This window comes from Lepus europaeus, chromosome 3 (assembly GCF_033115175.1).
Source record: "Lepus europaeus isolate LE1 chromosome 3, mLepTim1.pri, whole genome shotgun sequence".
NCBI classification, from domain to species: domain Eukaryota; kingdom Metazoa; phylum Chordata; class Mammalia; order Lagomorpha; family Leporidae; genus Lepus; species Lepus europaeus.
In genome coordinates this window covers 16610599-16747652 of record NC_084829.1, presented here as the reverse complement: position 1 = coordinate 16747652, position 137054 = coordinate 16610599, and the positions used below count along the sequence as shown (strand labels likewise).

Sequence of the window (137054 nt, the reverse complement as noted above, 5' to 3'; positions counted from 1 at the left end):
AATTATTCTAAATTATCGACAATCCATCAGAGTCCAGAGGAAAGTCCCGGTGTGCATCTAGGAAGGTTAAGGAGACTTGGTCAAGCACAGGTCTGTGTCACCTAAGTCAATGGAGAAACAGGCAATTGCAAAGGGTAAGTTTATCACTCAGCCAGCCCCGGATGTGAGGATGAAGCTCCAGAGGCAGGCCATTGGACCTGAGAGCACCTGGACAATCTTTTCAAGGTTGCCACCCCAGGAGACCCAACAGAGGGCGAGGAGAGATAAGAAAAGCTGGCTGTCTTGGTAGCTGCCCCAAGACCTCCTGGGGAACTCCACAGTGCTCTGACACTATAAGGCTTGTCTCCCTTCTCAGTAACTCTCCACAAGAGTTTCCACATGTTAATCTCACCACCTGTGTTGAGTGACCTAAAGGTAAAGGTGAGTCCTTTGCATTAAATGGCACCTGTTACTACTCCCTTGTACTCTGTGGACACACTGCAATTGGTACCGCACAAAATGACACTGCTGGGCAACCATCCATCCAGTGCCCAAGAAACGTTCTTCTCAAACTCTTTAGGAGTCCTATCTCTTCCTGTCACCCCAATCGTTATGCCTAAAGAATCCTGAAATTCAATGGAACAGTTCCTTGGAAAATGAACACTGACACCAGTAAGGCCTGCCCTGGGTCCTCCCTGACAAGAGAATGAATCTGCCTGGCCGGGGCACTAGGATACCCCTCTTCAGGAGCAATGGGATATTTGCTTCTCCACAGCACACAGCTACATCTAGTGCTGCCCTTTAAGTGGGCAGGGAGATGTACAATGAACACCCATGGCTCATGTTCTTCCCCTACCAAATGGCATCCTCTGGACAAGTTTTAAATGTAGGCTCTGAGCACTCTTCTTAAGATTTTGAGCTAAATGAGATGTACTCAGTGTGCCAGGCCCTGAGAACTGGGAAGTATAAATCACAACAACACCTTCTCCAATCACCAGGCCGGGATGAGGCATCTATGGAGGGCTCTTCTGGTTTGTTGATAATCTCTTCTTTAAAAAAAAAAAAAAAAAAAAAGACATTCTGAAATCTCACCATTGAGATCCACCATGGATCAGAAGCCCCAGTAAGAGCCATCGAAGCTCCACAAACTTCTCTTACATCTTTAACCCCAGTGGTCTTACGAAATAGTCGGGCTCTAGACATTCTCACAGCCCTGACAAGAAGGAACCTGTGCTTTATTTAACAAGATTTGCTGCTTTTTGATAATCACATCAGATAGAAGAAAATGTACAGGTCCTTTAAAAAAATAAAATAAAATATAAAAAGCATAGCTGACCTTGAGGCTCGCATTGGCTACTTCCAATGACTATTGTTTAGTCAAATCATTTAAAATCTTCATTTATTTATTTTATTTGAAAAGCAGAGAGATAGAGACAGAGAGACAGGAAAATGATCCATCCACTGGTTCACTTCAAATGCCCACTGCAGCCGGGGCTGGACCAGGAGCTCCATCCAGGTCTTCCACATGGGTGGCAGGAATCCACCCACTGAGCCATCATCTGCTGCCTCCCAGAGTGCATGTTAGCTAGAAGCTGGAATCAGGAGGCAGGACTCAAACCCAGGCACTCTAGTATGGGATGTAGGTGTCCCAAGCACATTTACCCACTTCCCCAAATTTTGGTGAAATTCTTAAATGCATATGCACACATCACCAGCCTTCATGCAGCAGATTGTGGTAAAACTTAAATTTGACAGTAGTTGGTTTCTTCCATAGATTTAGAGTTTGATGTTATTAAACAAAAGTAAATGAATTTGTTCTTTAGATATTTTCAAATTACTCTGTCTTTAATAAGGAAAAAAATTGGTAAAATTGGCCATAAACACAGGTTGCAGCTAAAACCAAACAAGACATTGACAACCTAGGGCCACAGAAGAACCTGGAAATCAGTATCAATTCAAGTTGGCAACTGGAATTACAACCCAGAGAAACACTAACTCATAGAATATTCTTTATTAGGTTCTTTCATCTGGTATTTAATGGCAATTCATAGGAAGCTGGTTTCTTTCTTATTATTTATAAGTAATTATATCTAATATAGAAGCAAATCTGGATAAAATTTTTAAAATGAAGTCATTCAATCCTGGACACATTCAAGTTAAGGGTGCTTCTTTCATTCCTTGCCTTGTTTGGCAGCCTATGGAGGCTTTTCCTCTCCAAAACTGGAGACCCATGATCCTGAGACTTAGGAAGAGAATTTTCAGAACTCCACCCCTGCACCCCAAGCCCTGGGTCTCAGCACCTAGTCACCCTTATTGTTAATTCTGACTGCGAGCACCAGTTCTGAGAGCTGGATTTGTCTTTGTATCCATATTCTTGTCACTACATAGTGCCAATTCCAGAAACTCAGATCTGGTCCTGAAGAGCTAAGGAATAGGACTCCAGAAATAAACTGGCTCTGCTCAGCCCCTCACCCACCATCACCACCCAGCACCACCTGCGGACAGATTCCCACGCGATCAGTGGCCTATCTGGGTCTCCAGATGTCTTTGGTGCTGTCATTCAGCTCATCACAGATCTCTCCTGATGCCTGCAGTGAGCTGGCCTCTCTGCCTACCTCTGAGACTCATCGAGAGTGTAGACCCCAAATCTTATATTCATTCATAAGCCTAAGAAGGTGGAAACAGAATCCAGTATTTAGAGGTGAGGCCTCAGGGAAATGACTGATCGGGCAGAGTTGTCAGGGTGGAGCCCTAGGAGCAAACCTGGTGGCTCTGCCAGGACACTCCCTCCAGACCGCCAGAGTCAGGACTATCCCCAGAGGCCAAATCAACCGGAACGTTTCATCCTGGACCGTGAACTCTCAGAGCCGTGAACCCTAATCGATCTCAATTAAGTCGCCTGTCTCAGGAATTTCATTATAGGAATGAAAACCTGGCTGACCCCTGTTAGGGAATGCTTGGAATGTGTGAGCCTTCTAGAGAATGATTATTTCCCATCCTTAGATGGAGTTCCTCTTAATAGCAATGTCAGCGATAACAATGCAGATCCCTACGGCAGGTGACAGTGCCTGCACGTAGCAGAGGTCTTCTCTTCCGAGCAACCTGAGAGGCCATCCCGAAGAAGAGGGGAGGCCCCAAGTTAAAGTCCTGAGCTGACCAAATCAGAGCCCATTGATCGGAGTGGCTGGTTTGACTTCGGAGGATTTGCCCAGGCAGGAGAGGACTTCGCGAAAGAAAACTCAGCTTGCGCACGAAGCTGCAGAACTTCGCTCCTCAGTTGGCGGCGGACGGGGCCCTCACCCTGCTGGAACCCCCAGGTGGTTCTTTGCTCCCCGGGACCCGCCCGCGCCCCTCGCCACCTCTAGGTCCCTCAGCGGCCTCCGCTCAGGACCCGGCGTTTGCGGCCATCGCCGTGGCCAGCAGAGGGCGGAGAAGCTCCAAATTATTGCTGAGACACGGGGGGGGGGGGGGGGGGAAGAGGGGGGAGAAAGGGACTAAGGAGCGAAGAAGAAAGAGGAGGAGCCAAGGGACGAACCCGGAGAGGGAAGGAAGGGAAAGGAGTGGAGTGGGAGAGCTGGAGAGCAGGCAGGAGAAGCGGGGGCGGGGAGAGTCAATGCCGGCAAGGGAGAAGTAACTCTGGACAGCAGTGGGGTGGGAGGCACTTGGCATTTTTTCGTGTGTCCACCTTACACTCCAGTTAGGTGGTGATTGCTGTCCGCCTTTTATTTCCAAGCTGAAATATTGCATTTCATAAAACACACTTTCTGCATGCCAAAATAAAGAGAAACATTGGGACAAGTGTCAGGAGCCATGGACTGTTTCTACACTGTACAGTTTTTTCAGATGTGTCAATTCTGAGACCTGTGAGGAACCTGTCCCCAAAGGGTGCAGTCCTTAGAGCAGAGGGGTAGAGTAGTAAGCAAAAGTCCAGTGGGAGCAAGAGAGAAAATGACTAAGGGTGCATGTCAGGTGGTGACCGTGTCGGAGAAAAACTAAGAAGGAGGAGAGAATGTGGGAGAGAAAGGAGTGGCGTGGGCAGTTGGAAGGTTTTTTGTTTTTTTTTTTTTAATCTGTTTATTCTTCAAGTTGGCAGAAACTGTATAAATTTCTGATGTACATACAACATGATATTTTGAAATATTCTATATATTGTGGCATGTCCAAATCAAGCTTATTAACATATACATTATCACACATATTTTTTTGGTGTGGAATGAGAACATTTAAAGTCTACTGTCTCCAGGATTTGTCAAAGACACAGTACACTGTGGATAATTATACTCACAGGAGGGCTTGGCAGTCTCTTCATCTGTAAAATGGGGGCAAGAACCCCCTCATAAAATTCTGGTGGGCAACAAATGCGTTTTTACGTGGCTAATTCTAGCATCAATGCAGACAACATTGACAAAGGTAATTTATTACTGTTATCATTCATTTGGAGCTGTAACATTTGAGGGATTGGATTAAGGTGTTTTTTGTTCTTAGCCTCACAGTACAAGCAAAAGTTGAAGGCTTCAAAGAGGTAGATTTTGTTTCATAGGAGCAAGAAGTTTCTCACAATTAGCTCTATCTTGTGAGGTAATGAGCTCCTCATTTGGGGAGTTTTTAATAAAATGTGTAGGAGCCATTGGTTTGGACTGGGCTCTTGTGCTGTGCCCCAGGTAGCTTGACCAAAATAGAGTCCCTCATGCTAAAGTTCCATGTCACCTCTGGAGAAATCAGGAGAGTGAACAATAATAGTCAATTGTGAACCAAGCCAAACAGGGTGACAAGGGAGTTCTGTCTGCGTTAAGCTTTATGAAGAAAGTGACTGAACAACCTATCTGCTTTTTGTTCTTTGTTCTGATTTCTTCAGCCTTCTCTGTAAATCCAAGCTCTTCAGCTCAGCTCATTGGAACAGTGATTTCTCTTTTCTAGAATGAGACGCTACCTGACTCCAGGTTTGTAAACAAAAGCCAAGCACCATCTTGTAGTTCAAGTTCCAATAATTTGGTCTTTTCGCAGGAGTGACTCTGCGGACGCCTGATCGCTCCGCGGGAATGGTGTTGAGGGGGTTCTTCCTGCTCTGCATGGACACCTGTGTTAACCAAGCTTGGAGAGTCCTTCCAAACCTCAGGCTTTATGAGCCAAGTCAAACTGAACAGTAGGTCCTTCTGATATGTATAGAATGGTGCACCTCCACTCAACAAATCCTTTTTGTTGGTCATTTTGAGCGACGAGGCATGGAATTTATAGCCCAGTGAAATACAACTGTTTCATCACACTGGCAAATAGCAGGTGGCATAGCATCTTTCTACTTTCCTCTCATAAAGTGGAAATGTTGTCCTTCATGCTGTGTTTGGTTTGTAGAATCCATACTGTAAATAACAGTGCAGTGTTTTCTCCATCACCCCACAGATGCAGCACAGCATTGTGGTAGTGAACAGAAAGTTTCCAATGAGACAGATGCGGCTTTAGGTCCCAGCAATCTGTTCATCTCCCAGTTATGTAACTCCTCAGCACCTCAGTTCCCCGGTGTGGGTGTGCAGAGGCAGCTCCGTACCACCTGTCAGAGGGTTCAGAGAGCTTGCAGAGCCCCTGCATCCAACGATTGCTTTTTTTCACCCACAAATAGGACTTTTTAATTGTCACTATGAAAGTCTAAATTTTAAACAGATTCTTGGACTAGTGGTTCATATCCATCAGCTCGTTCAACTGGGGCAGACACCTTTTAATCCCACTTTGGTTTCTCTCATAGACCCTATCTGGGGCCGATTTGTGGAATTTCAGAAGTTTAAGTTCATGCATGGTGTCCAGTCTAAAAGTAATGCTCTTTGAATTAAGTGAAGTGATACATGCACAAGGCACTGGAAAAGAGGCCCATAAAAGAGTAAGCCAGTAATTAGCAGTTAACTAAACTAGGCTCCATTCCCTTCCCCCAGACACCCCTGACTGTGACACACATTAAATAATTTTTTCAATTTTATTTTTTGGAGAATAGCAAAGTGTATTTTTTAATGAATACAAACTTTATGCATTTCATAAGTACAACTTGAGGAATATAGTGATTCTTCCCACCATACCCACTCTCCCCTCTACTCTCCCATCCCCAGTCCCATTCTCCACTGTGATCCATTTTCAATTAACACATTATATAATGATCTGATTTGTTTGGACCTTAATTTGAACAAACCTAATGTAAACAATATATTGAGACAATTGGAGGAACTTGTATATGACTAGGTTTGGATGATTCAAAGCAACTACAGTGTGATCAGTTTTACTAGGCATGATAAAGACACTATGGTTTTTCAATTTAAAAAAAAAATGTATCTATTAGAGACTCATCCTACCATGCTTGTGGGTGAAAGTGTGTGGTGTGTGGGGAGAAAAGCCAGGATGGGGAGGGGGAAGCCTTTTCATCTGGCAAAATGCTACAGTGGCTGATGCTGTGACCCCGCCCCTGAAGAGCTCTCTCCACTTCCGGGCTGATTGAAAATTTCCATAATAACATGTTTTAAAAGGAACTGAAAAAATGGTGAGAAAAGCTTCCTGGTATATTATTGAATCATAAAAAAAGCAAGCTACAAAGCATTAAGAATCATTTAGGAAGAATGCATGATTCCTTGATCCATTCCACAAATATTGCCCAAGCACCGGTGATGTGGTGGGCACTGCTCAAAGCAGAGGAGCTGGCCAGAAATGTCAGTCCCCGCGTGCCAGGGAGGCTCCCTTCCAGCTGCCAGCAGCGTCAGAGCCTTTGTAAATTCTCCTGCATCTATGGAATGTGGCATACTTGTTTTAACCTGGTCTCTGTTTGCCTCATTGTCTCCACCTGGGGCCAGTCTGTGGCATTTGAGAAGTGAGGCTGTGTGAGATCCTGTTTCCTCCTGGGCTCCGGTTTCAGTTGCCCTGGCTTGCTGACATGTTGACCCTCTTCCTTATCAGCCAAGCTCTGAAAAGCAAGACCCTTATTTATTTTCACATTCTCATACTTGAAAGGACCGGATTACTGCCTGACAGGGTACAGATGCCAAAATCATGGGTGGAAGGGGGAGAGAGTGAGCACGCAGCCAATTATCATGACTTACCTTTGACTTAAAAACTCATTTGCTCTACTCCTTTCACAATGCATCTTTTATTGCCAGTGGTGGAATAAAGGTCATGTCCCTCAATTAACAGACTTCCAAACGGGGCACCATCAAGCAAGAGTAAGCAGGCTGGGAAGGTATTTTCATCTGGGAGTCATCTCACCGCTAAGATTATCCAAACCACGCCTTGGAGTTAATCCTGGCTGTAATAATTTCCCTGGGGTGGGGAGAGCAAGAGCTCCTTCTCCCTCATGTTCCTTCCCAGCTTTACCCTCTTGGATGATAGAACACTCGGAGCTACAAAATGGGGAACTTCAGACCTCACCAAAAGAAACTCCCCTTGGGGAGACCAGGAGAAGCACCTGGCTCCTGGCTTCGGATCAGCGAGATGAGCTGGCCACAGCGGCCATTGGAGGGTGAACCAACGGCAAAAAGGAAGACCTTTCTGTCTGTCTCTCTGTCTCTCACTATCCACTCTGCCTGTCCAAAAAAAAAAAGAAAGAAAGAAAGAGAAACTCCCCTTGGAGCAGTGACAAAGAACCATCATCAAAAAAGAAACAGCGATAGTAGCAGTCATTTTGCACTGTGTGTATGTGTGTGTAAGGAGCAGCATTTAAAGGGATGTATCTGGCAGCTGCCCCAGGCTGAGCAGCTGGTGCCCCACAATGCTGATTCCTGTTGCCACAGACTCTGGTATGCAAGGTGGGCAGAGTAGGGTGGGCAGTTGTGGACACCTGAAATTCCATCAGGTGGAATACTCTGAAGGTTTTAAAGGCACTGCCTGTTCAGGGCTTGGAGAATGGCTTCAAAGCCCTGCTGTTTCCAAGGGCTTCTTCCAAAGTTGGCGGCTTTGCTGGTCACCTTGACCAGGAGGCCAAAAGAACACCCAGGTGGGTACATGGTCCTTCCAGTGCCCAGAGAGGCTTGCCAGTGGTTGGACCTGCTGCTCACCAGTGGGTGCCTCCAAGGTTTGGTTTTTTTATACTTGACTCTGTCTGCAGCACTTCTTTGGCTTCCAACCTAAGTAGCCTTGGCATTTAGCCTGTTAGTCTGCATTGTCAGTCTCCGTGCCTCTCAAGGCCTTTTGGACCTGCTGTCATATTGGGACCACAGAGTTGGTAGCATTTTGATCTATAGCAAGTGCTGTGTTAACCCAATAATGTTCTCTTGTCCACGTGGTATATAGGGCTGCTTCTGCTGGATAAGTCATGGTGGTCCGGGTGGCCTCCTGGAAGTGCCCAGTGCTGTGCTTGGATTCTTGGCTGTAAGGGATGTACTCCTGCAAAACAGTGATGTTCTGTGCCACGGGCACCCGGATGCCAACAGGTGCAATGCACTCAGAGGTGGACCCTCGGTCAGCAGCATCCAGAATGGATCCAGAAGGGCCCTACGCAGGAGCAGATAAGCACCAAATATCACCACCCACTTGTTCCCAAACCCACTGATGTTACTGTTAGGCAGGAAGTCAGGAATCAGCCTATGTGTGTGTGAGACAGGCCTGAAGACCAGCACCCACAGCAGAAGCTCCAGAAGTCCAGCATCTGGCACTTCAAAGTCCTGCTCAGACTCTGATAACCTCCCGGGTGGTCTCAGCACCCCACCCCATACCCCCACCCCCACCCCCCACTCCCTACACCCCCCACACCCCGGCCAAGGAAAGCTCCCAAGAGAATTCTCTCCTCAGGACCAAATGGGTTACCTGACCTGAGAACATCGGGCAATAAAACCTTCTCAGACGCCCTACCTAAGGGAAGCTCCTCTACTCTGTCCAGAACCAGCAAATCTGGGGAGGAATTTGCTAATTTTCACCCAGGGCACCCCATCCTTTGTCCTGGAGGGGGCAGGTAAAGAGACTCCCTTAAAAAGCAGGAGTCTAAAAAGACCGTGCACGCAGCCCTCTGCTCTATTGAGCCGCCCTTCTGGCCACCCAGGTGTGTTCTCTCCACTCAACCCTGTAACCTCGCTCTCCCCAAGGCCAAGCAAATGGGCACTCACTCTCTGTCCCTTCCATTCTGACAGATGCCCTGTCCCCAAAAAAAGCCTTATCACTTCGCTCTCTGTCTCATGCCTGAATTCTTTCTTGGGTAAAGACAAGAACCCCATGGCTTCCACGGCCTTTTCTCCAGTGACATTACCAGTTTAATTTTCCCTCTGGGATCCTAGGAATATTGTCATGTAGGCTCTAATATCTGAGAAGTCCAGAAAAGTCAGATTTCCTTTTTGTTTCTTTTTATTATTGTTGCTGTTTTGATAGTTTAGTGGCCTTGCCTCCAGTGGAGACCAGAACACCTGGACCCCACCCCTCACTGTGTCACTCGGACATTGGGGCCTTCAGTGTCCCTTTGTCAAATAGCCAGGCCATATGGCTTTCCTGACCCTCTGTATTTCTGTTCTCACCATCTGGGATAACCCTACGGTCTGTTCCACTTCCTTCTCAGATGCCTCCATGACCATCCCAGGACATCCACCTCCCTCCCTCCCAGGGACTTCAGGCTCTGTCTGGGCACCCATTTCCTTGGCTCTCCAGGGAATAAGCAATCACATAAGTGCCCAATAATAGGGGATCCAGCACTGTGCTCCCTTGTGTCTGTATTCCTTTCTCTGTGCCTCAATCCTTGAAGCCAGTGTGCATCTGTGTGTGTGGCCCATGTCCATGGATCATGCTGCCTTCTCCATAAGCCACCCAGCAACAAGTCTAGGCCTTGTGCCCCCCCAACTCCTGGGCCGAGGACTGGGGGTCCCTTGCCTGCTTCACCAACAAGCCATGGTTCTACCAGACAGGATCCTGCTCACTGCTGCCATTTTCCAGAGGAGGGTCCCCTTTGCTGGTTACCAGCCCGAGTCCGGGGAAAATCCTCACTGCAAGTTGAGCGAAGGGGTTTATGACTCCCAGACAGCAGCAAGAATAACAGAAACTGGTCCCTCGAGGCTCAGAAAGCTGCCCTGGGTGGATGGCACCTCAACTGCATATGTGCCATTTGCTGAGAGTCCCGAAAGAGGTGGGGGAGAGGATCTTCCATCTGCTGATTTGTTCCCCAAGTGCCTGCAACAGCTAGGGCTGGGCCAGGTTGAAGCCAGGAGCCAGGAACTCCATGCAGGTCTTCCACATGGGCGGCAGGGGCCCAAGTACATGGGGAGCCGTGGCCTGCTAGCTCGCAGGGTGCACATTAGCCTGATGTCACATTCTCTAGCTGGGACAGCCACATAACTTCTCCTTTAAGGTGGGAATGATGAGGACAGCGGCCATGAGGATCCGAGTGCCCGACTCCAGGGTGTCCTGAGGACCCAGGAGCTCACACACATAACCCACTTAGAGTGACACAGGTACCTGGTGTCCATGGCTCCCTGTCAGGCTAATCTGCCGGTGCCTTCCCGGCCAGCAGGAACTGTTCTGTGTTTTGCACCCTTGGCTCCTGATACCATAGCTGCCACAGCTCCGAGGCATGCTTATCAAGTGAACTTACCCACCTTGTCTCCAGCTTAAAGCCTTAAAGAGGAAGAACACCTGGGCTTGGCCTGATCTGAGGGGCAAGGTAGAAAAGGCTGCTGGTGGCAGAGTCTGCTTGCCCCTGGCCTTGCTGAGAGCCCCGGGGGGCTTCTCTGCACCCTGACTGCTGCTCCCTGCAGCACCTGCTGTTTCTGGCCTCTCCACCTCCCAGGCCTTTCCCTTCTCCCGGCTCAGAGGCACCGGTGCTGGCCCTGCACTTTGCACTTATTTCTGCCAGCAGCCTGGCCCGCCCCTGCCTGGCTGTCCCCGAGCCCTGACCCCCGGCACAGGCTCTTCTGCTCTTGTGATGACCCACCCAGCTCTGACAAGTCCAGAGAGTGACCATCGCATGTGGCTCAGCCCAAGGTGCTCGAAGAAGGGGTGGGGGTGTGCTTAGAGGAACAAAGGGCGCGCAGTTGCAGGAAAACCGGTGAGATGAGCCCGGGTTCGTGTCCTGGTGCCGAGGACTGTTTAAGAGACCGGACACGACGGTGGGAGTGGAAGAAATGAAGTTTTGTTTAAGTAAGGAAAGGAGAAGCTCCCCACAGAGGGGAGGGACTGTTGGAAGAGAGGCCGAGCTGCTGAGGTCTCACAGCCTAGGGTGTTTGCATGTCTTGAACGTGTCATCTCCAAAGAGCACACCCAGTGGTTACACATTAGCCTCTGTGAAGGCGGGGGCGGTCTCAATGGAGCCTTTTTCAACTTGTTTCTGTCGAAACCTAGATCTTGTTGTCCATGGGCAAATATTTGCTACAAGGGGCTCCCATGCTGTTCTGTGTGTGTGTCTGTGCCAGGAGGTGCTGCAGCGTGTGTGTGTGCTGGCAGGGTGCTGTGGGATGGCAGGGGTCTGGCCGGCTTCTAGAAAGTCCCGGGGGATCCCTGGGTGCCACGATGCGGCTGAGCTGGTTAAGCCACTGCCCGCACCCCATGCGAGTGCCGCTGGCTCCAGTCCCATCTGCTTCTGACCCAGCTCCCCTGCTAATGTGACTGGGAAAGCAGCTGAAATGTCCAAGTGCTTGGGTCCCTGCCATCCCCATGGGAGACCCAGATAGAATTCTGTGGAATTCCAGGTGACAGTTTGGGGACTGAACTAACAGATGAAAGCTTTCGCTCTCTCTCCCCCCTCCCAACCCTTTGTAACTCTGTTTTTCAAATAAATAAATCAGTTTTGTAAAAGAAAAATATTTGTATTTGGAAGAGCAAAGGGGAGGTGAGCCAGGAGCCCTGTGTGGGAAGCAGGTGTGGGTGAGAACCTGTGACAGCCAACAAGAAATCCACGTCCCCCTCTCATGCCACTCTCTTTGGCGCACGTGAACTCTGGAGGGGCAGGAAAAAAAACCTCCCTGTGTTTTGGCCAAGAGACTTTGCACCACTGTGTGCCATTTCTCTGCTGGCTGGCTGCACTGGACCCAAGCTGGCTGGCCCGCTGACCGGTTTCAGTCACTAAGCTGCTAAGGTCCTTCTTTCCAGGGCCATTGCAGGTGACCAAGGTAGGCCAAGTCATTAGGCAGAGCTCATGCCAGAAGAGAGGCCTCCGAGGCGGGGCTTGGCACACCAAATAGCTCCTACGAGGGCATTTCTGCACGCAAGGGTAGTGAGTCAGTCCACCCGTTCAGCTTCTCTGAGCCTCAATTTCCTGCAGAACAGAGGGCCGTCCTCCCTGGCTGGGAGTGTTGCAATGAGGAGAAACAAAAACTAGCATCCCTGGAGCTTGCTGAAAGGATGCACCAGCCCCTAGGGCAAAGGAGCAAGCCCTGGGAACTACTGGAAGGGTGTGTACTTAGAATGGACTCTCCCCCCTCTCCTGTGGGCTTCCTCCCTTGGGAGGACTCTCCAGTGTCCTGGGGGAGGTTATAGAAGTTCTAGCAGTCTGGGGGGTGGGGCCCTGGGGGGCCTGAGGCTGCAGGAGCACAGCTCCTTTGCAAGGACTGGAAAAATACCAGCAGTGTAAAGAAGGGAGCTGATGCAGTTCAGGGAGGCACCTACAGCTCCCATGGTCCCCTGCTTTGTTCTGCGTGGTCCACAACACACTTGGTGGGGGAGGTATTAAACTAAACTTAGCAGTTTAGGTTACATAGACCAAGAGCCTTCAAAGCTCTAAGCAAGTAAATTGTTGGTGTGTGAAGGGTTGGGTGTGAACAGTTGGAGTAAAACTCACCATGTTCGGTCCAGAGGCCAGAGCGCTCACAACAGTGCAGTGATGCACGTTTTTGTTCTGTAGCTCCTCTAGCTCAGGGAGCAAGCAGGAGGGAAGAGGGAAGGGTGGGGGAGGAGCTGAGACTGGATGCTGCTTTGGTGGGGATCAGCAGTGATGCTGAAAGGGTGAGTGCTGCCCGAGCGCCACCTCCACTCTGTCCTCCACCCACCATCACCTCCTCTCCTCAGCCCCTCCCTTTCTCATGTCCAAGGGTCCCTTGCTCTGTTGTAGGTCTCTGCCTTTACAAGGTCGGCCTTATCTTCCATGCATGGAATGATTCCTTGGGCAGGAAACCTCTCAGCCTGAACACAGAAGCAAATCCATCAATCCCAGTCTCCAAATGCCTGGGAACAGACTGCTGCCCCCAGGAAGCCTCTGGAACTGGCACTCAGCCAGGCAGGAGCAGCTCAGGGCAGGGGAGGATCGCTGGGCTGAAAATCCAAGAACCAACTGTGGGCTTGGACAGATCAGTTAAAGTATAGTGGCCTCGAACATCAGCGAAATAATAAGGAGAAAGGGGGGAACTAGACAGGATTGGGGAGACTTGAGTTCCAAGAAGGGAGAGTTCATAGGGTGGTAAATTTGTAACTCCTCTCTCCTGCCCTGTGTAATGGTATGGATGTTCATCTGGCTAAGAGAAATCAAGGATGGCTTCCTGGAGGAAGTGATATTTAAAGACACAAACAAAAGAGTAAGCTAAGCACCCAATTAGTCACATTCCTGGCAGGAAATAGGGCTCAGTATAGAAAACTGGTTGAAGAGTTTAATGGAGGGACTATTTTTGAAAACCAAGGAAGGGTTTGAGGGACATCAACAGGGGTGTTATATGATATTGTGACTACATTGAGGCCACAGCAGGGCCACTACTGGTGTCCGAAGGAGCAAGAGGAAAGCATTTCCCGTCTTGTAGCCACAGGCGGAGGTCCCAGCAGCAGCTGTGGCTTCCACGGCAGGAAGGCGGCCCTTTCAACACCTCCTGGTTAGGGAGGGAAACTGCAGGTGCACATGTACCAGAATTCTTGTACAGACATCAAGACCTCTAACAGGAAGTAGTCTTATTATGCTGGCATAAGGCCCAGGTGGAATTTCTTATCCAAAATCCTGAACCCCAAACAAAGAAGGGTTTTAGCCTCTTTGTCTCCCTTATATGGCTACCTGCAAACATTTGATTACATATTCTAATGTTACATGGGGGCACAGGATTGATACAGTACTGTGTATGTGAAGGTAGTTACTGAAGATATATATTTCTCACACACGTACTGAGCCGTCCGATGTCTGGCGGAGGTTAACACCATGCTCTGTACTCACAAACAGAACCTGAAGTGGTTCCATCCATTGGAGAAAGAGTAGAGCCGTAGGTGGTACCTCCTGGGCACTCTGGGCCAGCACCGCCCCTGTTCCGACTTCACAGCCGTCCTGGGAAGCCCTCGCTACTGCTCAGCCCATTTGGTAGGGAGGGCGCCCCACATGCCCAGGAGCAGCCAGGCTGCCTGCGGCCAGTGCGATCCCGATGCTGGAACCCTGGCGCTCACACGTCTGCCCAGGAGTGAGAGCCCTGGGCCCCAGAACCCGGAGTGGTTTCACGTGCAGCTAGTCGGTCGCTCTCAAATGCTGATACCGCTGGAGGAGGCTCAGATTTGGAAAGGAGCGTTTATTCCACCCAAGTTCCCTGAGCATATGAATAGATTGTGACCCACGTGGTCTGGGTCTTTTCCTGGGTCCCGGCTGACCCAAGAAGTGAAAAGTGTTCGGCAGATGCATTTTTGGCACTGCGCTTTTTTGGTGTCTGCTTTCATAAAAAATTGCTCTCCTTGAACTTGTTCTCCATTCCCAAGGCCGCCATCCCTGTCCCCTGCTCTCTCCCAGCAATCCTTGAAGCACCAAGGCCCTCACACGGGGTGGCCTGAGCGCCCGCGTGGCCAGTGAGGCTGTGTGTGGTCTGACCGACAGGTGAAGTCTTTTCCCCTGAAATCATCGCTCTTACATCATGAATGCAGGGATAAGGGGTCCAGAGTCCACGCTACCGTGACCTATTTCAGGGCTGGAGGGCAGGGGCGTGGCGACTCGCGTCTCAGCCACTCACCCATCTGCACGGTCTCCAGCGGCACAGCCCAGCTCGGTCTCCTGCTCTGGCTTCGGACTGTGCTGCGGCTTGAGACACAGGAGGCGGGGCGAGTCCTGACAGCAGAGCGGCATCCGGGTCATCAGGTGATCCAGAGACTGTGTCCATCAGAGGCGCACAGAGAGGCTGGCGTCCGGGGCTGCGCTGGGGGGAGCTGCCTGCTGGGCGAGCGTGGGGGTGGGAAACAGGAGGCGTTCAGAGGGCTCCCGGAAGCCCAGGGCGCTGCCTGTCTCCACTCTACCCAGCCCGCGTTTGGCCCATAGCACAGACACAGACGCTCTGCTCCTAAACTGCCCTAGGCTCCTTTTGCCTACCAGAACCGGCATGAAGGGAGGGCGAAGAACCAAAAAAATCCGAATTGTCATGCACCATAGAGGTAATCCCGTGACTTTCGGCTGTGCCGTCCTAAGCACTTTTCCTGGGTCAAGGCTGCGCTCGCCCACCTGTCTCCCACGTCCACAGCAACATCTTGGATCTGCCCACTGCTCTGCCTGGCTTGTCTGTTTCCCCATCTACTGCCCCAAGCAGGTATTTTCCACAGATATTTATTGAGCGGCTCCTATGTTTAGGGTTGCTCACTTGGGCAATAAAATCACAATACCTTTTATCTGACAATCTGACCTCCCTTCTGTTTTTGGTGCTGGGGATTGAGCAGAGGGCAAAACAGAAAAATCTCTTACATTCTAGAGCAGGCAGACAGAAATGCACAAAGAAGCTCTGAAGTTGGGGGAGGGAGGGTCCGGTGTCCTACCTTACTCATGCCTGTCTCCACCTCCTAGCGCCTCTGGCAGGGAGTGACCCTTGAAGTCACTGGTTTTCTGGCCAGTGTCTAGAGGACAGCCAGTTCCCCACACCACACTCCCCAAGGTGAAGAACCAAGCATCTGGAGGTAGAGCAGCCACTGTTGCCGCCAGCTCTGCTCATGTCTCTGGACCAGGATGGGACCAGTGTGCACCACAGAGGGGAGTTCTGTGTGGTGGACAGCGCTTCTGCCACGACGTGCCCAGTCGGAGCCCCGGGATACTCGGCATTTGTACAATCACCCGTCTTCCCCGAAACCACCGCTGCCGGACAGGAGGAGGCAGGTGAGGATGCTGTTAAAAGAAATGGAGAATTTGCATGTGTGTTGTTCTGCCTGCTCATCTTAGGCCCTTTGCAAATGAGCTAGATAATGCTTGGGAAATCCCCTTTTCTGGATTTTTTTTTTTTTTAAAGCACTACTTAGCATTTCTTGAGGAAAGAGTCTGTTTATCTGTTTAATATTTTAAACAGATTAAAATATTTTAAATTATTTTATCTAATAATTTGCTACCTTGTATGAAGTACTGCTGCCTGCTATGTGCTCAGGAAAAATTGTGAAAGACTAAAACTGTTTAAAATAAAAAGCACTGGGTGGGCAGTCTTGTAGCACAGTGGGTTAAGCAGCAGCTTGGAACGCCTGCATCCCGTAGGCAGAGTGCCTGGGATGAAGTCCTGTCTTCAATTCTGAGCCAGCGTCTTGCTGATGCGCACCCTGGGAGGCAGCAGGTGATGGCTCCAGTGGTTGGGTTCCTGCCACCCACCTGGGAGACTCTGATGGAGTTTCTGGCTCTTGGCCCAGCCCCAGTTATTGTGGACATTTTGGGAGTGAACTTACTGGGTGCCCACCATGGGCTGGACGCTAAGTAGAATTTAGAACATGCACACACATAAAAGTTCATTTCGATAGCCCAGCTCTCGTCTCACATTTCCTGTTGATCTGGAAGGGTCAGGGCTCAGGTTAATAGTGAATTCTCCATTTTCTAAGTGGAAAACTACACAGAGAGACACTGCATGGCTTAGCCGAAGCCGTTAGAATAAAGGGGGAGGGGGGCTCGACCTCAGAGTGCTTCTTTACTTATTTTTTAAAGACTGTTGGATTTTTTTTTTTCTTTTCTTTTTTGAGGCAGACAGAGAGCTCCCATCTGCCAGTTCACTCCTCAGATGCCTGCCATGGGAACCCAGGACTTCATGCAGGTCTCCCGTGTGGGTGTCAGGAACCCAGTTCCTTGGGCCCTCACCATGACCTCCCAGGAACGGCACTGGCAGGAAGCAGAAAGCAGGACTGGAGCTGGGACTTGGGCGTTTGGATGTAGGGTGCGGGTGCAGCTGAGACGCCCGCCGTAGGACTAGGGGCTCCCGCCCAGACTGCATTCAGTGCTGGCATGCTTCTTCAGGCCCTCAGGGGCAAGGCGGTTCTCAGCAAAAACCCCTTCTTCTGAGTAGAGGAAGAGGCAAAATTCCCACCCATCCTCCGTATCCCAGCTTCTGTCCTGTTTCCCAACAGTGACCTTGTCTGTCCCTTTTCCTCCTGTCCATTTCGGCCCTGGACCCCGGAGGCTTTTTTTTCTTTTTTTCTGTTAGTGATACACAAGGTTTCCTAGATGCTTAACTACCCATGGGGGAGCATGGGGTGAAGTTGGAAGCACTGTCCTTGTTGGGCAATGGACTGCCCTGCCACTGGACCAGACCAGTGATGCTGGGGGTCCCCGAGGCACCCCCAGCTCGCGACCCTCGCCTGTCTCCTCCCACAGGAAGCAGGCACAGCCCCTGTGACGCAGGTGCTCCTCTCCCGAAGGAACTCCCTGGGGCGGCAGCTCTGAGCTCACTCTCGCTGCTGCTGGCCTTTCTCCTGGTGGCCGCGGTTGGCTTCATCTGGAAACTGCACCGAGAGAAAGAGCAGGAACGTGGGGGCAGAGGTAAAGTCCTCGGAAGACCAAGGCTGTGAGGGCCAGAGAGCATGGAAATGGGACTGGACGAGGGGAAAGAGAGAGGCTCAGTAAGGTCTTCTTCCCCAGGTGCTTCGTGTGGTCTTTCCACTCAGCCCCACCAGCCCCCCTGTTGACTCTGTCCCAGCTACAGCCCTGCCCGGGCCCCAGAGCTCCGTCCGGGGGCTCCTGCAGGAAGGGGGTCCCATGTAGGAGACCACACCTGAGACAGCCTTGGGGTCCCACGCAGGGCCTTTCCCGAGGAGCCTCACTGCTCTGTGGGGAACACTGCCGATTTGTCTCCTGTCCTTTTGCAGAGAAACTCCAGAGAGAGCTACGTAAGTTCCGCGCCTCCCTCTCTTCTGAGTAAGACCCGAGGCCTGGCGCCACGCCAGCCTTCTCACGCGCTTTCTTTGTTCTACTTCAGGCTGGAGAAAAGCCCAGAAAGTGGACGGTAAGTAGCCGTGGCTTTTCCCCTGCGATTTCGCCTGCCTCAGTGACTAGACGCCTTTATCTTGACTCTTTCCCTGGGGGCCTTCCTCTTACCCAATGCAGACTTAATCCATAGTCCAATCTCGCCTGACTATCACCCCACACACGCACCAAATGTTTTCAGGCCCAAACCCAGCTCCATACCCTTCCTGTCAGCCTGCTCTTCTTCCTGTCGCTTGACCGTCTACCCAAGCGGGCTCCTTTCTCTCCTCCTGCCCAGGACAGGCCTTTTCTCAGGCAGGCACCACTCCTCCAACTTCCTCTTCTTCTACCACAAATTCCCATGGCGCGTCTCTCAACAGCAGTCACTCACAAACTACGCACCCCTTTCCTGGGCGCCCGCTTCCTTCCGCCGCCGAGAGCTTCTGCTGCTGCTCCGTTCATTTCAAGAGGTTCAGCTTAACTGAACATCAGGACGCAGACAGGAAGTCCGAAAACAACCAGCACACCCAGCACATTGCTTCCCGGAAGTCTCAGGACAGAGAACGCACACGGCCTTCTGTCGAGGGACAAATGCTCTGCCACCCCCCGAAAACTGCCCGTGCCCTTGGACTCGGCCTTGCAGCCAGGGAGTCCGTCCATCCACGGCGCTGTTCTGTCTACACAGTCCTCCCCGCATCGCTCGCCCTCCTCTCTGCCTCTCCCGGTTCTTTCCCTCCTCCTAGGCAGTTCAGTGCTGGGATCTCTTTTCATAGCACACACACTCTCTGTAAGCTTCAATCTGTTTCCAGGGCTCTCACCCATAAGCTGGCCCTTCCAGCCGCTGGGTCCTGGCTCCTTAGTGCTGTGCCCACTCCTTAAACTCAAGGGCCTCTAGACTCCCAGAAGCACCTCACAGCCAGTGCACTCAACACCAAACTGCACCAACCCTGGCCAGCTCTTCATCCAAGCACAGAACACCACCGTCCAGTCATTTCCAAAGCCTCTTGATCTCTCCCACCCACTGGAGCTGGCCAGTAGCCATTTGCCCTTCTTTCAAGCACTGCTGCTCTCTGCTTAGAGCGTGGACCCTGGAGCTGGACCACTTGGGCTCAAACCAGCCCAGCTGGTAACCAGCTGTGTGGCCTTGGGTGAGTTATTTAGCCTTGCTGGGCCTTGGCTTGTCGGCTGTAAAATGTGGGGAGTACAAGTGTCTACTTCCCCATGTTGTGAGTGTGGTTAATGCCTGTCAGGTCCTAAGGGCAGTGCCAAGACCAGGGCGGGATCTGCGCAGGTGTCAGCTGTTGCTAGGCCACTCCCCTCTTCTCTAACCCTCCAACGTCACGCGCCCATCAGTTCCCGTCTGGAATGTCACCGTCGCTTTGTGCCCAGTGCCCTGGCTCTCCACTAAGGACACTAGGCAGATGTCATCATCGTTACAAAGAGCACAGTTCCAATAGAACCCCATGCATCCTCTCCCCCACACCTGCCCCTCTATGATCATCAACGTAACACATTTCCTCCTGCCAGACTTCTCCAAGACTTTCCCTTCGGTCTTGAGCTAACCCCTAACTCCACAGCCGGCACCTGCTGATGCTGTCTCCTGCGGGTGTGTAGATTTGAGAGTCACTGGTGCAGGGATCATAACTGGATCTTTCAAAACAGAAGGCAGGGACATTTACTGAGGTGAATATGCCCAGGTTCTGTGCTAATCCCTCCCCAGCGAACATGAAGCAGGTCTCACGCGTGCTGCAGATGAAGAAACTGAGTACCGGGGCGGGGGGGGGGGGGGCGGTAATTAGCAGGCTTTGAGTTGCATGGCTAGTGAGTCATGGCTAACAACAGATAGATGTAGAAGAGGGCTGTGAGCCAGCAGGCAGTGAGCCGTGGCACCTGGGACATACGGAGGGCTGCTTAGAATAAGCTCTAAAGAAAGTCTATATTCTGAGTCCCTGATGGCAGCAAGAGGTGAACTAATACCAATGAGAGACAGATATTCCCTGACAAGGCTAGTGAAGTGAGAGACAGACTGAGAGATAGACTTCTGGACAGCTGGCCACACTTGTCACAGGCAGGACACTGCAAGAGGAGATGGGCCGTGACACCTGTCTAACCACAGGCGTGTGTGGATCATGGCCACAGAGCAGAGCAGGGTGGGCCCAGGACTGGGTCCCAGGTGACGGCAGTGTCATGTGACCTGGTGCGTGCTGGGGCCTTGCAGAAGGGCCCGTTTCCTCTGGCCCCATACCTGGACACCAGGAGCATGAGGAGGGGAAGCCACGCAAGCACCAGAGCTGAGTGAGGCGGGCCAGGAGAGGCAGTGCCGGCACCAAGGATTGGGACATTGACGGCTCTAGACTCACTGCTCTTTCCATTGCAGATTGGAGAAAAGCCCGGGCCTGTGCTGGTGAGTGGCCATTTAATTCCTAAGGTCTGAGGCCTGAAGACTCCATAGGATAGGTCTTAATGGCTTCTCTCCATCATCCGGCTGCAGCCAGGGCCCTGGCTGAACTCCATGAACCCAGCTCAGCACCTGGGCCTCTTTCCTTCCCAGAAGTGCACATGCCAGGTCCTGTGCAAAGCCCTCCCCACCCACTTTCTCTCAGGTCTCTCTGCCCCCCAGTATCTTCAGCTGACATAGTTCCTCCACGTACATGACCCATTCTCACAGAGGTCACATGCATCTTGGAGGAGACCCAGCACCTCCAAGCTCCTCTCCCCTCAGAACACAGGCGTCACCCCCTGAAAGGGTCGCGTGCAGAACCCCTGGAAGGAGGGATGAATTACATCATGTACATTTTTAAGATTTTATTTGCTTATCTGAAAGTCAGGGTCATAAAGAGAGGGAGAGACAGAGATCTTCCATCCATGGGTTCACTCCCCAGATGGCCATAATGGCTGGAGCTGAGCCAATCCAAAGCCAGGAGCCAGGAGCTTCTTCTGTGTCTCACACACGGGTTCAGGGGCCCAAGCACTGGGGCCATCTTCTGCTGCGTTCCCAAGTCATAGCAGGGAGCTGGATCAGAAGTGGAGCAGCCGGGACTAGAACCAGCACCCATATGGGATTGCCAGGTTGCAAGTAATGGCTTTACGTGCTATGACACAGTGCCTTCTTAAGTAGCCAACACTGAAAGCAGCGCGATCCATCAAACACAAGGCACAAGTCTGAATGCTTTAATTGTGTTATCCCTTCATTGATTCTAGCAACAGCCTCAGAGGGAGGGGCCACTGTTATGCCAATGGAGGAAATTAAACCACAAAGATGGAGAAAGACATCTTGCTCCAAGAGAAAAAAAAATGCCTTGCTCCAAGTCACACACCTAGGAAGTGGTGATGCCGGGATGTAAGCTCAGGGAGTCCGTGCCAGGCACTGTAGTCTTTAAGTTACTTAGTTGAAGATTTGCTTATTTATTTGAAAGGAAAAGGTGTAGCGTAGCAGGCTGCCCACGGGTCTGCCTGGAAGTGGCAAAGCTTCTCCCAGGCACCGAGGAAGACTGAGAAACATCACACAGCTGTGTCCCCGGAGGGAAAATGAGCCACGATTTGGTGAACAATTCGAGTTTCTCCCATTCGAGTTTCTCCCGAGTCTTCTGAGTCTCACTGCCAGCTGCTGGCTCACCGATGCACAGTGGCTGCCTCCTGGGCCCTGCTGCAGTATGGCAGAGAAACACAAGGCACACAGCGCAGTGACACGGAGTGCTTTACAGGAAGGCTGAGGGAGAGGAGACCAGTGTAGGAGAGGGATTCCCGAGTAGCTAGTCTGCTTCCAGACCTTGGAATTCCAGCTTTCAGGAACTTGGAATGTCTGCTCCTGGTGAAAGTAGCAGCTGTCCCTGTGGGTCTTCGAGGTTTGCCCTTGAGGGCACGTCATGGGGAGATGCTATCACTCCAGCTCAGATCGGCTTCCGTCCCCTTCGCCCAGTCCTTGAGGGTCCTGAGATGCCAGAGTTGACCTGGGGCTCTCTCTCTCCTCCTCCTCTCACAGCCACTGTGACTCTTGATCTAGACACCGCCTTTGCTGAACTCTTTCTGTCTGAGGATCGCCGAAGCGTGCAGCGCAAAATCCTACCGCAGGATCTCCCTGAAAAACCGGGAAGGTTTCTGTATGACCCCTGTGTGCTGGGTCACGAGGCCTTCTCTTCGGGGAGACATTACTGGGAAGTAGAAGTAGGGGATAGGACTTTCTGGGAGCTCGGGGTTTGTGAAGATCATCTGGAAAGGGCATGGACAATCAAAGAGTCACCTCAACATAGAGTCTGGGCCTTAGAACTGTGCGGGAATAAGTACCAGGCCCTCACCTCCCCGCGGACCCTTCTCCCCCTGGGCGAGCCCCTTAGGCGAGTGGGGATCTTCCTGAACTACGAGGCTGGGGATGTGTCTTTCTATAACGCAGCTGATGGGTCTCACCTCTACACTTTCCCCCAGACCTGCTTCTCTGGGCCCCTCCGCCCTTTCTTCTGCCTCTGGTTCTATCACCCAGCCCCCCTGACCATCTGTCACTGAGGCCATGGCGGGAGGGGAGTTTCAGTTGAGCCCGCAGGACAGACCGCTGCCTGGAGGTGAGGAATGGCTTCAGGGACGGCAGCCTGGGCTCCCTTCCTGGCCAGCTATGGAGGCCAAGCCGTTCTGGCCTTGCTCTCAAGAGCTGCAGCCCTTTGGTTCCCATTCTTCATGTGGGGAACCCTGGGGCTCGGTGATGCTGAGAACCCAGGGGGGACAGTGCACCCCAGGGTCCTGTCAGGAAGGTTCCTCTGATGTCGCCACTGTAACTGGAATCTAAAAAATGAACCTCATAGGGAAACAAAGACAAGAAGTCCTGATGGAAAGACAGGGATGGAGAGGTAGGTCTGACCTTGATCTCCTCTCACCGTTATGAAGAGGAGAAAGCCAGTGCGCACCACAATTGTCTTGAGTGTGTGCCTCAGAGAACAGCAGCAGGAAGCGTATCTGGGTGGGGCTCTGCCATTCCAGCTTTTCCTACAAATGCTTCATCTGTTTTGACCCACATGGGACCCAGCAGACAATGAAGTGCATGGAGAAGAGTCACTTCACCAGGGCAGCCCGCTGGCTGGGACTTGGCTGTCCACCTGCGTTTTTCCATCTAATGCCAGATAATACCGTCTCTGAGAATCCAATAAATCCTCTATCAAACAATTTCAATATCGTTTGCATTGCCTTCACCCCAGATGGTTCCATATTCCTTTTCCAATTTGCAGATTTGTTTATTCCTCCTCCCCACAAAGAGCTTTCTGCTGAGAGTATTTCACTTCAACAGTTAAGGGCATTTGGAGTAGCATTTAAGATGCCGCTTGGGATGCCTGCATCCCACAACAGCCCACATCCCAGAGTGCCTGGGTTTGAGTCCCAGCTCTGCTCTGGGTTCCAGCTTCCTGCTAATGGGAAGCAGTGGAGCAGTGGTGATGGCTCAAGTAATTGAGTCCCTGTCACCGACACAGGAGACCCAAATGGAGTTTCTGGCTCCTGGGTTCAACCTGGCCCAGCTCCTGTTGTTGCAGACATTTGGGGAAAAGATCTCTCTCTCTATCTCTCTTTATCTCTCTCTCTCTCTCTCTGCCTTTCAAAAGAAAAAGATAAAACACCCTGGGGGCTGTGCTCAGTGCTTTAGGTTGATTTTACTCAACTAATTCTGACAACAGCCTTGGGAGAAAACACCTGTTAGGTATTTTCACCTTGCAGGTGTAGAAGCTGAAGGAGGGCAAAGTTGAGTAGTCTGTGTAGCTCACGCAGTAGGTGGTGCTGCTGGAGGATATTCAGCCTCTGTCCCCGATCAACTATCAACTTCCCGTTTTTTTGCTGTCTTACTGTCCCCTTAGAAAAGCACCGTGTGTGGCCCTGAGGTTGCCCACCCAAGGGAGGGATCACTGTAGGTGGGGTGGAGGACACACCCCCTCTTGATTCCTTCCCAGCTGATTGTCAAAGCTATAGGCCCAGCAATCCTTTGGCTTGGCTTCCCAGGGTGTCTTGGTTGGGAGAATTCTGTCACAGAAACTGTCTCGCACAGAACTGGGGAAGGGACTAGAGACTAAAATCAATAATGGAAAATAGCTGTGCCCACCCATATCTATGAGGTGTGACCATGGAGCCAGAACCAATCTCCTGGCATACATGGTCTTTGATAAGCATAGCAAATAACCTAAAGATGATCTATGAAATAATATAACTTGAGAGAAGTTAGAAGAACTTTGGGGGCATTTTTCACTGCATGTTCAGTCTGCCTCCAGGACAGAGGTACATCCACCACAGGTCACTGGTGGATGTTAAACCCATTTCCTTTTAACTGATACATGCTAAGCAAAAGCCAATATTCTTGGTCATGCCTGCCATTGCTCACCACTTATCCCCTAACCTGACACGGGTCAAGTTCTGTTTGTTCAGTGAACTTGTCCATGATGCTCACTCTTCTGCTGGGATTTTTCTGCACTCCAAGTCTTCCTGCCACAGCAGAATGGTCCACGCACGCATTCCACTCCCCATTTTCAATTCATTGCATTGTGACATTTGCACAACATCCTTATCGGATCAATTTTCTATTGCTGCCATAAAGAACTACCACAAATGAAGACTTAAAGCAATTAATTCTTGCGCGGCAAATTAAGCCACTGCCTGCATGCCTGCATCCAATATGGGAGTGTCAGTCTGAGTCCTGACTGCTCCACTTCTAATCCTGCTTCCTGCTAAAGTGCTTGGGAAGGCAGTGGATGATGGCCCAAGTCCTTGGGTCCCTGCCACCCTTGTGGGAGACCCAGACGGAGCTTCTGGCTCCTGGCTTCAGCGTGGCCCAGCCCTGGCTGTTAGAGCATGTGGAGAGTAAACCAGCAGATGGAAGATCTCTCTCCTCCTCCCTTTTCAGTCTGTATTTCAATTAAATAAATTATCTTTTTAAACAATCCCATATGGGCACCAGTTCTTGTCCCTGCTTCTTCTTTTCCTATCCAGCTCCCTGCTGTGACTTGGGAAAGGAATGAAAAAATAAGAAAGAAAAGAATCCTGCTTCTGAGCAAAGAAAAAGGAAATAAGATGACTGGATCAGCTCAAAAGTCTATTTCGCTATTTACTGGGTTTTTTCCCTTTTTCCTCCAAACTGTTCCTGTGTATTCTACCTGGTAACTGATGACAGATCAGGCTCAGGCACACCATTGGCTGGCAGACCCACTGGCTAAACTGCAAAACATTCTGAGCGATCTTGGCACTTCAGATGCCTTGAGGGGACGGTTCAGAGGTCCCGGCCCTGCAATTCTGGACACCTCCACCAACAACAGACAGAAAGGGGCTTTGTCTCCTCTCCTGACTGCTTGTTTCCTGGTGCTGACTGTGCCCATGAGTGGTTGCAGAGAAGAACCTCTGAGGATCATCCTTTGTGGGTCAGAGGAGAAAAGAAGACACAGAGCTTAATTCTAGAAGGCAGAAAGGGAGGGGATGTGCTCCCACTTCGTGGGGTGAGAGTGGAGGTGGAGGGGTGGTGGCAGGTGGGGGTCAAAACCTGCTAGAGAGGAAAGCTGGGTCCCCTGGAGGTGGAGCCCACCTGTGGGAAGGTGGGCCCTTCTGCCTGTCCTCTTTACCTGGGTCACCTGGCCTGATCTACAGGGAGGAGGGGGTGCAGGGAGGAATATCGAGTGACCACTGGAGAAACCGGACTCTCAAAGAAGAGAGTGGAAAACTGCCTGCCTTGTCATGCTGCTGTTGGCTTCTTGCACGGAAGGTTTACCAAATCCACCCACTGAAACATGCCTGAACCATGGGACAGTGGGGCTGCTGCCCAGACCGACGCTGAGGCGCTGATGAGACCAAGAGGGGTGACAGGAACGTCTGACCTACATGACAACTGTGGCCCCAGCTCTCCTCGCCGGCTTCTTCTCTGTGCCCCTAGGCCTGTGGTCCCTCCCTGTCCTGGGTGACTCGTCAAGGGCACTGATGCAGCCAGCTGCTTCCCTGCCAGCCTCCCTTCTCTTCTTCTCCGCTCTCAGCCTGTGTGCCCGGGTCTCAGGTAAGGATGTGTGCCGCTCACTCCTAGCAGCTCCTCAGAGAGCAACCTTGCCCCTTCATTCTGCGGACGAAGCTCCAAGGACTGCAGCGGCATCGGGTCCTCACCCAGCCTCGTCCTCACTCTGAGCGCTCTCCTCCTTCGCACTCCTGTTAGAATGTGCTTGCTGGTTTATACCAGCACTGCCCAACAGCAAAGCAGTGAGCGCTACAAGGGCCTGCCGCACATACAGCTGCAGATCTCCAAGTAGCAACATTTCAAAAAGTGAAAAGAAGCGGATGCACAAATGTTATTAATACTTAACCCAAATCACCAAATATTAATCTGTATATGACTACTTAATGAAAGATATCACCAATGTAATATTTAACATTAATAATTCTAAATATTCAAGATCCAGTGAACACTTTGCATTTACCACCCATTTCCAATGAAACTACCTAGTGAGTATTCTATTAGAGAGCTCAAGTTTGTCCTGCATGCAGGTACTAATCTAGACTGGGGACTAGAAGAGAAAGCCCTTAGCCCTGGGTGTAGGGGATGTTCAGTGTGATTCTCTGAGGTTCCTTGCCCGAGAAGCATTAGCTGTTTCAAAAATGGCTTCCCCAAGGCTGCTGCCCTCCAGCCATAGCTCCAGACCCCCAGAAACCTCAGTCCTGTGGCCGTGGGAAGCCTATGTTCCCTGGAACAACTACTTCCTTTCCTGCCTTAGCTATCTGACAGCTGGAGTCCCTGTCTGATCCTACCCCTTCGTCCAACAGCCCAATTTGCTGTCGTGGGGCCAACTGATCCGATCCTGGCCATGCTGGGAGAAAACATCACGTTAAGCTGCCACCTGTCGCCCGAGAAAAGTGCTGAGGACATGGAGGTGCGGTGGATTCGGTCTCAGTTCTCCCCTGCAGTGCTCGTGTATAAGGGCGGACGAGAGAGACCAGAGGAGCAGATGGAGGAGTACCGAGGAAGAACCACCTTCGTGAGCGAAGACATCGGCAGGGGGAGCTTGGCACTGGTCATACACAACCTCACCGCCCGCGAGGACGGTATTTATCGCTGTTACTTCCAAGAAGGCAGGTCCTATGACGAGGCTACCATGCGCCTCCTGGTGGCAGGTGCGTCTCTTCATTTTGTTTCCTTGCCTTTTCACGACGTGACTTTGGGGGAGTTTCTGTCTAACCACGAGTCATCTCAGATCAGTAGATTTTTGCCCTCGGGTGTGTGTGTGTGTGTGCTGAAACAGGGAGGGGACTTCCTGCTGTCCAGTGGCTACCTGAGTGGGTTTGCCCTGCCATCTGTGGCATCAGCTCTTGCCCTAGAATACAGCCGAGAGCTCCGGCAGGGGAGAATGGTCTATCCATCCCTACAGACAGTTCTTAGGCCCATTCAATCACTGCAACTGAGCACTTCGAGGGTGGGAGGAGCCCTCTCGGGACTTGCTCGGGGAGAATTGGAATAAGGACTGTCCACGAGAACTACAAGGTGTAGACATCTCAGTGATTGAGCAACACCAATCCTGCCTTCTACCCCTTTTCCCTCAGTATTGATTGTAGTTGAAGTGACTGATATGTAAATCGCTGATTTCATTAAAGCGTGATTAAGCACTGAGACACAATTATGTACTAAGTCTGGTGCCAATCCCTCCACCCCTCGGATAAAAAGAGAATTCAGCTTGGAGACGTTGGGCAAGGGTGCAGAGCAGATGTGGTATTTTAAATGGGGGTTTCTAGGAATGTGTTAATAATGGCTTTAAGGGGTTGGTGTTGTGGTGTAGCAGGTCAAGCCACTGCCTATGACACCAGCATCTCATATAAGCACTGGTTGGAGACCCAGCTTCTCTTGCTTCAATCTAGCTCCCTGTTAATGCACCTGGGGAAGCAGTGGAAGATGGCCCAAGGGCTTGGGCCCTGGGATGGAGTTCCAAGCTCTCAGCTTTGGCTGAGTCTTCGTCCAGGCCCAGCCTTGGCTACTGTGACCATTTGGGGACTGAACTAGCAGATGGAAGATCTTTATCTCTCTCTCTCTCTCTTGCTCTCTCCCTCTTTCTGTAACTGTGCCTTTCAAATAAATAAGTAAGTCTTTAAAAAATAATAATAACAATGGATTTAGGCCGGCACCGTGGCTTAACAGGCTAATCCTCCGCCTTGCGGCGCCGGCATACCGGGTTCTAGTCCCGGTTGGGGCGCCGGATTCTATCCCAGTTGCCCCTCTTCCAGGCCAGCTCTCTGCTATGGCCCGGGAAGGCAGTGGAGGATGGCCCGAGTCCTTGGGCCTTGCACCCGCATGGGAGACCAGGAGAAGCGCCTGGCTCCTGGCTTCAGATCAGCGAGATGCGTTGGCCGCAGCAGCCATTGGAGGGTGAACCAACGGCAAAAAGGAAGACCTTTCTCTCTGTCTCTCTCTCTCACTATCCACTCTGCTTGTCAAAAAAACACACACACAAAAAAAAAACAAAAACAAAAAAAAACAACAACAACAATGGATTTAAGGGATGACCTCACTCCTGTGGGTAAGTGTTTTTTGCCTTAAAGGAAGCATCCGAAGACTGAAAGATCCTCTAAGACACAGACGACTGTGGTGGCCTGCCAGTCCCTGAGAGCATGGAGTGAAGTCTGGAGAGTGTGTGAGTTCCCAAGGGGCTTCAGATTATGAGTGGTGGGAGGCTCCATCTTCCGCTCCTAAGAAATCTTGTATCTGATCATACAGAACATCAGGGAAGGCGGGGTTCCCCACCTCTGTGTCCTGACTGTCCCAGCAGCCCTGCACTGATGACCCATGTGTGTGGCAGGAACTCTCCATTCTTCCCCTTTCAATAGGACCCTGGCCCTGTCTGGCCTGCCTTGCCCTGAATTCATTGTTGGGGAATGTTTTGTTTGTTGTTGTTGTTTCATTTGTTCTCTAGTTGGGTGACTGATTATTGTCCCCCAGTTTGTAGTCTCGTGCTTGCCTTTCCTGGACCCCACAGAAAGTGTCAGAGAACTTTTTTCCCCTCAAGTTTGCTGAGTTACTTTGATTCTAATTGCACTTTAAGATTTCTGTATGAAGTGCTTTCTCTCTCCCTCTTTTTCTTGGCAAAAATCAAATAGAACAGGAAGCACTGGACTTAAATGAATGTGTTAATTTGCTGTCTTTAGTATAATTTGTTGAGTAGGCTTACCAAAGCCTTAACTGCTCAAAAGAGGTTTGGATACTCACACACGGCTAATGGCTAATGGGTCTCCCAGGACCATGAACTTGCAGCTCCTTCATACTTGGTCATCTCCCTCAATGACCACTCTTTTAAAGATAGAATATAAACAGAAAAGCGTCTGGCTTCTTAGGATTTATTGTGATGGTCTTTTTGAAGAGGTGACATGGTTACCAAGAGCACCCAAATCTTTCTAATACACTGATATTCTCAAAGACAATAAGAAAATCACCTAACTGAGCTCCTGGCAGGTAAACATCTGTGGATCAGGATAATGGTTGGTTTTGCCAGCTGGCTTTGCCCATTCTCCAATGAAAAGCAGTCTGCTTTAGGTTAGGGGATAGATGTGGTGATGGAAAGCTCTGAACTAGACAGAAGGATGGTGTCTTGAGGTCACAATGTGTCTTAACTCTACCAAGCTGGCAGGCTTCTGGCCTTGCATTCTAGAACTTTAGGAAACTGGGGTCCACCTACCAGTCATCCCAGAGGCTGAGGGTGAAATCCTAAACCTGCCTGTCTCTGGACACACCTGCCTGGAAATGAGAAAAGCAAAGTCCATGGCTGAATAAATGGAAATTAAGAATGTGTGGCAGACACACGGATGTGTGATACCGTGATGTGACCCCTAGGTGGAGCTCACAGAAAGCACACAATGTGACACTCGGACGCTGAGACCTCTCGATTTACCCGGCGTCTTGGTTTCCTGATCTACTTCAAGGTTAAGTTTCTTTCTTCTTCCCCTTCATCCCTCCTCCTTGTTCCCCAGCTCCTTCCCTCTTTTCAAACCTCTCTGCTTCCTCGCTTCACGGAAGTCCAAATGCAGGAAGGTGTGCAACTTGGTGTCTAGTGTCCCGGCGTGCTGCTCACTCGATCCTCTCCAGCCCCAGGGCTGCCCGCCTCGGCCACCGACCTGAGACACGTTGGCTGAGACGCCCCTGGCTTTGGCGCTGAGCCTGGTCTCCCTCCGCAGGCCTGGGCTCTCAGCCAGTCGTAGAAATGAAGGAGCACGAGGACGGGGGCGTGTTGCTGGAGTGCACGTCGGAAGGGTGGTTCCCCGAGCCCCGCGCAGTGTGGCGAGGCCCCTACGGCGAGGTCCTGCCGGCCGTGGCCGAGGCGTACACGGCGGACGCAGACGGCCTCTTCACAGTCACCTCCGCTGTGGTGGTCAGGGACGGCTCTGTGAGGAACGTGTCCTGCTCCGTCAACAACACGCTGCTGAGCCAGGAGAAGGAGACCGTGGTCTTCATTCCAGGTGGGTTCTCTGCCCCCTGAGACTCAGCACACGGAGGCGGGGTCCTAAGCAGATGGACTGGAGCCTGGGCTGGGGGTGCTGTGTGTGGGTAGCGGAGGTCGCAGGGGGACGGCAGTGTGGGTGGAGAAGGTAACGGGGACAGCGGTTGGAGGGGGTGTTTCGGGGCCCTGAGGAGCCTGCCCTGGAGGTGAGGCCCATCCCCCTGTCGCAAGATCAAGTTGTCTGGAGAAGCAAGCGTGGGAACCACTTCTCTAAGGACATCGTTACTCCCTTGACGAGGTCCTTGTGCTGCAACTGTTCTAAATTTACATATTTATTGTATTTATTTGAAAGGTAGAGAGACAGATACAGAGAGAGACATAGATGGGGCAGACCAAGGATAGAGAGAGAGGGAGAGAGAGCAAGAGAGAGCGCGCTTCCATCTACAGGTTCACTCCCCAAATGCCTGCAACAGCTTGGGCTGGGCCAGGCTGAAGCCAGGAATCTGGAACTCAATGCTGGTTCCCCACACGGGTGGCAGCGACGCAAGTCCCAGAGCCATCATCGGGTGCCCTCCAGCGTGCACACGGGCAGGGAACTGGCACTGGGAGCAGTGCTGGGACTCGAACCCAGGTACTCTGATACGGGACGTCTCAAGCAACATCTAAACGACTGTGCTAAATGCCCACCCCTGCAGCCATTTTTAAGCCTTCAATAACAAATAAAGAACAAGGAGAGTGGTAGGGGTGGGTGGCTATCTATACTTGGTGATGCTGTCTGCTCATGGGATTTCCCAAGAGGCAGCCCAGGGGAAATTCTCTATCTACAGACATCTGTACATCCATTCATCAGATACTCAGCAAGCATCTATGTTCAAGAAACATAATCACAGAGCCAAATATAGGAAGACCCATGACATAGTGGAATTCACATTCAAAGGGCCAAAAATAGTGAAATAATTAAAACATGTGATTAAATAAATTGTTATATAAGGTGGTGATGAATACTATTGGGAAAATTAAGCAAGGTTGGTATGGGGAGTGCCAGGTGTGTGGAGTGTTGTGGTTTTTAACAGGGTGGCCAGATAGTCTGCCCTGCAAAGACAGGAACTGAGCAATCAAGCAAAGTAGCCATGCAGATAATTGAGATCTGAGCAACCTGCAGAACAGGAACAGGAATATGCAAAGGGCCTGCGGTAGGAGCATCTCTGGCGGTTTTGAGGAACCCCCAAGGGATGATGTTGGTGTGGTTGGAATGCAGTGAGTGCAGTGGGAAGAGTTAATTCACAGAAGCGATGAGGCCACACTACAGGCAGCAACAAGCCTCAAACAGACTTTGCTTTTTAGTGAGAGCCTGGGGCAAAGATTTAGCACGGTTTCCCTTAGGCTGCTCGGTGGGAACAGGGCAGAACAAGCAGGAGGGCATCACACTACTCCCAACAAGGAGCCCAGGGCAGTGGCTCCGATGTGCCTGGATCCTTCCCAGGGTGGCTCCTGGTATCTGCTTTTCTGTCTCCTGACCCAGCCCTGGCACTCACTCTGGGGTCAGCCAGCGCAGAACGAGCATCTTTCCTACCTGGGGCTTCGGAGGGAGATGCCGACAGAGCAGGAACCCGGGGAGATCTTCCGATGGGCCCCCGGGGAGCACCTGCATCCTAGTCGCCTGTTTCCCACCAAACGGACTTTTCTGACTCCCTTTGCAGAGTCCTTTACGCCAGGCATTTCTGCTTGGATGGTGGCCTTGGCTGTCCCCCTCCCTGTTCTGATCCTCCTCGTGGCTGGGAGCATCTGTCTTATCAGGAAGCTCCACAGGGAAAAGGAGATTCTGTCAGTGGAAAAGGAGATTGAACGTGAAGAGAAAGAAATTGCACGTAAGGGCCTGGGGAAAGTGTGGAAAAGGAAAGGATGCAGATGAGAGAGGAAAGGATAGAGATCAGCGCCCTTCCCAGGACACAGTTCCGTCCTGCAGAATCTGGGACTGAGAAAGGAACGCACAGAGACAGCAGCAGGGGTTGGAGCACCCGTGTCCTAATCGTTAATGGCTCAGCGCTTGCACTCAGATGCCTGGCTACATGCACTTAACTGTTGAACAAAAACAAGCCTAAAAAGTGCTGACCCTGTGCGCTGCCTCACTACCTATCATTTCTGGTTCCTGACAGTTTCCATGGTGTTGGGAGGGAGACACTATATTTGTAGAATAGGCCAGTCTTGCATCCTTTGATATGAATTTGAATTCTCTTCGTTCTTCTGTTGAGGACATTATTTTATTTATTTTTCAGAGCAACTTCAAGAAGAATTGAGTAAGTCTAGCCTTTCCTAAACTGCTCCACGCATGATTTGTGCTCTACTGTGTTGGTCATTATCTCATGATCTTCACCTCTCTGTCACTTACAGGGTGGCGAAGAACCCTCTTACATGCTGGTGAGTGCCTCTTCATTCCCTCAGACCCTGGGCGTTCTCCCCACTAGCCAGCCAACAGGTGTCTTTAGGAGAGATAAAGAAGAGGATCCAAGGCTGGGTGGTGGGTAACAGGGGGCCAGGGCACTGGCTCACGGATGCCAGATCCTGGCTCTTCTGCCCGGGAATCCCGGCAGCTCTGGACCAGTCCTTCAATCGACTTCCCAGGATTCTTCCTTTTTAAACATAATTACCAGAGGTCCCCAAGAGTTATATTTCAGTAGTCGTTGCTCCTGGTTCTTGGATTAATTTGAGAAAAGACAATTCTGTTTATCTAATTGAAACCTGGGCATAGCATAGTCTCTGCACAACTAAAGATGCACCTGGGAAAAAGGCAACCCCATATCGACTCAGGGTGCATAAATACAAGGGCACTTCACAAAGCTCATGGAAAAATGGTATTGAAAGATAAGTTTATTCTTTGGGAGGCTTTTTGAAATCTATGCCTTATACACAGGCCTTCAAAAAGTGCATGAAAATGCATATTATTCAAAAACTATGCATGGATTTCAAAATTGTTTTGCCCCAAAATCAACCTATTTTGTATTCCATTTTCCACGTACATTTTGAAGTACCCTCATAGATGACCAGAAATTTCTTCCTTTCTCCAAGATGGCACTGCTACTCTGCCTATCATGGGAGGGGAGGGACAGGCAGAAATGCTCCTCCTAGTGAGCATCTTGGCCAAGAACACATGAATCCAGGCTTCCCCAGATACCAGGCAGGTGAACCTTTCCTCTGGAGGTGAATCTCAGAATTTCCACTCAATCAACGTGGTGCACAACGACAAGTTCTCACAATCAGAAATAGCCACCTGAGGCAAAGAGGAAGTCCTTTTGCCCTAGATGAAAGGTAGAGAAGTAGGTAAGGATGACTGCAGGTGGGTGAAGTCTACACGAAGTCGGGGGCCTGACGCATTTCTCTACCCTGATGGCGTAGATGGCAGGTCCATGCTGTTAAAGAAAAACTGGTTGGAAATATGTCCCCGTGTGTTTGTCACACATACCTCCCAGGTTGGCTGCTGGGGACATTTGTCCTCCTTATTTAGCCATTGAAGGATGCCCTTATCAGATGTTTAAATCAGCTGCCACCTGGTTAAGGCAATGCAGGGGACCGATGAGGAAATCTGTGCTATCCAAGACGCTGTAGTGCCAGACTCATCTTAATTTACTGATGGGTTGGAGAGTAGAGAATGGGAGGTGAAACCTCCTTGCTCATCTAAGCCAAGCTGAATAGATTTTTTTAGTTTATTTATTTATTTGCAAGGCAGAGTGACGGAGACAGAGGGAGAAACAGAGAAAGAGGTCTTATACTTGTAGGTGCATTCCCCAAATACTCAAAACAGCTGGGGCTGGGCCAGGGCAAAGCCAGGAGCCCAGAATTCCATTTGTGCCTCCCAACGTGGGTGCCTCCCAAGCACTTGAGCCGTCACTCGCTGCCTTCCCAGGTGCATTAGCAGGAGGCTGACTGGGAGGCACTTGGCGAGGGGTGCCGGCATCCCAGGCAGCGGCCCAACCCCGAGACACGAACTAGAGTCCCAGAGACTCTACACCTTGAAAAGAAAAGGGGTAGCTCGGAGAATGCTGGAAACAGTCTTGGCTCACTTGCAATGCTTTCTGCCACTGACGACACTGCTCCTGTCACAGGAGAGACAGTCGCCAGCAGTGAGCTGCCAGGGATGGCCAGCCACGTGGAGGAATCCCCCAGCAGGTGTCCCGGGACGTCTCAGGTGGTCAGGAACCACCCAATTCCCAGACCTAAACCTAAGACTTCCTCTACAGCTGACGTGGTCCTGGACCCCGACACTGCTCACCCCGAGCTCTTCCTGTCGTCGGACGGGAGAAGCGTGAGGCGCGGCCCCTTCCGGCAGAGCGTGCCAGACAACCCTGAGCGGTTCAGCTGCAGGCCCTGCGTCCTGGGCCAGGAGAGCTTCGCCTCGGGGAGACACTACTGGGAGGTGGAGGTGGAGAACGTGATGGTGTGGGCCGTGGGGGTGTGCAGAGACAGTGTCGAGAGGAAAGGGGAGGCTCTGCTGCTTCCTCAGAACGGCTTCTGGACCCTGGAGATGTTTGGAAACCAGTACCGGGCCCTGGGCTCCCCTGACAAGACCCTCCCCCTGAGAGAGCGCCTGCACCGCGTGGCCGTCTTTCTGGACTGTGAAGCTGGCGATGTCTCCTTCTACAACATGAGGGACAGATCACACATCTACACGTGCCCCCCGGCAGCCTTCGGCGGGCCCCTGAGGCCCTTCTTCCGGCTGGGGTCTGACGACAGCCCCCTCTTCATCTGCCCAGCCTTCACAGGTGCTCACGGCCTCGCAGTGCCCGAGGGTGGCCTAATCCTGCACAGGGCAGGGACCCACCAGCCCCCACAGCACCAATTCCCTGGTCTCTGCGCCATGTAAAGAAGCCCCGCCATTGGTCCAGCGCCCCTGGCCGAGAGCAGTCTCTCTTTCCTTCTTCACAGGACAATCTTTTTCCACCCTCCTCATATCCACGGCCGCCCCTGCCCCAGTTCTGCCCCTCACAAGGCTGTGGATTTACCAGCTCATTCACTTGTAACCAAGGGCAAGTCTTATGGAACACACTTCACAGCCAAGAATTCGGGAAAGTTGAGAATGGGATGGTCAGAAAATCTGCCACTTTAACATCAGGGCGGTACTGTTGAGCCACCATGACAGTGGATGCTGAAGACTTAAGGCAAAGGCCACTGGATGCAGCAGGATTAAGACTAGGAAGGGGACAGGGGAGGGGACCACACATGGAAGCCAGAGACAGAGAAAGTGGGACCGGAGGGCTGAGGTTTGGGAGAGAGTGTGGGAGGCGACAGAGGTGGTTAAGCCCTGCTGCAACAGCTGTGGATCCTTAGAGCTGATGGCGCATTAACACACAACCCCCAAGTCACCCAGCCTGCATATCCTAGGCCCAGACCTAGGATGAAGAAGAATAAAAACAAAGAGGCATCTGAGTCTGGCCTGGCTCCTGTCCCTGTAATGAACAGGAGTCGAGACTCAGTTCTTGAGCGTAGCTTGCAGCCTAGGTCCCAGCTGCGCTGGCGAGTGCCCGGACTAATCTGCCCAAAGCTCGGTGGGTGAGCTTCTTGGTCTCAGGATGCCTGCAGACACTCACAAAAGCGATGAGGGGGCAGACATTTGGCACCGCAGTTGAGATGCCGCTTGGATCACCTGCTCAAATACTTGAGTCCTTGGCATCCACGTGGGAGACCCAGACTGAATACCAAACTCCTGGCTTTAGCCTAGCTCAGCCCCACTATTGGGGAGTGAACAGCAAATGAGTGCTATCTTTCTACCTTTCAAATAAAATGAAAATAAATAACATTGCTTAAAAAATTATTGGGGCCAGCACCATGGCATAGCGGGTAGAGCCACTGCCTGCAGTGCTGCCATCCCATACATGTGCTGCTTTGAGTCCCAGCTGCTCCTCTTCTGATCCAGCTCTCTGCTAGGGCCTAAGAAAGCAGTAGAAGATGGCTCAAGTCCTTGGGCTCCTGCACCCTCATGGAAGACCTGGAAAAAGCTCCTAGCTTCTGACTTCAGATCGGCACAGCTCCAGCTATTGTGGTCATCTGGGGAGTGAACCAGCAGATAGAAGACCTCTCTCTCTCTCTCTCTCTCTCTCTCCCTTCCTCCCTCTCTCCCTCCCTCCCTCCCTCCCTCTCCTTCCCTCTGTGTAACCCTGCCTTTCAAATAAATAAATAAATCTTTAAAAAAAAATATTGAGGGGGCTGGCGTTGTGCCATAGTGGTAAAGCCACCACCTGTGATACCAGTGCTCATATGGGGCCAATTCAAGTCCTAGCTGCTCCACTTCTGATCCAGCACACTGCTAATGTGTCTGGGAAAAGAGAAGAAGATGGCCCAAATGCTGGGGCCCCAGAATCCATGTGGGAGACCCAGAAGAACATGCTGTCTCCTGGCTCTGGCTCTGGCCTGGCCCAGCCCCAATCTTTGCAGCAAGTTGGGGAATGAACCAGTACATGGAAGATCTCTCTGTAACTCCAAATTTCAAATAAATCATAAAAAAAATTGAGGATCCCAAAAAAGCTACAGTTCAATTGAGTTAATATCTGTTAATATTTATGGCATTTGGATTTGAAACTTAAAATTTTTTCTAGTTATATTAGAATAATAATAAACCAATTATAGGTCAATAAAAATAGTATTTTTTAATTTTAAGATTTATTTATTTTACTTGAAAGGTGGAGTTCCAGAGAGGGAGAGGCAGAGGCAGAGAAAAAGATCTTCCATCCTCTGGTTCATTCCTCAATTGGCCATAATGGCTGGAGCTGGGCCATTCTGAAGCCAGGAGCCAGGAGCTTCTTCTGAATCTCCCATGTGGGTACAGGGGCCCAAGCACTTGGGCCACCCTCCACTGCTTTCCCAGGCATATTAGCAGGGAGCTGAATTGGAAGTGGAACAGCCAGGACTCAAACGGACATCCATGTGGGATGCTGGTGCTTCAGGCAGAGGCCGAACCTGCTATACCACAGTGATAGCCCCCAAATAGCATGTTTTATGAAAACTAACTGCAGTTTCCAAAGCAAAGCTGATTTTATTGTTTAGTGTAGGAATACCATACTTCTTTCAAATCTAATGTCTGACTTAATAAAAGATGGTTGGATTCTGATTTCTGCCTCTGTATTTAATCTTTTTTGGATATTATAAGACATATACCTGCTAGAAAACTATAGTGTAGACTAGTGAGAGAATGAGGGGAGAACAGATAATGTGTTTATCATTTTAGTATTATTGAAATAGTGTTGGGGCCGGAGCTGTGGCATAGTAGGCTAAGCCTCCACCTGTGGCGCTGGAATCCCATATGAGTGCTGGTTTATGTTCCAGCTGCTCCTCTTCTGATCCAGCTCTCTGCTGTGGCCTGGGAAAGCAGTGAAAGATGGCCCAAATGTTTGGGCTCCTGCAGCCACATGGGAGACCCAGAAGAAGCTCCTGGCTCCTGGCTTCGGATGGCTCAGCTCCGGCCATTGAGGCCCTCTGGGGAGTGAACTAGCGGATAGAAGGCTTTCTCTCTCTCTCTCTCTCTCTCTCTCTCTCTCTCTGTGTGTGTGTGTGTGTGTGTGTCTGCCTCTGCCTCTCTCTGTAAACTCTCTCTCTCAGATAAATAAACAAAATCTTTTTAAAAAAAGGAGGAGGAGGAGGAGGAAGAAGAAGAAGAAGAAGAAGAAGAAGAAGAAGAAGAAGAAGCAGTGTTAGCCTCCCCGGTCCCTTGAAACTGTATCAAAAACACACCCTTCCCCCAGGAATCTTCAGGCTGTATTTTCAGAATCAGAACATGGGATCCTGGAACTGAGTTAGGTATCTAAAATGCTGCCTTCGATGGTATTATTTTTGACTTTAAACAATTCACACATCTCACTTCAACAATTTATTCTTTTCGAAAAGAAATGAGGCCAAAATGGAGAGAGGAAGGATGAACTTGATTTCTGGTAAGTCAAGCCATCTACAATCCACATATAGAAACACGATTCCAGCTTTTCCAAAATTGGAAGAGAAAATAAAGACTATAGAGCCCCAGATACCCTTAGATCTGAAAGAGAATTGGGGTTCTGACTGGGAAAGAAAAATCAGACCCAGCAGCTGGCAGCTAGGAGTTGGCCAGGCACTCACAGCTACGGTATGTGTTTCCTACTAAAACAATTTCACACCACACCAACTACTAAACAAGGCTGTTCTGTGACTATGATTGACAGATTAAAAAAAAAAAAAAAAAAAAAAAAACCAAGGCCACTCTATAATCATGTCAGAGCCCAGACCGGGGGGCGGGAGACAATGCGAACCTTAATATGATGGTGCCTCCCTCCCCCCAACTCCTGCTAAACCGAGAAACTTGCTTCTTTACCAAGCACAACGTCAGCCTACTCTGTTCCTCCCACTTCCTAATAAAAAGTATTGAAATATTGATGGAAGACTTGTTCCCCCTTCCTGAGAGCATTCATCCAGAGCAAACCCCTTGCTTCCGTGAGTCTGACTCCAAGTCACACACGAATTCCTCCCACATCCAGTCACTGAGAGGTCCCCTGGTATGGGGGACCCTCTCCAGAGTGCGCAGACCAAGCACTGGAACCAATACTGGCAGATCCACCTGGACGGCCTGCGCTGAGCGTGGGCTGCTGGCTTCAGCGTGACCAAGGCAGTCAGAGCCTCATGGTCAGCTTCCCAGTGCTCACCTCCCCCGAGACTTAGCTTCCCAGATACAGCAAAACTCTTAGCAACTGAAGCCAAAAGGAACTTCCCTCAGGTTTCCAAGAACCAAAAACAAAACAAAGAGCATGTTCAGGATTTATCTGATAATGTTTCAGTAATCACATATTCACAGAAAGGAACAGGTGCTTCATTGTATGTTCCACACACAATGCCATCTTCCTTCCCCCATCTTTAATGCAAATAATAATTGGTTAAGTTTTGTTCGTTTTCTAAAGAAACCCATAAAGGGGCTTGGGAAATTCTGTTTTAGCTCCCACTGGGTCACAAACAATGAACCTTTTAGAAACCCCTGTTTCTACAGATGGAAAGAGCACATGGTGTGCTTGTCCAGTGGCTTTGCGTCTCGGGTTCTGAGCTCCTGCCACCCGAGAGCCCAAAGCCTCAGGTTACAGGAAAATGAAAAATCCCAACAGCATTTTAATGACGAGGATGGAGAGAAGGGAGATTGTCTCAACGTTTTCCTCGGAGTTGAGCCCGGTGTGAGCTGACCCATTTGTCCTTTCCCAAGTCACTTTGGAGGTCTCCTAATGATGCCTGGTAATCAGGGAGGGAGTCTGGGCAGCAGGGGGCAGGTAGACAAGGAACAGGGGTCTGGGGCCAGGAGTAAGAGACCAGAGAACAGGCTGGAAGGAGACTGTCAGGGGACACCTGATGATTTCTATCATAGCATTCTGTAGTTTTGGAGAACAGAGTTGCTTTCTAAATCTCTGATTCGTCAGCTCTTCAGTCTCTTCCTTCCCTACGCCCACTCTGTGCCTCTGAAAGGTCACCCCTAGGCAGTTTCCCAATACACTGATGGCTTCCCAAATTTCGGCTGCTGTGCAATAGCTTGGGTTCTAAATAGTTTTGCTTTTCTTACCAAGCCCTTCTCCTTTTCAGTTGGCTCCCTCGGGTGCAAGTAAAAGCCTCTCTTACCGCCAACGTCCTTTGGGAACACAAAGCCTGGGCCAAAAGTCTAACTGAAGAAAACCAGTGACAGAAGTGAGATGAAGCAGAGGAAACATTATAAGTGGCATTTTGAGAAAGTTAAGTCTAACAGGGAGCTAAAATCAGGCCAGACAAGCCAAGAACCAACTGGTTTGATTTAAGCTGCGAATTCTATTTCAGTCTGCTTGCTGAGAGAAGAGAGTATACAATGAAAGAATGCAGTTTAGGAGAGGAAGATACACTCAGAAGCAGAATTTGACAACAAACACATCTGCTTTACAAGCCAGGCTCAGCTCAGATGTGCCAGGAAGCTGGCTGTGTCCAGGAAGCTAGCTGTGTCCAGGATCAACCTGCTTTCTGGAGACTTCCATGTACTTGGAGAAGGCAAAAGCTATCCAGAGTCATATGGGAACAAATCTCACATAGAATGAAGTGAAATGCTTTAATTTTACTTCAAATTCATAGATAAGACCTAAGACTTCCAATGTGTGTCTCACCTGGGTTGGATTGTGCTGGGAGGGAAGGGGGTTCATTCTCTGGGTGCCTGGGGCATCACAGGAAGATGTTATAAGAGAGCAAAGGAGAAGCACTGGAAGTGAGGGTCCATCTCATTGCTTCTGGAAGAGACTGCAGAAGGAAGAGCCCTTCAATGAGTGTTTGAAGGCAACATGGGAGTTTGTCATGCAGGAAATAGGATGTCCTGAGAGGGTGAAGACAAGTAGCATGACCTAGAGGTTCTGGGTTGAGGGAACCGCATGCATTACATAAATTCTTCCTAGTAGGTGGGTAGGTGAGGGTAGAATGGGGCAGGTAGGGTAGCAGAGCAGAGAGAAAGGTGAGAGAAGGGAGTAGGTGTCTACTAGAGCATGCTCCTCACCAAATCAAACCAGACCAACAGCACTTTCTTAACCCAATTAAGGTGCTTGAACTTGGTGCTGGGCTCTCTAGGGACACACGGTGGAATTTTTAAGCAAAAAGGCAACATGATCACATTTGTATTGGGGAAAAAAAATCATTCTTCTGGCAGTTGGATGGTCAACTGGAGCAAATGTCTTTTGTCTTAATCACAATCCCAATTACACAGCAAATAAAAAGGCTAGGAGGGATTTTTTTTTTTTCACAAATAGAATAAAGTATGGACATCTTTGATGTCTAAAAAGCTCATGTAGACAGGTAAGAAACAGCACCAACACCAGTCTTGAAAACAATGGGGAACTGACCTCAAAAGCTCTTTCTAGAAAGTACTGAATAGCTAATTAACACATGAAAAATGACCAAATAAAGGCATAATAAAATAATTATTTGATCAATTTCACCCCTCCCACTAGAAACAATGTGACTTGGGTGGCTGAGAAGGAAGTGATACACTCCAGGAAGGGACTCTGCCAGGGCTCATACCCTTTGATTCCCACGCTCACTTCTGGAATTTTATCAGACAGCTTATCAGGAAGTCATCCAAGGTGTGAAGAAAGACTTATATAAGATGCACATTATTTATTCCACAGCAATGTGAGGTGAGGACAGCCCACAATAACCTATTATATATTGATGAGCAAATAAAAGAGAGGACCTGGAAGGCTCCGAACATAAATGATGAGATGGACAGGTCAATTACTCTGATTTGGTCAGTGTATGCTGTCTACATGTGTTGAAATACCACATTATCCCCGTAAATATGTATACTGGTCATCTGTTTATCCAATTTTTTAAATTAAGAATTACATTGTTCATAGCAAAAATGAAACCTGAGATGTCCTACAATACTGGCAATCATGTGACTATTTTTTGAATTATGCAAAACCCCATATTGATTGTTTTTATGATGTACATAAGCACAAAATAAATCTAGAAGGAAATACGCTGAATTGTGAATTGAGACTATCACTAGTTGGTAGATGAAAGTTGATTTCCACTTTATAGAACTATTAAAATATTTTCCCATAACTATAAGAGGTTTGGTCCAAAATAAGGAATAGTAGGCCTCATGAGTTGCTTTGAGGGAGATGGCTTTTGGGCTGTAACTGGACCTCACCTCCTGAGCTGGCCCATTCACTGGCAACCTTCAGGGATAGCCCCCAGGGCAGTTGTGCCAAAGAACCACAGCTTCAGGGGGACTTGATAAAGAAGAGGCTGCCTAGGCCCCTCCCTACCCTTTCATTTTTCAACTCACAGAAATAATAACAGGTTGGGATTAGCACTGTGGCACAGTAGGTTAATCCCTTGCCTGTGGCGCTGGCTTCCCATATGAGCCGTGGTTCGAGTTCTGGCTGCTCCACCTCCAATCCAGCTCCCTGCTAATGTGCCTGGGAAAGCAATGGAAGATGTCCAAGTGCTTGGGCCACTGCACCCATGTGGGAGACCCAGAAGAAGCTCCTGGGTCCTGACTGGCCCAGCTCCAGCTGTTGCAGCAATTTGGGGAGTGAACCAGCTGATGGAAAACTTTTCTTTCTGTCTCTCTCTATAACTCTGCCTCTCAAATAAATAAATAAATCTTTAAAAAGAAAAAAAGAGAAATAATAACAGATTAACAATTTACCTTCTTCTGAGTCCCTATTATGTACTAAGCCCCTTTCCTGCTTAATCTCATTTAATATTCCCAACACCTCTTTAAGGAAGGTATTATAAATATTATTCCACTTTAAAGATTAAAAAAGAAACGGAGTTGGCACTGTGGCATAGCGGGTTAAGCCATTGCCAGCACTGGCATCCTCTATGGACACTGGTTTGAGTCCCGATTGCTCCACTTCCAGTACAGCTCCCTGCTAATGCACCTGGGAAAGCAGCAGAAGATGGCCCAAGTGCTTGGGCCCCTGTACCCACATGGGAGATCTGGAAGAAGCTCCTGGCTTTGGTCTGGCCCAGTAGTAGCCTTTAGGGTCATTTGGGGAGTGAACCAGAGGATGGAAATCTCTCTGTCTCTCTGTGTAACTCTGCCTTTCAAATAAAAATAAGTAAATCTTAAAAAAAAAAAAGATAAAAAGATAGAAGAACTGAGGCTTAGAGAGATGAATTAACCGCCTGCAGGCCTCATAGTCCATTTGAGAATTTCTGTCAATCCCCACCCCACCCCCTTTTCCTCTCAATCCTTTTTATTTAGTCCAGCTTCCAGATCCATTTCCATCTCTCTGGAAAATGTTTCTTCTTCTTTTTTTTTTTTTTTCCAAAGTAAATGCACCGGGCCACCTTGGGGGCAGGCCTTCCTGAGAGCACTTCCCCTTCCTTCTCTTGCCAGCTTTTAACTTTTGCCCAGAGGCACTAAGCAGTTTCGCACTTGGAAGCAGTGGTTCCTGAAGCCTTTTCCTCCAAGATCATCCAGGTCAGTGAGTGCCCCTGGGAGGGTGGGCAGCCAGCAGAGCACAGTTCTAGCCCCCAACTCCTTCCTCCTGTACCCTAGGCCCCCTTATTGTTCTTCAGCTACCCCCCATCTCCTCCCATCTTTCTCTCTTTTCATTTTCTCCGTCCTCATTTTCGTCTCCATGCCTTCATCTTTATTATCCTTGCTAAAGGCAAATGCCAAATTATTGTATTTGGAAGGAAGCTTTTTAGCAGAGTGAATTCCAAGATTTGTTTATTTAAATGCAACCCACTAATTGGTACAACACCCCTCTTCTCCGACTTCTCCTTTGGGTTTTCAGGGTCTGGTTCATTGTCTGATCCCTGCTTGTCTAAACGTAGGGAAGTGCTCAGGTGCTGACGGTAGTATGATGGAAAATCCCCACTTGGGAGAAGGTAAAGAGCTGCAGATGCAAATGGCCAGAGCCCTCCAGGTCGGAAGGAACTGTAGGGAGATGCAGGCAGAGCAGGCGGTCTGCAGAACCCCCAGCCACCGCCTGTGCATGCCTGTCTGAGGCTGAAGCTCCTCAGGGACTCACTCCTGTGTGTTGCTGTCCCAGAAAGGAGGGAGATGGCCGTTTCCCCAAGCGCCCTCCCCAGGTGTCTGCTCACCCTCATCCTCCTGCAGCTGCCCACCCTGGATTCAGGTAAGTCTCCCCCATAAGGGATCCTGCCTAGTTCTCCCTAGTGACCCCCTCCGGCATCCACATGGCATCCCCCCAGGCTGTCAAAGGAGTGGGAGACAGGATGGGATGGGAACCAGGGCTGTGTCAGCCTCCAGCTCTCACCCGCACGCACGTCCTGTCTGACTGCACGGGTTCTGTTGTTGTTTGCTTTCATTGTTTTGGGCAGCCCCCTTTGAAGTCCTCAGACCCCCGGAGCCCATCCTAGCTGTCGTGGGAGGAGACGCTGAGCTGCCCTGTCACCTGCCAGTGAACGCGAGCGCCGAGCGCACGGAGCTGCGGTGGTTCCGACACACCTTCTCGCCGGCCGTGCTGGTGCTCCTGGCGGGGCACGAGCAGGAGGATGAACAGATGCCCGAGTACCGCGGGAGGGCCTCCCTGGTGCCGGGGGCGCTCGCCGATGGGCGCGCAGCCTTGCGGATCCGTGCCATCAGGGCCTCCGACGACGGCGAGTACAGGTGCATCTTCAGGAAGGACAGCAGCTACCAGGAGGCCGCCGTGAGCCTGAAGGTGGCCGGTAAGTGGACAGAGGGCTTCGGCCTTCCCCGGGACCCAAGCTGTATGTCCTGTGGCTTCGTCACTTTGAGAACTACCAGATCCATTCCCCAATCCCTTTTGGGTCGGAGAGGTTGGCCGGCCTTCCTTAGAGCAGCGGGCAGGGGGTGAGGGCGCCGCACAGGCCTTTGCTGTAAGGGTTTCCTGCAGCGATCTCCATCTCCCGGCACTACTAGCCTGGGAAAACAGTTACATAATCCTAAGATGTGGCTGTGCGATGTTCTTTTACAGCAGTAACCTTGTCTTCTTGATCAGGTCCTAGAGACGAATAGTTAGGATGTGTCGGTTTCCACCAGCACTAAAGGCTGCAGCAAGCATGCAACGAACTGAAGCTCCTTTAGGGCTCAGTCTCTAAGGGCTGATTTCCTAAGATCATGGAGCTAATATTCTCGATCTGCCCAGAAAAGATTTTTTTTTTAATTTCTTTTTTTGTTTCAAGCCAAAATTCAGACTGAAATGATAAAGAAAATGGTTAGTGCTCAGGAAGAAAAATGGGCACTGAGCCCTGCCGTTCCCACTTAAGATCAAGCAGATCTCCTGGCTGCCTTTCCTACTGTAAGACTGGGAAAGCATTTATCCAGGAAGGTTTAGTAATTAGATTAAAAAAAAATGGTAAGAGCAGTATATGAGAAACTACGTTTTCACTGGAAAAGCACTGTATACTTATACTATTTCTATGACTTAGACCGATCTCAAATGCATAATATACAAGTGTACTCCTTATATATATTCAAATAAAGACAGTTTGAAAAACACTTGCCAATGCTATGAGCAGTTATACACATGGGAGAAAATAATATTGGGCCATTGTAAATGGAGATGAAATGAGTGTCATCTCTCTCCTACGCAGTCTAGACATTGTCTTAGGGGAAAAAAAAAAGGAAAACCACTTGCATGATATTTGGGGTCTCCACGTCATAACAAAGTGCCCCCTGTGCAGCATCATATAGAACTCATGTTTCATTTCTATGAAAGATACCATAAAGGTATAAAAACCTAGAGATTTGATAGCATAAAACGGTTGTTGCCTTTTGTAAGTGACAGATGCCTTTTATAAATGACAGATGCCTTTGAGATCTGATGAAAGTGGCAGCCCTTTTTATGAAAAGAATATTCATTCTCACATATACAAACCTAGAACATGGATTTGAACCATGGCTTTAGACATGTTTAAGAACTCTGACACATGGCCCGGGAGTGCTGCAGTGGAGGATGGCCCAAGTCCTTGGGCCCTGCACCCGCATGGGAGACCAGGAGAAGCACCTAGCTCCTGGCTTCGGATCAGCGAGATGCACTGGCCGCAGCGGCCATTGGAGGGTGAACCAACGGCAAAGGAAGACCTTTCTCTCTGTCTCTCTCTCTCTCACTATCCACTCTGCCTGTCAAAAAAAAAAAAAAAAAAAAAAGAACTCTGACACTCGGTGTTTTTCTAAAGTTGAACAGACAGGAAAGGAAGCACTATGTTGCTCTGTGTTAGGGCATGATGATATAAAGGAAGGTGAGGTTGAAACCAATAAGAAAATTCCTGAATCAGCATCACAGTTCAAGGGAACTTAAATTGTGGACTACAATCTCAGGGGAAACAACCTCCACCTCCCCATCTCCTCAGTGATACTCCCTCTCTGTTCATCTTCAAATATCCAATTCTAGTTCTCCTTCTCCTCCAAAGCCTTTTCATAATACTTCCGGCCACTGAGCTCTCTCCCAGTTCTGGAGCCCTAGCCTCAACTAATAACTCCCAGTTCTGGAGCCCTAGCTTCGACTACTAGTCTACCCATAAGCCACTGGTCTTCCTGTTCCAGCTAGCTAAACAGTCATCCCATGCCTGCCTATCACATTTCTGCCTAAATTTCAAAGGAAGGTATGCCTCTCTGCTAAGGTAGATGAAATTCCTTGTACTGATGCCTCATTTCCTTGAGTGACAAATTATGGACTTGAGTCGCTCCCACTCCCAGTCTACTTGACCCCTCTCTCAAACTCTGTAGCCCTATGGTTTTAAGACTCCCAGAAGGGCATCCACTAAAATATTAAGGCCAGCTTCTCTTCCTACAGCTCTGGGCTCTGATCCGCACATCCATATGGAAGTTCAAGAGAATGGAGAGATCCGACTGGAGTGCAACTCAGTAGGATGGTACCCAGAGCCGCAGGTGCAGTGGAGAACTTCCTGGGGAGAGAAGCTTGCATCCGTGTCTGAGTCCAGGAGTGCTGATGAAGAAGGCCTGTTCACTGTGGCTACTTCAGTGGTCATCAGAGACACCTCCCTGGGGAACATGTCTTGCTGCATCCAGAACCCCCTGCTTGGCCAGGAGAAGGAAGCAGGGGTTTCGATACCAGGTCAGCAGGACCACTTCTGGTTCCTGTGCTCACAGCACTCACAGCTACACTACCTGGGACAGCTGTCCAGAGAAGACCTCATGGCAGAAACTGTCTACTTTTCCCTTCTCATCTCTTTGCTACAGACTTGAGGGAATCCTACCAACTTCTCCAAATAGATTCTGAAGGCATAAACTCTACCTGGATCTCATAGAAATTTCAGTTTTCCATTTTATTTTATTTTATTTTAAGATTTATTGTATTTATTTGAAAGGCAGAGTTAGAGAGAGAGAGAAGGAGAGACAGAAAGATCTAACTGCTGGTTCACTCCACAGATGGCTACAACGGCCGGTACTGGGCCAGGCCATAAGACAGGAGCCCGGGGATTCTTTCGGGTGTCCCACGTGGGTGCAGAGTTCCCAAGCACTTGGGCTATCCTCTGCTGCTTCCACAGATGCATTAGCAGGGAGCTGGATCAGATGTAGAGCGTTTGGGACTCAACCCAGCACCCATGTGGGATACCAGCACAGCAGGTGTTGGATTAACCTGCTACACCACAACACCAGACCATAGGTTTTCCATTTTAGGAGAATCAAAGATAGAGAAGCTTCACCCCTTGGTATATTCCTGGCCCAGAATCTTCTCTCCTTAAATAAACAAGAAGACTAAGTTCTTTATTTTAGTTTCACTACCTTCACTCCTATCCCCTTCCAATTCTCATCCCATGCTAGAGTGCGGTCTAGCTTTCCAGGGTCCTCAAGAACACAAATCCTCTTATTATTTCCCAGAAGCTACTTATGGCTCAGGCAGGAACCTTTCCTGATTATTCCACCAATGAATCCCATTCTGTTGCACACAGAAGTGACATTTCCTCTCCCTTATTTGCCCCCTGTTTCCTTTTAGCTCCCATTTTGCATTGATAAGGACAGATTTTTGCAGTGACATGAATCGGCCCATATTGCCTTTGTTTCACAGGGGGAGAGTTTCCCAAAGGGACTCTCCATTCCTCTTTCTCTGTCCACTCCTGCTCAAATTTTTCTGCTTACAGTGACACTGAGAGATGGCATGGGTGGACTTGCTCACACTTTCTCAACAATGTTCCTCTTGGGCATTCTGTTCTAGCTCCCTTCTTCCCAAGATTGCCTCCCTGGATTGTGGTTGTTGCTGTCATTCTGATAATCCTAGGACTTCTCACCATTGGGTCCATATTTTTCATCTGGAGACTATACAAGGAAAGAGCCAAAGAGAGGAAGCATGCATTCAGCTCTAAAGGTAAGTCACAGAATCCACAAGGCTACCTCTCAGGACTGCTTCAGAGGACAAGTGGGTCCTGGTCTTCCAGAATGGCTTCTGACAGGAAGATATTTGATTGCAGAACTCTGCAAGTCGGGCGGGATTATAAGGCCTCTGAAATCACAGATGACCAACATGAAGAACAGAGGCTTGGGCAGAGTCAAAACCAGTTCTGATTGAGAAATTAGACCTGAGGCCTACTTACAACCCACCCCCAGGCCCAACTCCCACCTCAAACTCCATTTCCAAGTAATGATCTTACTATTAAGGATATGATCCCAAGCCAGTAAGAACTTTCTGCATATTTCCTAGAAAATAGAACAAAACAATCCTTGTTTTCGATTTCTCGATAATGTTTTAATAATGAGGTGACCATGAAGTAAACAGTTTCGCCTTTGTTGTGTCTTCCACACCAGTTCTGTCCATTGAGTTATTTCTGTTTGTTTTCCAGAGAAACTCCTGGAGGAACTCAGTAAGTTCAGTCTTGTTATCTCATGCACAGGGTTTTCTCTGTCTTATTAGGTAATCCGTCAGTGACAACCTCTCTTTTTCATTGCAGAATGGAAAAAGGCCACATTGCACGCAGGTCAGTGGCTCTGAACTCTCATGGCCCAGAAATTCCGTCTACAGCACTTGAATATGAAAATAGCAGCAAGCTCTAGTGAGAAGAGAAAGGGGAGAGGCAGTGCACAGGGCCTCAACACTCTCCTGGAGACACAGAGAGGCCCCTTGCTGATGGCCCAGGGACAAACACCCTCTGACAGAGTCCCATTAGGGACAGTCAGCCATTACATCACATGTAGCTACCCAGGAGGGAGGGGCCCATGGGGATGGAAACCCCTGAGCAGCCCAGACAGCTCCTCCTACCTCTTCACCCGTGGTCAGCCCTGCTCTCCCTCTTTCTCTCTCTCCAGTTGATGTGACTCTGGACCCAGACACAGCCCACCCGCACCTTTTCCTGTATGAAGATTTAAAATCTGTTCGACTGGAAGATTCCCGTCAGAAACTGCCTGAGAAACCAGAGAGATTTGACTCTTGGCCCTGTGTGCTGGGCCGTGAGGCCTTGACCTTGGGCAGGCATTACTGGGAGGTGGAGGTGGGAGACAGGACTGACTGGGCCATTGGCGTGTGCAGGGAGAACGTGGTCAAGAAAGGATTTGACCCCATGACTCCCGAGAATGGCTTCTGGGCTGTGGAGCTCTATGGAAATGGCTACTGGGCCCTCACCCCGCTCCGGACCCCTCTCCCCTTGGCAGGACCCCCCCGCAGGGTTGGGATTTTCCTGGACTGTGATGCAGGAGACGTCTCCTTCTACAACATGGCCGATGGATCCCATATCTATTCTTTCTCCAACATCTCTTTCTCGTGCCCTCTCCGGCCCTTCTTTTGCCTGTGGTCCTGTGGGAAGAAGCCTCTGACCATCTGCCCAACTGCTGGCGGGCCTGAGGGGGTCACAGTAGCTGCAGATGCCCAGGGCCTCTCTAAGGACATCCCATTGTCCCCTATGGGGGAGGACGCTGCCTCTGGGAACACAGACACTCTCCATTCTAAATTAATCCCTACCCAACCCGGCCAAGGAATGTCCCAGTGCAACTAGCTCTCTTTGCTCTAACCTTCTCCTCCATCACCCTGGGGCTTCAGCTGCCAGTGCCAGCCAGCCTTTGTGCTTCCTGTTGGGCAGCAATTAACTTGTCTTGGAAAGGTTACGCTGCTGCTGCTGCTACAAAGAGTGGGGAGAAGGACCTTCCTAACCTGTTTCCGTACCGATTTTCAAGAGATGGAAGGGTGACTCTTACACTGCTCTTAGTATTTCCTTGTCCCGTAAGATTAGAAACTGCAGGGAAGGGCTTGAGGCAAACGCAAAGGATAGCTCTGGGATCAAAATGGGCATAGGCTGGCATGGAGTTGTGGCAGAAGTGTCTTGGTATCCAGATAGGGGCATGTGGAAGAATGGGTACCGAGAAGGATGATTCCAGGCTGAAATTCCTTATAGGAGCTTGAAAGGGACATCACAATGGAGGAAAGTGATGTGAACCCCTTGGCCTGCCCCTGGGGTTTTTTGGCCTATATCTTGAATTTTCTAAGACATGTCCTAGAAGACAGAGGAAGCTGGCCCTACTTCTACAGGAGCTGAGCCAGGGAGTAGAAGAGCTTCATGGGGTTGCACAGAAAGTGTGACAGAGGAGATAATTCTGGACAAAAGGCAAAGTGATCTGCATAGCCTTGCCTTGGGCTTGTCCCTCTCTCTGTACCCTGTGCCCTCGCTTTCCCTCCCTTGCCTGCAGGTGAGTCTAACCTCGCTTTGTTGACTCCACAAGTTCCACTTCACTTCAAAGATATGTCCAGGAACCATCCTCCAGTGATAGCAACACTTCATCAGCCACAGTCTCAGCCTCAGGCCCCTCAGCCCTCACCCCCTCGTCCAAACCCTCCCACACCTTCAGGCACCTTCCACGGCCTTGCATTTCCACACTGTGCGGCTGCCCACCCAGCTCTGTGTCACTGCTCAGCGCGGCTAGATGGATCACATCGGTTTGGATCTGCCAACAAGTGGCTTATTTTCCCAATGGACTGCAAGTTTACCCTGGGTCACTCCTTCCATTTTCACTGTATTTTTCCACCTTCCAGAATCGCTGTTGCCACAGTCTTTACCTAATAAATGAGTCTGTCTACATGCTGAAAGCAGCCTCTGAACTTTCCTTTCCTGATGGAAACTGAGGGAAGAATCCACATGGGGCTGCGGCTGGCCGAGACAGTGCCATTCTGCATGATCCCAGGCCATCTCCAAGCCTGACGGCTGCGGGCTCCCCAAGGCAGGGAAGCATGGAATCAAGCTACTTATGAAAAGGCCACAGTACTGTGGTAGGCTAGGCCTCTGACTGCGGCGCCGGCATCCCATATGGGTGCTGTCTGATAAGCAGAGGCAAGCACGTGACCACAGAGCTGGCATTTGGCAGCACAAAATGAAGTCAGTTATTGTTTTAATGGCATGTGCATGTTTGCCTCTGTTATCAGACCAAATACGTCTTTCTTTTCCTTTTCAGATTCTGATAAAAAAATATATATATTGATCCAGTGACTGACTAAAGTGTCCGTTCAAACAGCTAAATAATGCTTGTCTGTGAAATCCAGAAACGTCTTGAGAAAGCCAGCTGCAGTTGCAAACTCATCTAGCCCTCCCTGATTGGCATGACCAAAGGTCCGAATCTGTTTACCAAAATGCAGAGGTACACATAACCAAGGGTACGATAAGCATGGGCTTCAGGCTGAGTGGGCTTCACCCTGATTAATGAAACACTGAAATTTCTTAAGGTAATACTTTGCATCTTTCAGATCTCAGTCAAATACTGTTTTGTAGCACATCATATCCTGCTATGTCTTCCCTGGGATAAAGTCAAGCCAGCTCGCGAGTTTCCCAAGGAACTGGAAGAAGGTCTGAGATACACCTCGCCAGTCTCACATGGACCCACCCTCCCTTTGCAGTGTTCACAGAAACCCCAGACCATCATCACTAAGCAGGACAGTGGTTTCTAAGATGTCAAGCTGATACTGTCCTCATCTAGCAGGAGATTAAACTTTCTCTTTCCTTTACTCTCCAACATTGTCCTCATTCTGATTTGGCACTGGGGACAGTTACAAGGTGACTGAGCCCAGACACTCAGACTGAAAGGAAAACACGCGCACAGCAGCAGCCCCTCCATGCTGGCCCTCAGTACCTCTCAGACTCTGCCTTCTTCTCTGTCCACCTCTGACCGCACTAAGACCTCCCAGCTGCACCAGCCCCCTGAGAGCCCACTCCCCACTCCCTAGCTATTTATTCCCGTTCCACAACTCATTTTAAATTGGAAGGAACTTATTTTCCTGAAAACACATGACATTTTATTCTAACAATTAAAAACCTCATCTGAAAATATGACCAAATCCAACACCTGATTTGGGGTTTCACTGCAGTTTGAAATTCTTTGAGGTGTTGATATGGTTGCTATAACAGACAGAAGAGATTTAAGCAGGCCGCATGGATTAATGGGAGATACAGTGATAGACACACAGAATGTGAAAGTTGAACGAGTCTCCATGTGATCCTCTTTGTGAGACTGAAGTCCCTATTTTTAATCCCACGCAACAGAGACTGGTAGATTTCACCCAGATCTGCTCTTGCCTACTCCCAAATTTTAGCCGGACGCATAGCCGCCCAGAATGAAAATGACATTTTCCACTTGTATCTAGCGCACCCACGGACAGTGTTCTGGCAAGCGGAAAGTGAAAGCAATGATCTGTGCAGCTTTTAGCTTGTGTTTTTTCAAGAAAGACACCTGAACCTTCCATGCTCGAACCGGGCACAGAGGGTTCATTTCAGAGCAGGAGATAACAGGCAACCAACCACCCAAGACAGACAGGCAGGGCCTGGATCCTGGGGACTTCACCTGGCACAACTGCTTGCTGGCTTGAGTCTTCCTTTCTACAAAGATAAGTTTCAGGGGCCAACACTGTGGAAAAACGTGCTTAAACTGCCATGCCCGATGCTGGCATCCTAAATGGGTGCCAGTTCATGTCCCAAGTAGTGCTTGGACCCTGCACCCTTGTGGGAGACCCAGATGGATTCTGCCTGGCCATTGTGGCCATTTGGGGAGTGAATCAGCAGATGCAGGATCTCTCTCTCTCTATCTCTCTAACTCTGCTTTTCATAAAAATAATACATTTTAAAAGACAGAGAAAGCTAATTTTCTTTGTTGTTCATGCCCCAGTGATCTTGAAACCTTCTTACACTAACTGAAGCCACATGATGCTTACTGATGCCTTAGTAAGAGACTGAGAATTCACAGGCTAGATCATTCGAATGAATCTGTTTAAACTGGCATTTCCGATCTAGTGAACTTCCTTTGGCCTTACTGCCAAGTTTTCCAATTTCATAAATGCACCGGATATCGTGCCAACAGTCTTCCAAGAGAAGATATTACTCCTGCCTCTTTCAAGAGATCTATGCGGTCTCACACCCTGTGTTCTTCCACACCCTACCCCCTGCATTCTTTTCGAAAGCCAGGTGCCCCCACCTCCCTTCCAGACCCCTAGCCCACCTAGGATATAAAAAACCCAGCCCACTCAGGTATGGGCCCTCTGCCACCTATGTGTCGCACACCTTTGCCGGTCTGTGTGTGCGCTGACAGCTGGCCACCCACCTCTGTGAATTTATTTTCTGCAAATAAATCAGATTTGGCTGCGAGTTCGTATCCTGTCTCCTCTCCGATCTGTGCCCCTTTTCCTTACTGTGTGTGTGTGTGTGTGTGTGGTGAGAATATTTAAAAATGTTCTGTCCGTTCTGAAGTGTAGAATAACACTGCCATTAAGTAAGATCACAGCTTTGTAAGCAGCGAAACTTCTGATTCAACAGGTCAGGGCCGGGCTGAACATCTGCAGCTAACTGGTTCCCTGGAGACAGAAATGCGAAGCTTAACTTAAGGAATTCAGCATTGTATTTCATCAGCCGAACTCACGTGAGACTGGCGGGTGCGGGACAGCAGCTGCCTAGGCCCTCGGCGCGGCGGACTCGCTTCGGCCGCGCTTCGACGCCGCCATTCCGGCGCCCACTTCCGGTCGGCGCCGCCCGCCGCTTGCGGGGTCCCGCGAGGGCCGCGGCCCCGGGGAAGCGTGGCGGTCAGGAAGCCACAGAAGCTACTCGGCGGTTTTGTTTTCTGGTTCGGTTTTCAAAAGTTTTTTAATCACCACAATCCCCACGCCCAAAAAGTGCACAGACGCAGGCCAGGAAGCAGACGAGCCGTCCCTGGGCCCCCGCTCGCAGGGATGAGTACGCCGGACGCGCCTGAGGGGAGCGGCGGGAAGAAGCCATTGAAAAGCGTTAAGAGACAGACTGAAGTAACTTCTGAGCGGCCTTGCTCGCCAGCGGGTCAGGATGGCCGAGCGGTCTAAGGCGCTGCGTTCAGGTCGCAGTCTCCCCTGGAGGCGTGGGTTCGAATCCCACTCCTGACAGCAGCTGTGGTGTTTTTTTTCACGCTCGGTTTTTTTTCCAGTTCGCTACAGTAGCCAATTTTTTAAAAACTACTAAACGAAAAATTATTTTACCTCTAGAATGAGTGCGTACTGTTCTCAGAAGGTAATCTGAAGACTTAATCTCCTCCCTCTATTTCTCGGTAGTTTCTCCTTCGGAGACAATTGAATGAATGCTACTGTTTAGTTTATGGCCCATTATCATCACTGATGTCTTCAAGAGCCTCTCTTTTGTTTTATGTATTTATACATTACTTTTTTTTTTCTTTTTAATTTCCTTTTCTTGTCACATTTATCGCCCTTTTCTTTCGATATGTTTTGTGGAACATGTACTATTCATTTGAGTGCCTGTGTTTTTAATTTACGTAAGTGTCACTCTGTCACAGACCTCATTCTGTTTTTTCTTTACTCCTTTGGCACAGCTATGTTTTGTGCACGCCTAGACCGGTTGCTTTTAATGGCTGCCTAGAGGTCTGCTGAGTGAGGTCACGCTGGCCCCAGCCACTAGTTTTGCAGACAGAACAGGACCCAGGATCCAGGAAGCACGATTTCGATGCACAAAAGTTCATGATTAGTGACATCTGCAGATATGTCCCTCAAGTTCAAGTTTGCTGATGTCCTTTCAACTTGAACATTAATAGCTACAAACATGAACACACAATGCTTCTGCTTTGAACTCATTTATTGCAAAGTCCCAATGAATCAAAGACCTCAGATGACTGCAATGTTCTCCTCACCATATCTTTTTAAAAATGAAATTCAATCTAATGCCAGGTTACAAAGGCAAAATGTACTGTGAATCTGTTTTACAGTTATCGGTATTCAAAATCTTTGTACTCATTCCCTCCTTCCAAAGTTTCCCAAAATGCATAGTCATCTATCCATTGAAAGAAAAGTAAATGTATATGTCTTAGAAAGACTATCATCTCCAAGGCTAGTGAAGAACAAATGGGGCCTCCTCTTACTGCCCAGGTGGCCATGCATGTATTCCATGTTGACCCGTCCCAACATTGAGATTAAACACGATTTCGCGTCTCCATTTCAGCTGTGGCAACATAAGAGAAAGGAGGAAATGGCAAGCAGGCACCCATTGGGTGATGAGAAGCACTTCTAGGTCTTGGAAGGGCAGCAGGCTGCTCCAGTTCAATCCAGGCTGCAGGGCTCACCCCAGATTCTGCAACCAACAGGCTATGCGATCTTCCCCACAAGTAACTTTGCATCCTTGAGCCTTGGTGCCCTCCTCTTTAAAACTGGGAAACAATTGTACCTTATTCCAGAAGTCAGTTGTGAGAATGTTCTGACTTAGTATGCATGGAGTGGTTAGAAGATGCCTGGCAAATAACAAATGCCTGATGGATGAATTTTTGGTCATAATTGAGTACTCACTTGTATTAGGCAGGGTTCTCCAGAGAAATAAAACAAATGGTCTGTCTATCAGGAGAGATTACGAGGAGTTGGCTCCTGCTGTTATTCAGGCTGCTGAGCCCCATGACGTGTGGTCTGCAAGCTGGACCCCTAGGAAAGCAGTGGGTGTGATTCAGCCCAGATACAAGGCTTGAAAGCCGGGCAGTCGGTGGGAGAGCAGGAGGAGAGATGAGCTGGAGGCTGGGCTGGGGTGGGAAGTGGTGGGCCCCTCCTTCCTCAGCCTTTTGCTCTACCCAGGCCCTCAACAGATTGGAAGGTGCCCACCACACTGGTCTACTGATTCAAATGCTGGTCTCACCCAGAAATACCCTCAGAGAAAACACCCAGAAACAATTTTTAGGGGACGGACCCTGATACCTAAAATTAGCCATCTCACTGCTGCCAGCCAGGCCCTGTGCTTGATCTCTGGAGGCCCAGCAGTGAACAGGAAAGGTGCAGCCCCTGCCCCAGCAGTCGACAGGCTGGCACAAAGACACACTAGGAGCCTGGTTGTTCAGGATGGAAAGAGAAGCGGCCCCTCCTCTCTCCACCTGCCCCCAGGAGAACCTCAGCAAAGGCCTACATAACCCACACTGGTAAATTCTCATGCCATCACACTGCTGTGGTGATTCACGGTCTTTGGAAAGAAAGCATGAAACACTTGACACTTAGCCACTGCCAAGTCCAGTCCATCTGTGAGGCCGCATGTGGCAAAGATGCCCAAGGGCCCACAGTCCTCTCCAGACAAGGAGAAGCATCCAGACTTACACGTGCCCTCCCTAGACACTTCCACTTACCAGAGCTTGGCAATCCCTTAGCTCACCTTGTGCCCTTTGCCCAGAACATCTATTTCACTCCTCCTGCCCATTCTCTTGCCTGGGTAAGTTTACATCTCCCGCATGCAACAGTTTGGAAGTGAGTTCTCACATGGTCTCTTCTCCTTGCACACCCACCCAGTCTAAATGTCCAAATACGGCTCATGGTGCCCCCCACTTCCAGTGGACTGCATCCCACTGTGTGATTCGTGGCACAAAATTGTCACCCTCACACCAGCCTCTTCAGGGAAGAACTCACAACTTGTGTGTGATGAGTGGTGCCTGGCGCAGGAGAGAAAGTTCTTCTACAAACAGCCACTGATACACAAGTATTTGTTGGTGACTCACTTCCACTTGTACACATACATCACTTCCATAACTGATGACTATTAGGAGAGTTGGGAAATGAGCCGCTGGAAGAGATGGTGAGACTCCTCATGTGCAGTGTGCTATAGATTCAGGAGCCAGTACCATCGCCTCCATATGTAAAGCATGCACTCCCCTGAGGACTCCTTGGCTGGCAGCTTCCCTGGGAAAATGTTCCTGGGGCTCAACCTAACAGGCAGGGAGTGGATAAAGCAGGTTTGGTAGCAGGATGAAGTGGTGTACCGCTGACAGCTGCACCAGTGACCCCATGCATCTCATTATTTGAGGGAGATCTGCACTCTGAGTCTGGAAAAAAAAAAAAAACAACAACAACAACAACAGAAGGCATTCATAAGCAGAAAAGAGAAAAATCTTGTGAAAAAAGAGGGTCTGCCTTTCTATAGGGAAAGGTGGGGATTACTCTGCAGGAGGGGAGCACAAAGTCCCCATAAAGATGGAGTTGCTGCCTGAGCCAGGTCTCCAAGTACGGGGTCATTCAGTTTCCAAAGATAGGACAGGAGGCCATATTTCAATCCTTTGACTATCTACATAAAATAATGTGCTCTGGTGGTAAAAGTCAAGCTGGCGAAATGTTCTTTTGGAACCTGGTCTTAAAAGACAGGAGAGGAGACTGGTAGCAGTGACAATGAACTTCCACTTCCCTGGTCTGGCTTTTTTTTTTTTTTTTGGAAGGAACTCTTGGCTAACACAAAATTGACTTCTTTCTTCCTCTTGAAGAGTTTGGGAGAAGGAACCTCAGCCCTTCCTGGAGTTCAAGTCCATCTTTTCCAGCAGCTAGCCACTGTGTTCTGCACTCAGATAGAGGCTTCTTCCCAACAGTGTCTTTTTTGAAGGCATGGTGACACATATTTATTTTCACTTTGATTCCCCCCCACACACACACCCCAAAAAAAGAACTTTCAGCACAATGCAACTTTTTTAAAGTAGTAAATTACTGTCTGTTTTGTATGGTTGGAGTTTACTGGCTACTATGGATGGTCGGAGATGCTGGAGCCTTCAGCAGTTCTATCCATCACTCCAGCGTTGACCTTTCTGAAAGCTGTGAGTGCAGATGGTGAGTGTACCGGGGATACCCTGGGAGAGAAACTGGAAGGACCAATTATGATGCTGCTTATAGTTCACATTTGGTGATGTGTCCCTCCCTCTGCTTCTCCTGAGTCCTTTCCTGTTTGCTGCACAAATGCTATATGGAATAAAAATATAAGGAAAATCATGAAACACAAGAGTTCTTTTTTTTTTTTTTTTTTGAAAAAAAAGAAAGTTTTTTCTTTTTTGAAACACAAGAGAAGTCATCTGTGCATTCTCTTTGTCTACCATGAGCGTCCCCTTCGGATCGTATAAAACACTTGGATGGAACCCCCTTGGGGAAAGTAGCCGTAAAGGTCAGGATAGAATTATCTCTGTAATGAGGCAGGGAAAAACCACAAAAGGCCCCGCTGGGATTCGAACCCAGGATCTCCTGTTTACTAGACAGGCGCTTTAACCAGCTAAGCCACGGAGCCAGCACGCAAGGACCTCCTGAGCCGGCAAGGAAAGGGATGATCTCTGCTTTTGTTCTGTGCGTTTATTCACTCGTCCGTTACTGAGCGCCAGTAGCCGCCAGGCTGCTTCACAAACCCTGAAGATGGAGCTGGACCTCGCCCCCAAGGAGATAGGAAATCGCTCCGGGCAGGAAAATTGAGTTTCCCGCGGGAGGGAGACCCTGAACCCCAGCACGCGAGGCGACTCCGCGCAGCAGTTGGCGTGGTCGAGAGTCCAGCCGCGCGTCTCGCCGGGGTCGGAAAGGGCCTGGGGTGGGGCGCAGAGAGGGGGTGCAGCCGCTTGTACCGGAGCACGCTCCAGCACCAAAGACCGGGCCGTGCGCGAAGCAAGCCATCTGCTCTTATTGCATGGCTTGTAAATGAAACTGCAAGTTAATTCAAATTCTGGTCATTCTCTGCCCCATTTTTTTCCCGTAAAATTGAGCTCCGTTTTATCATATAAAACGTATTAATCAGATATCAGAATTGTGCCTTAAAAATGCAAGACTTCCTGGTTAACAATCTCATCTTGGAAGGAGGTAAAGAAGGAGAACCCCTTGTGGCTGCCACGTTGGAGGGGGAGCAGCCTTGGGGTCCTACTTCTTAACAATCTCATCTTGGAAGAGTATTTGCAAGCGTTACCAACGTGCTGTGTGCCTGTTAAAATTAAATCTGCCCTAGGAAGTATGATTTGAACAAAGGGAGTTAGTGAAACTCTGCAGACTTTGCAAATAGTTGTCTTAGCTGTGGAAGTCACTCCCAAGTGAAGCCTCTAAGTGCGGTTCACTTTTACATGAGATCTGTTCCCTTACTTCTTCAATATAAGAACAATACCCACCAAGTTATTAGTGTGTGGAACCATATAACCGCAGGCAACCCAGCCACACCTGACGCTGGGTAGCACCAGCCAATAGTGGGAGTTCCCTTCGAACTAGCAGCTGACAGTGTTTGCACAGAATTGTTGGGAAGTTCAGTAGCCAAAAATAACTTTTGGAAGATCATTTACAGCTACCTGGGTGTGAACCTGTCACCAGAGAGGATTGAATCTAAGGTTCTTGTCTCCCCAGATGCGAGACAGTGGCAGTATGCGTGCCAGCCAAGTTTGATGGAGAGCACACACCTGACAGACTCAGGGAGGAACTGAGAGCCCGGCCTGCATTCAGACTGGAGATGTTATGGAATATTGTTACAGGGATTGGGAGTCGGTTCTGTGCCTCACAGTGAGGAAGAATTACAATACGGACAATGGGGGGTGGGGTGAGCAAAGGCAAAGATAGTGAAAGATTTCATAGAGAGTTGGGAATCAGGACTCCTGCTACCCAGGAGGGTGCCTGGGGAGGGGTCCCTCCAGGCCTGCGTATTGGGTATTGGGCGCTTACATAGGGAGCGCATATCAATTGATCCATTTTCCTACATAGTGTTATAGGGAAAGAGGGTCCCTGAGGCAGGGTTAGAGAAGAATGGACTTTGGTCAGATTCTGGGAAAACTTCCACTCCTCTGGGTGATGGAGTGAGGACAAAGGCCTTAGATCTGTCACCGGAGAGAAGTCCTGGGGTTCTTGTCTTCACAAGAAAGAATTCAGCTGTGAGACAAAGAGCAAGGTAACGAGGTTTTATTGGGGATAGAGCATCCATCAGGATGGGAAGGATAGAGAGAGTGTCCAGTTACTCCGACTGGGGGGGAGAGTGGGGTTACATGGTTGAATGGAGAGAATACACCTGGGCAGGCCAGGCGGGCGGCTCAGCAGAGAGCAGAGCAGAACGTGCAGTCTTTGTTTATACTGGGGCTTATAAAGAAAAGGGGGCCAGGTTTCTCCTTCCCCTCCTCCTCCTCTAGGACAAAGGGTTTGTGGAGAGTAAATTAGCAAATTCCTCCCCAGGTTTGCTGGGGCCTGGCTGAGCCAGGCACAGGGGCTTCCCCTAGGGTATCTGTGAGGGTTTTATTGCCCTATGTTATCAGGTCAGATAACCCACTTGGTCCTGAGAGAATTCTCCAGCAAGATGCGAGACAGACAGTAGTGGCAAGCAGCTGGTTGAATAGGATAAAGACATCCATCAGAATGGACGGGTGCCTCTCCAGATGGACTCGGAGAGAGCTCTCAATCATTCCAGATGGGGAAAACAAGGTTACAGGGTTTAAGGGAGAGAATACACCTCTCAGGTCAGGTGGGCAGCTCAGGGAAAACTTGAGAGTTGAGCATGCAATTTGTGTTCAGAACGGGACTTATAAGGGATCGGGGTCCAATTCTTCCATCATTTCTCCCCCCCTCCTCCCTCTTCTCCAGGACAAAGGGTTTGCTGAGTGTGAGTTGGACAAAGTTCCTTCCAAGGTTTCACTACAAGTGCTATCAGACTGGGGAGCCCACCTGCCCCCATCTTCCCTAGCAGCGGACCTTCCCATAGGTACCTTCCTTTTGGAGGATGTAAAAATTCTATTGCCAAATATTATCAGGCTAGGTAACCAATTTGGTGTTGAGCAGAGAGGATTCCCCTGGGGAGCTTTCCTTGGGGTGATGGCTGAGAACACCTGTAAAGTTATCAGGGCAGGGGCAGGACTCTGGAGCATAAAATACTGGGGCTGCTTCCAAGGTGTGCTTGCGCTTGCGAGAGAGTGTCTGTGAATGCCTTGTCCCCTCTCACATGCATAGGGTAATTTCTAACTTCCTCCCTAACACAGCCAGTTGGGTTCAAGCTGATTTTGTAGGTGCATTAGGGGACCTGTGACTTCCAGGGAGGTCCTAGGATCTCCATTCTGAATATGTGATGAGAACAGAATAGACCAGAAGGCGCCACAGTTTTCTTAATTCTTAATTTCTGAAAATCCTGGTATAGTTGTTCCACACTCCTCTTCAGAACAGAAAACTCCTGCTCTTAATGCAGAGTGATCTGTTATGTACCTATTTTCTCCATTATATTTAAAATTATAATTTCAAGAGGGAGTCTCCAATCACCAAGTGGCAATAGGAGGCTGTAGTGTTACCAAATCAAAATTGGGCTCAGGCTGCCAGGCACTGGAAGTCAGTGCACAGGGCAAAGTTGATGCAGGGAGTCAGTAGAGTTATTTATTTATTTTTTGAGTTTTTTCTAAATTTGTATGTTTCTCATAAATACAAGATTAGGAACATAGTAATTCTTAATTTTTCCCATGGTACCCGCCCTCCCATCCACTTCCCCCTTTCTCCTCCTTCTGTTTAGTCTGAGAAAGAACAAGAAACAGAAAGAAAGAATGGAATAATGTCGTGATCGCCACAAGTGGTAGCTCAACAGGGCTAATGGGACATGTCGGAGCATGGGGAAGAATCACACAGACTCGGGATAGTCTTTTTAATATAATTTATTATTCAATATTCAATGCCACTTAATATATATTCAATGCACACATCTAAAGGCCAATACAGCTCAATATGTCTTTAGTCCACAAGTCATAACACACATCTAGGAGTAAGACAACTTCCAGAAATATCCTGCAATAGTAATAAGTATAACACATACAAAGCATAAAAGCATAACCAATCTAGACACTCATGGCTAAGGGTGTAATATGAATGCTGCATTCTCAAGGTTCATATCACGATCACGAAAAGTCAAAGTCCAGAGTCCAAAGTCTCCATTACCACTCGGAGAGATGGATCTCAGAACAGTCACTTATGGGCGGGAGTCATGGGATGACTGGCACTCTGGGCAGTAGGCTCGACGGTGAAGGGTTGGAGAAGTCACTGATGAGAAGTCTGGTCCAGCTCCGATGTCGGCTCCGGCAGTGGCTGGGCCATCCAGGCGAGGCTGGCTCCAGCGAGTGGGGGGCCCGCAGAGCTTCAGTCAGTGGAGACTCGGGCAGTTTCACTGGCACTGAGCCGTGGTCCCCGAGGGGATGCAGAGCAGGTGTGAGGCTTGCCTCTTTATCCCCGCTCTGGGACAGGTGGGTGGTGAATGTGCCCTGGTGCATCACCAACCACAGGCTCATCCTTTGGGGTGTCACCAACCAGATGTTGGTGTCTAGGTGTGACCAATGGTGTGTTGGGGGTCTTCCGGGTGTGGCCAATTGTGGTGCAGTAGTGTGGGTGAAGTAAGGAGTAGCCGGCTGGTTGGCTGCTGCCTATGATGTAATGTCCCCCAGTCCTTATCAGGCTCACCACCTGTGCCTGCTTCTGACAGATGGCCCGGGCAGTTCCTGGTGCTATGTGGCCTTAGCTTAAGTAACTCCACTTTGGTTTTGCTTAGTTTTAGTAACTCCATTTTGCTTTTGCTTTTCCTCTTTCTTTTTGGGTTAGTGGTGCTCCATAACTCTTTTGGGACTCCTGTGAGATTCTCCACAAATAAAAAAGCTAAGAGAACCGTTCCTCAAAGGTTTAGCTTTTTCCCCTTCCTCCTCTTTTCCATTCCTTCCTCCGCCTCCTTTCCTTTTAGAAACCTCATTGTCTTTAAAGAAGAACCCAAGGATGATACATCCTTTGTGAGCTCTTCAACATAACTCTAACTTATGAGACATAATTATAGCCTCCATTTAATACACTAATAGGAAGTGATTCTTGAGGACAAGTGTTACTAGTAAGTCTCATGACATCACTCTTTGAGGACAGAGGTCCTGCATGTAGTAGGGTTATGGAGAGGCCGGAGGAGGAAGGCGGGGACTCTGGTTCCAAACAGGCTCCTCCCGATTTGCAAGCCAGCAGGGTGAGTTTTCAAGGAGCAGCAGTGGCTGTAGGAGGTGGGGAAAGACAGTGGGTCCTGAAATTCTTAGGTAAACTGTTTGAGTTTCAAGACGGCAATGGTTTCTGTTAGCCAGAATGTGTAAGGGGAAGGAAAGATGCATTCGTTGTGGTTCCAACAGTACAAACCTGAGAGGAACCCTATCTAATGCCGAGGGAGGGATGCATAACCAGGTCTACCCTGGTGTTTCTGCTGAAAGGGCAGAGACCTGCATTTCTTGGTAGCGGCTGTTGAACCCGTATGACCAACGTGCGCATTCTCAGCGGCAGGCAGTCAGTTGCCCTCGACTTCTTTGCAACGTTCACCAGGCCTGGAGAGACTGCTGCTTCTCAGAAATAGAGGGACTGAGAAACACACGCGTTTGCAAGCATCCGTGTGGGTGCCAGGGGCTCTGTGCTCCTTCGAAGGAGGCACAGTCGGAGACGTAGGTCCCGCGGCAGGAGCCGCCTGCAAAAAATGAACAGCCCACAGCGAGACAAGAAGGACGTCAGGGGCTTCCAATGTCCGCCAGAGGTCCAGCCAGGGTCCTCCGCAGGCCAGCAAGGCGGGAGACGCCTCCTGGGCACTGCTGCTCAGCGTGTGGAGCGAGCGCCCCCTCCCCCACCCCGCCCCGAGCTCGCGCGACTCTCGGCCGATCGCGGGCAGGGGCCAGCGTCGCGCGCCGCCTGGTTTCTGAGGACACAGGCCAGCGAGATACCCCGCGCGGGCCAGTGGCGCAATGGATAACGCGTCTGACTACGGATCAGAAGATTCCAGGTTCGACTCCTGGCTGGCTCGATGGCGGCGCTTTTTTTTATCATCTCCTTTTCTCGGCCCGACGCGAGATAAGTGAGGCCGAGGCCGGCGGCCTGAGGCGGGCATCGGAGACCGCCAAGTCGCTGAAGATGGACTCCCGGCCTCCGTCCGCGGCGCCGGCCAGAGCAGGGCTCGGGTGGGCGTTTATTTCTTCCGTCAAGGGAGGTGAAGCTGTGAGGATCTGGAGCTCTGGGTCGAGCGATGATAAGGGACGCGTCGGTCTCAGAAGTCTGAGTCCCTTCTTTGTCCCGAGCATCCGGGCATTTGCAGAATAAATCACTGGGGCTCTGGGCTCAGGACGCAGCGGCGGCCCGCTCCGCGCTCCGGGCTCCGAGACCCCCACGCGCCTCCACCACGCGGGCCGCCGGGCGCAGACAGCGGCGGCCGCGACACAGCGAATGCTCCCGCGCCGGCTACTGTGGCACCGCGTTTCCGTAGTGTAGTGGTTATCACGTTCGCCTCACACGCGAAAGGTCCCCGGTTCGAAACCGGGCGGAAACAAGGTTCTAACTTTTTCAACGGAATTAGCACTTTAAAACTTTTTAAATATATCTTCGCCTTTATGAGTCCGTACTTAAGTACGTATTGCTCGTTTTTTCTTCTTTTGCTAGAGCCGCGGTGTAAGGTAATGCAGCGCAGGGCACCCTGCAAACGCACTGGCTGGAGCCGGCCCCTGACCACGCGGCCCCCGCAGCAGGTGCTGGCCCGGGCCCTTGGAGGCATCAGCGGAGGATTTCCACCCTTGGACTGGGCCCGCTCCCTCTCATTTAGGAGCTGGCTGCCCAGTTTTAGGATTCTAGGGTCCCAATAAGGAGAGGAGGCGGCTAAAGTAGGGAAGACTTTAAGGGGGACAGACCGGGGGTGGGAAGAGAGGGAGTGGAGGCTGAGCCTGCCTGGACAGGGGCTGCCGGAGTCCAGCTGGAGTCCAGCTCCAGCCGGTCCAAGGGCCCCAAGGTGTGAGAGGTGTCGCACAGGAAGAACTGAGAGACACACTCACAGCAAGGCTGATGGCGTGGCTCTGGCCCTCGAGCACCAGACTTTATTTTTATATCATAAGTCACATAGTGATTCTTCCTTACAATAACAAGTCTGTTGTCCATTTTCATCTAGTTACAATTTCTTTGATTTTCAAAGGCATGTTCAGAGCATGGGTTACCGTCACAGACAGGTGCGAGATAACGGGCTGCCCACACAAGCCAAGGTCTGGAGTGCTACTGAGCTATGCAGAAAGTGGCTACACAATCTAGAATAGCACCTTCCTAATCTAATCTTTACAAGAAGCCCCAATGTTTAAAGCAGGCTCTTTTAAAAATGTATCCCCTCTTTTGCAGTTCTTTCTGTAACTTTAATTTCTTTATTGTACTTATCTAAAGGTTCACTTAGTTCTATTCTACAGTTTTGACATCCTAACCATTGTTGTATTTGTAGTACATATTGAATTAAAGCTTTAATAACATTTATCTTTATTCTAGTGGGAAGTATATACCAGGGAGCCTGTTGCCTTTTAATTCTTTTCCACAAGCAGCTCAACCTTGCGTAAAGCATCAACCCGTTATCCTACAGCAACATTTAATTTGATTAAAGTTCTACAAAGCAATGGACATTTTGGGGATTATAAGGCTAAACGCTCGTCCCTAAAATTAGGAATACAGTTATCATTAGCGGGACCACCAGGAAGCTCCGGCTTTCTTACGCAGAGTGTGGTTCCCAACAAACCTAAAACCACCAAGAGGACCGCAGCTGTCCTTCTCACGCCTTGCTGAGACAGACCTTCTGCTGCGACCTTGTCAGCCAGCCGAAGTTGCCTGGGCCTCACCAAGGGGCTTTGAAACCAGGCTTCATTCCGTCTAAGCAGCGGGCGGAGTCCCTTCTTAAACGGCTTGTTGCGGGAGGTGCAGAGCGCCACAAGGACCGTAATAGGTGGGTGGCGGGCGTGCGGGAAGGCTGTCAGGGAGCATCCTCTCGGCAGTCTGCAATGTCCCCAGCGGGGCTTTCTGGAGCAATAACCATTGCACCAGCCCTCCCAATCTCCACCTGCGCCAAGTTCCAGCGGGACTGGAGGTTCAGGCCCGGTGTCCGCACAGTCCCCAGATCAGAAGCAAGATCCAGGGTTTCGTCCGTCTCCCTTAGCCAGGGAGTCTTTGCCTGTCGTTTAGGACTAACCGAAAAGGAATTCACCGAGGTGAGGGATTGGTACAGCCGCCCTACGACATTCTAATCACCGGACTCACGGAGTTATGTTTGTTTCCCATAGAAGAAACCCTTCCTGATCAGTACTGTCCAGAGGCATTTTGTTGGGGAAATTCTGTCTGGGGCGGAACCTGACTGCCCGCCTGCAGGTAACGCCCCTCCCCATGAGCTGAAGACCCCTGGCCATTGGAAACACCCCCCGGAGAACAGGGCGTCGCTGACCACCGGAAGGAACATCACCGCCCCTACGAGAACTTGGACGTGAGCTGAACGTGCACCTCTTGGTGGTAACTTAACTCCGTGAGACTTTTTACCCCAACCCCTCCTGCAGCCGGTGAAATAAACAATGGCTGCCCAGTATCCTAGATATTCTACTTTTGGGCCAAAACAAGACATTTTTAGTTAAGTAAGCGACCCACTGTGGGTGCCGGTACGGGGCAATTGGATCACCTTGTCAGAGACACTCTTGGCACCCCAGATTGAGAACCGAGGGACAGAGGGAGAGGCTTGATTTAGCAGCGCTTGGTTTCGGCTGCCTTCGAAGAAAAGGAAACGGAAGTGCTCAAAGAAGTGTTCCAAATTTAAAATAAAATAAAAATACAACAAAGAAGGGCTCCACTCTGCCTTTTTCTGGTCGGAGCCCCAAGCGGCTAGTTCCATCCCTGACAAGTGTCATGGCTGGAAAGATGCCGCCCCGTGAACTATTTCATGATGCTGTCGGGCGAAGCACGATTCAAATGTAGCGCTCACCGAACACGGAATTTCGGGGGGCAGCGTGTGGAACTCGGTGCAAAGAACTGGGGAGAGCCCGGGAGAGCGGCGCTCCGGGGTCGGGGATGTAGCTCAGTGGTAGAGCGCATGCTTCGCATGTATGAGGCCCCGGGTTCGATCCCCGGCATCTCCAGATCCTTTTGCCCGACCTTAAGTCGTGCTTTTATAGGTCGGGTCCTTCTCCGCACTACTTACTGAGATAAAAGTCAAAGATTGAGCTGAGCGGGGGAGGCCTCGCATCCTCCGCTTCCTTACCGGTCTGCGGTGTGTGTTAGCTGCTAAGTCCTTGTCGAAGGTAACCGGCTTTTTTGAGACAACAGCTTGATCTGAAACAATGCGCTTGGGATCCCAGGAGAGCCTGCCCAAGAGAAGATGACCGTGTGGGGGCGCTCTCGAGGGCACGGAACGGAGCGGATGGGGCACTTAGTCCCGAACGTCAAAGAACAAAAAAAACTGGACAAATACCTCAAGTCCGGCTTGGCGTCGCTGAGTCCGCTGCTGGACAGATCGTGAGTCTTACGAAAGAAAACAAATCAACACACAAGAACATTTCTTGGATGGATTTCTAGGTCTCGGAAAACCAGGTGGCCGGTTAGCTCAGTTGGTTAGAGCGTGGTGCTAATAACGCCAAGGTCGCGGGTTCGATCCCCGTACGGGCCAGCTCAAGCTTTTGCATCGGTATGATTTAAATTTTGCAACTTTCACAGAGAAGGAAAAGCCGCGAGAGGTTTGCCGTTACAAGGCGAATAGCAAGTTCCTTTTGATTCTAAACCAATGTCCCGGAAGTCGAGGGACGCAGTCTCGGCGGGTCAGGGCTCTCAAAACCTGTGGCCTCAGACACAGCTTTAAATTCCTCTGTAGACAGAGTGGCAGCGATTTGCTTGGCGGCCAGCACCACCCCCGCGATAGCCTGGAAACAAGGAAGTCTTCGGCGAGAAGGCACAGCTCCCACCTGCGCCCTCGCGGGTGCGCCGACCCGGCAGATCCAGCCCGGAGGAGCCGTCCCGCCGCCTCGACTTCCCGGGAAGCGAAGGACGGAGCCGTCGGGGCGGATCTGCCCGCCGTGGGCGCGCGGCGTGAGGGCTCCGGCCTCGCCTCCCGCCCTCCAGAACCCACTTCCCTCGGACCGGAGAGCTCGCGGCCCCACAGCGATGCCTCCTGTCGCGGTTTGCCGTTTCCTCAGGAAAACGCCGAGACGGACGGCCGGGCTCCACGCGGGCTCTGGGAACGCGCGGCTGACTGGGCCTCAGACGGCGCCCCAGAGTCTTGCATTTTGGTTTCATTTTCAAGGTGCACAAATAAAGCCGGTGTCAGCAGCCGCTGCATACATTCTAGCCTGAGGTAATGCCGAAAGAAAGTGCTCGCTATTTAGGAAATCGCGGAAGCCTCGCTTGCCACGTGGCTCGTTGGTCTAGGGGTATGATTCTCGCTTAGGGTGCGAGAGGTCCCGGGTTCAAATCCCGGACGAGCCCAGGTTTTGTTGCAGCAGCCCCTGGCTCCCGTGAGCGCGCTCTGCAAGTCAGCGCTTCACACGCTGCTCCTTGGAACAGAACTGCCTGACATCGGGACATGGCCCCTCTCGAACACACCAGGAGCTTTCGGTTTTGCACGGTTCCGTTTTCCACGCGCCGTGCAGTGACACTGGCCGCCTCCTCGGCTGTGTTCGCAGGAGCTGTGTGGGCCACCCCTCGACAGCGCGACTCCGCCTCTGCGGCCGCGGCCGCGTAGGGGCCAAGGTCGCGCCGCTTCCTGGGGCCGCGGCGCCCCGCACCCTCGGCCCGCGGGTCCCTGCCCCGTGCCCGGAGGGGCCCCGCACCCTCTCCCCCACGTCCCCCCGCGGGATCCCGTGCCCCGCGCTCCTCTGCGGCCACACCAGACTCCCTGGTCTTGTGTTGCCCGATGCTTCCTATGAAAACACAGCCAAGGCCGGTGTGCTGATTATACAGGACCATGGACAAGCGTGAGGGGCCTGGGCAACACGGAACCCGTATTTTCCTGGCGCGGGTGGAGGGAGCAGAGGCGGAGACACGCGTCGCTGATAGGCAGTGCGGCGGGGTGGACAGGCCCGGGAGACGCCGGCCCGTCATCTGTCCCTGGCATCTCGGCACGCTCCTCCCAGCACCCTGAGGCTTTCTGGAGGGATGTGCGCTTCAGAGTCACCCTGGGGAGTGGACGCGCCCAGCCCCTCGGCGCCGCGACGGGAATCGTGGATCGGCGAGGCGCGGGCCCGCCAGGGGGCGCTGGACGCCGGCGAGCCGGTGAGTCCGGGACCCCACGGCTGTCTGGCGATGAACTCTAAAAATACCCTCTGCCTAACTTCGGTAAACGCAGGCTATCCAGGTTGAACTAGTTTAAAAAGGTAAAAGAAGCGCCCAACGTGGGGCTCGAACCCACGACCCTGAGATTAAGAGTCTCATGCTCTACCGACTGAGCTAGCCGGGCACCTGAGGAACAAGCCTGTCCCCAGTGTATTAGCAGAACATAAAACTGTTTGGAAGCCAGGACATGCAGGACTTTAGATTTGATCTGATTATTTTCGTTTCATATGTAAAATAAGATGAAAGTCGAATAATGCACACATTACCTGAAATTATTATTAGCACAAATTGCGCCCACTTTCTCTGTATCCGCCCTCTTTCCCCCATTCTCAGCAACGTGTGTTGATTGACAGATGACACAAGTTCCCAGGATGTAACAGTCGGGTTTTCTGCATGCAACAGGAGTGACCCCAAGTCCGGCAGGCCCAGAGCTCCAGACCCTCATGTCGCCGCGGTTGAGAGCGTGGTCCCCAGACACCCAAGGCTGCAGCCCAGACAGGACCCTGGGCTCTGCCGCCCACCGGGGCCTCCGGCTCCTGCTGCCACCGTCTCATCACCCCCCCCCCCCCCCTTGCCTTTCCTGCCTGTTGTGTTAAAAACATCGCTTTCGCCATCTAAGTTTTGAATTCCAGCCCAGACCGCCTGTCGGGGGCCTTGCACTATCCCGGGCTCGGAACCGCGGACTCGGAGCAGCCGTCGGCCAGAAGGGGGCGCCAGTGAGCCCAGCCGCGGGCAGGCAGGGGCAGCTCCCGGGACACCTGCGCGCGGCCAGCGCAGGCCAGGAAGTCGCCCTCCTCGGATCCCACAAGGGCCTTAGGATGGTTCACACCGCAGTTATCCGCACTAATCTCCGTAGCACGCCAGGGAGAGACATCTTAACGCCAGCGCCGGGAGGAATGATTCCTGCAGCCCCACCTTGTCTCCTGGTTTTCAGTAACTGCTCCCAGCGCACATTTTTCTATTTTCATAATCAGCCTGAGCCTGGAGCTCAGAGAATCCTTAACCGTTTTCTAAAAGACAAATGCTTATATTAACAGAACACGCTTTTATTACAGTAGAGTCTAAATTACCAATATTCGGAAATAAGAAAAAAAAAAGGTTGCATTTCTTGTCAGTGACATCCTAGACCTCCAGCATTTTCTAACGGGTCCGCCCAAGGATCGCAGAGCAGGGCAGGGTTTTTGCCATCAGCACCAGTGACACTTGTACCAGATCAGTCTGTGTGTGGGTGACTGTGCTGTGCGTTACGGGGCGGGCGTTCACGTGCGCACCTGCTGTGTCCCAGAAGCACTTTTCTCCGTCGTGATGGTCAAAACTTTTTACATTTCCAGGTGTCCCTCGTGGGACATCTGTTTATTGAGTAAGATGCTTTTCAGCTCCAGATGTTAGCCTGCAGATGAATGACCGCCATGCGAAAGAACTTTGCAGGACACACTCAATTGCCTGCCCCATAGAAAAAGTAGCAGTTTAATTGCCCCGTGGGGGCATTTTCCAGTTCTGCGTCTGATTTAACAACATGAATTTACACAGTTCCTTTCTGTGACTACTAGTAAATTCTTTGAAACAGTTTTCCCTATTGTTCGCTACCTCATTAGTGACTTAAGTCTTCCGGAAATGTTTATTTGATAGTTGCATAAGAATTGTGCACTTACCCTCTGAAAGGGTGTTTTGATAAGATAGATAACACCAACCGTATCTATAAAATAGGATAACTGAGTCCACTGAGTTTGGGGAGGACATCAAATGTTATATTTAATTTACCCAGACCGGCCTCACATCTTTAATAAAGATGAGGTTAAAGGTCATGTTGAGTGATTAATTCTTGTTTTAAAAAAAAAAAGGAGAGAAAGCAGAGAAAAGGCAAAGATCCTTCTTTATCCCGTGGAAGAGTGAACGCGGACCGCCCCTTCCCTCCGTCTGTTCGCTACGTTGCTAAAATCGCAGATTAAGGTTTTTCCAATTCTGTGTATAAGTGGAGGTCAGAACTGCTTGTTTGAATTCAATCTCTGTATTTTTTTAGGAACGTCGCGAGCGTCAGTGCTGTTTTCTCCGGGGTCCGCAGGATCCCGGACTGCGGGGAAGGGCGTCTGCGCTCGGAATGGGGCCGCAGGGGTCCGCACCGGGGCGGCGCAGAGATGGCATCGTCGGCAGGAGAGCTGTGCTCGCGGTTCCTTCGATAGCTCAGTTGGTAGAGCGGAGGACTGTAGTGGAGGCTCTCAGGCATCCTTAGGTCGCTGGTTCGAATCCGGCTCGAAGGAATCTACATTTTGCAATTTTTACAAGTCTCCACCTTCACCTTGGCACACAATGCAGTTCCCACTCGTCTTTTCCAACCTTCACGTTTTTCAATTCACCCGTCTGCGTTGGAAATACATTCAAACCTGTTCTCGATCCGCCGCAAGTCTAGCATTTTTTAATAGTTATTCTCCGACACGATTTTTTCCATGCGTACGATCAGACTTCAATCCCGGAGTTCACATTATTCAGCCCTTGTGAACACCCCCAGGCCCCGACGCTGCGGACCACAGGGGCCGCCCGGCTAGGGGGCGAGGGGGGCGTCGCTCGCGGCCGCGGGGTCGCGCCGGTCCGCCGGCGATTGGTGGGGCGCGCGCTCCCCCTGCCGGCCGGAGCGGTCAGCTGCACACTGGACCTCCGCCGCCGCCCACGCGCCCTGGCAGGTGCAGTCGCCCTTCTGTTTAGCTAGGGCCGGCGTAGGAACATTCGGTGGGGATTTGATCTCTCGGGGAGATTTTACAAAGCGCCTGCACTTGTGCCACTTTAGAGTTGAGACCTAGGCCTTGGTAATTGGTAATTAAAAAAAAAAAACTCCACAGATGATGATAATATGCTTTGAGTTCTGAAAACACTGCTGGAAGAGAACAGTGCATTCAGGAAAAAAAAAAAAAAAAAAAACTATACAAGAGAAAAAATGCAGAAGAGTTCCTACCCACTTGTGGAATTCGCTGAAAAAGTAGAGTATAACAGGTTTGCTACTTTTGCGCTAATCCCAGTAATGTGCAATAATCCCACTGCAACCCAGTCTCAGAAATGAGATCCCGGGTGCCTGTGGAAGAGTACTCAATGACAAAAATATCGGATCCAAGTCATGACAAGGATGTTAAATCAAAGTAAAGAAGAGTTGTCTGAGGATTTTGCGCCTCGAAACTTTTTGTATCAATCTTCCCACGCTTCGGGAATTACCTGGACAGCCGATAAAGCACACAGAAGCCCAGGTTTGTTGAATCAGGCTAGTTCTGCCCAAGACGCACTGGAAACCACTCCTATTAAGGGCTGGAGATTGTGCTAAAGTGGCAGCTCCCGAGTGAACTCAAACCACAAACACGCCCGCATGCTCTTCATGCACTGCATTTGTTAAATTGCGAAACTGACGGGGGAAAATAGATACAGAAAATAAAAATCCAATACTCGAACACATGTGGCGAGGGGTAGAGCTGTCCATCCACCAGGGAGAAACAGAAAGTCAGATATGCAAAACACACGTGCGCCCCCACAGAACTCAGCCCTGGCTGCGGGAACCGCCTGCACGCACAGGGTCTCCCGCACAGGTCCTGAAAGAAACAGCAGCGATGTTAGGAATGAGCGGACGTCGTTAAACGGCTCCGGTTTCCCTAAGATTTTAACCGGAGGAGGAGAAGCAAAGTCAAAAGACAGGCACAAAACTGGAGAATGCGGGCATCGATCCCGCTACCTCTCGCATGCTAAGCGAGCGCTCTACCATTTGAGCTAATTCCCCACCTGGCCGCACCACCCGCTTGCTTTATCCCCTTTGCAAGCTGACCGTGAGCCTGGACTCGGGACACTCCAGACTGTCCAATTCATGCGGAGCTGCAGGTCCGCGGCGACCTGACAGCCGCGGGGAGACTCCCGCCCCAGACACCGCCCACACCTGGTGCTGCGGTGCTGGATCCTGGCGGTAGAAGATCGTGGAGTGCACCTGGGCCACAGCGCGGGGTCCCCCAGAAACACCTGTCTTGGGAATGGGGCAAGAGCTTAACCCCGCATTTGACCTTCGGAAACTGGGGACTGGAAGGTTGAGGGTGAAGCCAGGAGAAAATCAATTTATTCAAGCAATGAGGTTCAACCTCGGCCTATGCAGTATTTCCGCCAATCTCCGCCCCCGCCCCTAAAATTTCCATCAGTTGGCTGAATGGGTACCAGGAACATATTCGGATATCCTTGAAGACCCACTACGTGTCGGGCCTTCCCCATCACACAGAGGCGGAAGGCTAGGAGAGGGCGCGGCCCACTTGGTTTTATTCTGGCTCCGTAGTTTGATCAAAGGGTGTTCAAGTTATTTTTCCAAGGTAAATACTAACAAGAGCAGTCAACAACATATGGCGGATCTACAGCTGGTGTCCTTGCAAAAAGACAAAGGAGGTAGCTGCCTTTTTCTCCGGGGCCGGTGCAGGGCCAGGTACCACATACTGTTCCAGGTGCCAGGGAGCCATCATTTTAGGAAACTCACACAAAGCCCCCCACCCAACATCTGCATATTCTTTTGAGATTTCATTATCAGAGAATTCCTCCTGTTTGCTTTAATGTTATTTTCTAATTTCAGTGAAATTGGCCAAGGTGACCAAAATTGAAATGGAGAAGGCGAAACACTTTTTTAGAGAAAGTGACTCTGTCCCTACGCTGTGCAGGGCGACCCCAGCAGGCCTTTCCAAGACGGCGGAGACTGCCTTTAGTCCTTGCTCTGCCCTTTTGCTTTTTCTTTGCAATCAGAGCTGACAAAAACTACGGTGAGAACGAAGCCCCGCATCTTCCTGGCGCTCGCTCCCACTCTCATTCATATCTCAGACAAGAAAGTTCAAAACTCAGAGCACTATCCATCTCAAAACTGGCTCAAGGTCACACGTGTTTTCTCCTTACTCATCGCTGGTCAGAATTTTGTGTGGCTTCTCTTTTTCTCCCGGCTTATTTTCCATGGATGGAGGTTGAGGAAAAGACAATCAGCCCAATCCCATAACTCATATCCATGCGTTGTGCTTGGGCCATCAGTTTGTCTGAGGCTTTGCTGAGTTGGAAGTTCTGGTTTCCAGGAATATTGGATTACGCATTAAGTCTTTCAATCTCTGAGTTTCTAAAGAAGTAAATAAAGACTAACAATATGTTAAGATTCACAGGGAAATTTTACTAGTTGTTAAGCTGCACCATTTCCTAGTTGACTTATAGCAAAGGTATGAAAATACAGACAGTGCTCTGTTCACCACCCCGGAATCCCCTTCAACCCAGCTGTCTGTACCTAGAACAACTACAGAATTTACGGGACAACCCAGGCAGTTTTGAGAGGAAGGAGGAGGTGGACCGCACAGGACATCAGCCACAGTCCAGAGCCTGTCCCTAGCTATGCGGTATCTAGAGGGGGACAAGGTATCGCGGAAGGCTTTCATTTATGGAATATACACAAATCTCCTAATGTCTCATGTATACAACCCAATGCATTTTTCATATTTATAAAGCTAGAAAACACGGTACTCGGATAAATGTATAGAAATTCCAGTGTCGGGGAACACTGCCTTACAGTTGGCCCTACTTTCCGAAGCGCAGGTGAATACAAAAAACCATCAGGCCATCCATTATCCTAGGTGTTGTAATCGCCGCTCTCACGTGTCCTTCGATAGCTCAGTTGGTAGAGCGGAGGACTGTAGTGGCATGAGGTCGGCCATCCTTAGGTCGCTGGTTCGAATCCGGCTCGAAGGACAACAGTTTTGAACCACAAATACAGAGCAGCATTAACGAGGATGCTTTCCGTCCAAACTCGCAGACCTTTATTATTTACATATACAAAATATGCCCAACAGAAACAGGCACGCCTCCCCCGCTCCCCGAGTAAACCCGGAGCCCCCGGCCCACCGGGTTCAGCTGCGAAGACGCGTGCGCTGCGCGTAGCGCAAAGGAAGCTCGCTCCCAGGTTTTACCGGAGGTTTAGGGCTGGCTACGGCCTTTGGGGCTCTGTGCTATCTTGGTGAGTCCTGAAGATACTAAGCAGCACTGCGCCTCTCATCACCTAGCGCCTGCGTGCATTCGGAGTTTTTTTAAAAGGCACCGTCTGCTCCCGGCACGCGCCCGCCCCGCCCGGGATCTTGCTGCACAGCCAGGAAGCGATCTGGCGCCCAGCGCTGTTCCTAGGGCACTGTTAAAGGATGAGGAGGGAACCGCATCCGCTCACTGCCACCAACACCACCCCCCTTAAGGGAGACCACCTGTCTGCCTTAAAATGAAAGCACGTGCAGGCGGCGAAGCGAGAAACGCACAAGATCTCTGGAAGGGAGCTAGGGCCTTTTAACTGGGGGCGTGCTTGTCCCCGCTCTGTCCCTCTGGGCTCGAGTCGGGATGCAAAACCAGTGTTGGGGCCCCCAGCAAGGGCGTCGGGAAGTGCGGTCGCGCCGGGGCCGCCGGGTAGGACCTGGGACAGGAGGGCTGAACCGCCCCGGGCTGGCCTGGGTGCACCTGACGAATACTTGTGATAGAAACGCACACATGGACTATCACACACACATGAGGCACAAGCCAAGTTCTTCAAATAATTCGCACGCACACTTACTTCAGACATTCACAAAATCAAATTTAAAATCGTTAACTGTCTAAAATTTCGAAAGTAAACCTAATAACATCTGCAACGTTAAACCACATTTTCAAACATTTAAAATATTCCACACTGTCATGTGAGACTTCAAAACTCTTAGTTTTACATTGAAAATTGAAGTTTATAAAGATGACTTATCCGTCACCGACACCATATCCCGGTTCTTTGCGTAAAATGCTATTTCGATCGTTAGGGCACAAACTCTCTGCTCCGCGAACTTCCCGGAGCCCTGCCTCACTATGCCCGCGCCTCTTAAGTGCGTTCAACCGGGCGTGTTACGCCGTACTTGTGACGTCATTTCCTGTTCCGGTCCCGCCGCTCCACCCCTGGAGAGGCGTCACTTCCGCTCTCCCGATTTTTCATTCTTCCCCCAGCTCGACTCTCACTTCTGACCTGACACCCTCAAAGCCGCCCTCTTGGGCCAGCTTCCGTCCTTCAGTCTTTTCATTGTTGTCATTTCCTCGGCCCTGCCCTTCGCGGCAAGCTGTCGCTCATTGCGTAGTCACCGCCCTAGTCCCGCCCCTCGTAGCACGTCGTCGCACGAGGAGTGCGTAATCGCCACGGTGCTTTACGGCTGTCGTGCTCCCTGTGTCTGCCAGCATGGAGGTGGAGGAGTCGGAGAAGGCAGCCACGGAACCAGATCCGCCAGAAGGGACGGAGCAGGAACCAGAGGAGGAAGAGGACCAGGAGGAATCCACAGATTCGGGCCGCAGCAAGAAGAAGCGGGTGGTGCCGGGAATTGTATACTTGGGCCACATCCCGCCGCGCTTCCGTCCCTTGCACGTGCGCAACCTCTTGAGCGCCTACGGAGAGGTCGGACGCGTGTTCTTTCAGGCGGAAGGTAGGAGCGCGGGCACGCTCTGTGAACTCTCGAGGTGCTGGGAATGGGATCTCTGAGCGGGCGGGGCGGGGGGCGGGCCTACTGGCCCCTTAGTTCTGGGCTTGCGGCCTTTTGGGTTCCGATCTCGTGTGCGCCCACTTCTGTGCTTACTGATGTGCTGAGCGATAGCGCAGTTGGAATAAAAACATCAGTAACTTTCCTATTTTAGTCACTTGAAAGAGTTACAGAGAGGCAGAGACATACAGAAAGGCCTTCCATCTACTGGTTCACTCCCCAAATGGCTGCAGTGGCCGGAGCTGAGCTGATCTGAAGCCAGGCGCCTCCTCCGGGTCTCCCACATGGGTGCAGGGGCCCAAGTCGGGCCATCCTCCACTGCCCTCCGAGGCACATGATCCAGGGAGCTGGGTCCCTGAATCCAGGGAGCTGGATCGGAAGTGGAGCACCCGGAACTCGAACCTGCACCCCTATGAGATTCCTGCACTGCAGGCCAGGGATTCAATCCGCTGCGCCACAGCGCCGGCCCCTGTACCAGTTTTAGGTAGCATTCAGGGCAGACCTAAGGAGTGACGTTTGAGGAAGTGATGATCTAGACAAAGGAAAGGGTGTGTGAGGCAGAGTGTATCTCACAGTTCGTTCTTTCCAGAGACTGTGAGGGGGGACCCAGTAGGCGAGCTAAGAGAATGGCGCGGCCAGTGGGAGGCGCGTCTGGGGTGCCGTGTCCCGGAGCTCAGCTCTGTCTCTGATACGCAGATCGGTTCGTGAGACGTAAGAAAAAGGCAGCAGCGGCGGCCACAGGAGGAAAAAAGCGGTCAAAGTACAGCAAAGACTACACCGAAGGCTGGGTAGAGTTTCGGGACAAGCGCATAGCCAAGCGGGTGGCGGCCAGTCTGCACAACACGCCCATGGGTGCCCGCAGGCGTAGCCCATTCCGTTATGATTTGTGGAACCTCAAGGTGAGGATTGGCCTATGTGCCAAGCTGTCCGCCTGTCCAGCCCTGCCTGTCTCCCAGTTCTTCTCCTTGATCTCTCCTTTTCTTCCTGCCCACAGTACCTGCACCGGTTCACCTGGTCCCACCTCAGTGAACACCTTGCCTTTGAGCGCCAAGTACGGAGGCAGCGCCTGAGAGCAGAGGTTGCCCAAGCCAAGCGGGAAACTGACTTCTATCTTCGAAGTGTGGAGCGAGGACAGCGCTTCCTTGCTGCTGATGGGGACCCTGCCCGACCGGATGGCTCCTGGGCATTTGCCCAGCGGCCCACTGAGCAGGAGCTGAGGGCCCGGAAGGCAGCGCGGCCAGGAGGGCGTGAGCGGGCTCGCTTGGCTGCAGTCCAGGACCAGGCACGCTCCAACCGAGGGCTCCTTGCCAAGATCTTCGGAGCTGTGCCCCCCTCGGAGAACACAGAGGGACCTTCTCGGGTCAGGGACTCCTGAGGGAATGGGAGACCCCTCCCGGCCCCCGGCTCTGCATTTCTTGTTCTACCTCACACTAGGGAGACTGACCATACAGGCAAACATTTTGTTGTATTTCCCTGGTGAGGACCCAGAAACGCAAGTGTTTCAGGCTTCCTTTCTCCTCCTTCCCAACTCCTGTACGTGTCTGGCTGAAATGCCTAATCCGTGTGGTATGGTTATGACTACTGTAGGTGTTGGTTTTCCCCTGCTTGACTTTTGGCTGGCTGTCTCACCGGGTTTCCCTAAAACTCCCACTTGCTGGTCCCAGAAAGGCCCTTTATTTCTAATCAGAGGAACGTCTTGTTAGGGAGTCAGGTTGTGTTTACCATAGGTAAGGGGGCAGCAGCATCTTTGTTTCTTAATTGAAAGCAAGTAGAGCAGCTAATAAAGTGGGACTGGGATGGAAACCATCTTTGAAATTTATTTACAGAAAAGGAAGAATATGACTGTTTCTACGTATTTTTAGATTCGGGGGATGGAGCCCATTGAACAAGTTAGAAGTTTTTCTTGTGTTCCATCTGTTCATTTTGCTTCACCTCCTGCTCTCAGCCTCCATTCTAACTGGACCCCTCTCCCTCAAAATTCTGCACTCAGAATTTTGTTTCCCTTTTGAAAAGCACACTTTTTTTTTTTTTTTTTTTTAAGATTTATTTATTTATTTGAAAGAGTTACACAGAGAGAGAGAGTTCCTCCATCTGCTGGTTCATTCCCCAATTGGCCGCAACGGCCAGAGCTGTGCTGATCAGGAGCCAGGAACTTCTTCCGGATCTCCCACGCAGGTGCAGGGGTCCAAGGACTTGGGCCATCTTCCACTGTTTTCCCAGGTCATAGCAGAGGGCTGGATTGGAAGTGAAGCAGCCAGGTCTCGAACTGGCGCCTATATGGGATGCTGGTGCTTCAGGCCAGGGCATTAACCTGTTGCACACATGGGTTTTATATATATATATATATATATATATATATATATATATATATATATATAAATTTACTTAATACAAAGTATTAAGTAACACTGTGCAATAATAATACTGTGTCTCCTCACTAAAACAGCTCAGAGACAGTTTTCCATTCAATATTTTACCTTTTAGTCCCAACATTCTCACTGTGCGTATGATGAATGGTTATTGCATGAATTTCATGAGAGGTACATTTCATAGACTAGGGCAGGAAGTGTACCTGCAAATATGAACAGATTTATTTATGTAACACCAAGAGTAGTAAATTGCATAATTCTGTCATGGGTCTGCTTGCCACATAGTCCAGGATCCAACTTGGTTCCTTTCCCAACAGGAGTTGAGGCCCTGTCTTTGTGGCTCTACAATGGGCTGATTGCTCAAAGAATGAAATGGGAAATTGCTTTTGGGGGGGGGGGTGTTGGGGAAGAGGGGCAGGCACAAAGAGTTGTTGGGTTTCCTGAGTGCCTTGTGACCTTTTTTCTAAAAATCTGAGTGTGTCACATCTCTAGCCAATCTTGTTTGTTTTTTCATGACTCCTCATGAAATGTCTTCCTGAAGTTGTCTTGTAACAGAAGTTATTGAAGAAACCCTTGGTGGAACCCACAGGGATGTGCTCTGTCCCCCACAATAGACTGATGAGCTCAGCAGACTGCCTGAAATTACAGTTCTCACCTCCATGCCCACCAAAAACTATCTGAGATGCTGAATAACTTGGAGAGAAGTAACATCATGTACTTTTCTAAATCTTTAACCCTTACAACATGCTAAATACTGTTGAGACATGAACTGAGCTGTGAACATCAGTGGAAAGTTGTCTAGTTTTCTCCTGTTTTCAGCCTGCTCTTAGGATGAAGACACTTGGGAGGATGCAGCATTTGCACACATGTCCAGAGTAGGCTCGCAATGGCTGGTGCTGTAACCTTTCCTGCAGGGTCAGCGAGGGCAGAGGCAGGATTAGCATGAAATCCACAAGGAAAGGCTGAAAGGGTAGACAGGGACAGGAAGAATGCTCGAGCTTGTCTTCTAACTGGGAAGGAGCAGCCTCTCCTAGGACAGTGGGAGCTAGGAAGGCCTCGGCAGTCCCACATCTTGGATGGGAGGTGTCAGTGAATAGCAAACTGCAGGTCCCCCCCCCACCCCCCTTTCCAAATGGCTGTTGGGTTTTCCAGGCCCCAGGCAGGCTAACCCTCAGCCTCTGTGCCACTGGAAATTTAGAAGTGTGGAATTTCCCATTTTAAACTCAATCATTTTGGACTAACTAATTTCATTGTATCAAGGTTCATAGCCTGGGGAAACTGGATATCCACATGTGGAAGATTGAAACTAGAGTCTCTAGGCCTGCTCAGTAGGCTAGTCCTCCGCCTGCAGCGCCAGCACCCCGGTTTCTAGTCCCTGTTGGGGCGCCGGATTCTGTCCCAGTTGCTCCTCTTCCAGTTCAGCTCTCTGCCGTGGCCCGGGAGTGCAGTGGAGGATGGCCCAGATCCTTGGGCCCTGCACCCACATGGGAGACCAGGAGAAGCACCTGGCTCCTGGCTTCTGATCAGCGTGGTGCGCCGGCTGCAGCGCACCAGCAGGAGTGGCCATTGGGGGGTGAACCAACGGCAAAGGAAGACCTTTCTCTCTGTCTCTCTCACTGTCCACTCTGCCTGTCAAAAAAATTAAAAAAAAAAAAAAAATGAAACTAGAGTCTCCTGCCCTTCCAACAATATGCAAAAGTCAACTCAAAATGCATTAAAGACCTAAATCTAAGATCCAAAACTATATGAAACTACTGGAAGAAAATATAAGGAAAATCCTTTAAGATATCAGTATAGGCAGTGATTTTTTTTTGGGGGGTTGGGGGGGTAAGACTCCAAAGGCACAGGCAACAGAGACAAATAGGATTTTATCAGATTATCTAACAAGCTTCTGCACAACAAAACAATCAGCAGAGTGAAGGGCCAAATTATTGAATGGGAGAAAATACTTGCAAATAATTCATTCAACAAGGGGTTAATATACTGAGGAAATTTCAAAAAATAAAACAGCAAAAAACTCAATCTGATTTTTGAAATGGGCAAATGACCTGAGTAGACATTACATAAAAGAAGTTATACAAATGGGTAATGAGTATAGGAAAGAAAAAAACTAAACAGCAGGGAAGTGCAAATCAAAACTACAGTGAAATATCCCCTCACAGTTAGACTGACCATTATCAAAGGACAGAAAAATTTAAATCATGCTGGCATGGATGCAGAGAAAGGGAAACTCTTATATAGTGACTGGGAATGTAAATTAGAACTGCTGTTATGGAAATCAGAATGGAGGTTCCTCAAATAACTGAAAATACAGATGCTGCATGATCCAGTTATTCCACTACTGGGTGTCTATCCAAAGAAAAAGTCCGCATACTGAAGAGATGCCCACATTCTCTTCAATTTACTGTCATGGTATTCACAATAGGCAAGATAAGAATCAACCAAATGGCCATAATAGGTAAGGAAGATATGATATATAATACTACTCACATGGAATGAAAAAAAATGAAATCCTGTCATTACAATAAGCGAGGCATAGTGAGACAGATGCCACATTTTCTCTTGCAAATAGGGAAGCTAAAAAATTGATTTCATAGAAGTAGAGTAACGTAATGGTCACTCAGCTAGGAAGAGGAGGGGAGAAAGGCGCAGGTCTGCTAATAAATCTTCAAACAAAATGTGAGAAAAGGAGCTGACATTGTGGCACAAGGAGTTAAGCCTCTCCTTGGGAGGCAACCCTCATGAACACGGGTTCCTGTCCCAGCTGCTCCACTTCCAAGCCACCTGCCTGTTAATGCTGCTGGGAAAGCAATCAGTGTTCGGGCCCACTCGGGAGACCAGGAAGAAGCTCCTGGCTTCAGCCTGGCCCAGTGGTCATCTGGGGAGTGAATCTGCAAATGAAAGATCTCTGTCTCTTCCTCTCTGTGTAACTCTGCCTTTCAAATACATACATCTTAAAAAATGAAAATGAGATAAAAAACAAAAAAGAGAAGAAATGAAAATGAGGGGAAACTACAAACATTTAAAAGGAAGTTGTTCAAAACATCCCAAACATGTTAATTGAATGAGATATTTCAGTTCTGACATTTCTAAAAAGAGAATAAGTGAACAGGGAAGGTAAAATAGTCCACTAGAAAAAAATGTTACTTTTTAATAAAGTTAATGAAAATAGAAAGGGAAGCCAAAAATTGATAGTTACATAGACGCATTAGGGTAAGAAGAGAAAGCAAGAAATGAAATACCCATTCTTAAAAAGCAATGAACTTTTCCTAGGAAACCAGTGGAACCAGGGATTTGCGGTATCATTTCTTACGTGAAGAGGAGACCACGGAATGAACAGGTAACGCATTCCGAGGTCCGCGGTAGACGCAGCCCAGGGGCCTCAAAGCCCTGGAGGACAGGCTAAGAAGAGGACTTGGGGCGTCCGCTCCCAGCGAGTGCCGGGGACAGACAGGAACAGAAAGCGAAGGAGCCTCTCTCGTGCTCCTGTAACGACTTCGCTGAGCCTGTCCCAGGGGCAGGCATGGTCTGCTTCCGACCTTCAGTGACCTTCAGTTACCAGCACCCCGGGCAAACCCGTAGCGGGAGCTCCTTCGTATTTTCCGCCTTTGCCCCCGAATTATCCCCTGATAATTTAGCCAGGCCCTGCAGCTTCCTCTAATCTTTTTCTTTCACCCGCTGTAATAATAACCTTGACCCGGGTTAGTTTTCACAGTACAGATCCAGTCAAGGTGCAAATTCTTCCCAGAAGTGGAATTGGGGGCTGCGGAGTTGAAGGAGAGAGGACTTTGTCATTTTTGGTAGAGAGTGCTAACAATATGGAAAGTGCCCGAGATCATCCTTAGGAACCTGAGTCTGCTGGTGCCCCTGGAGAGCTCTGGCAGGTGGCCAGAAATGCGTTACGTGGGGGCGTTTGGAGTTTGGTAAATTCTAATCTAGGGTCCTCTTTTAAATTGTGAAAATGTAGCGGCGGCATTTACCAGGAAATTACAAAGAGCACTCGTCCCTGGGTGGGCTTGAACCACCAACCTTTCGGTTAACAGCCGAACGCGCTGACCGATTGCGCCACAGAGACAGAGATATGGAGGGCCTTTTATTCCAAAGGAATTATTTTACAGTTTTGTTTGTTTATCTAAACCGTATATTTTAGAATGAAACTTTTCGCTCGGTGTGTTTTGGGAAAAAAGCAACTCTGCATGCTTTGATTTTCACCGTTCCTATGGGAACAGCGTTTGTTAAAGACCAGAAGTCTATCATAATGGGAGGCACAAGGCAGGACCGGTGCCTGCTTTCCCCAAGGGTAGACGTCCTGACAGAATTCCTTTTCAGTGCAGTTCCCTTCATGTCCCTACAGTAAACTTGAGAACCATTAACAAAATACAGATCCCAGCGTGGACAACTTTTAATAGTTCTCTTGGCTTTCATTCTGAACATTGTGATTTTTCTAAATTTGTGCCTGTTCTTCTCCTTTTTAAGCATCTGTGGGTTGGCCAGAAGCGTGATGTGGGGTAGGGTGGGTGGACGTGGTGCTTACACAAACCTGCTTATGGTTTCAGCCTGCGAACTTGACCTGGATTTCCTGTGTCCTTTTGGTCTCTTGGCAACAGTGGTCGAGCTCTGCTAAAAGCCAGGCACTGACCGATGCTCGATTGCATCAGCGGAGCAAGGGAGAGAGACTGGAGTTGATTTTCAAGCTGAGGAGAAACAGATAACAAACATAAATAAGTAAATTGTGTGGGATTTTAGGAGCTGTCAAGTTCTCCGGAGAAAAGAGTGGAGCGGGATAAGGGACCAGGGAGTGGGAGGCATGCAGTTTGAAGTACTGGACACACAGCCTCCTTGTATTCACCTGGCTTTGAGTTCCGATTTATCTGTCTTTGCCTTGAGATGATGTGTCTATGAGAATCTAGGCTGCAACAGGGAAAGGAGACTGGGTAGGTGGTGCAGCAGCCAAATACTGGGAGTTTTGAGAGGGAAGACTCCCTGGACTTGAATGAAGATACCTGTTAGCAGAGAGATGAGTGGCTTTTATTTAGGAATGGCCAAACCTCATCATCTCTTTATTTTATGACTAAGAACTCTGTGTTTACCTCTCTCAGGGGTCAGGGACATGGGTTCAGAGAAGCACACTTTCTTCTATGGACTGCTCTACTCCATGTTGGACTTGTGGTTGGCTTGTTCAGGATTTTTTTCTTTTTTCTTTTTCTTTTTTTTTTGCCCACAACAGAAACGCAGTTGTATTTTCAATACATAAATTCCATCAAACAAAAATAACACTACATTAAAATAAAAGGGGAGAATGCAGTATTTCACTTGCAATGAATGTCAAAATGTTAACATACTTAAACATAAATGAATGTTTACAATTCACAACAAAGAGACTAAGGCTCTATGAAGATGACCTCAGTCAACATTCACATGACAAGAAAATTGTTATGATGCATTATTATTAAAATATTGACATCTAATAGATTTTTTCTTTTTTCAATCAATCCTAACTCCTCCCTCCCACCCTGCATCCACAGAATGCACAAACAAGCAAGTGGGGCTCCTTTTGATGAAATGTGATGTGGGCATTGAAAGAACTAGCCTCCCCATCACCCTCAGACTCCAATTTTCCCTGTGCTGGACAAAACCCTTTGACATCGGTCTACAGGACGTCCCTAGTTTAAGGATCAGTTATGTTGCAGAATCAATAACCTAGAAGAAATGGCAAATTCCTGTACACAAACACCTTATCAAGATTGAGTTATGAATGAATAGAATATACCTAAACTGACCATTAATAAGTAGCAAGATTGAATCAGTAGCAAAATGTCTTCTAACAAAGAAAAGTCCAGAAACAGAGAACTTCACTGCTGAATTCAACCAAACATTTAAAGAATTAGCTCCAATACTTCTTAAACTGTTTTGAAAAACAAAAACGGAAATTCTACCACATTCATCCTAAGAGGCCAACATATATTTCTGTGTTTTAAAAAACTAGAGGATAGGATTGGGGATGTTATCTACATAAAGACATGTAAAATGTTTGATGAAACAGATACACTGACTGGACATTACACAATGATATGTGTATCAAAACATCACATAGTAGCCAATTAATATGTATAACTTTATATGTCAGTTACACATTTTTTAAAAAGTAAAACAATTTACTGAATAAATAATGTATATTTTAAAACACCCAAGGGGGTATGGAAGTGGACTAGCTAAACTAAGATTTCAAGAATAAAACTATAAGTGAGATCACTAAAAAAAAGCTGGGAGGCATGGGGGAATTTGCTTACTTGGACACTGATCATCAGACCTACTTTAGGTGAGAAGATAACTACCATTACATATGCCATTATTTACCTATGCTAGCTTGTTCATGTCACAAGCTTTATATGGCTGTCTGTTCGTGTTGCCTCCACTGGAACATGTGAGAGGAATGTATTCTGAAGGGAAAAACATTGTCTTTTTCTGACATTTGCCATAATATTCCAGGTTTGAACCTGATAGGACCTCAATAAATATATATTAAGTAATTGCTCATTTAATGAGTGTTTGCATAGGATGACTTAGAATGCCAATTCTTGTCATACATGACACATTGATGGCATTGTTTCCCAAAATTTGTGTTAAATTCTTCTGTTTCGGGCGGTTTTATGGACCGTTTCCTAGTTATTTAAATATAAAAATACAAAAATATATATCAAGTGCTTTAAAACCATCTTGTTGGGCTTCCTGTGAGCCCGGCTGCGAGTGCTTATCCTCAGACTTGAAAGAGGGAAGTATTAGAAGTGTTGGAGAGTCTCCTCTGCACTTGATGCTGCTTCTCTTCCAGTCGCGTCAGCTCGCCGACCACTGAGAGGGAGGCCTCCGGGATCCTAGAGCGGCTCGGCAGCTGCCGGGGGCGGGAGTCTGCGCAAGTCGCCCGCTCTAGGCCGCCGGCTGCCTGCAGTCGCTCGGTGGGTTTCGTGTAGTGGCGGTGCTGCCAGTGAGTTTCCCGTGACTTTGGCCTAGGTTTTGTGGGAGCCCCGAGGTGAGCAGTCTTGGAGGAAGGGAGAAAGCGCGTTCTAACCCGGTCGCCTCAGCTCCGCTATTTCCCTCCCTTCCCAGCCCCCTCCTTCCCGCCTGCTCTCGTACTCCGACCCTTGCTCTCTCCCTCCCGTTTCCTGGCTGCCCTTTCTCCTCCCGCTTCCTCCATCCCTTCCTTTCTCTCGCTGCGCCTGGCTGAACCGACTTCCCTGAGAGCCCGCGACTTGCGGCGAGGGCGTCTCCAGGCCGGCGTCCAGGGTCCAGTGCCCCCGGGCCTTGGAAGAGCCTCGAGGACCGGAAGGCTCCTCAGCAGACAGGGCTGACTTTCTGGGGGCAGGGTGGAAGGCTACAACCGTATTTTCTCTTAGCCCTGTGTCCCCAGCTCTCTGTGAGCTTTTGAGGGGGGGGCGTGGAGTGGGGTGGGATGTTGCGCGATTGGGGTTAGACTTGTTGTCAACATTATATGAAGTTATAGTGAAAAGACGAAGTTGAGACAAAATGGAGGAACTGGGATTAACAGGACTCAAGGCTAACCGCATTTTTCTTGCTTCTGTATGAGTTGGCTAAGCTTGCAAAATATGTGATATCTTTAGAGAACAGGGGAGAACGGAATTTCCCCAACCCATATCCTGTTATGACATACCAAGGTCTTACTGCCACCCCCACCCTGCTTGCTTAAGCTGATAAGAAGAAACTGCCCGCGTTACCCCCATCCCAAACCCTTACCCAGTAACCATTAACATATCCAATAGAACTTTAACACGACTAGATATGCTAATGCTGTGGTTTTGAGCTTTAAATATCCAGTAAAGCTGATGTTCGGGGCCGTTCTCTCTCTCTGCATCTCACTAGAGGGTGCTACTGAGACGGCCCATTTGCAAATGAAATAAACTTTCCTCTTGCCTTTGCATCGATTGGAGTGGAGTCTGTGTTTCTGGGGTCCGGTTTGTGGGACGCCTGCTTAAGGAGTCTTACAATAGGTTGGAGGGTGGGCGACCATAGAGGTGAAGTGCCATTCTCAAGAGTGCAAAATGTCAGCTGATCACTGTTAGCCAGTTCGTTGAATGGAAAAAGGCAGAGAGGAATAATTAGTGTAATTTTGAGTTTGGAGCAAAAGTTTTATCCAGTTAGGTAGCAACATTGGGGTTTGTTGCTAGAGGTTCAGATAGTGTCAGCCATCGGCTATGTTCTTCACACCTTAATCTGAGCTTTGAAGATGGGATGGGCTTGCCTTTAGAGACGGGAAGGGTGTACTTTGTCACACTTGCAGAGGAGACAGAACATCCCTGTTGCTAAGATACAGAGTGTCATAGCGACAGCAGCTGCTTGCAATAATAATGGCATTGCCAGGGCAGAGCTTCTGCTGTCCACTGTATCTCTTCCAGCTCCAGCAATGTGGACTTCTGTGGGTGGTAAAACATACCTGTCAATGATACTGTCGTTTTTCCAAATTTCTGATTGAGCTTCTATTCCTTTTTCCTTATCTAATTCTGTATTCCTTCATCTGTGTCTGTGAAATTCTTCGATTTCTGCCTTATTTTCCAATTTAGTTAAGTATGAAGTCTTTCAAGGTAGAAATTCTGTTATTTTTATATCCCAGATTCTGTTTTAGATACCTTTATAGAGGATACTTTTTTTAAAAAGATGTATTTATCTTATTTGAAAGGCAAAGTTACAGAGGCAAAGAGAGAAAGAGGTCTTCCATCCTCTGGTTCACTCCCCAAATGGCCACAATGGCCAGGGCTTAGCTTCTCTGGAGCCAGGAGCTTCTTCTGTGTTTCCCACGTCGGTGCAGGGGGCTTAAGGACTTGGGCTATCTTCCACTTCTTTCCCAGGCCATAGCAGAGAGCTGGATCAGAAATGGAGCAGCTGGGACTTGAACCAGCGCCCTTATGGGATGCTGGCACTGCAAGCGGTAGCTTTAACCCCTATGCGTCAGTGTGGGCCCGGAGGCTACATTTAAATAGCCATTTGGGTCAGGTATTCATTCCAGTAGCTCTGTGATGTATCATGGTACAGGCTGAATGAAAACATTTGATGTGGCTGCCATATGATTGGTGTGTGCTGGGATTACCAAACATGTAGGAGAGCCCTCGCTAAGTCTGCATCACAATACATTACTTTAGCAGCTGGGAATAACATCCGTTTAAAAAGTCTATGTATTATTTCAGGAATCAAGGCCAGAGGTGTGAATAAGGTGTCAGCTCTAAAGGGAAGATTTTCCAAGGATGCATCCGTACCACAAGGTCTGTGGCATGTATAATGAGGATACTTTACAGATTCCTGAGTATGGAAAAGTCTCTGAGTATAAGGATCAGTTAGAGAAGCCGGAGGGCAGGCCCACAGAAGAAAAACAGTATAGATGCAGTGAGTGTGGAAAGAAATTTGCCCAGAGCTCGGGCCTCCTTCGACATCGGAGAATCCACACTGGTGAGAAGCCCTACGAGTGTGATCACTGTGGAAAGGCCTTCAGTGTACGCTCAACCCTCACTGTGCATGAACGAATCCACACTGGGGAGAAGCCCTACACTTGTAACGAGTGTAAGAAGGCCTTTAGTGTGAGAGCACACCTGATTATACACCAGAGAATCCACAATGGAGAGAAGCCCTATGAATGTAATGAGTGTGGCAGAGCGTTTAGTGTGAGCTCAGACCTGATTAAACACCAGAGAATCCATACTGGGGAGAAGCCGTACGCATGTGATGACTGTGGGAAGGCTTTCAGCGTCAGCTCAGCGCTCATCAAGCACCAGAGAATCCACACAGGAGAGAAGCCATATGAGTGTAAGGAGTGTGGGAAGGCCTTCTATGTGAACTCAGCCCTGATTAATCACCAGCGGATCCACTCTGGAGAAAAGCCCTATGAGTGTGGGGAGTGTAGCAAAGCATTCAGCCAGATCTCAACCCTAATTCATCATCAGAGAGTTCATACTGGAGAGAAACCATATGAGTGTAATGAGTGTGGGAAAGCCTTCCATGGAAGCTCTAATCTCACTAAACATCAGAAAAAACACGCCAAAGGAAAATACCAGTGACTTATGTGGTGAGGATATTCCCCAGGCCTCTTATTGCATCAGATGTTAGCACCAAAAGAAGAGGATGGTGAAAGTTTAAATGTATCGATACTTTGTCTTTAGGAATGTTGATGTGAAAAGTCACTGAAAAGTGACTTAGACTAAGGCCCTGAAATCATATCTACTTCTCAGAATGAAGTTTTACAACTCATAAGGTAAGGTCATTTAAAAATTACATACTGGGGCAGTTAAGATGCTGCTTGGACTCCCACATCCTGTATTGGAGTGTCTGTTCCTGGTCCTGTCTCTGCTTCCAATTCTAGATTACTGCTGATGGGCACCCTTGAAGGTACAAATATTTGGATCCCTGGCACCCATGTTGGAGATCTGGATTGGCTTCTTGGCTTTGACCTGGCCCAGCCCTGACTGTTGAGGGTATTCGGGGAGTTAACCAAGCAGATGGAAGATCCCCCTCTGTCTGCTGTCTTTCTCCACCTCTCCACCTTTTAAATAAAATGGAAATGAAAGAAAATTATAGTGTAGTTTGCATTGGTTTAGTCAGAGAAAATAACTAATTTAAGCATTGTTTTTATATTTCTTATGTGCAGACCTTTTATTGTTATTTTGCTGCTTCCAGTTTTATAGATGAAACATAAATTTTGAAGTTGGAAGCAATGATGATTGGTTAGATAGGGAGCAAATATCGTATTTGAGTCTAGAAATATAATGCATGATCTTTCTTTGCCTTTGATGTAGCACTATGTGTTTAGCCATGATTAACAGAATTAGTGCCCTTTGGTGGAAGATACATGATCTCTGATACAAGAATACAAGATATAAGAATCCCAATAGATAATTCTTCAACATTGTTTTTGCTTAGTTAGCAGATTCCCAGGCTTTTTGACTTATGGGTTAATAAATAAGCCTCTGAACTTGACTGAGGTTCATGAACAACAACAACAAAACCAGAAAATCTTCCAAGAAACTGCAGGTATCTCTGACTTCTGACCCTTGTGTTTAGTGTTTCTCGTTTGTAGTGGAATATGGAAAGACTCAGATGAGAATATGACGCTCCTGGGAGCTGTGCCTGAGTGGGCGTTGACATTGATTTTAGGATGACTTTCAAGGGTTTATTTAAGTGACAAAGTGATACTTGAAATCCACCTTTCTCTCTGTCTCTCTCTCACTGTCCACTCTACCTGTCAAAAAAAAAAAAAGATACTTGAAACCTAATATTAGCCAGGAGAGCCTAGATTTAAGAGATGAGTTAATGAATTAAATTTGGAAAAAAATGTTTTTACTACATCTGTGGGAATTCCTGTAGAGCTGTGCCCTGGACCCGGGACCATAGCCTAAATTCTTAACCCTAATCCTCAACCCCTATATCTGCAGATGAAATTCAAGAGAGAAATATGGGCTTTCAGATTACTTTGAAAATTATTTTTCTGTTTTAACTATGATTTTTCACCCCTTGGTAACAGACTTGAAATTCTTTTGATCCCTGAAACTTAACTTGTTTCAAGATGAACACCAAATGGATAGAAATCGCAGATTGCTGTGGTCCACATTATGAATAGAACATTGCCTGGGAAGGTAAAAATGTGTTCATTTCTCAGAACGGGACTTTTACTGCAAAGGGATGCACGATTTCCCTCAGGTTTTCTGTCCTCACTTCAGGCAGATCAGCTGTAACACACTGGGCTCCATGACCCCTGAGATAACTTGTGGCCATAGGCAGTGAAGTCACAGGCATTTTAAAAAATGTCTTATGAAGACCGTGGGATTAGGGTAGTACCCACCACCCTCCCCAGGTATATTTAGGCCTGGAAGTGAAGGTTGAAGGCAGGGAAGGTTGTTTCTGGAGTTCAGTTTGGGGAAGTAAAACCTCATGGAGCAGTGCATGTTTGAAGAAGCAAAGCATACACTTACAGGCAGAAGGGAAGGGCCTCCATGAAACACCAGGAAGTTTTCTTGGCTAGGTTGAAAGTGTGAATTACTTTGCAGTGCTTCTTTCTGCCTTTGGCGACTGAGGGAGACTTTGATTTTCTCCTTGATCTTCCCTGTCACCTCATTTCTACACTGTTATCTTTTAAGGTTTGTTTATCTTACTAACCCTAGCTATCGCTATCTTGGTTTGTCTAGGATGGAGGTTTGCGGGCAGAGTCTTTAAGGGAAGAATGTCCTGGGATCACCATTGCAGCGTTGCCACATCCCACCCCAAACCAACACAGCTGTAAATATTCAGCAGTGAGTGCTTCTGAAGAATTTAGTGTTAGAGGGCCAGGATACATGTATATAAATGGCTAGTCCTTTGGAGCTCAGTTTAAGATATTTATTTTAAGGTATTAATTTGGTTTTGGTTGGGTCTTGTTTAAATGAAGAAAGCACCCTACTCACAGGGGACTTAGAGTTTATTTGGGAATGGGGATAAAAGAGTCAATAGAAACTGTAATTTCAGTGTGGAAGCCACCAGTGGCTTTGTAGAGCATGTTGCACTGAAAAAGGCTTATCAGCATCTCATAAAACTGCTGAAAAGGGTTTGTAGAGGATGAAATCTTGGAGAAAACGATGAGTTCTTCAACCACATGGGAAAGGAGTGAAGGAAGGCACGGCAGGAGGAGCATGTGGGAAGCACACCCATGTGAGGGCAGAGAAGGACATTTTCAGTGACTGATCGTAGAATACATACACCAGAGAATATTTTGTCACGACACCAAGAAATTGCTTGTTAGGCTAAGTGTGAAACATTCTTTAGGCCAGTGTTTTCCAAACACTTTTTGCAGTAAGAAATGCAGTTTACATTGTAACTCAGTGTACCATTTTTGGGAGAGACATTTTGCTCTTTTACATGTCTTCCTGGATGGGCCAGTACTACAAGCACATGGTAGCTCTTTTAGTCTGGCTACTTCTTGGCCTTGTTTGTGCAGTTGGTAACCTTGAGAGATGAGGCAACATTTCTTGAACAAGGTATAGATTAAATTACTGCTTGCTTTTTGGTCATTTGGTGTTTTTTTGAATAATTCCCAACTGAATTTTTATACATACTATAGGAATTTACATATTCTGAACATGAGCCCTTCTCACAAGAAATGTAAATACCACTTCCAACTCTGTAGCTAGTGTTTTTATTCCCTTTCTATGTTCTTTGATGGACATCAACTTTTGATTTTAAGAGAGTCCAGTTTATCAGCCTTTTCCTTTTATTGAACTGTGTGCACCATGTACCCTTTTGTATCTGGCTTATTTCTTTCAACACTAAGTGAAATTGATCCATGCTGTGAGATGTAGTTAGTTCTCCCATGAAATTTCTAACTCACTGAAGCATTTTGGTTAAGAGAGTATGTTTAGGATTTTGCTTTGATAATCTTGCTTTACATGAAATTAAAAGTGTTATGAAGCTTCCCTCTAATTTCAGATACTTTAAGCAAACGTTAGATAAATATTGGCTTGAGGTTTACAGCTGAATTCTCTAATAAGGTTTTGTGGTCACATGTTCTGTGTAGCCACCTCGGATCCCTTTAATAATGATTTAGGGGATAGACACATGAGCAGGTCCCCTTTACTCTTGCTCATACTTCAGGCCAACATGCTCCAGTATGAACAATAGTGGTAGATGAATTTCTTGTAAAGCCAGTTTATTCCTCAGGGGGAAATCTTTAGATCCTTATCACAGGGTACTTAGTTGGGATTGTAAAGGTCACTATCAAAAACTATGAAAGAGACTACTCTAGAAGATGTTTAAAATAAGTTTTACTTGGTAGTTTGCCAATTCATTGAAAAGTCTTAGATTGAGCTCTGTTGATGACTGATTTCTAAACAAATACACTTTCATTTTGTTAGCCACTTCCAATTCTTCCTTTCTTCAATGTCCCATAGACCACATTATTTCTTTCTTAGGACAGTTACCTTCTGTTTTGCTTTGTATTTGTCTCCATTGTCCTACTCATTGGATAATGAGTTCTTTGCAAGGATTATATGTGACTCCTTATGCATTCTCTGCAGCCTCTAGTGCAGTGAGAGGACTTGAGATTCTACAAGCCAGCTTGGGCTAATCAGGATCAGCTGGCTTTTTATTAGATAATTACCAATCTCCTACATTTCTGTGGCTTACAATAACAAAGGCTGGCTTTTATTTATATTGTCTGTCAGTTGTGGGTCAGTTGCAGCTCTATAAAACATTCTCTGCATTCTAGGATCTAGACTAGAGAAATAGTCCTACCTTATGGATATGCTGTTCCTATTGCAATAGAAAAAAACAGTGGTAGGTCCTTGTGATGGCTTTTTAGGCATCTATCATGTCCACTTATATTTTGTTAGCCAGAACAAGTAGTTAAGTTTGCTGTTTATATAGTGGGCAGAAATAATTTTACAATAAAATTCACAAAGTATTCCCACTATGATAGACAATATTCATGGCATGCTTTCTATGCTAGGACTTTTTTTTTTTTTTTTTTTAATTCCTGAAGCTCAGGGATATGTTTCCTGCTGGCCTGCAGCCTCAGCTTCTGTTTGCTGGTGTTTTCTTTTCTTTATTTCTTTTTCTTTTTTAAAGATTTTATTTGTTTATTTAAAAGGTAGAAAGGGGAAAGGGAGCGGGAAGGGGGAGGATTGCGGGCGGGAGGGAAGTTATGGGAGGGGGGAAGCCATTGTAACCCATGGGCTATACTTTGGAAATTTATATTCATTAAATAAAAGTTAAAAAAAAATATAAAAAAAAATAAAAAAAAACATAAAAAAAAAAAAAAGGTAGAATTATAGTCAGAGGGAGAGAGAGAGAGAGAGATCGTCCATTGCTGTTTCACTCCCCAAATGGTCACAACAGCCAGAGCTGAGCTGAAGCCAGGAGCCAGGAACTTCTTCCAGGTCTCCCACATGGGTGCAGGGGCCCAAGCACTTGGGCCGTCTTCTACTGCTTTCCCAGGCCATAGCAGAGAACTGGATCAGATGAGAAGCAGCAGGGACATGAATGGCACTCATATGGGATGCCAGCGCTGCAGGTGGATGCCTAAGCTACTGTGCCACAGTGCCAGCCCCTATGCTGCGACTTTTTATGAATATCTTTTATGTAGTTTTCTCAGTGAAAAACAATGTTACAAGATAGATACGATTTCTCATTTACAGTTGAAAAAACTTTGGGAACAGAAACATTAAACATCTTTCCTAAGATCACAAAGCTTGGAAATGGTAGTGTCAGGAACTAAAAAGCTAGAAGTCAGGTTGGTAACCTGTTCTTTTAACCACTATGCTGTATTATGAAAGTTTTAATGGGAAGGTTATGTTCATGGGCTTTAAGAGCCAACATGGAGGGATCAGCATTGTGGTGTAGCAGATTAAGCTGCTGCTATCAATATGGGTGTTGATTCATGTCCTGACTGTTCCACTCCCAGTCCAGCTCTCTGCTAATATGCTTGGGAAAGCAGCAAATGATGGACCTGTGCTTGGGCCCCTGCACCCATGTGGGAGACCCAGTTGAAGCTCTTGGCTCTTGGCTTCCTTGCAGCCATTTGGGGAGAGAATTTGCAGATGGAAGAGCTCTCTCTCTTTCTCTCAAACAAACAAATGAATGAATGAAAAGTTACACAGAGAGAGGGAGAAAGAGAACGGGAAAGATCTTCTGTCTGCTGGTTCACTCTCCAAACGGCTGCAATAGCTGGGGCTGGGCTATGCCAAAACCAGGAGCCTAGAACTCCATCTGAGTCTCCCACATGGGCGCACATGCCCAAGGATTTGGGCCATTTTCCACTACTATCCCCAGGTACATTAGCAGGGAGCTAGATCGGAAGTGGAGCAACCTGGACTCAAATTGGTGCCCATATAGGATACTGGCATTGCAAGCAGCAGCTTAACCTGCTATGCCACAATACCAGTCCAAACAAATCTGTCTTTAAAAAAACAATGTATTATACTAGTAAAACTCTTTTTTTTTTTTTAATGGATTTTTTTTTTTTTTTTTTTTTTTTGGACAGGCAGAGTGGATAGAGAGAGAGACAGAGAGAAAGGTCTTCCTTTTTGCCATTGGTTCACCCTCCAATAGCCACTGAGGCCGGCGCATCTCGCTGATCCGAAGCCAGGAGCCAGGTGTTTCTCCTGGTCTCCCATGCGGGTGCAGGGCCCAAGCACTTGGGCCATCCTCCACTGCCTTCCTGGGCCATAGCAGAGAGCTGGCCTGGAAGAGGGGCAACCGGGATAGAATCCGGCGCCCCGACCGGGACTAGAACCCGGTGTGCCGGCACCGCAAGGCGGAGGATTAGCCTGTTAAGCGACGGCGCTGGCCACTAGTAAAACTCTTAAGGTAAGATTCAAGAGTACTTGATCTCAATTTGTCTTTTCCTGTAAATAACTGTAATACCAAGGCTAATGCTAATCTTCAATTTTAAATCCAGGATATTCTCTGGTATCACTTCCAACTTTTTTTTTTAATCTTTTTTTATTTTTTTAAGATTTATTTATTTGAAAGTCAGAGTTACAGAGAGAGAGGAGAGGCAGAGAGAGAGAGAGAGAGAGGTCTTCCATCTGCTGGTTCACTCCCAAACTAGCTGCCAACAGCTGTAGCTGTGCCAATCCAAAGCCAGGAGCTTCTTCCAGTTCCCCACACGGGTGCAGGGGTCCAAGGACTCGGGCCATCTTCTACTGCTTTCCCAGGCCATAGCAGGGAGCTGGATCAGAAGAGGAGCAGCCAGGTCTTGAACTGGCGCCATATGGGATGCTAGTACTGTGGGCCAGGGCTTTAACCTGCTGTACCACAGCAGTGGCCCCTTTCTTCCAACTTTGAGATTTTTTTTTTTTTTTTTTTTTTTTGACAGGCAGAGTGGACAGTGAGAGAGAGAGAGAGAAAGGTCTTCCTTTACCGTTGGTTCACCCTCCAATGGCCGCTGCGGCCGACGCACCGCGCTGATCCAAAGCCGGGAGCCAGGTGCTTCTCCTGGTCTCCCATGGGGTGCAGGGCCCAAGCACTTGGGCCATCCTCCACTGCACTCCCGGGCCACAGCAGAGAGCTGGCCTGGAAGAGGGGCAACCGGGATAGAATCCGGCGCCCCAACAGGGACTAGAACCTGGTGTGCCGGCGCCGCAAGGTGGAGGATTAGCCTATTGAGTCGCAGCACCGGCCCCCAACTTTGAGATTTTATAATGTCTCCAAGTAAATAGTAGGATGTCTTGTGTATATAATGACCTCTTATTTCATCTGCTGCTTTCTATGTTATTATGTTTACAAGAGACCTTGAATAATTATTGAGTCTCTTTCCTATTTTCTTCCTTGTATTTTACTTCTATATTACTTTAATGATAATTAGCCACCATTAATCAAGATCTACTATGTTAGAGGTACTTTATGTAGCTCTTTAGGTAAATTATTTCCTTTCAAAATATAATACTATATTAAGAAGGAAAGCTGAAAATGTGTAACACTTTAAATTTCCATTTTGAGAATTTTTTAAAAAGAAAGAATAGGAAAATAGACCCAAAGAAAGCAGAAAGAAGAAAACATGAAGATACTTTGGGATGTCCGTGGAAAGTGGAATTAAAGAGATGTTTATTTTGGTGCAAAATTTTTGAAATCTGTGTATACAGTGGGTATTCATGAAAAATGTGTATCATGAAAAAAATCATGCATAAATTTAAAACTTTCTTACACCAAAATAAACTTATCAATTATGTATTCTTACTTAGGTCTTTCATATTAAAGAGCTGTGTTTCTCTCTGTGGGTACTGGCTATGTTACCTTTGAATCCCTCTCACTAGTTCTGGGGGAAGGATGCTAATTGTGTGATCAACTTGTGTTTTCAGATGGTGACTCCTGGCCTTGAATAAGAAGTCTATTTGAAAGCAGAGTTTTCCACAAGAATTCCAACGCAGGATGATGCCCAGGAGTCTAGATGGGAACATTCCTGAGGGGATCCACACTGGAAAAGTCCATGGGTTTCTGATTAGTTTAAACAAGTGAGTGAGAGAAAGAGAGAGAGAGAGGGAAGGAAGCCCTTTATAAAGCACAACCAACCTTACCTCACACTAAGTCAAGTACTGCTGATAAAGGGACCTGAGCCATCTGGGGGGATTTTCTCCGAAATTCAGTCTCTCAAAATGTTCTGAGAATTGAAAACCTCCATTCAGGTTGTTCACAATTCTCAACCTCAGTGACTGCACTAAAAGAAGTAGACTTTTCATTGCAAAGTGAGTAGAAAAGTTGTTCTGAAAATACCTCTTCCTAATCAAGCAAACCCCGGCACACCAGCAGTCCCTGCTTAAATACTGCTATGACCAAACTGAATGAAACCCAGTAAGTGTTCTCAGTCTTGATGTACCTTTACTGCAAACCCAAGTCCCATTAAACAACAAGGAGGTCATCTGGAGGGGAGTTTTGTCAGAGTAGAGAGTATGGCAAAACTCAGGTACTGCAGTGATCTTGTCAGCCATCACGAACCCTTCTGGCTGTCTTCAGTGTAGGAGGCCTTGGAGTGAGCTCAAGTCTCATTAAACTTAAGCAAGGTCATTTTGCACAGGAGTCTTAAATATAAGAGACTCTGCTGTAGAGATCTCTTACCCAACGTCAGAGGACACACAACAGAAATGAATCTCAGTAAATACATCAGTATCTCAGTAAATACATGTAGCAAAGGACTTTTTCACACTAAGCATCGCCAGTAAAAAGAAAAAGCATATGTTCACTTAAAAAAAAAAAAAGATTTCTTTATTTGAAAGGCAGAGTACAAGGGTAAAGGAGAGATAGAGATCTTCCACTGGTTCACTCCCCAAATGACCGAAATGACCATGGCTTTAACTGGCTGGAGCCAGGAGCTTCTTCCAGGTCTCCCACACAGGTGCAGGGGCCCAAGGACTTGGGCCATCCTCCACTGCTCTCCCAGGTCACAGCAGAGAGCTGGATCAGTAGTGGAGCAGCTGGGACTCAAACCAGCGCCCACATGGGATGCTGGCACTTCAGGCCAGGGCTTTTTTTTTTTTTTGGACAGGCAGAGTGGATAGTGAGAGAGAGAGAGAGAAAGGTCTTCCCTTGCGGTTGGTTCACCCTCCAGTGGCCGCTGCGGCTGGCGCATCGTGCTGATCCAAAGCCAGGAGCCAGGCGCTTCTCCCGGTCTCCCATGCAGGTTCAGGGCCCAAGCACTTGGGCCATCCTCCACTGCCTTCCTGGGCCATAGCAGAGAGCTGGCCTGGAAGAGGGGCAACCGGGATAGAATCCGGCGCCCCAACCAGAACAAGAACCCTGTGTGCCGGCGCCGCAAGCTGGAGGATTAGCCTGTTAAGCCACGGCGCCGGCCACAGGCCAGGGCTTTAACCCACTGGGCCACAGCACCATCCCTCTTATTATTGCACTGCCCTATTTGTGTAAAAATTTTAGCAACCTTATACAAAAAGCCTAAGCCCAAGAACAGATGTACATGTGCATATACATACATGCACACACATGTATGGGTAGAGGCTGTATCCCTTTTATGCTATGCTATTATAGCATAGTAGGCACTCAGAAGTATTTTTCTGCTACATTTCTCTTAAAGAAGACTTTCAGACTCAGAACAGAAAAGACAGAGTAGTCTTGTTAATATCAGTAAGTTGTATCTGTATAATGCTTTCTAGCTTGTAAAAAGTTTTCACATGCATCTCTTTATGTACTGTCAGAAACCGCAGCAAAGAAAAAGCACAGTAACCATTTCCTAATGAGTTTTAGTGTTTAAGACCAAGCTATTAGGAAATATTTAGGAAAAGTAAAGATTAAAGGAGAGAAAAGGAAATGGTAAACTTTACAGAGATAACAAAAACAAGATTAGTTTAAAAGAATTTGAAAAGGCTAGAAAAGATTGAGTAGAGAAACTACAGAACTTTGGAAAGATTTTAAATTAGGTTGAACTGAATAGGGGAATTAATAAAAGTAGAGGACTACAATTTGGCAAGTCCGTGATGAGAGTGGGAATCCAGAACGGGTAGTCGGAAATGCACAACACCACTAAGCTGGTGATAGAATAAAAGAAGTTAAGGATTTCTTTAAAGCAAATTCATTCATGACACAATCTGGCAACACGAGAAACTGATAATATATACTCAAGCACCAGGGAAGAAGATATCAGTCTTAGAAGAATACAAGTCAAAGCAGTGGATGGATATCACAAAATTCTTATTTCTTATGAATAACTCTCACAATTATATCTTCTTTTTTTAAAAAAAGATTATTTACTTGAATGAGTTACACAGAGAGGGTGGGGGGAGAGAGAGAGAGAGAGATAGGTCTTCCGTCCGCTGGTTCACTCCCCAATTGGCTACAATGGTAAGAGCTGTGCCAATCTGAAGCCAAGAGCTTCTTCCAGGTATCCCACATGGTTGCAGGGGCCCAAGGACTATGGGCCATCCTCTACTGCTTTCCTAGTCCACAGCAGAGAGCTGGATCAGAAGTGGAGCAGCCAGGACTCCAACCGACGCTCACATGGGATGCTGGCACTGCAGGTGGCAGCTTTACCTGCTACACAACAGCACTGGCCCCAATATCTTATCTTAGTACTTCATCAGGCCCAAGATAAGCAAAAGGTGAGAAACAAAATGTAAAGCATTACAGAAATAATATTAAAATTCATAATGTCTCATCTGACTTAAAAACTGATTGCCATTTACCTGAATGTGAAAGATTTTCCCTTAATAAATAGCAAAAGTAATGTGAACTTAGAGAGTTGACATTGACTGAAGTCTGGAGTTTGATGGAGCAAGTCTAACAATGGTTTAATGATAGGGATGCTGTGTAAGGCATTTGTATTATAAATGCTGTCCTAGTGAAGAAATATGTTTTCCCCATCTCTACTCTGGAAATTCTGTGTACTTGGCACACACACACACTAGATTGAGCCAGAATCTAGAACCCCAAACAATCAAACAAAAATACAAATGGCCTTAGGAATTCTTCAGAAATCTAGACAAAGATTTTTCTGAGCTCTGCAGGTCATTTACTGAAACATTTAGTAAATGTTTATTAGCACCTATATGCAAGGCACAACAAGGAGCAAAATACTTCGTGGATGTGACCAACTTGTGAAGGATTCATTATAGGCAAAAAGAATGGTAAGAGCAGCAGACTTCCCACACCAGAGCTATCCACTGAGGAGACACAAACGCTGGCTGAGGGCACTTAGCTACTCTGGAAGGCAATTTAAGTTCAGTGAGTAAGAACAAACTGTTTCAGGCGCTTCCTCTTCATACAACACTCCATAGCTTCCTTATCAAATGAGTATTTTCCCAGTCATGTTGCAGGGGACAGAAGATACTGCATCTCAGCCCCCATTTTTTTTTTTTTTTTTTTTTTTAAGATTTATTTAGTTGAAAGGCAGAATTACAGAGACAAAGGCAGAGAAAGAGAGAGGTCTTCCATCTGGTTCACCCCCCAGATGGCTGCAATGGCAGGGGCCCAAGCACTTGGGCCATCTTCCACTGCTTTCCCAGGCCATAGCAGAGAGCTGGATTGGAAGTGGAGTAGCCGGGACTCAAACCGGCACCCATATGGGATGCTGGCACTGCAGGTGGTGGCCTCACCAGCTACACCACAGTGCCAGGCCATCAGCCCATATTTTCTAACACGTAATGATGTGTGGTGGTAAATAAAGCCCCAGACCACACTTTGTAGTCAGGATAGGCTGGGCCCCAGGGTGGCCTCAGCTCGATGAGGAATGAGCACCTACTGTGTCAAGCACAGCATGGATCACTGCGATGGAATTCTCTTCCCTACATGGCTTCGCTGATGTTGAACAAGGTATGAGGTTCGGGTGAAGCCTTTTCCACATGTGTCACACTGATAGGGCTTCTCACCAGTGTGGATTTTTTGATGTTCAAGGAGGCTTCTATTCCATGTAAAACTTCTCTCACATTCACTGCATTTGTAAGACACAGGAGTTTCGACATTTTCCCACTGGCCTTCCACCCGACTCTGGCATTCCCAGGCCTCCCCATGCTCAGGTTCCTGATGGTTTTTATCACCATGGATCCTCTGATGTCTCAGGAGATGGGAATTCCGCCTAAAGGCTTTGCCACACAAGTTGCACTGGTATGGCTTCTCCCCAGTGTGAATTTTATGATGTTCAAGAAGGCTGCAGCTTTGGCTGAAGGTTTTCCCACAGTCCTCACACTTGTAGGGCTTCTCCCCAGTGTGGGTTCTCTGGTGCTTGATAAGGTTTGAACTGTGACTGAAGACCTTACCGCATTCCTCACACTCATATGGCTTCTCCCCAGTGTGGACTCTCTGGTGAATAATGAGGGCAGAGCTCCCAATGAAGGTCTTCCCACACTCTTCACATTCGTAGGGTTTCTCTCCAGTGTGGATTCTCCTGTGCTTAGTCAGGCCTGAACTCTGAGCAAAACTCTTCCCACATTCAAGGCAAATGTGCCGCCTCCTCCCTGAGGCACTTCTCGGCTTTCTCTGCAGCCTGCTCTCCGGCTCACCAGCTTGTGCACCTGTAGTAACCCGGGCAGTGTCACCACCCAGGTGCCCTGGTGTCTGGCTGGGCTCCTGTTCTGGATGTGGCTCGGCTGGAGGCAAGTCCCTGACCTTGGTCTGTGCATCAGCACCTGGAACAACAATGCCATGGAGGAAAGCGCTGTGATGAGTTATGGGGCAAGCATGACAGAGGTCTATACATAGGTCAAGGATAAGGCTTTAAGTGCACAATCAGGATGAGAATAAAGTGGGGAACAGGGGTCCCAGGGAGGAGATCTGAAATGGAAATGGGGACATCAGAAGATGCGTACATCTGGAAATGGCTAGAGTAAAAGAAAAGAGGTGAGATTAAAGGGCTGTGCCGGGGATAGAGTGGGGAAGTGTCAGCTCTAAGAATAGTAAGACAGCACCAAACACCTAGTATTAGATACTAAAAATCTGAGTAGCAGATGACAGAGTATGAATTCTGTAAGAGACGGTGAGAGTGGGGACTCAGAAATAGGCAGTGATCAATGGTACAGGCTGTCATCTTGGCTCTTATTCTTGGCAAAGGCAGGATCTCCAAACAGAACCAGCACTGACACTGGGAGTTATGAGCTGGAGACCTCACTATGCTTCCAACAAGCTATGTGACCTTAGACAAGTCAGACAATCTTCCATGCCTCTGCTCCTTCAACTCTTTAAGGTCAGGGTATGTAGTTAATTCCTGATTTCTCTTTCAACTCTCACACTGCTTGGCTCTTTTCCTGAGGTGGTCTGTCAGGCTTTCTCCTGAACATCATTGTCCACTTAGAGGGCACACAGAACAAGCCAGGCCCATTCTAAGGGCTGTCCCTACTTCATGTCACTTAAACTGACCAGGGCCCTGCAGAGTGGAGAAGAAACAGGGATAAGAATGGTTTAGGAACAAGTTACACAGCTAGTCAGCAACAGGGGTTCAGAAATGGCAGTACTGAATCCACACATACTCCAGTTTCTAACAGTGCAATGGGTTTTTAATGCACAACAAAAACCGAGATGCCTTCAGAGAGATCACTACCCAGCAGCCTTACCCGGGGAAAGTAGGCTGTCACAGTTCTGGATTTCATCTCTGCAGAGGTGCATCTGAGATGAATTTAGCTGTCTCCACCCAGGGGAGGCAGTCTGGGCCACATCTTCCATTTTCACGAACCCCTAGAACAGTAAGTAATGGCATCTGGTTCTTTTTGCCCATAATCATTACCAAAATGGGGTACAGGCAGAGAATGAATATACCTTTTAAAGGGCTCTTTAAAAAAGAGCCAACTTAACCATATCTCAATAACATCTTTATCATAAAACAAAAGAAATGCTACATACATTAGGAGAAATAGTTTCACAGAAACATCTAAACAGAAAGTGAACAGGGTCATTGTGGCAAAACCGTTTAAACCCTTCAAAAAAGATTTGGCATGTGCTTTGACAAAATGGGTGTGGGGGCTCATTTACATGAATGATTTTTAAAATACAATGACATCTAAGTCTGAGATGAGGGGGAAAAATAATATTACAGAGCCTCTAACACTGAGATCTTTAAGCAGAATATGAAAGACTGAGTAAGATTAAAATCTAGGTTAAATAAAAGATGGTTCAGTTTGTAACATGAATAATTTTTGACTAGAAATACACATTTTATTTATCCTTTCAAGTCTAAGTTCTTTAAGAGCAGAGGCCAGGTCTTTGTATCACTCACCAATAGCACAGTGCATTGTACTCTAACAAATAAACCCACCATCACAACAAAACCTTCAATTCACATTTGCTGAATTGTCCTCACTGACTTAAAAGAAGGGGTGGGAAAGATCTGAGAAGCACAGAGAGCCCTCACCACAGAAAACAGGAAAATCCAAGTGGGTACCAAATTGAAGGCAGAAAATGATAAGCAACTTAGGGACAGATGAGAAAACTCAAATTCTACGTTTCTAGCATAGGCATGAAGAAGACTGGGGAAGGGGGAATCTAACGGGAATCCTAACAGCAGTGAAGGGTATGAGCTGTGGGCTGTGGGCTGTCGGGGGTGGGGAAAAAGGCAGACTCCAGCTCACCTGGGACTCTGGAGTGAGCCTGGCGCCTACCACCTTGTCTTCTCTGCAGCTCCCTCCCTGGGCAAGCCCAGGAACCTGGAGAACTAAGAAGGAAAGAAGCTCTGGATGAGATCTGCCCTGGTACGCAGTCTCCCTGCCTGTGGAATCCAGGTTCAAAAACTGGGTTAGTAAAATTTTGCCATGAAATTTATAGAGTTGTGTTCCTTTCCAAAATGCCTGATCTGTACCATCTCCAGTCCTAGGGCCTAAGGAGTCTTGGTATGCTCTTGCAGATACAGAAAACCCATGGGCAGAATCCTTGGTAGGAATGGTGAAATAAAAGCAACATAGAAACAAAGCTTTCCATTTTCAGATATTTCAGTCTTGACATTTGCTGGAAGATGGGGACTAAAGAGGGATGTTTTGGTTTTTGGATTTTTGTTGGCCTTATGTGGCTGCTGTTGTGTTTAGTTAGAATGTCTACAGTACCTCTTAGGGTGCTTTTGTGTTTGGAAAAACTAAAAGGGGTCCAATGAAGTTGGGCTCATAAAGGAAGTAGTTGGAGTCTGTTTTCATAGAACTTGCTCAGATCCAAGAAAGAAGTAGAGGGGAACTGTATATTTCTTTATCAGAAGTAAACTCTGCAAGGGGTGAAAACAAGCTGATTTAGGCAGGATCTTGGTTGGAAAAGGAAGACTGTGTTGGATGTTGATGTCCAAAAGTTGCACATTTCAGGAACCTGCCCAAATGTTCACTGCAGATGTGGAACATGCAAGGATTGTAGCTGACTGATATTCACCCTCTTCTAGTTTCAGATTCTTTATTTATAGCAGTCTTAATTTTTCTGGAATATTCTGGCTGGGTTTACAAACCTGCCTTATTTTCTTCATAGCACTCACTAATATCTATAATTCTCTATTTAAAAACAATATGAGAGGCAGAGTTACGTTGTGGGGGTTGGGGGGAAAAGAGGCAGAGAGATCATCCATCTACTAGTTCACTACATAAATGGCCACAACAGCCAGGGCTGGGCCAGGCTGAAGCCAGGAGGCTGGAACTCCAACCAGGTATTCCACATGGGTGCAGGGGCCCAAGTACTTGTACCATCTTCTGCTGCTTTCCCAGGTGCATTAGCAGGGAGCTGGATTGGAAGTGGAGCAGCCAGGACTTGAACCAGCACACATATGGGATGCTGGCATTGCATGTGGGGGTTTAACTCCCTGCACCACTAAGCAGGTCCCTATAATTCTATTATAAATTTATTTGTTATCCTCCCTACTGGAATGTAAGCTCCATTGGAGAAAGAATTCTTACAGTTGGCTCTATCCCTAGTGCTGACAACACTGACTACCATCAATTTATATTAAATGAGTGGAAACCACTGTGCTGTTAAAAACAATTCTTTTCAGATACCAATTTGAATAAAGTCTTATTTACTATGTCCATGTTTGGGAGAAACGTTTTCCACTACTGTTTGAAATTTCCCTTTTAGTCTTGAGTAGAGTCAATCAGTGATGAACACATAAAGTAACTGTTAATGGATATGTCTTTTCAGGGATGCCTCAATGGAACTGGATGAAGTCTGCAGAATTCAAACAGTCCAGAAGATAACACTCACCTCTGTTTTGTGAGGGCTGGGGTTCCAGATATTCATGCTTGAGAAGGAACTTTATCTGCTGGAACTGGCTGCTTTGTAACCCCTGAGCTGGTGTCAACAGGACCATCTTGCAACAGAGTGGTTCTTGCCCCTGCTCACCAGCTGGGACCTAGAAGTCATTCATTTATTTTTATTTATTTAACAAACACTTCTGTCATGATTTCTTTCCGCAATGCTTTGTATTTTCCAGGCAATACTGCTAAAATCTTTATGAATATTAACTCATTCAACACAGACAACAAAACTGTAAGTTACTGTTATGTAGATTTTTGTGATGAGCAAACTAGGGTAGAGTTTAGGCTGCTTGCACAAGTCACCCAGCTAAAAAGTAGCAATGCTAGGGTGACAGCTTGGGCAGGAGGACTCCACAGCCCATGCTCTTAACCATTGGTCTACACTCCCTCATCACATACAGTTGTGCTTTTATGAAAACTGTTTGGAAATTGCTGATAAATTCTCAAAGAATACTAGTATCTTCTCTGAAAAAAAAAGGAGAATAATATCTAGCCTACAGGTTTGTTGGGACCAGTGAGATCACAGTATGTGAAGTCTGTCCAGCACATGACATGTCTTCATTTTCTTCCCAGGACATTTATAGTTAAATTATACTTTTCAAGATACTTCTCCACGTGTACAGCTAAGAATCTCTCATGTCCTATACAAAGATCGAAGCTACGAGACTTGACATGACTGTTCACTGTCTCAGGGCTCAGGTGCAATAGTTCCAAGTCAAGAATCTTGGACTCCTGGCCACTAGTTGGAAGGTTTGGGCCAATGACCTCTGAGGGAAAGCGCAAAGGACACGGGATGAGACTGCCTCATTAAATAGGAAAAAAGACGGAGGTTCCAAATGGACTCAGCTTTTCCCTGAGGTTTGTAACCAATGTCCCATGGACTCCTTTCCAAGTGGTCCATGAATCTGATAGGAAAAAACTATTATTTTTCCTTTGATTATGAATGAAAGCAGAAAACCAGTGTGGCATAAGCAGTGCCCGGGACTCTGGCACCAATAGGAACCACAGGTGTTTTCACATCACATTACAGCCAGGCACATATGGTCAATGTCACTCACACATACTGCCACTTTGAAATCACCAGGCATTGGCCTGTCCCTAGGTCTTATTATTTAGTGCTCTAAGTTAAAAGCACACGTATCATGTTATGACAAACGTAGTACTTTTACCCACAGAATTCCAACAGCATTGAGTTCTTTTGGAATCGTCTGAATCTTCCTTTGTACTTAAAAACATTCCTCTGAGAAAGGGGAGGGCCTTCACCTACTGCCAGAGAGGTTCACAGCACAAAAGGAGATGGGGAGAGTAACGCCCTCCACTGGATCTGGAGGTTTCTGGAAGACACAGACCGCAGCGCTCAGATACTAAACCTGTTCTTTCTACCTGCGGCGTCGGCTCCTCCAGCTGCCTCTCCAAATACTCCAACAGCGCCACGACCTCCTCCCCGCTCTCTGGGCGCTGCCTGCGCACCCAGCGCTGCAGGTCCCCGGGCAGGATGGTCAGGAACTGCTCCAGCACCAGCAGCTCCAGGATCTGCTCCTTGCTGTGCAGGTCGGGCCGCAGCCACTGTCGGCAGAGCTCCCGGAGCCGGCTCAGCGCCTCGCGGGGACCCGTGGCCTCTGGGTACCGAAAGCCTCGAAAGCGCTGGCGGGAGCGTTCGGGGCCTGGAGCGGCGCTGCCAGGTGCGCTCACCTCCGCCGCCACCGCGAACGCTTCCTCCTTTTCCACCTTCACAGTCAGGAGCCCTGTCTGGTCCACGGCAGGCTGGGCGTCCGAGCCTGCGTTTTCTCTCAGATCGTTAGCCATCCTGAGCCCAGAGACTACTCGGGCCTCACTCTAGCTGCGAGCTTGTATCTTCAGAGGAGTCCTAAATCGCCGCTAGCCAGGAGAGCTGCAAGTGGTCCCCTGCTGTCATAAGAGGGTCCAGGACACCCCTGACGCGCAGCGCTGAGCGTGCTTTGGCAGCGTCCTCCTTTGCACCTCACCCTGAACCCCACAATAAATAATTTCAAAGGAAGTCCTCAGGGAGAACAAGAATGTTCTCTAGGAGGAGAAGTTGAGGCTGGGGCACAGGAAGCCTTGGTGGGACCTAAGGCCACTTCCTGGGCTCTCTAGGAACTTGCTCTCTGTGGTTTCCTCTGAATTAACCCCTTAGCGACCCTGTCCTTACTTCCACTCCAAGGAAGGGTAGTCAGGGGAAGAAAGGATGACAGGCCCTGGATCCTAAGAAATGGGCATGGCTCTTTAAATCCTGGAAGGATTTGTCTATGCACCCCCCCCCAACACACACACACACACACACACAAAGCATGCTTTCTGTTGCAAAGCTTGCCTAACCCAAGGGCATACACTGACCCTAAAATTCATCCAGAAAGCAGGATTTCCACAGAGCCCTGAGAACTTCGGCAGGAGGACCCTCAGTTTCTCTCCCAAACATCAAACAAGTGGAACCCATCACCAGCCACGAGCCGAGAGAGGGCGATGACTGCTCCCTTCTCCCTCTTTCATCTGCTGTTTTCGTTCCTCCTCTTCTAGGCCGAACTAACTGAAAGAAAGCGCTGTCCACCAGCTTCCCTGGTTCTCACCTCCTCTAAACCTGAACACATTATAGACACTAAACTGCCAAAGTAGCCATTCTGTTACTTTTACCATTTCTCTGGCAAAAGTAGGGAGATATCCCTTCCTCCCCCCAAAGCGTCCACCTTCCATGACCTCCTATCAGGCAGCTAAGCTCACACTGCTCTCCACTTGGAGAAACTCCCTAGGACCCAGCCTCTGAGACGCCAGTCCTCCTTTCTTTCTGTCTCTTCCCTACAGCCTTGCACCGTCACAGAATGCACACTCAAGTCAGCTTGCTTGAGTAGTCCTGGCTTCGCCACTTATTCTAACTGGATGATTTCGGCAAGCGACCTATTCTTTCCATGCCTGACTTTCTCAATCTGTACATGAAGATGGTAGTAGTAAATAGTGATGTCGTAGGCATTAGAAGAGATTTGATCCTGTTGTGAACATTATTATGTAACGTGATGCATGTGACAAGATGGGCCTATCCTAAAATAGAAGGATATACAAAGGATGACAAGGAAGGGAGAAAATTTAAGAAAGAGAAATCCCAAAGGTGTTGCAAAAGAAAACTGCAAAATATTGTTTTTCTTGATGAACTGCCATAAGAGGTACAGCCTCTACCATAATGCAAAATAAGCGAACCTGGATTAAATTAAGTTTGCGACTCCTAAAACTTTTGTATAGGAGCAAGTTAAATTATCAGTAAATTATCAGTTTTCATATTCATTACACATCCACATACGCAGGTGCGAGGTTGACTGCTGCCTTTGGTTCATGTCTATTCAGACTTGTTAATCTGTAACAGTCCCTTTCTCCTCTGAATTTTTTTTAAACGACATTGATTTGTTTAATAATCTGAGTCTCCTGTCCTATAGAGTGCCCCATAGTCTAGATTTGTGTAATTGCTTTTAAAAACTATCATTTAATTCCTATTCATTGGAGTCATCAGAGAGCTTTTAGAACAGTCTGATATCTTGGCTGCAAGCATCAGGAGCCAGAGCCTGATATGGAGCTCAGGTACTCTGATGTGGGACACTGGTCTCAACTGCTACTCTAAACATGCTTCCCAACTCTCTCTCTTTTTTTTTTAACCAATCCATTCCTCAAAGTGGTTGTGCAGCTGGTGATCTTGAAGCTCAGATAAATTTCCTCTGGCACAATTAGCAGGTTTCCTTAACCATTTGCTATTAAAGCTGCAGATTCCTTTAAGTCAGGCTTCCGTGCGTGCGACACAAGCACACTGTGCAGCTATCATACACGTTTCCTTGCTCCCCAAGTTCCAAGATGTTGACAGGATGGGCCCAGGTAAGTGCTGTGTACGGAGTGTGCTTGTGTGCTTTATTATGCTATGTACGCATAATAAAGAGTAGGCTTGCTTTCCATGAGAAAATACACACGCAGCATGATATAAAGAAGCCCAAAAGGCCTAAGGACTGTGGCTCTTAATAAGGCTTTTAAGAACTGGAGAATAAAGAACAAATTGTGAAAAATACATCATACTAGTATGTTAATAGGGGAAGCTGGGTGTGGAGTACATGGGAACTCTTTGTACTACTTAACAATTTTTGTTTTGTAAATTTGAAACTATTCTGAAATTAAAAACTTAAAAATGACTGAAATACTATGGCTTTTTTTGTTTATTTGTTTGTTTTGCTTGCTTAGGATGGGCATTAATTCATTGAAGAAAAGCACCCAATCGAATCCTGGCTGCTTCACTTCTGATCCAGCTCCCAGCTGACGGCCTGGGAAAAGTAGCAGAAGATGGTCCAAGTGCTTGGGCCTCTGCACCTTGCACCCAATGTGGGAGACCTGGATGAAATTCCTGGCTCCTGACTTCAGCCTGGCTGAGCCCTGGCCTTTGTGAACCAGCAGAACGGCCTCTCTGTCTCTCCCTCTCTCTCTGTAACTCTGACTTTCAAAATAAATAAATAAATATTAAAAAGAGAAAGAGAGAGAAATGGAGCCTTGCTGAGTGCAGCTCACTCTTGAGCATGCCCACAGTCCTTCTTGAGTGTGTACTTTGGGTTTCCATGGAAATAAATCTGCCTTCTCAGCTGATTTCTACCTACATCTGGGTCACAGACTCTTTCTTGTGTCAGAGACAAGAACCTGCACACTTGTTTATAACTGACATGATTAAAGTTGTGGTAGAAGCCTTCCCAAGGTCCAAAGGAGAAAAAGGGAGGCATCTGTCCTGGAAATGAAATGTGGTTGTTATCTGCTTACCTATGAATGCTTCAACTGTAGTTGCTATCTGCTTATATATAACCACTACAGGTTCTGCTTGCAATAGTGTTAATCCTTGCCATACAGCGGACAGTTCAGTATGTGTATGGAAAAAAACCCATTATCAGTAACTATGTAAGCATGAACATTATTGTATCAATTCCTGTGGCCGCCATGTAACATTTGATTATCCAATCAAATGTATGCATGTAATCATATAAGGGAGGAAAAAAGGCTAAAACCATATATAAGGGAATACCCCTCTTTGTTCTGGGCTCAGGCTATTGGACAAGAAATTCCACCTGGGCCTTATGCCTGCTACTACTTCCTGTCAAAATGCTTGGCTGTCTTGTCTCTGTACACATATCCTGCTACAGTAGAAGCATGGATTATGGCATTGCATCAATCCTTATCCATGTCAACCAATTTGGTCCTAGTCAATTTAATTTTCCCATTGTATTGTTTAAAGTCATAGCATCAGGAAAGCTGCCTTCGTATTTGCATTAGTGTATCTTTCATTTTTCTAGTCTGTCAACTGAGTAGATCAATTCAACTTGAGAGAATCAAGATGATGGTAATGTCTTTGTATATTGTAAGATGAGAGAGAAATGATATTGCATGAAATGTCTGCCATTTCAGAGAGTAAAACCTAAAATATGTTCAGAAAGTGATTTGTTCTCAAACTACAATTTCTGAAGAAATGTCCCTTGATAGGGAAACATATAAGAAGGTGCTTCTATGTGTTTTTGGATTAAAAAAAAAGTCTATGAAATAATTAAAATCCTGACTCTGGCCCCACGTGGCACAAAGGTTAACCTTAAATCTATTACAAAAGAGGTTTTGGTTCTTGCTTTTAGTAGGAAGAAGAAGGGTTGGAAAATTATTAATAAGTGTATTTTCACCACAAAGATGGTGGGCTGTAGTGGGCACCGTCCAAGTGTTCACAGTGCGGCCACAGCCTCTGAATATTGGACATGGCTGCAGGCCTGCTTCTGTCTAAGCAGGCCAGGCCTTGTGAAGGCACACCTTCCTAAACGGCGTGCGGCGGCAATAAGCACAAAGTTTGGGTTATTAGATATTACTTTAAGGAAAACTCCTTACGATATTTCAAGGGCACAGAAGATGAGCCAGGAACAACATGACAGCCAGGAACAACTTGAACTCTCGCTTCCCATCATAATATGTCACGTGCTTACCCCGCTTGCTTGTGCCGGCTCCTTATTCTTTTCCAGTGATTATTCCAGCGGTACACTCCTGATTGCTACGTTATTGGTTGAACCCTAGACTAAATAACAAAAAGCTGGAGCTATCCGGCGGTGCTCTTCGGATGAAGGCTCCCGTGTTGCGGCTCATCATTTGAAACTCCACAGTGGACAATGATGGCAGAAAGGGAGAAAGGGTGAGCACCAACTTGGTAAAATTCAAGTAGAGAAGGGAGTGTTTCAACAGTAGAGGGCCTCACTGATGCGAAATTTCCCTCTTACGGCCCCAGGGGGCTCAGGTGGGGAAAATGACAGTCCTAAAAGCAGGGGCGCCCACAGCCCTTTACCACTTCATACCGGAAGGCGCGGCCTAAGCCGACTCCAGCCCATCCAGCCCTCAACGCCACACAGCGCATGCGCGCGTTCCGTTTGCGCCTGGCGTCGGGTCGGGAGCGCGGAGATTGGGAGAGGCGCGGCGTTGCCAGTGCGCCTGCGTAGGCGGCCGTGTTGGCCGCGCTGCCTAACCGTTTCGGCGTCGCGGTTTGAACTGTGCTTCATGGCCCCAGTATTCAGGTCTCATTCTACCGAGGACACCCCGGGCTCACGGAGACGGGCACGCGGCTCGTCCGGGAGCCCGCCCACTGAGCAGGCCGGACGCTCTCACTCCAGAGGCCGTGAGGGCCTCAAGCCTTCATGGGCCGCGTCGGGCCCGGGCGCTGCTTGCCGCCTTAGGCGCTCTGGCTCTCGAGAGCGGCCCCCGGCGCTGCACGACTATACCTTCTCATCGTCTTTAAGCTACTACGGCGGATACCTCCACTATCACCATCACCACCACTATGCCGGCGACCGGCCGTGGGTGGAAGACTATGAGGAGAAGGAAGAGAGTTACAGGCATAGGAGGCTGAAGGAGAGAGAGAGGATTGGGGAGCTGGGGGCGCCTGAGGTGTGGGGGCTGTCTCCCAAGCTTCCCGAACCGGATTCTGATGAGCATACCCCAGTTGAAGACGAAGAGGACAAGAACCAGAAGAGTAGCGGTTCGGATTCCACCTCCAAAGAAAAAAGGAAAAAGACCAGTCGAACACAAAACAAGAAAAAAAGAAAGAAAAAGACCAAAAGAAAACATAAGAACTATTCTGGTAATAGTGACAGTAATTCGGACTCTGACACCAGTTCCAGCCCTGATGATGACAATGAAAAGAAAATCAAAAAAGCCAAGAAGAAAGAGAAAAAGAAAAAACAGAGATTCAAGAAAAAGAAGAAAAAGAAGAATAAGAGGTCTAGAAAAGAATCCAGTGACTCAAGCTGGAAAGGTTCGGAGGAGGAGTTGCCAGAAGGTGTGTGGATGAAGCAGTCAAAGATTGTAGAGACCATGGATTTAATAGGCCCAGAAGCACCTATGAAACATTTTAATCAGGACGAAAAACCTTTGAACTATGGCCATGCTCTGCTCCCTGGTGAAGGTGCTGCTATGGCTGAGTACGTGAAAGCAGGAAAGCGAATCCCACGAAGAGGTGAAATTGGGTTAACAAGTGAAGAGATCGCTTCGTTTGAGTGCTCGGGTTATGTCATGAGTGGGAGCAGGCATCGCAGGATGGAGGCTGTGCGGCTGCGGAAAGAGAACCAGATCTACAGTGCTGATGAGAAAAGAGCCCTTGCATCCTTCAACCAAGAAGAGAGACGGAAGAGAGAGAATAAAATTCTAGCTAGTTTTCGGGAGATGGTGTACAGAAAGACGAAAGGGAAAGATGACAAGTGAGGACTTGATTTTTGTACGGCAGGACTTGAAGCAGTTTTATGAGACCAAGATAGTATTTAAAGCCTTTACAGTGCTGCTCACTATTCAGTGGGTCCCTCAGGAAAAAGCTGCTATTAGGGATATCTTTAGCAATTTAATTTTTGGTTTCAACCTAAAGTAGCATGTGCACATGGTTTTAAAAATATTCAGAAATTACAGGAGGAAAGTTAGTAAAAAGTCCATCTGTAACCCCAGTCCCAATTCCTTTCCCCAATCTTTTTTGGAGTCTTTTTATATCTGTCCCTAGTTCTGTGTAGCTAGAAGTGTGTATATTGTGGATAACATATTAAACTGAAGTGCTTTTTCCTCCTCTTTCTCTGATTTGTCTCTCTCTTGGATGGCTTCATTGCCTCATGTTGCCAAGCATTTGCTTCAGGGAAGACCAAAACAAGCTCAGAAAACAAGAGATTCTAGTTGCAATTAACAGAAAGAGTTGTAAAAAAGAGATTTATTGGCTCTTGTAACTGGAAAGTTTTGGAGGAGGATAGATTACCTGTATAGCTTTAATAGAACTTTGGTTTCTCTCTCCACCTTTCTTCACCTCCCTTCACAATGGGTCATTTTACTTAGGTTAGTCTCCCTTTAGAGGCAGCTGGTGATAGCTCAAATAATTTGGTCCCTGAAACCTACGTGATTTGAGTTCCCAGCTCCCAGGTCTGGCCCAGTCCCAGCCAGATGGATTGTTGGCATTTGGCGAATGAACCCATGGTTAGGAGGTTGTTTTTTTTTTTTTTTTTTCTCTTCTTTCAAGATTTTACTTCTATTCAAAAGGCAGAGGGACTGAGCTAGTGAGAAGGAGAGATCTTCCCATCTGCTGGTTCACTCAGAACTCAGTCCAGCCAGGAGCATTAGCAGGGAACTCAGTCTCAAGCAGAGCAGCCAGGACTTGAACAAGTGCTCTGATAACAGGGTGCCAGCAAATCCTAGTGGAAAAGGACTTAGGATTTATTCCTAAATAGAGATATAAAAGAAAATGTGAAGATCCAGGCACTTGAGTCTTCCAAAGAGTAGATTTGGGCCACCTTGACTAGCAAGAGAAAGAGAAAACTGAGAAAATATAAAGGTAGTAATTGGTAGAGCTCAAGAAGAGGAAATCAGATCAGGAGGGACCACATGGACAGAATTGGCACTGATGGTCTGGCTAGCACCAGTCCTGGGAAATACTTTACAGTGAGCTCCATTCAAGGTCTGTGATAAGGCCGCCTTTGTCATTCAGTGATATCTGCCTGGATCTGGAGATTTTAGTTTAACACTAACCAAACTTATCTCTTTTGAATAACTTCTTGTTCAAGGCTACAGACACTGCACTGATATGCCCCATGGAACGGAGGGTGAGGGGATGGGATTCTAGAATCTGACCAGACAATGTGATGTGGAAAGCCGCCACCACCCCACTGGAACACATCAGCTTGAGGTTTTCCCCTAAAGGGGACTGGGGAACACTGATGAGAACCATGGTGTTACACATGCATATTTCCATTTTCAGAAACAAACCATACCATACTATATACATGGATTGATACCTTGATTTCTTCACTTAAGTACATTTTAAAGATATCTTCCATCAATATGTGTAAGCTTTTTATCACATATCTTGCAAATATTTCCTACAGTTAATTTGCCTTTGGACTTAACTTTTCTGGGAGAAAAGCATCATACTGCTCTATAAAGACTAAAAAGATTCCATGACACTAGCCAAAAAGTTACCTTTTTGGGAAAAAGATGTATCTGAGAAATTGTGACTTCTAAGTAAACCAAAATAAGAAGAGTGTATTTCTCCCCCCCCCCAAAAAAAAATTAAAATACACAATTTAGTGTAAAGTAAAATGCTGTGTAATACAGCAAAAACTTGTGACAGTTCTTTTGCTGTAGTTACACTTAACCTGCTGTTCAGTGTTGCTGTTATAGAGGGATCTGGGCAGCAAGTCTGGCTTAAAAGAGATTTTTGAGAGTTGATTTCAGACCACTTTTGTCTCAGGGGATTCGAGTTCAGGCTCCATTCCCAATTCCAACTTCCTGCTAAGGCAGCAAACTGGAAAGCAGCAGGTGATGGCTCAAGAACCTGGGTCTCTTCTGCCCATGTAAGAGACCTGGATTCGGTTCCTGGCTTCCAGCTTCTGCCTAGTGTAGCCCTCGCCATCATGGGCATCTGTAGAGTGAAACAGTAGACAGGAGATCTCTGTTTCAAAGAAAATACTAAAAACTAGCCATAGTGGTAAATGAATTAGGATTATTTTAACTTCTTTAAAATTTTTACTAATTTGGTGAGGGGAGAAAGAGAAAGTGCAAGCACTCCCATCTACTGGTTGGCGGGGGGGGGGGGGGGGGCAGGGGGAGGGCAGGAAGGGAGGGATGTTGAGCCAAAAGTGTCAAAACCAAAGTTACACCTGCCTCCCAAGATCTGCATTAACAGAGAGCTGGACTCAAAGTCAAACCCAGGCACTCCAACATGGGACACAGTTGCCCTACCCAGTGTCTCAACTGCTAGGCAAACACCCACCCTACTCCACTTTTAAATTTACCATGTGTTTTTCTCTTATATACTTTTTGGAAAAAAAGTCTTCCTTGGCAATAAAAAGATAAAGTCAGATATGAGTTTAATTTCTAATTGGTAAAATATATTGACTGGGTTTGTTAGCCTAACAAAAGTAAATATTTAAGTTTTAATTGCTATTAAAATTTTTCAGAGGCATAAATTTTACTTATGGAGTACGATATATTGATTTTTTTTGTTTTTGTTTTTTTTGACAGGCAGAGTGGACAGTTGGTTCACCCTCCAATGGCCGCTGCACTGCAGCAGGCGCACCCAGACCGTGCAGATCCGAAGCCGGGAGCCAGGTGCTTCTGGTCTCCCATGCGGGTGCAGGGCCCAAGGACTTGGGCCATCCTCCACTGCACTCCGGGGCCACAGCAGAGAGCTGGACTGGAAGAGGGGCAACCGGGACAGAATCCGGTGCCCTGACCGGGACTAGAACCCGGTGTGCCAGCGCTGCAAGGCGGAGGATTAGCCTATTGAGCCGCGGCACTGGCGATGTTTTAATACATGTATACACTGTGTAATGTTATCTCTTCAAATATTTAACATTTCTTTACCATGAAAATATTCAAAGTCCATCTAGTTTTTTTCCTTCACAATACCATTATCTGTAGTACCATATCTTCTATAGTCACCTTACCATGCAATAGAATACCAGAATTCCTAACAATAACTTCGTACTCCTTAAACCAACCTTTCCCCATATCTCCCTCCTCTCTACTCTCCCCAGCCTCTGGTAATCACCATTACACCTTCAACTTCGGTGAGATCAACTCGTTTAGATTCCACATATGAGTCACAGCATGTTCTGTGCTTAGCATATGCCACTTAACATCGTGACCTCCAGTCCATTCATACTGTTGCAGATGACAAGATTTCCTCCTCATCTATAGCTTGAGGAAAGGTACTTTTAAGTGTCTGACACCCGAGGAGAAAAATATTACCCTCCTGGTAATAGTGAAACTGGTTGCTTTTTTTCTTTTCTGTTATAATTTCAGTGCCTAAAATACCAAATAAATTATATGACACCATACACTGGTTCATAAGATACTTAATATTTCAAAACCCTGTCAACTGATTAAGCAGAACATTTAGTTCAGATTTTTAGAGGGTTTATTTTATTCAAGGACTATAAAAACACAGTTTGTGTTGGGCAAGAGAAGGGCTATTTCTAGTCTCTGCTGTGGAATTTATTTTGGTAAAGTAAATCTGAAAAAATTTGCCCCCCAAAACTTCATTCATTGCAGTGATACTGATTAGTCTCTCCCACAGTAGCAGACTTAATTTTGTTTTATCTTAAACCTTTCAATCCAAACATGTGTTCATTGTTCATTTTAATTTTTAAAATACTCTGTCGCTTATTTTTGCCGTAGTGTTTGATGATTTTTTTAAATTGGGAAGGAATGGTGAAGTATGTGTTTTATTTATGTGAGGCAAGAAAGTGAGAGAAATGTCACCTGTTTGTGATAACACTCAACGAGCCAGCCCGGCTTTACATGAATAAATTAAACTTCTGCTTTCAAATGAAGCAACAACAAAACGCCCCTCCCAGCCAAGCGTGGCCCGCTTTACCCGCCTCTACACCTGGACCCAGGACACCATCGAGCCGAGGTCCTCCAGTGTTCCTAGAGCGGAGACGAAGCAGCGGCCGGGGAGCGGGAGCAGACAGGCGGCCGACTCCAGCTCGGTGTTTGAGAACGTTTGGCTCCTCCTGCAGCCCTTGGCTGGGTGAGTGGTGACTGGGTCCAGGGCTGCGGTAGCACTGCTACGTAGAGCAGTGGGGCGCAGCTAGGTCCCCGCGGGTGCAGAGAGTGGCCGCGCGTGGTGGGGGCGGGGTCCGTCTGGGGTCCCTTAATGGGGATGAAGCTGCGTCCGCTGCTAACGGTTCTGCTTATTTTTACCCGTTTGGTGCAGTCAAGTAAATAGGAAAGCAGGCCTCGCCGAGAAGGTAATAATATCCGTGTAGAAATCTAAGAGACGCAAAGCGCTATGTAGCTTTTTGGAGCGCGAGCCCTCCAGGTGGGGGTAACAGCAAGGCAAGGGGTCCTAAGGCAGAAGCTTGTTGGGCGAATTTGAGGAATAATGGGGAGACCAGAGTGGTCGGAGTGCAGGGAGAAGGACTGGTTATAAGGAATCGGTTTACGTGACTAGAGGTCAGCTGGCAAGTTCCAAGATCTTCAGGGGAAGTGGGCCAGCAGCTGTCTCATACGCAGGGACCCCCTAGTTTCCTTCCAGTCAAGCCTGAAGCCCTGAGACCCAGGAAAGCTTACCGTACGGTTCAGCCTGAAGGCCTGCAGGTCAGGACCCTGGAATCGCAGATGTTTCCCCTCAAGACTGATGGCACGGAGAAAAGCGGATGTGTCACTGGACAGGAGGAATTCAGTCTTAGGGTGAGGGTCAGCGATTTTGTTCTAGTCAGACCAGCTGGTCGGATGAGGCCTGCTTTACCCAGTCCACAGTCTAACTACTTATATGTTAATCTCACCCAAAAACACTCTCATGGAAACATCCAGAAAAATGTTTGACCAAATATCTGGGCACCCTGTGGTCCAGTTTAGTTGACATAAAATTAACAATCACAATACCGCACTTTTATTTTCCTGCTAATAATCATTACTTTCTTGGACTTTTTCACTTCCATTAAGAATGCTGGTCTTTGACAAAGAAAAAAAAAATCTCAGCTGTGGAGTGTTCTTATGTACACAACCAGGAATACTTATGTATGACAGCAAGACATACACAGTGATTTAAAGACACGTGTCAACAGTTGGAGGTGCTGTTTAGGTCTGTAGAATCACCCAAGAGTAGTCAAGATCGAGAGTGCTAGATCCCTACATTCTGAGGGCCGGCTCTAACGGATGGTGGTGGAATTCTCTGGATTCGTTTTGGACATTTTGGGTTTGAGAGGCTTCTGTAGGATATCCATTATGAGGTGGGCAGAAGGAAATGCAAGTCAGGCATTGAAGGTATCTGGCCTAAAAATTAAGGAAGCCATCAGCATAAAGATCGTAACTGAAGTCACAAACAGATTATTGTATGTATTACTCCTTCCTAGTTTCTGCCTCATCTCCCTCCTCCTATTTAGAATCTTACTTTAAGAGTAAATTTTTCTCACTCTGTTTTGTCATTTTCATTGTCACACTGGCTGTTGTCCTCATTCTACTACCAAATTGTCTTCACAGACATCACCAATGATTTCTTTGTTTTGGAATAAAGTGGGTACATCAGGTCTTCGATTTATCCACTTTCTTATAGCATTTCACATTTTTGAGTACTGTCTTCTTGTGATTGTACTTAAAAATCAATGAATTCGTATTCTTTATAATTATTATATAATTTATCCCAAAACCCCTGTGAATTAGCTACTATCTTTATTTTACCAGTGGTTATACTAAGGCTCTAAGAAGATAAATCGCTTGCCTTGGGTCACGTAGGTTGTATGTGACAGGGCTGGATAGAACCCACATCTGTCTGGGGCCCACTGTCTTCACCACCCCATCTTGCACAGGTAAACCTTGTGTTCTGGACACTGCTGTACTTGGTCTCCTACCTCTTCCTTGTTCCTTTTAATTTCTCTCCCTTACTTAGAGCTAATCCCCAGGGTTCTAATCCCATCTGACCTTTACCCAGCAAGAACTAACCACCACCAGGCTGGATGTTCAATTGTTCTAGACTCAGAGCTCCTTTCTGCCACACAGGAGGAATCCCATCCAGGGAGCCTTTTCTGGCCTGCTGTGGGGAGTTACACGCTTTACCAGTGTCCTCTGCTAGCAGTCTGTGCAGCCCTTGTCACGATACCTAATCGCAGAACTGTAGCTGCACATTCATTTAAGATGTTTTTGAGAAACAGGCAGCTATAGAGACCAGGGAGTTGTCTTTTATCTGTGTATTCCCAATAGTGAGGAGACCTTGGCACATAGTGGACAATCAGTAGATTAAATGAAAGTTGAATACTTTTACATTCTTTTAGTTAATTTTGATACCTGCTTTGCTGAATGTATAAACAGTCATATTTATTTTTCCCCTCAACATTTTGAGAATTTTTCAAATCTTACAGAGAAGTTGTAAGAATAGTACAATTCATACCCTCATGTGACAGCTGTAGCTATCTCTTCACACACCTTTTTCCCCCTAAAACATTTGAAAGTAATTTTTATCATGCATCTCATGAGATTAATGTTCTCTCTCATGACCTAAAACTATTGTCTTGCCTGAAAAAATTCTCTAACAGGGATTCACAACCTTTTTCTGTAAAGACAGGACAGAGAATGGTTTTTTGTAAGTAAAATGATCTCTATGGATACCACTCTCTTCTGCATTATAGTATAAAGCAGATGTAAACAATATTTACCAAATGAGAATAGCTGGATTCCTAAAAATGAATACAAAAACAAGCTTCAGGCTCAGTTTGGTCTGCTGAGCTATAGTTTGCTGCCTTATTCTGATATATCATTCATACTCGTGTTTCTAAATTCTTCAAAAATATTTCGTTGCTGTTTTTCAAATGCAAGAGCCAAATTTCATACATTACATTGAGTTGTGTCTCTTTAATCTAGAGCAGTAACCTTCCCACACCTTCTTTTTGTTTCCATGAAATTAATTGTTTTGAAGAGCCCATGCCTATTGTAGATGAGCTACATTCTGGTCTTACATGAGTGTTTCCTCATCATTAGATCCATGTGAAGCATTTTTAGTAATAATGCCATTTAAGCATATAAAGCACTTGATGTCAGTTGTCTCAGTACTGCTCAGTTGGATCATTTGGTTAAATTTATGACTGCCAGATACATACATTTCCTCCTGGGTATTTAATAAGCAGTGTAGTGATTTTTTTTTTTTTTTTTTTTTTTTTTTTTTAGATGTCTAGAATGCCCTGTTTCCCTTCGGCTCAGTGGTTTTAGTAGCCACTTATGGCCCTTTACCTCATCGTTTATTTCAAGGGCTGGAAAATGATGGTTTTTTTACATTTATCATTCCTGCCTTGTTAGCGACAATCATCAATAAACCAGAGTTTTCTCATTTTGTAAGTGTGCTTAGGAATGGTTGTTTCAGAGAGAGAGAGAGAGGGAGGAAAAAAGATAGTAGGAAGTATAAAAACCCAAGACAGGATTATTGCCATTGTTGTTATTGTTGTTGCCACTACTGATTCTGTTCCTTTGATTCTTGTGTTTTTAGGAGGAACCCTGAGGATACAGTGAAAACACAGTTCTGCAAAACAGAGTGCAGTCAAAGCTGAGAATGGCGACAGCATTGGTGAGTGCTCATTCCCTGGCTCCCCTGAATCTGAAGAAGCAGGGGCTTCAGGCAGTGAGGGAGGAGCACTACCCTCCTTGGGAACAGGGCTTCAAGCTGCAAGGAAGTAGCAAAGGACTTACACAGGAGCTGCTGTGCAGACAATTCAGACAGTTGCGTTATGAAGAGACCTCGGGACCTCGAGAAGCACTGAGCCAGCTCCGGGAACTCTGCCGACAGTGGCTGCAGCCCGAGACGCACACCAAGGAGCAGATCCTGGAGCTGCTGGTGCTGGAGCAGTTCCTGTCCATTCTACCCAAGGAACTCCAGGCCCGGGTGCAGGAGCATCAGCCAGAGAACGGGGAGGACATGGTTATTGTCCTGGAGGATTTGCAGCTGGAACGTGGAGAAGCAGGACGACAGGTGGTAAGGGTCAGATGTGTTCTTTTCCAGGGAGACAAGAATTGAGCCTCTGACCAGACAGGTGGACATGAGCTCAGCAGTGGCAGGAAAATTGCTAAGCTTTGGTTCATTGCCTTTCCAAAATGGATGTTTGTTTCTGTAGGTCTTACCTCAGTCTTACCTACCCCTGGCTGGTGGGAGACTACAGCCAGAATCCCATCCTTTTTTCTTTGCCCCTTTGGAGCTTCTCTTTGTTCTCTTTTCTAAGATTGAAATGTTTTTCTGAACATCAGTTTCCTCGCCCAATCTAATTATTCCTACACATACCTAATTGTGCCTAGGACCCAGAGCAGACAAAGAAACAAAACATAGCTGTGGAGAAGACAACTGCTCTCACAGCAGTGCAGGAGCAGCAGGTCCAGCCGGAGTGGGAAGCTCCAAAACCTGAGAAAGAGAAGGGTAAGAACTGAAGTGTGTCTTCTGTGCATGTCAGATATGGAGGACCCTACTCAGCACCCTTAGTGTCTTGTTTGTTTTTATTTTGAGTCACGTCTGTCAAGATATAATTTACATGCAGTAAAATTAACTCCGTGTAAGTGTGCAGGTTGATGAGTTTTCATAAACGTAAAATAATTATGATTGTCTAATCGGCACTACACTTAAGATATAAAAGATTTTCATCACTGTAGACGTGTTAGTTGACTAGAACACAAGGAAAAGGTACAAAGGAACCTGAACTGTTACCTTGTTCTTCCTCCTCTTCATGTTGGGGTGAATAAGGAAAAATAGGCCTAGTTTCTCACCTGAGACAAATAATCCCACTCAGATATTTCATTATTCATTTTTCTTATTGCCTTCAAATTATTAGAAATTATACTGCCTTTTATTTCTGAATGTTAACTGGATTATTTTGTTGTTGTTGTTATCATTCTGTGTCGCTGAAATCTCTAATTTCTGTTCCTTGCATTTTCTTTTCTTCTTTCTAGTCTGATACAACCCTTGCCTTTCTCTCTAGCTTTGAGTCATCTTGGTATATCCAGTGAAACTAAGTTAACCGCCTGTTCATTTTCCATCATTTATACACAGATTCATTAAAGTTTTCCTCCTTAAAACCTTTTATAGTGACATGGGCAATGTTATGTTATTCTTTCTACTCTACCTTTAAAATAGTTGAGTATTTCTATAATAAAAAATAAAATATAAGAAAAAAATCACCACCTTCATTGGCTCCCAGTACCCATTAACAAAAGGTGCACATGACATATTCCAGCACATGCTTAATGCTCACCTCTCAGCCTCGCGTCCAGCAACACAGTCAAGTAATTCCAGTATTCTTGAGCTTTTACCATCGATGGTTCCGTGTGCTGGGAAGTTCAACACCTCAGTATCAGACAGATGGGCTCAGTTAGTCACCTTGTGCCCACCTGCTCACATGCTATGTTCCCGTCATGTGAGCTCCATTCCATTACCATTGCTCCTTGTTTCTTCTGAGTTTCCTGCTTTGTTTCTTCTATCTGGAACATGCTTTCCTCACTCTCCCCAACTAATTCCTACTCATCGTTGAGGGCCAGTCTTAGATATCACTTCCTGTATCCTTCCCTAAGTGTCCCAAGTCTAGGTTGGTTTCTCTGCATTCACTCTTAGAGGTCTACTGTCATAGAAGTGGTCACATTATATTGTAATTTCTGGTTTACTTCTCTCTCTCTTTTTTTCTTGCCAGAGGCTTTGTTTTGTTTGAGTTTGCTACAGTCTCTGGCTTAGGATAGTCACTCAGTAATTTATCTTTTTTTTTTTTTAATTTTATTTTTGACAGGCAGAGTGGATAGTGAGAGAGAGAAAGGTCTTCCTTTTTGCCGTTGGTTCACCCTCCAATGGCTGCTGAGGCCAGCGCATCTCGCTGATCTGAAGCCAGGAACCAGGTGCTTCTCCTGGTCTCCCATGCGGGTGCAGGGCCCAAGCACTTGGGCCATCCTCCACTGCCTTCCTGGGCCATAGCAGAGAGCTGGCCTGGAAGAGGGGCAACCGGGATAGAATCTGGCGCCCCAACTGGGACTAGAACCCGGTGTGCCGGCGCCGCGAGGCAGAGGATTAGCCTGTTAAGCCACGGCGCCGGCCTAATTTATCTTTTTGATTATAGGCTGATTTTGTATGTAAAACCATCCTTTACCTACTACTTAGATTTTAATTTCCAAGTTTGCTTCAAAGGTCCCGTTCTTCTGAGAGCCTTCTGAGTAGAACTGATGAAAAAAGAGCCTGCTCCTTCTGAATAGCCTTATGGAAATGAACTTACAGCATATAATTAATGACAGGAGTATATTTTAAATGCAAAAAACAAATACTGTGATAGTAGGCTCTTTTTTTTTTTTTTTTTAAATTTATTTGACAGAGTTAGAGAGAGGGAGAGACAGAGAGAAAGGTCTTCCATCCGCTGGTTCACTTCCCAAATGGCTGCAACAGCTGGAGCTGAGCTGATCAGTTCAGGATCTAGGAGCTTCTTCCGGGTCTCCCACAGCGGTCCAGGGGCCCAAGCACTTGGACCATCCTTTGTTGCTTTCTGAGGCACTTAGCAGGGAGCTTCAGGCTGGGGCATTAACCTGTTGTGCCAGAGCGCCGGCCCTTGTAGTAGACTATTAAAAATATCCTTTACCTTCAGAATCTATTGAAAATGTTATTTTATATTCAAAGTTCAGGCTCTTTTTTGGTTTCAATCCCTCTCCCTCCTTTTATTTATGTATGTTGTTATGTCAGTACTGGCAAAGAATCTCCTCTTCCCTTCCCTTGTCTCTTACTCCCTCCCTTCATATTGTCGTCTTCTTCCTGTTGCAGGGGGCTTTCACACAGAGTGCTTTATTTAATCTCTCCACTCCCCGTATGTGACTTGACTTTCTCTGATGTCTCCTTACTAGTCTTTTCATGGTCATTTTCACTTTTTGGCCCTCATCCGCTCCTTTTTAATTATCTTTGGTGTTCACCTTGCTCATCTTGACCTCACTTACTTATTAGTACAGTCTGCGGTTTCCCTCTTAGTCTCTCATTTGGACTCTGCATCCTCATGCATACTCCTGTCCCTGAAAGACTTTTTTTTTTTTTTTTTTTTTTTTTTTTTTTTTTTTTTTGAGAGGCAGAGTTAGAGAGAGATGGAGAGAAAAGCCTTCCTTCCGTTGGTTCACCCCCCCAAATGGCCGCTACGGCCGGTGCTGCGCCAATCCAAAGCCAGGAGCCAGGTGCTTTCTCCTGGTCTCCCATGCAGGTGCAGGGCCCAAGCACTTGAGCCATCCTCCACTGCACTCCCAGGCCACAGCAGAGAGCTGGACCAGAAGAGGAGCAACCAGGACAGAATCCGGCACCCCAACCAGGATTAGAAACCAGGGTGCTGGCACCGCAGGCGGAGGATTAGCCTAGTGAGCCGCGGTGCTGGTCCTGTCCCTTAAAGACCTTTATCCCAGCTGCCCAACCATCTCATCCTTTAGCCTGTGTATCTGAGATTAGGTTTTATTTTGTCTTCATTTAATTTTACCCTTAGGACACAGGCCATTAATTAACAAGTATTTGTTTAGTGTCTGTTAGGTGCCAGACAGTGTGCTAGAGAAAGCAGATTCTGCTCTCGATACGCTCATGGTCTCTTGAGGTATTGGGGTTTGGGTTGGGAGAGACATAGGAACAAATTGTGTCAGCAGTGAGAAATAAAAGCTCTGTACCTGCTGTTGAAAAAGATCAGGAAAGTGTTAGGAAAAGAGGAGCAGAACAGAGAGGAGGCAGAATATGAATAACAGTCATTTTTATGAACTCCATGTTATCCTCAAGGTCTTAGGGTCCAATGTATTTGATTAATTGGTGAGGACCCTGAGCCCAGAGGGTGTCCATGATCTCTGTGTGATTACATAGCTAGTCTGCGATAAACCTGACAGCAGTGCATTTCTTCATTTCCCATGAAATTCCATTCTTTCCTGTTGGCTCCAGCGTCTTCAGTTAACCTTACTGTGTTCATTTTGCATGGGGCAAATCACTTTCAAGAATATACAGTCATGCCCTTCAAGACAGCTGATTTCTTTGCTTGCTAGTTTTTCTGTGTTGTGTATTACGTGATGAAATTTAAACCCATTAAAATAAGTTGTCTTCCATTGCAATCCCCCATCCTTCCACAAAGCCTGGCACTATTAATACCAAATGCTAACAACCTTGACATTTTTACGTTTTACACATGGCTTGATTTAAATATTTTCCACCTAGTTCTAGTTCCTGTCCCCAGGAACCAGAAAATAAGTAACTGGTATTGTCTTTAATGTTTCAGGTGAGGAGACAAGGATTGAGAATGGGGAACTTGCTATAGTGACAGACTCTTGTGGAACAATAGAATCATCTGGGGAAATATCTAAACCCATAGAGGCTCATGATGAGGAGTGTGACTTGGAAAGGCAGCAGGCCAAGACCCAGAAGACCGACTGCAAATGCTCTGAATGTGGGGAGGCATTCATGCGCCACTCCGATCTGACTGAACATGAGCGAGCACACACGAGAGAGAGACCCAGCGAATCTGAACTGTGTCAGAGTTCTAGTGTTACTGGACATCAGGAAATCCTTTCTGGAAAGAAAGGTCATCAGTGTCCTGAGTGTGGGAAAGTCTTTCAGAGGAGTTCTCACCTTGTCAGACATCAGAAAATCCATCTTGGTGAGAAGCCCTATCAGTGCAAGGAGTGTGGAAATGTCTTCAGCCAGAACGCAGGCCTCCTGGAGCACCTCAGAATCCACACTGGAGAGAAACCTTACCTGTGTATCCACTGTGGAAAGAACTTTAGGCGCAGCTCTCACCTCAATCGCCACCAGAGAATTCACAGTCAAGAGGAGCCCTGTGAGTGCAAGGAGTGTGGAAAAACCTTCAGTCAGGCCCTGCTCCTCACCCACCATCAGAGAATCCACAGTCACGCCAAGAGCCATCAGTGTAATGAGTGTGGGAAGACCTTCAGTTTGACCTCAGACCTTATTCGACATCACAGGATTCACACTGGAGAGAAACCTTTCAAGTGTACCATATGCCAGAAAGCCTTCCGCCTAAACTCACACCTCTCTCAGCACGTGAGAATCCACAACCAGGAAAAACCTTATGAGTGCAATAAATGCGGAGAAGCCTTCCGGCAGAAGTCCGGTCTTTTTCAGCATCAGAGATACCACCACAAAGACAAACTGGCTGGATGAGGTGGCCTGTGCTTGTAGAGCATGAGAGAGAATGCATTTGACAACCAAACAGCAGTTTAGGGAAAGTTACTCCGACCAACTCTGGCATCAGAGGATTCCTGGGGACCAAGCAAGTCCCTCCCCATTATTTTCCTTGACATCAGGTTTGTACAACAATAATTTCACTCTGGATGATACTATGGCACCAAAGTTAAACGCCATTCTCTACCACAGGACTTCTCAGAGTCTTTAACATGAGAAATTCATGATCGTGTGTTTCTGGATAGTAGAGAGCCTCCCGACACACAGAGAGCGCTTGCAAGTCAGCAGCAAGTCACAGATTTTTAGGTTAAAATGTAACCTATAAGAAGGGCAGGTTAGTATTTTTACTTATGCTATAGCAACAGATTCCTATAAAATAAAACTAACGATTTTTAGAAATTTACCACTCTCAAAAGTATCTTAAAGTATAGGTTAATGGTGAACATTTCCACAGTCAGTGGAAGCATTTTGGAAAGCAAACAATTTTTTGCTGGTTAACTAAAGAACATGCCCTCAGGGTTAACCTCTTGTTTTACATTTTTCCACCACCAACCCTGCAACATTACCTCACTCATTCAAGTTATGTCAAAGTTTTAACTTAGACTATGGAAGAAATTTCAGGAGACATTTGAATGAACTGTGCTGAATTAATGCACGTAGCAACTGTCTTACTTGATGACCCCAGTGCCAGTAGAGTGGCTACTGCATTGACACTATTCCATAACTGCTGGTGAAAGTTGGACTTTTTTCCTTTAATACTGATGATGCAATTTTAAAATGTTGCTTGTTTGGAAATTTTGTAAAAGGTTTGTACAACAATAAAATAAAGTCAGTTTAAGAGATTATGGCCTTTATATTGTGAGCACCATAATATCATGGTAATGACGAACACTAAGCTTAGGAGAGTCCACCCCCAAACACATCACCAAGATAATAGACATTACTTGCTGATTGGTTGCGTGGCAGGAGGAGTCGTGGCAGATTCTTCTTTGTGTGGGTCTTTGCCACCCACATGGGGGACCTTGGTGGCATTCAGGGCTCCTGGCCTCAGTCTGGCCAAGCCCTGGCTGGTGATAATATTTAGGGAGTTGACCAGAGGATGGAAGATCTCTGTCTCTGCCTTTCAAATAAAAATAAAACAATAAAATATTAAGAAAAGATATGCAGATCATTAAAACTCTTCACAATATTCCATGGTCTTTGTCCCTACTGTTATTTGAATTATTTATAGTTCTGTCACCATAAAGAATATTCCAGGAACTTTCAAAAAATTAACTTACTCATTTTGAAAGCAGAGTTACAGAGAGAGAGATCAATCTTCCATCTGCTGGTTTACTCCCTTAATGGCTACAGTGAAGCCAGGAGCCAGGAGCATCATCTAGGTCTCCCATGTGGGCAGCAGGGGCCCAAACACTTGGACCATCCTCTGCTGCTTTTCCCAGGCACATTAGCAGGGAGCTGGATTGGAATTGGAGCAGCCGGGACACCAACTGGCACCCACATGGGATGTCAGCATTGCAGGTAGCGGCTTTACATGCAACACAATAGAAGCCCCAACCAGGGACATTCCTAAACATAGAGCATTCAACTTAGCTTATTTGTTGCATTCCTTTCCTTCACTCAATTCTCATAATGAGAGCTGAGACAAAAGATAAACATATTTCCTAAAAGTTTTGATGAATTTGCTAGAAATCCCTCCAGAAATATACTAATATGTACATCCTATTAGCAATCTGTAAAAACGCTCAATTTTCCACACCCACATCAACTCTGCCAGTTATGCTTTTGAATTTTTGACAATCTTTTGAGTATAAAAATGGATTGCTTTTTAAAAGTAGACTTTGTTTTTTTAGAGCAGTTTTTTTCACAATAAAACTAGAGGGGTGGTATGGAGATTTCCCATATACCTCCTGCTTCCACATATGCATAGCCTTCCTGAATTAAAAGAAAGAGATTCAATTTCCCCTACTATGCTTATTCAATGAATCCCCCACAAAAACCCATAAAGAAAAGGCCCAGAGAGCTTCTGGACAGCAGAATACATGGAGTCTTGTTGAAATATTAATAACACATCAATGGGTACAGCCCACCAGCTCCAAAGGGATGGAAGCTCCTGCACTCAGGATCCTTCCACATCTGGCTGTATCTATCTCTTCATCAGGCTGCTTTTGTGACCTCACAAGGTGTGTGGGAATGTCTCCCTATAAGCAAGCAAGCATTTCTGCAGTGGAGACCAACTAGATGATCCCTAACTCTATTATGACACTACTTGGAGATAGCATCAGATCCATCCCACGTGTTGAGGCTCTGTCCCACAAGATTGCCCCCACTAGAAACCAGTTGTAAGTCTGGGCTGTCAGAACTTCTGACCAAGTGGTTACATAGGGTTTCCTTAGTTTCAATTAATTTGTTAGAGTGGTTCACAAAACTCAGGAAAGCACTGTATTTAGATTTACCAGTTTATTATAAAGGGTATTTTAAAGGATTCAAATAAGCAGTCAGATGAAGAGATAGATACAGTTAGATGTGGAAGGATCCTGAGGAACTTCCATCCCTTTGGAGCTTGTGGACTGTACCCGGTGATGTGTTACTAATATTTCAACAAGACTCCATGTATTCTGCTGTCCAGAAGCTCTCTGGGCCTTTTCTTTATGGGTTCTTGTGGGGGATTCATTAAATAAGCATAGTTGATTAAATCATGGGCCGCTGGGCATCAACTCAACCTTCAGCTCCAACCCCCTCCTTGTAGTTGAGGGGTAGGTGGAAAGTCCCAACCCTCTAATAGTGCATTGGTCTTTCTGGTGACCAGCCCCCATTCTGATGCTACATGGGGAGTACCAGGCCATTGTAAGATAATTTAAGTACAAAAGACATTACCATTTGGGAGAGTCTCAGGATATAAGGAGTTGTAAACCAGGAAATAGGGTCAAAGACTAAACTTTACAATATCCCACTGCTCTATTGTCAACATCCCCTACCAGAGTTGTACATTTGTTAACAATTGATGAACCTGTATTTATTCATCATCACCCAAAGATCATAGTTTGCATTAACGCTCACTCTTTTTTTTTTTTTTAAGATTTATTTATTTATTTGAAAGGCAGAGGCAGAGAAAGGTCTTCCATCGGCTGGTTCACTCCCCAAATGGCTGCAATGGCCAGAGCTGTGCTGATCCAAAGCCAGGAGCCTCAAGCTTCTTTTGGATCTCCTACGCAGGTGCAGGGACCCAAGGACTTGGGCCATCTTCTGCTGCTTTCCCAGGCCATGACAGAGAGCTGGATCGGAAGTGGAGCAGCCAGGACTCGAACTGGTGCCCATATGGGATGCCGGCACTGCAGGGCATGGCTCTACACGCTATGCCACAGTGCTAACCCCTAACGCTCATTCTTGATGTACATTTTATGGATTTAGACAAATATATGATAAAGCCTATTCACCATTACAGTTTCATACAGAGTAGTTTCATTGCCCTAGAAATCCTGAGCTTCAACTGTTCATCTTTCTCTGCCCAATAACCTATACTTTTACCTTTTCCCAAAAATGTCATATATGTGACTATATATATATATATATGGCTATATATGTATATAGCCTTTTAAGATTGGTTTCTTTACTTAGTAATACTTGTTTGCACTTAGGTTTCTACCATGTCTTTTCGTGGCTTGATAGTCCATTTCTTTTTTAGCACTATGTAATATTCCATTTTCTGGATTTACAACACCAAAAGACATGTCTATTAAAGGACTGTTAACCAAAATACAAAGAACTATTAAAACACAACAATAAGAAAGCAATGCAATTTTAAATGACCCAAAGACAGCAGAATGCCCATTAAGGAAGATGGTCAGATGGCAAGTGCACATATGAAAAGATAACCAAATCTTACATCTGCTGAGAAATGAAATTAAAACAAAAGATATGATGGAGGCTAGTGTTGTGGTGTAGCAGGGTAAGCCACAATTTGGGATTTGCACATCCCAAATTGGAGTAGTTGGTTCAAGTTCTTGCCAATCTATGTTTTTAAACCAGTTTCCTGCTAATCTTCCTAGGAGGCAGCAGATGATGGTCCAAGCACTTGAATTCCTGCCACTTATATGGGAGACCCAGATGGAGTTCTTGGCTCCTTGCTTTGCCTAGACCACCCACCCCCCTGGATGTTGTGGGAATTTGTGGAACCAGCAGATGGAAATCTCTCTTATTCTGTCTCTTCCTCTCTCTGTCATTCTGCCTTTGAAATAAATAAATCTTTAACAACAATAACAAAAATGAGATACAATTATATAAGTAGTAGCACATACCAAAATCCAGAATACTAACACCATCTGCTGACATGGGTGTTGAACACCAGGAACTCTCATTCATTGCTGGTAGGGATGCAAAATGGTACAGCCACTTTGGAAGAGTTTGGCAGTTTCTTAGACAACTACATGTAGTCTTACCATGTGACCCGGTAACTGTCCTCCTTGGTATTTGCCCAAAGAATCTGAAGACTTACATCTGCACACAACCCTGCACACAAACATTCATGGCAGTTTATTCATAACTGCCAGAACTTAGAAGAAAGCAAATATCCTTCAGTAGGTCTGCTAGAGGTTCAGATTAGGTCTGGCGTGCTCAACACTGGCAGCCAATTACCAGACAAGAAAATGGATGCCAGGGAACAGTTTTATTCAAGAAGCCAGCAATCTTGGGGAAGAGTGAACTTCTTTAGTTCTAAAAAGTGTTCTTCCTAATTTGCAGGTTAGCGAGAGAACTTTTAAAGGAATAAAGGGGAGTTGGGGAGAGGGTATCAGATCGATTTCCATGGTTGGTTCTGATGTCACTTGGTGGAGACTGGTATGAAACTTGGTTTTGGGTTGGTGTTCCTATATTCCATGCATCTCCCTGCAGTCAGCTCCTGAACTTCTTAAGCCTGCATCTGTTGAACAAACATTCTGATCAGCCAAGAGATTAGCAGTTGGCTTTTGTCAGTTCAAACGTGAAAAGGAAAAGAGGATGTACTTTACAGTTGCAGAAGTCTCATCCCAAGTAGACTGTGAAACAGAAAAGGAAGATGTGTTCTGTGTGGTTACACATCCATTTCTAAAGGGTGTTTTATAATTTTTAAAATTTTTGTTTAATGACTTATTTGAAATGCAGAATGAAAGAGAGAGTGCCAGGGCTGGGACAGGCCGAAGCCAAGAACATGGAACTCCATCCAGGTCTCCCACAGGGGTGACAGGATCTCAGTACTTGGGCCATCATTTGCTTCTTTCCCAAATGCATTAGCAGAGAGTTGGATCAAAAGCAGAGTAGCTGGACTTGAACTGGCACTCTCATATAGGGCCAGTGGTGCCACAATGCCGGCCCCTGATGTTTTATATTTTTATTACTGAATTGAGTATCCTTTTACATGTTAATTGGTCATTTATAATTTTGACTTTATGACAAGGCATGTTCACCTCCTTTGCTAATTTTTCCACTAGAGTTTCCTTTTATTCTTAAAGAGCAGTGTCCTTGAAAATTGTATTTTTAAATTTTAATTTTAGTTTGAGAGACAGTAAGAGACAGAGAAAGAGCTTCCATCTGTTGGTTCATTCTACAACATGCCTGCAACAGCCAGAGCTGGGGCAGACTGAAAGCAGAAATTCAGAACTCTGAGTCTCTCATGTGGGTAGCAGGTACCCTAGTTCCGCTGCCTCCCAAGTGCATATCAGCAGGAACCTGGAATCAGAAAAGAAGCCAAGGCTCAAACCCAGATTTTCTGATGTGGAATGTGGGCATGTTAACTGCTGTGCTAAACACATGCCCCTGTATACCAAAATTTCAAATGCACACGCCCTTTGAACAGGTGCACTGGTGCAATTGTTTATCCTAGAAATGAATTCACAAAAGAAAGTACAGATGGAATGCTGTTGCCTACAGAATAGCTTGTACATTAACAGGGATATTAAGTAAATTAAGGTATGCCGGTACAATGGAATACTATTTAGCTGTTAAAGAATAAGTTGTGGGGGCTGGTGCTGTGGTGCAGCAGGTTAAAGCTGCAGCCTGCTTTGCCAGGATTCTGTGTCATCACTGATTCGAGTCCCAGTTGCTCCACTTCCAATCCAGCTCCCTGCTAATGCGCCCTGGGGAAGCAGCAGATGATGGCCCAAGTGCTTAGGGAGACTCAGATGAAGCTCCTGGTTCCTGGTTCCGGGTTCCTGGTTCCTGGCCATAGCGGCCATCTGGGGAGTGAACCAGTAGATGGAAGATCTGTCTCTCCTCTCTCTGTGTAACTCTGCCTTTAAATAAATAAGTATTAAAAAAAAATGTTTTGTGGGCTGCAAAATTAAATTGTGATCCCGTGAAGCGTTTTAAAATATATATACATGAGTACTTTTTCACCAAACAAGAGGTTTATTAAATGCTATATGGCAGGTAGGGACCTGGGTAGATAGGCACAAAACATTTACAATGGTTAACTCTGGGGAATGAGGCACTTCTCATTTTACCATCTTCGCACAAATTGATTCTTTACATATATAATCTGCATAAAATAATTTGTACAGGTCGCTGACCTGATTTATTGATTGATCTTATCCATTTCTGTGAAGACTCCCGAAGAACGAGTTTACTCTTTGTGTTTGCTATTCTGTCGCGTTTTAACTGAAAGCCCCTCCGTAAACGCGTGACGCGCTCGGGCCGTGCCGGTGCCCAGGGCGTCGCGCGTTGGCCGAGGCCCGGCGCGGGCGGGCGTGGCGGCGGCGCTCCGCCCGACGCACCACAGAGAGGAGCGGCCGCGCTCCTAGAGAGGCGCGAGCCGCCGGAAGCTGCGCGTTGAGTGCCGGCACCGGGAGACCAGAGACCGTTGACTCCCGGCTGTAGGTGTGAGAAGCGCTCTCGGCCCTTGTCCTCGTCGCAGAGAGCCCCGGGGAGACTCACCCGGCCAGCGAGACGCCGCGGCACGGCCTCTGGGGAGACTGGCCGGCACCTCCCGGGCCTCCGCGTTCCGGTGGGGACGAGCCTTTCGCGAGGTCGGCTACATCTTTGTTGTGTACAGTCCCTAAACTTTAATGGTCTGTTAGCCAGCAGTTAAACACACACGCGTATTGAGTGTCTACCGTGTGCCAGGCTCTATGCAAGGTGCAGGGGTGCAGTCTTAGATACAGCCCGCCCCCTCCGCCCGAGGGTGCCCTGGCTACTGGCATCTCGGGTGCATCTGCGTGCCTTCGTCAAGAAGTCCAGCAGTGTTTGTTGACTACCAGGTACGTGCCGGGCTCTTAGAGTATATAAGCTCCTGTGTTAAGGAGCATGTTGGGGTGAAGTGAAATGGAGAGAGGGGGGTGGGTTCAGGTTTGTATGGTACACCCCACCTCCACCTGCGTGGCCTAGAGACAGAATAGTTTTCCCGGTCTGTACTTTGGGCTTGGGGGTTTTCAGGGAAGGTTGTAAATGTGGACAGGAGTTGGGAATTTACCATTGGAAGCACAGTGGTGGTATAAAGGATAGAGAAGATGGAGATTTGTGGAGTGGCCAGCATGGCAGTGACTTTCGTGAAGGGAGAGGTGAATTTAAATGAGGACTTAGCAGTATGTCTGAAAATAATGAGGCACTCGAAAAGTTGAGTGATAAATTGAACCTGGGGGATTGAATTTCATCCAAGGAGCAGTATTCAGACGTTCTTTGAGAAGGTTGATAGGAAAAGCAAACCTTGCACTCACACCACCACAGTCAACACAGAAGCCTTCTTCCTGCTTGACGTTTGCCCTGACAGGTAACCAAACAGTGAGTTCTGCAGCAGACACCAGCTGAGTGTGTGTCCTCTAATTCAAGTCACATGTGACATGTTCTACCTGGAGAGAGAGTGACATCCCACGGGTTGAGGGCTCAGTCTCAAGAGGACTGCGCCCCACTTCCCTATGTTAGCCATAAGCCCCAGGTGGTTTTATTGTGCTTCTGACGGACTGGTTGTAAACCGTGTTTCCATTACCCTCTCTTTGGATTTGGTTCATTTCCTAGGGTGGCTCACAGAACTCAGGAAAGCATACAGTGTTTACTGGTATATTGCAAAGGGTTTTCCCAGTGATATGGATGAAGAGTTGCACAGGGCAAAGTATGCGAGAAGGGGCATGGAGTATCCAGGCCCTTTGAGCACACCACTCTCCACATGTTCTGCTGTCCAGCAGGTCCCCAAATCCTCTCCTTGTGGGTTGAGGAGCCTTCATTACAGAGATTAAGTCATTGGCTCTTGGCCATTAACTCAACCTTCAGCCTGTCTCCACTCCCCTGAGGCTGGGCTGGAGCTGGAAGTCCCAGCACGCTAATGTTGCCTCAGTCTTCTGGTGACCACCCCCATCCTGAAGCTACCTGGGAGCTTCCAGCTGTCAGTTGATCCTAAGCATACAAAGAGACACCCTCACTTCCAAGATTCCACGGATTTGAGGACAAAGACCAAGTAAATATTTCGTAGTGTCACAGGAAGTGTGTTGAATGTTGTCAGAATTGTGCATTGAGAAACTAGTAATCCTGTGACCATATAGAGAGGGGACTCAAGCAGGTCTATCACACAGAAAATTATTGTCCTAGTGAATTAAACTAATAGTAGGATAAAAGGAAAGAACAGCTGAAAGAGGCAATTTGTATAAAGACTTGACTATAGACTGATTTTAATCCTAAATGCATGGAAGATGGCAGATAGGAATAGAAATGGACAAATATATGGCGAAATACAGCCTTGAGGGGATTTCAGTTTGGGATCTACTGAAATTATAGTGCAGGAGAATCCTATAGCTGGAGGTATCCTGCCGGCATTTCAAGTTGTAGGTCAGGGAAGTAAAAGGTCAGTTAGAACCAGACAGAGATTTGGGTGGTTTTGGAAGAGACAGATATTGACATTGTGATAGAGACCACAAAAGGAGAAAGCAAGGAGAGAGAGAAAAGGAACTTGACACGTGTGTACTGTTTCAGTTATCTTAAAGGAAACCCTAAATTTAGTGACTGAAAACAGTTTCTCAGGATCTGTAGGCTGACTGGTCAGTTCTACTGCTGGTCTCATTTGGAGTCACTCATACATCCTGAGAAGAGCGGACAGGGCCCCGGGTGCCATCCTTCTCCGTGCAGCCTCCCTTGCTGCCAGGTACCTGACTGCCCTGTGGGCTGCAGGGTAGCTCAGGTGGAGCGATGTGCCCAAAGCCAGGTGCCTTGATGCTGGGGATGTCATTCTTCCGGTAGAAGTCAGCCTGCACATGGTTGGCACGGCGGAAGTCCCGGTTCAGCAGCTCCCGTAGACGGAGGAGGCCAGCATGCCCATGGGCCTCTGTTGTTCCTCCTTGTTAACATGAAGTCCCAGGCCTTTTGTGTGCTCCCTGTCATCTCGGTGCAGTTTCTTTTTTTTTTTTTTTTTTTTTTTTTGGACAGGCAGAGTGGATAGTGAGAGAGAGAGAGACAGAAAGAAAGGTCTTTCTTTTTGCCGTTGGTTCACCCTCCAATGGCCGCTGCGGCCAGCACATCGTGCTGATCCGAAGCCAGGAGCCAGGTGCTTCTCCCGGTCTCCCATGCGGGTGCAGGGCCCAAGGACTTGGGCCATCCTCCACTGCCTTCCCAGGCCATAGCAGAGAGCTGGCCTGGAAGAGGAGCAACCGGGATAGAATCCGGCGCCCCAACCGGGACTAGAACCCGGTGTGCCGGCGCCGCAAGGCGGAGGATTAGCCTGTTGAACCACGGCGCCGGCCTCGGTGCAGTTTCTGATTATAATCGAGCTTCCTTTTAAAAACGCAGTCGTAGAGGGAAATAATCCCCAACTGGCCCTGGCGGTAGTAGTAGCTGTACTCCTTGGGGTCCAGGCGCTGCGGCGGACGTAGCTGAAGGCTGACAGTGCCGAGATGGGCAGCGGCAGCAGCCGCGGCCTGGCCTGCAGCGCGGCGGCTGTGACTCCTCTTCTTCCTCCAGGCCGTCCTGGTCCATCGCCTCCGCCCACCCAGGGACCCCGGCCGCGTCCGCTTGCTGGCCCAGCGCCTTAGTTCAGCACTGTGCCCGCGTTCGGCCATTGCCTGGACACCGTGTCCTGGCTGGGCCGAGGCGGCGGGGGCAGGGATGACTCCCCGGGCACCTGCGGCCGCGCCCGGCGACCTGCCAGCCCTCAGCTCCCGAGGAGGCCCGGCCGTCTCTGCAAATGCACATTATGAAAAAACTGCATAGGTAAAATTTTTTGCAGCAAAATAAACTTATCTTTTAATTATGTGTGTGTGTGTATATATATATGTATATATAATTTTTTTTTTTTTTTTTTGGCAGGCAGAGTTAGACTGAGAGAGAGAGAGAAACAGAGAGAAAGGTCTTCCTTTTTCCGTTGGTTCACCCCCCAAGTGGTCACTACAGCCGGCGCGTGGCGCTGATCTGAAGCCAGGAGCCAGGTGCCTCCTCCTGGTCTCCCATGTGGGTACAGGGCCCAAGCACTTGGGCCATCCTCCACTGCCTTCCCAGGCCACAGCAGAGAGCTGGACTGGAACAGGAGCAACTGGGACAGAATGTGGTGCGCCAACCGGGACTAGAACCTGGGGTGCCGGCGCTGCAGGCGGAGGATTAGCCTAGTGAGCCGCAGTGCCGGCCCTTACATATATTTTTTAAACATTTATTTATTTATTTGAAAGGCGGAGTTACAGAGAAGCAGAGAAAGAGAGAGAGAGAGGTCTTCCATCTGCTGGTTCACTCCCCAAATAGCCACAATGGCTGGAGCTGAACTGATCCGAAACCAG

The 137054-nt window shown here is 47.8% G+C and overlaps 9 protein-coding genes and 11 non-coding genes across 37 annotated transcripts in view; 16 read left to right on the top strand and 4 right to left on the bottom strand.

Moving 5' to 3' along the window:
• Nucleotides 1-17274: 17274 nt before the first annotated feature.
• On the top strand, nucleotides 17275-22498 carry LOC133756421 (butyrophilin subfamily 1 member A1-like). The gene is made up of 5 exons (XM_062187116.1): nucleotides 17275-17575; nucleotides 17902-17922; nucleotides 18012-18038; nucleotides 20376-20402; nucleotides 21981-22498. Exons 1-5 carry the CDS (start codon nucleotides 17275-17277, stop codon nucleotides 22496-22498), a joined length of 894 nt encoding a protein of 297 aa, XP_062043100.1.
• Nucleotides 22499-25919: 3421 nt separating this feature from the next.
• On the top strand, nucleotides 25920-36108 carry LOC133754423 (butyrophilin subfamily 2 member A2-like). Its single transcript, XM_062184924.1, has 8 exons — nucleotides 25920-26000; nucleotides 26759-27106; nucleotides 30149-30430; nucleotides 32112-32296; nucleotides 32334-32346; nucleotides 32664-32708; nucleotides 32803-32829; nucleotides 34647-36108. Exons 1-8 carry the CDS (start codon nucleotides 25928-25930, stop codon nucleotides 35267-35269), a joined length of 1596 nt encoding a protein of 531 aa, XP_062040908.1. The 5' UTR covers nucleotides 25920-25927; the 3' UTR covers nucleotides 35270-36108.
• A 7828-nt stretch (nucleotides 36109-43936) lies between these two features.
• Nucleotides 43937-49806, top strand: LOC133756420 (butyrophilin subfamily 1 member A1-like). The gene is made up of 7 exons (XM_062187114.1): nucleotides 43937-44012; nucleotides 44218-44565; nucleotides 46656-46937; nucleotides 48039-48188; nucleotides 48661-48681; nucleotides 48769-48795; nucleotides 49124-49806. The coding sequence occupies exons 1-7, from the start codon at nucleotides 43937-43939 to the stop codon at nucleotides 49804-49806; spliced, it is 1587 nt and encodes a 528-aa protein (XP_062043098.1).
• Nucleotides 49807-54111: 4305 nt separating this feature from the next.
• TRNAL-CAG (transfer RNA leucine (anticodon CAG)) lies at nucleotides 54112-54194 on the top strand. Its single transcript has one exon. It is a non-coding gene; the product is annotated as a tRNA-Leu (tRNA).
• A 4052-nt stretch (nucleotides 54195-58246) lies between these two features.
• On the bottom strand, nucleotides 58247-58320 carry TRNAT-AGU (transfer RNA threonine (anticodon AGU)). The gene has a single exon. It is a non-coding gene; the product is annotated as a tRNA-Thr (tRNA).
• Nucleotides 58321-63749: 5429 nt separating this feature from the next.
• TRNAR-ACG (transfer RNA arginine (anticodon ACG)) lies at nucleotides 63750-63822 on the top strand. The gene has a single exon. It is a non-coding gene; the product is annotated as a tRNA-Arg (tRNA).
• A 446-nt stretch (nucleotides 63823-64268) lies between these two features.
• Nucleotides 64269-64341, top strand: TRNAV-CAC (transfer RNA valine (anticodon CAC)). Its single transcript has one exon. It is a non-coding gene; the product is annotated as a tRNA-Val (tRNA).
• Nucleotides 64342-66862: 2521 nt separating this feature from the next.
• On the top strand, nucleotides 66863-66934 carry TRNAA-CGC (transfer RNA alanine (anticodon CGC)). The gene has a single exon. It is a non-coding gene; the product is annotated as a tRNA-Ala (tRNA).
• A 453-nt stretch (nucleotides 66935-67387) lies between these two features.
• Nucleotides 67388-67461, top strand: TRNAI-AAU (transfer RNA isoleucine (anticodon AAU)). Its single transcript has one exon. It is a non-coding gene; the product is annotated as a tRNA-Ile (tRNA).
• Nucleotides 67462-68201: 740 nt separating this feature from the next.
• TRNAP-AGG (transfer RNA proline (anticodon AGG)) lies at nucleotides 68202-68273 on the top strand. Its single transcript has one exon. It is a non-coding gene; the product is annotated as a tRNA-Pro (tRNA).
• Nucleotides 68274-69170: 897 nt separating this feature from the next.
• On the bottom strand, nucleotides 69171-69243 carry TRNAK-CUU (transfer RNA lysine (anticodon CUU)). Its single transcript has one exon. It is a non-coding gene; the product is annotated as a tRNA-Lys (tRNA).
• Nucleotides 69244-71289: 2046 nt separating this feature from the next.
• TRNAY-GUA (transfer RNA tyrosine (anticodon GUA)) lies at nucleotides 71290-71377 on the top strand. The gene is given in 2 exon segments: nucleotides 71290-71326; nucleotides 71342-71377. It is a non-coding gene; the product is annotated as a tRNA-Tyr (tRNA).
• Nucleotides 71378-74754: 3377 nt separating this feature from the next.
• On the top strand, nucleotides 74755-74843 carry TRNAY-GUA (transfer RNA tyrosine (anticodon GUA)). The gene is given in 2 exon segments: nucleotides 74755-74791; nucleotides 74808-74843. It is a non-coding gene; the product is annotated as a tRNA-Tyr (tRNA).
• Nucleotides 74844-76087: 1244 nt separating this feature from the next.
• Nucleotides 76088-78427, top strand: ABT1 (activator of basal transcription 1). Its single transcript, XM_062184911.1, has 3 exons — nucleotides 76088-76570; nucleotides 77321-77523; nucleotides 77619-78427. The coding sequence occupies exons 1-3, from the start codon at nucleotides 76330-76332 to the stop codon at nucleotides 77997-77999; spliced, it is 825 nt and encodes a 274-aa protein (XP_062040895.1). The 5' UTR covers nucleotides 76088-76329; the 3' UTR covers nucleotides 78000-78427.
• Nucleotides 78428-82994: 4567 nt separating this feature from the next.
• TRNAN-GUU (transfer RNA asparagine (anticodon GUU)) lies at nucleotides 82995-83068 on the bottom strand. Its single transcript has one exon. It is a non-coding gene; the product is annotated as a tRNA-Asn (tRNA).
• Nucleotides 83069-85900: 2832 nt separating this feature from the next.
• On the top strand, nucleotides 85901-105118 carry LOC133754368 (zinc finger protein with KRAB and SCAN domains 8-like). 8 transcript variants are annotated; one of them, XM_062184872.1, is made up of 7 exons: nucleotides 85901-86020; nucleotides 88188-89059; nucleotides 89154-89245; nucleotides 89354-90021; nucleotides 90512-90623; nucleotides 91173-91277; nucleotides 96816-98771. In XM_062184872.1, the coding sequence occupies exon 2, from the start codon at nucleotides 88245-88247 to the stop codon at nucleotides 89049-89051; it is 807 nt and encodes a 268-aa protein (XP_062040856.1). In that variant the 5' UTR covers nucleotides 85901-86020; nucleotides 88188-88244; the 3' UTR covers nucleotides 89052-89059; nucleotides 89154-89245; nucleotides 89354-90021; nucleotides 90512-90623; nucleotides 91173-91277; nucleotides 96816-98771. The 8 variants fall into 8 exon arrangements, with proteins under 8 accessions (XP_062040856.1, XP_062040842.1, XP_062040839.1 ...); XM_062184858.1 differs by adding an exon at nucleotides 94997-95322 and having other exon boundaries at nucleotides 88188-89245; XM_062184855.1 differs by having other exon boundaries at nucleotides 88188-89245.
• LOC133754337 (zinc finger protein with KRAB and SCAN domains 4-like) lies at nucleotides 100706-107241 on the bottom strand. 3 transcript variants are annotated; one of them, XM_062184804.1, is made up of 5 exons: nucleotides 106548-107241; nucleotides 105112-105259; nucleotides 103515-103597; nucleotides 102504-102624; nucleotides 100706-101582 (listed from the first exon to the last, which is right to left on the bottom strand). In XM_062184804.1, exons 1-5 carry the CDS (start codon nucleotides 106968-106970, stop codon nucleotides 100720-100722), a joined length of 1638 nt encoding a protein of 545 aa, XP_062040788.1. In that variant the 5' UTR covers nucleotides 106971-107241; the 3' UTR covers nucleotides 100706-100719. The 3 variants fall into 3 exon arrangements, with proteins under 3 accessions (XP_062040788.1, XP_062040795.1, XP_062040789.1); XM_062184811.1 differs by having other exon boundaries at nucleotides 106857-107241; XM_062184805.1 differs by lacking the exons at nucleotides 102504-102624; nucleotides 103515-103597.
• A 4472-nt stretch (nucleotides 107242-111713) lies between these two features.
• On the top strand, nucleotides 111714-112913 carry NKAPL (NFKB activating protein like). Its single transcript, XM_062184849.1, has one exon. The coding sequence runs from the start codon at nucleotides 111714-111716 to the stop codon at nucleotides 112911-112913; it is 1200 nt and encodes a 399-aa protein (XP_062040833.1).
• Nucleotides 112914-117125: 4212 nt separating this feature from the next.
• Nucleotides 117126-127169, top strand: ZSCAN26 (zinc finger and SCAN domain containing 26). Of its 3 annotated transcripts, none has more exons than XM_062184842.1 (4): nucleotides 117126-117216; nucleotides 120664-120741; nucleotides 121464-121581; nucleotides 125414-127169. In XM_062184842.1, exons 2-4 carry the CDS (start codon nucleotides 120727-120729, stop codon nucleotides 126313-126315), a joined length of 1035 nt encoding a protein of 344 aa, XP_062040826.1. In that variant the 5' UTR covers nucleotides 117126-117216; nucleotides 120664-120726; the 3' UTR covers nucleotides 126316-127169. The 3 variants fall into 3 exon arrangements, with proteins under 3 accessions (XP_062040826.1, XP_062040819.1, XP_062040810.1); XM_062184835.1 differs by having other exon boundaries at nucleotides 120664-121143; XM_062184826.1 differs by having other exon boundaries at nucleotides 120664-121146.
• A 5959-nt stretch (nucleotides 127170-133128) lies between these two features.
• The window catches only part of PGBD1 (piggyBac transposable element derived 1), a 16384-nt gene continuing 12458 nt past the window's right edge, over nucleotides 133129-137054 (top strand). For 3 of the 7 annotated variants that reach the window (XM_062184757.1, XM_062184744.1, XM_062184761.1), the window contains exons 1-3: nucleotides 133129-133565; nucleotides 136249-136497; nucleotides 136594-137054. The exon at nucleotides 136594-137054 is cut by the window's right edge and continues 1627 nt beyond it. The gene's annotated coding sequence lies outside the window, so the exon portion shown is untranslated. The remainder of the gene's footprint in view (nucleotides 133566-136248; nucleotides 136498-136593) is intronic. The other 4 variants (XM_062184773.1, XM_062184765.1, XM_062184746.1 and 1 more) reach the window with 2 other exon arrangements.

Excerpts from the sequence above, each read along its gene's own strand:
- LOC133756421 (XM_062187116.1), top strand. The coding sequence starts at position 17,275 with ATGGGGGAGCATGGGGTGAAGTTGGAAGCACTGTCCTTGTTGGGCAAT. Across the intron at positions 17,923-18,011 it reads GAAACTCCAGAGAGAGCTAC|GCTGGAGAAAAGCCCAGAAA; the intron begins GTAAGTTCCGCG and ends GTTCTACTTCAG. Across the intron at positions 20,403-21,980 it reads AAAAGCCCGGGCCTGTGCTG|CCACTGTGACTCTTGATCTA; the intron begins GTGAGTGGCCAT and ends CTCCTCTCACAG.
- LOC133754423 (XM_062184924.1), top strand. The coding sequence starts at position 25,928 with ATGCAGCCAGCTGCTTCCCTGCCAGCCTCCCTTCTCTTCTTCTCCGCT. Across the intron at positions 27,107-30,148 it reads CATGCGCCTCCTGGTGGCAG|GCCTGGGCTCTCAGCCAGTC; the intron begins GTGCGTCTCTTC and ends CTCCCTCCGCAG. Across the intron at positions 30,431-32,111 it reads GACCGTGGTCTTCATTCCAG|AGTCCTTTACGCCAGGCATT; the intron begins GTGGGTTCTCTG and ends CTCCCTTTGCAG.
- LOC133756420 (XM_062187114.1), top strand. The coding sequence starts at position 43,937 with ATGGCCGTTTCCCCAAGCGCCCTCCCCAGGTGTCTGCTCACCCTCATC. Across the intron at positions 44,013-44,217 it reads GCTGCCCACCCTGGATTCAG|CCCCCTTTGAAGTCCTCAGA; the intron begins GTAAGTCTCCCC and ends TGTTTTGGGCAG. Across the intron at positions 48,682-48,768 it reads GAAACTCCTGGAGGAACTCA|AATGGAAAAAGGCCACATTG; the intron begins GTAAGTTCAGTC and ends TTTTCATTGCAG.
- ABT1 (XM_062184911.1), top strand. The coding sequence starts at position 76,330 with ATGGAGGTGGAGGAGTCGGAGAAGGCAGCCACGGAACCAGATCCGCCA. Across the intron at positions 76,571-77,320 it reads CGTGTTCTTTCAGGCGGAAG|ATCGGTTCGTGAGACGTAAG; the intron begins GTAGGAGCGCGG and ends TCTGATACGCAG. Across the intron at positions 77,524-77,618 it reads ATGATTTGTGGAACCTCAAG|TACCTGCACCGGTTCACCTG; the intron begins GTGAGGATTGGC and ends TCCTGCCCACAG.
- LOC133754368 (XM_062184897.1), top strand. The coding sequence starts at position 88,245 with ATGCATCCGTACCACAAGGTCTGTGGCATGTATAATGAGGATACTTTA.
- LOC133754337 (XM_062184804.1), bottom strand. The coding sequence starts at position 106,970 with ATGGCTAACGATCTGAGAGAAAACGCAGGCTCGGACGCCCAGCCTGCC. Across the intron at positions 105,260-106,547 it reads TGGAGGAGCCGACGCCGCAG|GTCCCAGCTGGTGAGCAGGG; the intron begins GTAGAAAGAACA and ends AATGACTTCTAG. Across the intron at positions 102,625-103,514 it reads GGCTCACTCCAGAGTCCCAG|GGGTTCGTGAAAATGGAAGA; the intron begins GTGAGCTGGAGT and ends TTACTGTTCTAG.
- NKAPL (XM_062184849.1), top strand. The coding sequence starts at position 111,714 with ATGGCCCCAGTATTCAGGTCTCATTCTACCGAGGACACCCCGGGCTCA.
- ZSCAN26 (XM_062184826.1), top strand. The coding sequence starts at position 120,727 with ATGGCGACAGCATTGGTGAGTGCTCATTCCCTGGCTCCCCTGAATCTG. Across the intron at positions 121,147-121,463 it reads GAGAAGCAGGACGACAGGTG|GACCCAGAGCAGACAAAGAA; the intron begins GTAAGGGTCAGA and ends AATTGTGCCTAG. Across the intron at positions 121,582-125,413 it reads AAAACCTGAGAAAGAGAAGG|GTGAGGAGACAAGGATTGAG; the intron begins GTAAGAACTGAA and ends TTAATGTTTCAG.